This window comes from Pleurodeles waltl, chromosome 10 (assembly GCF_031143425.1).
Source record: "Pleurodeles waltl isolate 20211129_DDA chromosome 10, aPleWal1.hap1.20221129, whole genome shotgun sequence".
NCBI classification, from domain to species: Eukaryota; Metazoa; Chordata; class Amphibia; order Caudata; family Salamandridae; genus Pleurodeles; species Pleurodeles waltl.
The window spans coordinates 51,309,299-51,453,477 of record NC_090449.1 but is presented as its reverse complement, the minus strand read 5'-3'; the positions used below and the strand labels follow the sequence as shown (position 1 = coordinate 51,453,477).

The window sequence follows — 144,179 nt, the reverse complement described above, 5'->3', positions numbered from 1 at the left end:
TGCAGGGGGAAGATTCCGTCGACCCACGGGAGATTTCTTCGGAGCTTCTGGTGCAGAGAGGAGGCAGACTACCCCCACAGCATGCACAAGCAGGAAAACAGTCGAGAAGGCGGCAGGATCAGCGTTACAGAGTTGCAGTAGTCATCTTTGCTACTATGTTGCAGGTTTGCAGGCTTCCAGCGCGGTCAGCAGTCGATTCCTTATCAGAAGGTGAAGAGAGAGATGCAGAGGAACTCGGATGAGCTCTTGCATTCGTTATCTGAAGTTTCCCCAGAGACAGAGACCCTAAATAGCCAGAAAAGAGGGTTTGGCTACCTAGGAGAGAGGATAGGCTACTAACACCTGAAGGAGCCTATCAGCAGGAGTCTCTGACGTCACCTGGTGGCACTGGCCACTCAGAGCAGTCCAGTGTGCCAGCAGCACCTCTGTTTCCAAGATGGCAGAGGTCTGGAGCACACTGGAGGAGCTCTGGACACCTCCCAGGGGAGGTGCAGGTCAGGGGAGTGGTCACTCCCCTTTCCTTTGTCCAGTTTCGCGCCAGAGCAGGGCTAAGGGGTCCCCTGAACCGGTGTAGACTGGCTTATGCAGAATTGGGCACCTCTGTGCCAAACAAAGCATTTCCAGAGGCTGGGGGAGGCTACTCCTCCCCTGCCTTCACACCATTTTCCAAAGGGAGAGGGTGTCACACCCTCTCTCAGAGGAAGTTCTTTGTTCTGCCATCCTGGGCCAGGCCTGGCTGGACCCCAGGAGGGCAGATGCCTGTCTGAGGGGTTGGCAGCAGCAGCAGCTGCAGTGAAACCCCAGGAAGGGCAGTTTGGCAGTACCAGGGTCTGTGCTACAGACCACTGGGATCATGGGATTGTGCCAACTATGCCAGGATGGCATAGAGGGGGCAATTCCATGATCATAGACATGTTACATGGCCATATTCGGAGTTACCATTGTGAAGCTACATATAGGTAGTGACCTATATGTAGTGCACGCGTGTAATGGTGTCCCCGCACTCACAAAGTTCAGGGAATTGGCTCTGAACAATGTGGGGGCACCTTGGCTAGTGCCAGGGTGCCTTCACACTAAGTAACTTTGCACCTAACCTTTACCAGGTAAAGGTTAGACATATAGGTGACTTATAAGTTACTTAAGTGCAGTGTAAAATGGCTGTGAAATAACGTGGACGTTATTTCACTCAGGCTGCAGTGGCAGGCCTGTGTAAGAATTGTCAGAGCTCCCTATGGGTGGCAAAAGAAATGCTGCAGCCCATAGGGATCTCCTGGAACCCCAATACCCTGGGTACCTCAGTACCATATACTAGGGAATTATAAGGGTGTTCCAGTAAGCCAATGTAAATTGGTAAAATTGGTCACTAGCCTGTCAGTGACAATTTGAAATAAATGAGAGAGCATAACCACTGAGGTTCTGGTTAGCAGAGCCTCAGTGAGACAGTTAGGCACCACACAGGGAACACATACATATAGGCCACAAACTTATGAGCACTGGGGTCCTGACTAGCAGGGTCCCAGTGACACATAACAAACATACTGAAAACATAGGGTTTTCACTATGAGCACTGGGCCCTGGCTAGCAGGATCCCAGTGAGACAGTGAAAATACCCTGACATACACTCACAAACAGGCCAAAAGTGGGGGTAACAAGTCTAGAAAGAGGCTTCTTTCTCACACAACCCCCCCCCCAAACGAAGGACAATAAGGCTAACCTTGGCCAGTTGAGACTTTATTGTCTAAGTGGTGATAAGTAGAGAGTAGCTCTGCAATAGACTGGTTACTCCCTTTATCATCCACTATATGGTTACTTCCCTGTGGGGATGTAAACCACCCTGTTTGAAGTTTTTTAGCTAAGCAACAATGTGAAGATGTATTTTCTGAGTTTCTATCAGTAAGTTTTAGTTTAGAGCAGTGGGAATTGTCCACTGAACCTATTTGTAGTGATGGAAATGCCAGACAGGGATGCTGTCTCAGAAAAGCCATAGCTGGGCAAAAACTTTGTCCATATGGCTGGAAGAGAGAACAGGGATGCTGTTTCTCTTGAGTTGGAGCAGGGCAGGGATGCTGTCCTATGAGCTCCACACTAGGGCAGGGATGCTGTCCTAAGTGTTGTGAGGCAGTGCAGGGTTTCTGCACTAAAGTTTCTCTGGGAGGGTTGGAGGGATGCTCCATGTTAACTAAAATGGTGCTCTTTTTCTCACCAATGGTAGTTCTCCCACAGAGAGGTACTTCTACCTCAGGGAGTCCAGCTTTGCCAGCTGATGATTCCCTTGGAACAGGTGCCACCCCAGGAGAGGTTTCTCCCACCACAGTAATGCTATCCTGAATGGCAGGGTGGTTAGGGGATACTGTGATACCCTTTTTACCTGTTGATGGAGAGGGATCCTGAGTTTTCAGGCCTTCTCTCCTTTGCTTTTTCATTTCAGTAGAAATGAGAGGGAACAATTCCTCAGGGATGCCCAGCATGGCTGCATGGGCATAAAACTCTACATCAGCCCAACCTGAGGCCTCTAGGTCATTACCTAAGAGACAGTCTACAGGTAAGCTAGGTGATACCACCACCTGCTTAGGGCCAGTAACTCCACCCCAACTAAACTGAATTATAGCTAAGGGAAGAAACTTAGTGGAGTTATGGACATCAATAATCTTATACTGTTGTCCAATGATGTGTTGATCAGGGTGCACTAGGTTTTCAGTCACCAAAGTGATACTGGCACCTGTGTCCCTGTAGGCCAAGGCCTCAACACCATTTATTGAAACTGTCTGCCTGTACTTATCCATTGTAAGGGGACAAGCAGCCAGTGTGGCAAGGCCAATGCCACTAGGTGTGACAGAAACTGTCTTGGGACTGACTACCCCAGTTTCTACTATGGACCCAAAAGTGAACCCAACTACACCCTTAACTTGACTGTTGCCAGCAGTCCCACCACTAGTACCACTACTGCTAGGGGCACTAGAGCTTGATGTATTAGTGGTGGTAGGCTCAGGGGGTTTACCTGGACAGGACTTATCCCCTGGCCTATGGCCTCTGTTTTTACACACAAAGCACCAAGGCTTTTTAATGTGTGCAGGTTGAGAAGAAGAGGAAGAATTAGTTTTATCCCCACCCTCTGAAGAGTGTTTAAGATTTGAAGTGGGATCTTTGGTTTTACCCTTATCCCCATGCTTATCTTGAGATTTTTCACCATCTTTCTTCTTATTGCCATCTTTGTCACCCCCTGTATGAACTTTTCTGTTCACCCTTGTTCTGACCCATTTGTCTGCCTTCTTTCCCAATTCTTGGGGAGAGGTCAGATCAGAGTCTACCAGGTACTGGTGCAACAAATCAGACACACAATTATTAAGTATATGCTCTCTCAGGATTGTGTTATACAGGCTTTCATAATCAGTAACTTTACTGCCATGTAACCACCCCTCCAAGGCCTTCACTGAATGGTCAATGAAATCAACCCAGTCTTGTGAAGACTCCTTTTTGGTCTCTCTGAACTTTATCCTGTATTGTTCAGTGGTTAAGCCATAACCATCCAGGAGTGCATTCTTAAGAACTGTAAAATTATTGGCATCACTTTCTTTCACAGTAAGGAGCCTATCCCTACCTTTTCCACTAAATGATAGCCATAGGATAGCAGCCCACTGCCTTTGAGGGACATCCTGTACAACACAGGCCCTCTCAAGTGCAGCAAACCACTTGTTAATGTCATCCCCCTCCTTATAAGGGGGAACTATCTTGTGCAGATTCCTGGAATCATGCTCTTTTGCAGGATGACTATGGGGAATACTGCTGCTGCCACCATGGGTTTCTAAACCCAACTTCTGTCTTTCCTTCTCTAATTCTAAAGACTGTCTATCCAAATCCAGCTGTTGCTTTTTAAGCTTCAGTCTGGTTTGTTCCACTCTCAATCTATTGAGCTCCCTTTCTAACAATCTGTCATCAGGGTGGGTGGGAGGGACATTCCTAGATACAGAGGTATGATGGGAATGAACAGAAGGAGACCTGTCCCTTACAGAAGCCACCCTAACAGCTTGGTTAACAGAAACATTACTACCAGTATGGTGAGAATAAATGCTTTTGCTATGATGTGAGACAACACTATTTGTATGGTGTGGCTCATCATCATTACCAACTATGCTAGACTGTCTAGTAATGGGCAGGCTAGGAAGTTTCTTTCCTGAATCTTTTCCTGGGGGAGTCCCTGAATCAGATTGAGAACTATTAGGTACTTTTTCAACAGATGAGGCACCTATGGCCTTATCCTGTTCTCTAAGCATGTTAAGTAACAGTTCCAAGGAAGGATTCTTCCCTACACTCAAACCTCTCTCTATACAGAGACTCCTTGCTCTTTTCCAGCTAAGGTTGTCATATGCAAGTTTGGACAGATCAACATTTTGGCCTGTGCCAGACATTTTTAGAGAGAGTTAAAGAGATAGTAAAAGATAAAAAGTTTGTCAGAGCTTTTAGAAAGACAGAGAAAAAAAACTTTAAAAACTTTTTAGAACTTTTTAGAAAGTTAGAAGTACTTTTCAGCACTTAGAAAAGAGTGAAAAGAGGAAATGCAAAACTTTTTGGCTATGTGTATATACACTGACCTTGTTTTGTATATTTTTCTCTTATGAAAAGTACAATGACAAGAGTGGTAAGTAGTCTCAAAGCACTTATCCCACCACTGCACAACCAATGTAGGAGGCTGGACTGGTTTGTAGTGAGTACCAAGGGGTACTTGCACCTTGCACCAGGCCCAGTTATCCCTTATTAGTGTATAGGGTGTCTAGCAGCTTAGGCTGATAGATAATGGTAGCTTAGCAGAGCAGCTTAGGCTGAACTAGGAGACGTGTGAAGCTACTATAGTTCCACTTAGTGTCATATGCACAATATCATAAGAAAACACAATACACAGTTATACTAAAAATGAAGGTACTTTATTTTTATGACAATATGCCAAAGTATCTTAGAGTGTACCCTCAGTGAGAGGATAGGAAATATACACAAGATATATATACACAATAGCAAAAATATGCAGTATAGTCTTAGAAAACAGTGCAAACAATGTATAGTTACAATAGGATGCAATGGGGAAACATAGGGATAGGGGCAACACAAACCATATACTCCAAAAGTGGAATGCGAACCACGAATGGACCCCAAACCTATGTGACCTTGTAGAGGGTCGCTGGGACTATTAGAAAATAGTGAGAGTTAGAAAAATAACCCTCCCCAAGACCCTGAAAAGTGAGTGCAAAGTGCACTAAAGTTCCCCTAAGGACAAAGAAGTCGTGTTAGAGGAATAATGCAGGAAAGACACAAACCAGCAATGCAACAACTGTGGATTTCCAATCTAGGGTACCTGTGGAACAAGGGGACCAAGTCCAAAAGTCACAAGCAAGTCGGAGATGGGCAATTGCCCAGGAAATGCCAGCTGCGGGTGCAAAGAAGCTTCTACTGGACAGAAGAAGCTGGTGTTTCTGCAGGAACAAAAAGAGCTACAGACTTTGGTGGACGAATCCCTCTCGCCTTGGAAAGTTGTGCAGAAGTGTTTTCCCGCCGAAAGGACGCCAAGCCTTGCTAGTCGCAAATCGTGCGTTTGGCGTTTTTGGACGCTGCTGGGGCCCAGGAGGGACCAGGAGGTCGCAAATTGGACCTGAAGAGAGAGGGGACGTCGAGCAAGACAAAGAGCCCTCACTGAGGCAGGTAGCACCCGGAGAAGTGCCAGAAACAGGCACTACGAGGATGCGTGAAACGGTGCTCGCCGAAGTTGAACAAAGGAGTCCCACGTCGCCGGAAACCAACTTAGAAAGTCGTGCAATGCAGGTTAGAGTGCCGTGGACCCAGGCTTGGCTGTGCACAAAGGATTTCCGCCGGAAGTGCACAGGGGCCGGAGTAGCTGCAAAGTCGCGGTTCCCAGCAATGCAGCCCAGCAAGGTAAGGCAAGGACTTACCTCCACCAAACTTGGACTGAAGAGTCACTGGACTGTGGGGGTCTCTTGGACAGAGTTGCTGGATTCGAGGGACCTCGCTCGTCGTGCTGAGAGGAGACCCAAGGGACCGGTAATGCAGCTTTTTGGTGCCTGCGGTTGCAGGGGGAAGATTCCGTCGACCCACGTGAGATTTCTTCGGAGCTTCTGGTGCAGAGAGGAGGCAGACTACCCCCACAGCATGCACAAGCAGGAAAACAGTCGAGAAGGCGGCAGGATCAGCGTTACAGAGTTGCAGTAGTCGTCTTTGCTACTATGTTGCAGGTTTGCAGGCTTCCAGCGCGGTCAGCAGTCGATTCCTTATCAGAAGGTGAAGAAAGAGATGCAGAGGAACTCGGATGAGCTCTTGCATTCGTTATCTGAAGTTTCCCCAGAGACAGAGACCCTAAATAGCCAGAAAAGAGGGTTTGGCTACCTAGGAGAGAGGATAGGCTACTAACACCTGAAGGAGCCTATCAGCAGGAGTCTCTGACGTCACCTGGTGGAACTGGCCACTCAGAGCAGTCCAGTGTGCCAGCAGCACCTCTGTTTCCAAGATGGCAGAGGTCTGGAGCACACTGGAGGAGCTCTGGACACCTCCCAGGGGAGGTGCAGGTCAGGGGAGCGGTCACTCCCCTTTCCTTTGTCCAGTTTCGCGCCAGAGCAGGGCTAAGGGGTCCCCTGAACCGGTGTAGACTGGCTTATGCAGAATTGGGCACCTCTGTGCCCAACAAAGCATTTCCAGAGGCTGGGGGAGGCTACTCCTCCCCTGCCTTCACACCATTTTCCAAAGGGAGAGGGTGTCACACCCTCTCTCAGAGGAAGTTCTTTGTTCTGCCATCCTGGGCCAGGCCTGGCTGGACCCCAGGAGGGCAGATGCCTGTCTGAGGGGTTGGCAGCAGCAGCAGCTGCAGTGAAACCCCAGGAAGGGCAGTTTGGCAGTACCAGGGTCTGTGCTACAGACCACTGGGATCATGGGATTGTGCCAACTATGCCAGGATGACATAGAGGGGGCAATTCCATGATCATAGACATGTTACATGGCCATATTCGGAGTTACCATTGTGAAGCTACATATAGGTAGTGACCTATATGTAGTGCACGCGTGTAATGGTGTCCCCGCACTCACAAAGTTCAGGGAATTGGCTCTGAACAATGTGGGGGCACCTTGGCTAGTGCCAGGGTGCCCTCACACTAAGTAACTTTGCACCTAACCTTTACCAGGTAAAGGTTAGACATATAGGTGACTTATAAGTTACTTAAGTGCAGTGTAAAATGGCTGTGAAATAACGTGGACGTTATTTCACTCAGGCTGCAGTGGCAGGCCTGTGTAAGAATTGTCAGAGCTCCCTATGGGTGGCAAAAGAAATGCTGCAGCCCATAGGGATCTCCTGGAACCCCAATACCCTGGGTACCTCAGTACCATAAACTAGGGAATTATAAGGGTGTTCCAGTAAGCCAATGTAAATTGGTAAAATTGGTCACTAGCCTGTCAGTGACAATTTGAAATAAATGAGAGAGCATAACCACTGAGGTTCTGGTTAGCAGAGCCTCAGTGAGACAGTTAGGCACCACACAGGGAACACATACATATAGGCCACAAACTTATGAGCACTGGGGTCCTGACTAGCAGGGTCCCAGTGACACATAACAAACATACTGAAAACATAGGGTTTTCACTATGAGCACTGGGCCCTGGCTAGCAGGATCCCAGTGAGACAGTGAAAACACCCTGACATACACTCACAAACAGGCCAAAAGTGGGGGTAACAAGGCTAGAAAGAGGCTACTTTCTCACACCCACCAAGCCAAGAAAATCAGGGCCCTGGGGTCAGTGTCAGTGGGCACACGGTTCAGGGGACAGAGGCACAGGATAACTGGGAAACTGGGAGGACTGCTGTGCGACAGGGGGAGGACAGGCCCAGGGAACCGACACTCCACGAGGCACTTTCCAACATTATGGGAGCTTACCATCATTCCCAGGAGACGATGGCAACGGTACTGGCCAAGTTTCAGGAAACCCAGCGGCTGCAGGAGGAACACTACCTTGGGATCAGGGAGGACTTGAAGCCCATTAACACCCCCCTGGTCACCATTGCAGGGGTGCTGGCAGACCTTCTCAACACCAGGAGGGACACAGTGGCACAACAAGGGGCCCCTGACACTATCCTGGACGATGAACAGCCCTCCACCTCCGCCGGCGCTAGTGGACAGGAGGCACCGCCACAGGAACACCTACACCCCACCCCCTGCAGATGGAAAACCACCCCGCAAATGGTCCCTGAGATCCAGGAATACGACAGAGAACATTGCCAAGACCCCCACCAGGAAATGAGACCCGCTGAGTGTCACCCTTCTGTCCCACTATGTCACACTGTCCTTCCTTAAACTGCCATTGCTCCACTTCCTATGCCCCTTTGGACAATGCACCTGTGAAACAAATAGACTCGACTCTGCAATGGACATTCCTCCACCATCACCCCAGCCCATTTTACAACCCCTCCACTTATTAGCGCAGGAATAAACACACTTGAATCACAAAACAATCTGGAGTCAGTCTGCGCTTTCACAAATGTGTAATTGCAATATCTATGGGATATAGCAATGTCAATTTACTTGTTCACATACCAATGTAACACAGCTGTAGGCCAGCAGTAAACATAGCAGAGGGCACAAAGCGGGACCCAGTTCTGTGAAATGGAAAGTCAAAGTGACAAGTCAGGGTCCATACACTAAATGAAAATGACAGAATTATGCTAGCTCAAACAATAGTATGAGATGTGGGAAGCAGTGACATCTTCTTACCTGTGTCTCACTGGAAGTATTGCATGATGATGTTGTTTCGGTTGTCGATATCCTCTTCTTCTGCCTCCTCTTCTTCACTGTCCATAGGCTCCACAGCTGCCACAAGACCACCATCTGGCCCATCCTCCTGCAGAAAAGGCACCTGGTGTCGCAAAGCCAGGTTGTGCAGCATACAGCAGGCCACGATTATCTGGCACACCTTCTTTGATGAGTAGTATAGGGATCCACCTATCAGATGGAGGCACCAGAATCTGGCCTTCAGGAGGCCATAGGTGTGTTCGATCACCCTCCTAGTTTGCCCATGTGCCTCATTGTAGCGTTCCTCTGCCCTTGTCTTGGGATTCCTTACTGGGGTCAGTAGCCATGATAGGTTGGGGAAACCAAAGTTGCCTGCAAATGTCGAGGGACAATTGTTAGACACACACTAACCCTTAGGGACAGCCCCATACCCAGACACCAATGTCAACTGTATTGGGACCTTGACCCCACCTATTAGCCACACACAGTGCCTCTGGAGTTGCCCCATCACATAAGGGATGCTGCTATTCCTCAAAATGTAAGAGTCATGCACAGAGCCAGGATACTTGGCATTCACATGGGAGATGTACTGGTCTGCCAAACACACCATCTGCACATTCATAGAATGGTAGCTCTTCCGGTTTCTGTACACCTGTTCATTCCTGCGGGGGTGGGTACAAATGCCACATGTGTACCATCAATGGCACCAATGATGTTGGGGATATGTCACCTTTCACTGTGGGCAAATCCTCCACCTGAGGGAAAACGATGTAGCTGTGCATGTGTTTCATCAGGGCAGATAACACTCTGGACAACACGTTAGAGAACATTGGCTGGGACATCCCTGATGCCATGGCCACTGTTGTTTGAAAAGGCCAGGAAATGGACTACAGACAGGACCTGCACTAGAGGGGTTATTCCTGTGGGATGGCGGACAGCTCACATCAGGTCCAGCTCCAACTAGGCACACAGTTTCTGGATTGTTGCACAATCAAGTCTGTATGTGACTAGGATATGTCTCTCTTCCATTGTTGACAGGTCCACCAGGGGTCTGCACACCGTAGGATGCCGCCATCTCATCACCTGCCCCAGCTGACGTGCCCTATGGAGGAGAACAGTGAGCAGCGAGTCATCCAACACTGAGGTATCACAATGTGTTATTTGCAGAAATGTTATTAATTTGCAATGTGTCTATATTCCCGGCCTAGATAGGTGTGACGCAGTTAACTTCCATCCCATGTGGCCTCCTAAAATGGTGGCTGCCTGACCTGTAAGTTTGGACAAGGGGATATGAGGTAACTGTGCTGGCGTTCTACACCTTCGCGGTGGGCAGTCGAAGACAGCGGCACAATTCTGCATTGGTTAACATTGGGCCCTATGGGTCCCAGGAGCCAATGACGATGTATGCCGGTGGTGATGGTGCACACCGCCGCGGACGTGACCGCCATTTTCTGTCTGTTCACTCACTTGATACCTGACCTTCAACAGGAGAGGAGCTACACTGCAAGTGCTGCTGTGACCTGTGTCTTGAAGCGACAATGGCTCATATGTCTGGGAAAAGGGCCCCTGTCTTCACTTCGGAGGAGTTGGAGAAACTAGTGGATGGGGTCCTCCCCCAGTACACGCAACTGTACGGTCCTCCAGACAAACAGGTGAGTACACTGTGAGCATGCTGCATGGGCAATGCCTGTTTTGAGTGGTGTGGACGGAAGATACATGGGGGGGCTGAGGCCTGCATGTGCGGATGGGGAGTGTATGTGTATCAGGGCAAGGGTGGGAACTGGGGGCCAATGAGTATGACGGTCCGGACGGGTAAGTAATTTCCTTTCCCCCTGTACCATTCCTCTAGGTCAGCGCCCACCAGAAGAAGGGTATTTGACGTGCCATCGCCAAGGACATCCGGACTTTGGGGGTCTACCACAGACAGAGCACCCACTGCCGTAAAAGATGGGAGGTCCTGCGCCGCTGGAGCAAGAAATTTCTAGGAACTGTTAGAGCATGGCGTAGTGCAGAGGGCTGCTCCCTGTGTGTTGTGTCCGCCAACGGTAGTGGTGTTGCATGCACTGAACATGTCTTTCTTCTGTCTCTCCCTCCCTTTTTGTGGTCTCCCTGTTCTTGTGTGCAATAGCATCATCAGACAGAGGAGCACTGTCACCGGAGCAGGAGGGAGCTGCAACCCACTTGGCCCTGGAGGGCGAAACAACGGAGTCTGAAGCCACCAGTGGGACGCAGGGGAGCTCCACGGCAGCAGCAGACAGCAGTGACAACGCCCCCCCTTTGATGGGAGCTCCCTTGCGGGGGTGGGCACCTCTGAGCCCACTGCATCAACAGGTACAGCCGCCACCCCCCCTACCAGCACTGCCCTCCCAGCAGCCCCTCAGCGTGTGTCCTGTGCCCGCTCACCCAGGAGGGTGGGCATCTCCTTCACCCCAGGCACCTCAGGCTCTGCCCCAATCAGCCCTGATGCCATCAGTGAGGAGGCTATTCACCTCCTGAGATCCCTCACTGTTGGGCAATCTAATATTATGAATGCCATCCAGGGTGTAGAGAGGCATTTGCAACAAACAAATGCATACCTGGAGGGCATTTATTCTGGGCAGGCAGCCCAACAAAGAGCATTTCAGGCTCTGGCCTCAGCACTGATGGCAACCATTGTCCCTGTGTCCAGACCGCCCCCTCCAACTTCCTCCCCCAGACCCAATCCCCTGTACCTCAGCGTATCCCAAGCATACCATCAGACCAGCATGCATGCACACGCATCAACACACAAGAGTGGCTCAGGCAAACATAAGCACCACACATCCCACAAGCACTCACACAAGCACCATCCCCATGCAGACACAGCAACATCCACTGCCTCCACTGTGTCCCCCTCCTCCACGTTCTCCTCCTCCCTCCCTGTCTTGTCTCCACTCACACCTGCATCCTCACCCACTGCCTCCATCACCAGCACGCCCATCACCACACACTGCTCATGTGCACTCACCACCCCACTACCATTCACACATCCCCAGTGTCCTCTCCCAGTGTGTCAGTGAGCCCTCCTCCCAAAGTACACAAACGCAGGCACACACCCACCCAACAGCGATCCACCTCACAACAGCCTCCTGCCCATGCACCTTCACCCAAATTCAGAAGACGTACACCTCCTACAACCGCTACCTCTACCTCCACTCCCAAACCCCTCCATCTTCCTGTCCCACTGTGTCTAAAAAACTCTTCCTGGCTAACATTGACCTCTTCCCTACACCTCCCCCCATCCTTCCCCTAGGACCAGGCTTTCCATGTCCCAGCCCAGCACCTCAGCCACTACATCCCCAGGCACAGTGGTGCCAGCAACTGCGGGGTCATGGAGTGTGCCAGTATGCCACGTAGCGAAGGTAAGGACCTTCTACCACCTGCCAAGGTGACGAAGGTGCCCACATCCCAGAGGGAGAAGCCGAAAGTACCAGCTACCAAGGTCTCAGCAAAAACCAAAGGGTATAGAGGTAAGACAGCTGCGGCACCATCAAAGCTGGGAAAGAGGCAAAAGCTGAAGAGCAGGTCAGGAGAGGGCATGGTCACACCGACTGAGGGACCAGTGTCACACTATCTGTCCATGACCAAGTCAACCTATATGGCGGCGAACACCGCTAGCTGCCCCGCCACCACAACCGCCACCTGCACCACCGCAAGCACCGCCACCTGCACCGCCCCTGGCACGTTTACAGCCTCAACGACAGTCCCCAGCCTCTTCCCCAGTGGGCAGCCATCCGAGGCTGCAGGAGACGTCCTGCTGTGTCCCTCAGCATGTGCTGACCCATGCGCCGCCACCATCACCGCCGCAACAGACACCGCCGCGAGTACCGCTGTGACAGACACCACCGCAGGCACCGCCGCAGGCCGGCGGGATCCTCGGACACAGGCACCACCGCTGACATGGCTACCTTCCTCAGTGATCAGTCGTTTGAGGCTGGAGGAGAGTTCCTGGACCCTGGGCAGCTCCCATGAGGCATTTCTTCCATCACTGTTTGCACCTGCAGGTGGAAGGCGCAGCTGCAGCAGTGTGGGGTATGTCGCTGCCTCCACGGCGTATCATGCTACCTGAACCTCGCAAATCTCATGGCACGCTCACCCAGGTGAGGGAATTGTCCCGGCCACACTGCATGTGAAGCACTCTGTGCACCATGCCCCCTCCAGAACCAGTGGAGAGATACATCCACTACCTCAGTCCTTGGCAGGATGAAGCACTCTGGGCACCAGGCCCCCTCCAGAACCAGTGGAGAGATACATCCACTACCTCAGTCCTTGGCAGGATAAAGCACTCTGGGCACTAGGCCCCCTCCAGAACCAGTGGAGACTGTTATCCACTTGAGAGACTGTGGCTTTGCACTCCCCAGGATAAATCAGTGGGCAAACCACCCACTGGAGAGACTTGAGAGACTGTGGCTTTGCACTCCCCAGGATAAAGCAGTGGGCAACCCACCCATTGGAGAGACTTGAGAGACTGTGGCTTTACACTCCCCAGAATAGAGCAGTGGGCAAACCACCCACTGGAGAGACTTGAGAGACTGTGGATTTGCACTCCCCAGGATAGAGCAGTGGGCAAACCACCCACTGGAGAGACTAGAGAGACTGTGGCTTTGCACTCCCCAGGATAAAGCAGTGGGCAAACCACCCACTGGAGAGACTTGAGAGACTGTGGGCTTGCAATACCCAGGATACAGCAGTGGGCAAACCACCCACTGGAGAGACATGAGAGACTGTGGCTTTGCGCTCCCCAGGATACAGCAATGGGCATGTAGCCCCCTCGTGCAGCTGTGGCATTGTGCGTTCATCAGGCTGAGTTGCCCCTCTCCCCCTCCCCCTGAGGTGCCTGTATATTTTCGATCTGATGCCCCAGCAGTGTTCTCTCCGTTCCCAATGCATTTTGGGCACAGTGGTCCACGGAAAAGGATTAGAACACTATCCGGACTTGTGTAGTTGGTGTACGTATTTGTATATACTGAATTTGGAGTTTTGACTAATGGATTTTTTCATGATTACAATTGTTACAATCATTTCCTTTTTTCCATGCGTTCTTCCAGGGGGTGGTGGGGTGTATATGTAATGTTGCTGCATGTATTTATGTGTATGTTGTTGTGGGTGAGGGTGGGGATTTTTAGTGTTGCGTGTCACTCTCATCCCCTCCCTGTGTTGTAGCTGCAGTACTCACCGTGGTCGCCACCACCGCCGCCGTTCGTACTCCTGGTAGAAGAGGAGGTAGACCAACATGGGTAACACCTGAAGTTCGGGCTCCATGGCGTCCTGATTCCTCGTTGGGTGTCGAGAGGTGAGTGTTTTCAGTTCTTTGTACTGTTTCCACCGTGCTTTTGATAGCGTTGGTTCCGCCCTGGAAAAGGTGGCGGACAGGCCTCTTGTAATACAGTGGGCGGTACTTTGTCTCCCGCCTGTCTGTTGGCGGTGTCCGCCACGCTGTTTGTTTCTACCGCCGTGGCAGTTGGAGTGTTAAAGTGACTGTCTATGTTGGCGGTTTCCACTACGGTCGTAATCCCATTTTTTTGCCGACGGCCTGTTTGCGGTATTACCGCTGCTTTAACACCGACCGCCAGGATTGTAATGCAGGCCTTTATGTCTTTCCATGTTATCGCAAGATGGTGGGAGTCTTCATAATCATGACTCTTGTCTTTACAATTTTTATCTCTTGCACTGTTCATTATCCTAATCATTGCAGCCCATGTGATTTACCGCAGATTGCAGATTGTATTCACTAAAAACTATTGAAACATTACTGCATCTTCGTTATTGCCTGTGTTTGGTTGAGATATGATGTATCTGTGAGAAAGGGGTAATCTCCGTTTAACCACGACGCTCCCTGAGATGTCATACCTCTGAGTCCATGCGTAAAGGCTACCACAAATCACCATTAACTGTTTGGGTTTTCGGTGAGGTACTGCTAGTGAGCCGAAAGGGTTAGGACTACAGTTGCAACTTGTAGGATAGGCATAGTCACCTACAAACATAAGTACTGTCATCCTTAAACCAGAAGTCTTGCCCAGAGCAAGAGCCCAGCTACGACAACCTACTGGTCCTAGGGTCACCTGGACAGAGTCCTAGGTCCTGAGTGGGGGTCAGTGGGTTCTTCCTTCCAGTTCTCCATGGCAGTCTCAGGATCCAGCAGCATGGTGGGTAGAAAGTCCGCAGGCAAGAATAAGTCTTCCCTTTGTGCACGAGTTTATAAAGGGGAGAGGAAGGTTCCAGATGGCAGGACCTGTGTCCCAACCCTCCTGCACAGCATGTTGGGACAATCCAAAATTACGTCATCTGGGAGCCACTGGTCACATCAGATATTGGGGCCTCATCACCAACCCTTGCTGACATCACTGCCAGGGACTTGCACACTAGAATTTCAGAGGAAGCCCTTTGGTGGGTTGGCTCCAGTTGTCTGGGCATTCTTTTTGTTCAGTGGGCTTGGGCAAGCCCATCCCTGGTGCAGGGTGACAGCTACAGATCATTCTTCCCCACCCCTTTCCTCCTCGTGAGCTAGGAGAAATAGTGTTAATTGTTCCTTTTGTTTGGGGTGGCCTTTGTTCCTGTTTCTGGAGAAAAGCATTTACTGGGCACTGGGGGCAAAAGGCCTAGGCTCCGATCCTGAGCTGAGCCAGGACAACATGGAAACTCTGAATGACCCAGAAGATGTATAGTTGTCATTTTGGAAGTTACAAATTTGTTTTTTCACACACAGATTAGACTCTAATTCAAGACATCATTGGTCTCTGTAGGCCAAGGGGAAGGGACACTACACTCTAAAGCAGGCCCTTCCCTGTATATAATAGAGTGTCACTGTAGTTATAATAGTGAAGCACACTGGCTTTCCCTAATAGTGTACACTACCTTCATGAGGCCTCTTCCAGCTAAATACCTGTTTGAGCAGAGTTCCCATTGCACCAGGGTACCAGTGTGCTGTTACATGGCTGCACATGACAATCTCCCTCACGCTACCCGCACACGTGTGCACACACATGTCCACATGTGCATGTGTAACCACCCATGTGCCTCTTACTCTTGCTGCGTCACAGCATTCTTATCTTAAAAGGTGGACACTGGCGGTAAACATGCACAGTCAGTCTACAATGTGATTACCATGGGTGAGACACAGGTAGTGAGGCTCACCCACAGTAAAAAGCCCAGGTGATCAGAAAAACTAAAAATCAGGGCATACTGCTGGGGCAGGATTTAGTGCAACATAGCTGCAGCATAATGATCTGTGGTGGATAAAACACATTTCACTGAAACATTTTTACTATTTGTACTTCAAAATAATGATCATTTTGAACGTAAAAAAACAATTGGAAAGGTGAAAAAGGAAAGACCAAAAGCAGAAAGAGCTGAAGGATGAAAGACTGGAAGGAAGTAAGGAGTGAAAAAGGGAGAGAAGGCACAAATTGAAAGAATGAAGAAAGAAATTAAAAAAGAAAATGAAATAGAAAGGAGGAATGATGCCATGAATACATTAATAAATAACTAAGGGATCAGGAAAATATAGAGCAGTGTTTTGTGGCACTGGTCCTGTACATTTTATTAGTAAAATAATACAAGTTCAAATCCTGAAGATAATCACTTGGAAAAAATGTGCTTTTGTAGTCTGATGTCCAGGCATTGATGGTTTCTTGCCCCAGTGGTTCTCTCTTTGATGGTTTCTTGCCCCAGTGGTTCTCTCTTTGTTGCTTTTTGTAGGTCATCAAGGCTCAGTGGTCAATGCCAGACAAATTAATCAATCAATCAATCAATCAATCAGTGCTTGTAAAGCGCAACTACTCACCTGTTAGGGTATCTAGGCGCATGGCGGGGGTGTGTTTACCGGTGAGGTGGTTCTGAAAAAAGCCATGTCTTCAGCTCCTTCATGAAGCTGAGGAGAGAGGTGGTTTGTCTCCTGTTGGTCTCCTGTTCTGGTTTTCCTGATGTGGGGTACTTCTGCCAGAGAGAGCTGGGCTGGGTGCAGGGCCCTTTGGGGTATGTGGCAGTTGAGTCGTTGGTTCAGGTAGGCTGGTCCGGTGTTATGGAGGGCTTTGTGTGTGTGGGTGAGGATCTTGAAAGTTATTCTTTTCTCTATGGGCCCCAAAAGCCAGTATTACTGCCATATAGTCTTGGTGCCAAGCAGTTTAAAAACAAAAGATTTTCATCCGAGTTTGTATTGGAGAAGGACATTTTCCAAAATGTAGATATACCTTCTTGGATAGTTGTGAAAATACAAGAGGAGATAAAGAGGGAACTATGTACCTTCCAATCTAAGACATGACAATGCTAAAGGTATGGTGAATAGAGTGGAATGATCTCATTTGTTTTAGTACCCGATTCTAGGGTGTGCTGAATATGCCATTCTAATTGTATGAGAAGCTTCACCCACAATTTGTGGCATATTTCATTGTCAGCTACCTCACCCTGCCCTGTTGAGATCATACTAATTCCGCGGAAACAACCTCACTGAGGGGGAGTTCTTGTTTCATTTGTCGTAAAGTCAACATTACAGCTGGTGGTGGATGAGGTTGTAGGTATTACCCACTGGACAATCTTCTTGACATATGTGTGACTACAGGATGATGAAGCTATAAAAACCCTATTTGTGTATCATTTAGACTTCCTGTGAAGACAGTACATTTCTTTAATCAGATATGAATGAATAGAAGTTGATATGAGTGGAGATCCTTCATAAGCCCTGACAATTGCCAATGACCTGTATCTAGGCACTAGTGAGGGTGGAAACATGTTGGCATTGTAGTGGATGTATTGAATATTAGATCTTTACCATCCAAAACATTATTCTTATCATACCTGGGGTATCTACAAATGAAAATATGACTTTTATGTTTACCATCTGGATCCCAACAAGTATCCAGTTAAGCTTTATCAACTACTTTTTCTCAGTGAGTTGAGTCCACCCTGGTAATATCATGTTCCAGGATGGGATGAGGTAGCTGATGATGATGAAAACCACAAGTTGTTCAATTTCTATAAAACGGCTTATTCAGCACACCTTAGGTTTGGGTAATGACCAATGGGATCATTACCCTTTCTCCACCATATCATTAGTGTTGTCATTTCTTGGATAGTTGCTACAAGATTTCCCTGATTTGAAGTATCAATTGCTTTACTTTTTCTATAGCTGTAAATATGCTGCTACTTGGGGTTTTAGGAAGATTTTAGGATGAGAAATTCCAAAGAATGGTTCTAAAAAATCCTGTACTCTCCTCTCCCCTTTTCTCTCTCCCCTCCACTCTCTCCTCGTTTGTCTCTCCCTTTCTCTTCCCTTCTCTTTTTTCTGTCCTCTTTTTGCTCCTCTTTTTTCTCTCCTCTTTTTCTCTTCTCTTGTCTCTCTCCTCTTTTTCCTCTCATCTTTTTCTCTTCTCTTCTCCCTCCCCCCAAAATATGAACAAGATAAGCCACAAGACCACAAACATGGTATAACATTTTTCTGTGAATAGAGATTCTTCAAGGAATGGAAACCTAGAGCCAAGAAGGTGAAAGACATACTTCACACCATCTACTGTTTGGTTAGAGAAGGATTTGTCAGCCATACAACTGGCATTGCAATTCCCTCATTGTCTGGCAAAATTTTACATTCCATAATCTTTACTAGCCCATGTTGGTGGCACGTGGCCTTCACTACCTTACATTTGTTGTGTGTTCTCTTTCAGCTTGGTTTGTTTCTGTGTGACTTCCTATTCTCATCACCTGAATCTGATCTCAAAAGATTCTTCCTGAAAAGTCTTCCTATTTCCTCACCCAGTTTTCTGAGCTGAGTCACTGCTATTGCAAAGGTCTGGTGAGTCTTTACATAAATTATATTATTTCTCTCATGAACATCTGTTCACTATAAGCATTTGTGCTTCATCTCCTGTACTAATGCTAACACTCCTCCTTTAGGATTCTACATGGATTGTTGGTTGCTTCAAGAAGCTCTTGCATCACTGAATGTTTCGCTTTCTTCCAGTCCCCCCATATTTCCCCACTACTGTCACATTTGGTAGAGGAATAACTTCTGGTTTTCTGTCATGAAGAGCTGTGTGGGCATTTTGGCTGCTATTGTGCCCCATAGTGGAGGATTCCTTACACTTTATATAGCTAAAATTGTGTCTCACCCACATAGAATCTGCAGCTGATCAGAAAGCTGTGCATGTGGCATTACTGGTAAATAATTCAAAGTAAAAGTAGTCACACCAAAGATTAGTAGCTGTCATTACTAAGCTTCATCCAAAGCACTTCCCATGTGTGCAGCAAATTGTTTCAATACCTCCTTTTAGTCCCTGCCTTTACTTTATGAGGATTTGCATCTGGAAGAGACAAGTTAGCCAATACACATGGCTGAGAAGAAGGCTTATTTTTCTCTTTTTCTAGACTGTCTACTCTTTCTTCTATGCCCCACACTTCCTTCCTATAACGTTACTCACTCCATAACGTTATATGTAAAAAATAAGGGCTTAGTGTAGAACTTGCCCTGTAATACCAATGCCACAGGATATAGTGCACTTGTAGTACAGCAGACGGCTATCTGTCACATCCGCCAAGATCTAAATCAGGGCCTAAGATGTACCAAATCTTGGCTTCAAAGTCTTCTCATAAAGAGGTAAGGGAAACAGGGTGGAAAGAGGACTGGTATGAGGAAGTCCAGGACTTGGAATAATGAAGATTACTAGAAAGTAATCTGAACAATGCACACTATGGATGTAGTGGCAGAAGTCAAGGCTTAGTTGTCTGTTTTCATGTCCTTTGTCCCTTTTGCAGCCTTTAGAGAAATTCCCCGGGGTTCCAGGCAATGTTTATTGAAGACTTTCTGTGTAAATGTCAACTCCATTTTTTAATGAACTGCTTGAGTTTAATTTGGATGCAAGTGCACAGAGAAGCATAATTTACAGTCGCTCATTATATGGATTTTTTAAAGTTGACTGAGACATCAAGGGAATCAACAATATTCAACAATGTAGATTTCTGTGTAGCTCTTTGGCCACACAACGAGGATCCTGTATCGATATTTAAAGTTAAGTAGTTTATTTCCAAGCAATAATCAATCCAATATATATGCAGCACATGAAAATGTCAAAAGATACAGGAATACAGCTGGCAAGCTGAAATATATTACAAAAGGTTGTCCCATCATATTAAGATAAAAGACAATAACAACAACAGCAAATCAGAAACTGAGAATCAGAAATAAGTGTTCCATAAAGAAACCCCTGCTCTCTTTAGTAAACACAAAATTATTCTAAAATCATCTGGTCAGTATCCTAAGTAGGGAATGAAAATGATTCAAATCAAATCTTAGGAAAATTCGGAAATGTGAGAAGGTGTCAGCATAGTGAAGACTTTAGGGGAAGCCCTTGAACAAAGGAATAAGGTCCATATTTATGGGCTTTGAGGCGTAGGGCAGCGCAGCAAGTCACATTGCTGCACTGCTCTGCCTCACCGGGAATGGGCAGGACTGCTCCATATTTATTTAACATAGTACCTTCTTGTCTTTTCCCCTTGAGCTGGAGCCCTTTTGGCTGCCTAGTGCCAATTAAGGCACCCCTTGCACCATGGTGGAAGGGTGTCTGCGTTTTGTGCAGTAAGCAGCACCTTCCTTCATAAAAACAAATTTTCCCTTTTCTATGTGTTCTGCAGAATGCAGCACACATAGAATGAGGAATAAAATGAGGAAAAATAAACATATTTCTCGTTGTTACCCCTGTTCTGGGGAGGTGTATCTTTCTTGCTCATTTCCAGGTGTGCAAGTTCAAAATGCCTTTCTGGTGAAAAGTAATGTAACGTACATGCGTTACATTAGTCAAGATTTATGAAGCCATGCAGGGCTTTATGCCCTAATATGCCCCCAATAGGTGACCTGAAGGGTCCCTTGGACTCCAGGATTAATTTTTTGTGATACTAAACATTGTAGTGGGAGGGGAGGTGGACTTCCTGATAGAAGGCATGCCCGCTCATCCCTTTACATAACCTTTGTTTTGGAACTTACATCAGAGAGAAAATCTGGCATTTAATTCCTGAGTCGCTTCTCTCTGTAGACGTGAAATGTCCCCTGGACACTAGCATACATTTTTTTCAAGTAAAAAAAAACCAAGCAAGCTGACCTTTTGGGTACAAGCTATACCTCTCCTCACGTTTTCAACTGCCAGAGGTATTTTAGCTCATCTGTGGTAGAATATCCGGGGTCTTACACCTTGATAGGACCTCTGAGATGACCTGAAGTGCCCTGAGCACTTCTCTGTGTTTTTCAGTTTTAGCAGTGAGCACTTTGTGGGTGTGATCGGCCAATCTTGGTGCACCACAAATCCTCTGGATACCAGGCATTTCATTCCAATTTAGTGGACAGTAGTTTCCTGAGTTAGTTTACATCGAAAACGTAGCTTTTTATGCACTAGAGGGTTCCGCACAAAACATCACATGGTGAAATATAGCCACTTAGGCCCATATTTATACTTTTTTAGCGCCGCATTTGAGTAATTTTTTGACTCAAAATCAGCGCAAACTTACAAAATACAATTGGGCCATATTTATACTTTTATATGGGCCATTGTATTTTGTAAGTTTGCGCCGATTTTGTGTCAAAAAGCGGCGCAAATGCGGTGCTAAAAAAGTATAAATATGGGCCTTAGTCTATATGATAAGTAGCTACATGGACAATCATTAAATGTTTTCAACATTACAAGCATAGGAAAACCATAATTATCAATCAAAACTGAGATCCTCATTTAAAGTTCAGAGAGGGTGGTACATCTATATACAAGCAACAGATGCACTGCATCCTTTCTGTTTGGGAAGAGCCATCTCTCTGATTGCAGAGCATCTTCTTGTGAAAATGATTGACCAAAGGCCTGTTAGTCACTGCGCTGTCCTACTAAGTACAACAAAATGCCTGTCTTAAATAGGGTATATATGAGGATTATAAAGTATGATATACTCCTTATTACCATTGTTACATGGTAATAAGCAGTATGTTAGTGTCACTAACTATAACTCGCACCCCTGTCATGCACTGCTTAGTACCTCACACATGATATCACTCATGACATGTTCTATTACATAATTTATGAAATCACTGATGACATTATCCCTCTTCCCCCAGGGCCACTCTTTTAATTAAAGGGACGTGTAGCCCCTGGCCCACATCCCAGCAGATTTTTTGCTCTTCAACTCCATTCCATTGGGCTAGGTGTTATTTTTAGGAGAAGGGGACAGGGGACATGTGGCCCCTTTCCCTGTGCTGGTTTCAGTCCCGGGGACCGTATCCCACAGGGACTTGAGGGGATGGCAAACATTGCTGTGAAGGAGCAATAAAAATGTGTGAGAAAGAAGATTTGGTGTTGCGCTTGGTCCTTGGTTGATAATTACAGTAAAGGGAGGTGGAAGTTTGTATATATATATATATTCAGTTAGAAAACCATAGAGATTCAGCAGTTATAGTTAGAGTAATTTCAAGTAACTATAAGATAACTATAACTCATGCCCCCGCCATGCACAATTTGTTCTTCAATAATGTGATTACTAATGTTTCATTTATATTTTTAATGACATTATAGAAGTTGTCATGAAGACTGTAATACATAGGGAAATAAGCAGCGCTTGGTGAGGGAGCGAGTTATGGTTATCTTAGGACGCAAGTTATAGTTACTTGAAATAACTCTAACTATAACAGCTGAATTTCTATGGTTTTTTGTGACTAAATTCAGAACCTAACTAAATGTCCCTGAAAACTTTTGGGGGGAATTTCTATGCTTTTTTCACTTCTATTTCCTAACTATAACATCCCTGTAACCTTTATTTTTTTCAGTATTTTTTTTTAATGTAACACCATACGTTAATTCAGCCACTGCCATTCACTGGGGTTGGCCACAGGGCCTGCCTCTCTGGGTGTGAGAATGGGTGTAAGAGGGTGTCTCTGGGGTTTCATATTCGGGGAGGGGGCGTGTGGCCATCCTTCCCAGGCCAATTTTGTGACTCATCATAAGGTGGCACTAGCACATAGGGTTAATATACCTGCTGCAAAGAACGTCTACCATGCAGATCACAAAGTGCATGTAATGTGAATTGGTTGGTTATCGCTTTTGTCAGAGATCCCTTTGTTGCTTGCAATTTAGAAGTTCAAATCCTACTATAGAACAGTGAGCAATTAAGTGCCATAAAAGAGCTGCATGCAAACTTCAAGGTATAGATTAGAGCTTTAGACTTTTTCCCCAGTCTTTCATTAACCTAAAGTAGGAAAATGGGTTGATTTGAGTAGAAATCAATTCTTATTATTAAAGAGAAACCCCAACCAGGGTGTTAAGTTTCAAATATTGAGTTTGTGCTTCTCCAAACCAAGCACTCTTAAACTATACTGCCTACCAGTATGGGTGACATGACTCCTACACCTTGTAGTCATCTGTCCTATGTAACATTTCCTATACACTGATTTCCACGCCTACGATTGATTGTCTCTGTGTAACCTGAGTGTGATGTAAAGTGCTCTGACATCCTACACTTGTATGAGGAGTGCTACAAAAATAATTAAATGCATCTGAGAGAAAGGCTATGGAGGCTTGAGGGGCACTGTCAGAGGGTGGTAGTGAAGGAATCTGTGGCAGAATTGGTCATTGGGGGCTCCACTGGTGCTAAAGCTGGACCTGTATATATTTTAGCTCTGCCCCACCCGCAGAGCCGTGCTATGTCACCTAGGTGTTGCCCTGGGCACCCAGTCACCACTGTTGGGGATGTGAGGAGGAGCCTGAATGCCCCCTTCCGAGCCAGCACAGTGCCTCCTGCGGGAGCCAGCATTGCTGTCAAAGAGGTCGAGCTGCTATACATGCAGCCCCATGCCTGTGAGAGCAATCATTTCTTCTATTTCCCTGACAGCATGTCTGTGGGCAAGGAACCTGAGGAAACCTCTACTCCCAGCAAGCAAGAGGTGATTGACAGCTCTCGCTTGGTGGGAGAGGCGCTGTATTAGCTCTGGATCGGCTGGAGCTGTCAAAGCTCCTGCCAAGTCAGAGCACACTGCTGTGACCTGGGCATGTGCACCCCAGAACATAGCTGGAGCCAGCCCTGGGGAGTGGCGTGCCCCAGGCGCATTATTGACTCCATGAGGGGGACTGTGCAGCCCCCCTGCAACATTTAAACTGCTCCAGGGGAGGGGGTGGTCCCCATGGTCGGGGACCTGCAACTGATCCCCTCCATTCTTTCAAATCGGCACTGGGAGGTGACAGCCATGGTGCTGTGGGAGTTAGCGGGGCAGAACCCTCTGCATATAATCAAAACAGCACTGGGGAGGTGGTCACCCCTGGGGCTGTGTGGGGGGGGATTCCGTGCAGCCCTCCTCATTTTGAAGCAATTGCCCTGGGAGGTGGCGGTCCTCGGGCTGTGGGGGAGCATGGGGACAGCACATAATAGATTGTTCGCCCCAGGCAGGTTTTGGTCGCCGGTGCCTGGGGGGGTCTGCAGGACCTCCTACTATAATTCTTAGATTTTACACGGGAGGTGGTTATCCCTAGGCGTGGGAGGTGGTGGGGCAGTCCCCCTGAATTTAATCAAAACAGTCCTGGGGAATTGGTGGCCCCTTGGACTGTGAGGGGGGATCTGTGCAGCCCTCCTTATTTTGACACAATTGCCCTGGGGAGGTGGTGGCCCTTGGGGCTGCGGGGTGCCATGCGAACCAAGCGCATAATAGATTGTAAGCCCCAGGCAGGTGGCGGTCCCCAGGGCCTGGGGGAGTCTGCAAGACCCCTACTATAATTGCAAGATTTTACACCAGGGAAGTGGTTGTCCCTGGGTGCGGGGGCCACATGGCCCCCTGACTATTTTTTTAAGCCCCAGGGAGTAGGTGGTCCCTGGGGCCTAAATAAGCCCTGAGATGGACCCCATGCACCCCCCTCCTTTATTTTTGATATGTCCCAGGGACCTGGCCCACCCCGGGGCTTTACTAAAACAAGCACAGGAGACAACACTTGTTCTTTTAAAATTTTAGCTGCAAATCCGCAACCCAATTTGCTGCAACATATTCATTTTTTTAAAGTGCTTTTTTTGCCCTCGGGGGTCCCTCTGGCATCCTACCACCAGAGCCAAGGGGTCTGTGTATCCCTACCCTGCCCCATGTTCTTATGTTTTATCTTTTTTTCAGGGACTATAACAGAGATGGCTGCCAACACTTCCTTGTTGAAGTGCTGGCAGCCAATCAGATCCCAGCATGAGATCGGAAGGGTTCGTGAAGCCTTTACTTCTCTCTCTAGATATATACAGGGAGTGCAGAATTATTAGGCAAGTTGTATTTTTGAGGATTAATTTTATTATTGAACAACAACCATGTTCTCAATGAACCCAAAAAACTCATTAATATCAAAGCTGAATATTTTTGGAAGTAGTTTTTAGTTTGTTTTTAGTTTTAGCTATGTTAGGGGGATATCTGTGTGTGCAGGTGACTATTACTGTGCATAATTATTAGGCAACTTAACAAAAAAAAATATATACCCATTTCAATTATTTATTATTACCAGTGAAACCAATATAACATCTCAACATTCACAAATATACATTTCTGACATTCAAAAACAAAACAAAAACAAATCAGTGACCAATATAGCCACCTTTCTTTGCAAGGACACTCAAAAGCCTGCCATCCATGGATTCTGTCAGTGTTTTGATCTGTTCACCATCAACATTGCGTGCAGCAGCAACCACAGCCTCCCAGACACTGTTCAGAGAGGTGTACTGTTTTCCCTCCTTGTAAATCTCACATTTGATGATGGACCACGGGTTCTCAATGGGGTTCAGATCAGGTGAACAAGGAGGCCATGTCATTAGATTTCTTTCTTTTATACCCTTTCTTGCCAGCCACGCTGTGGAGTACTTGGACGCGTGTGATGGAGCATTGTCCTGCATAAAAATCATGTTTTTCTTGAAGGATGCAGACTTCTTCCTGTACCACTGCTTGAAGAAGGTGTCTTCCAGGAACTGGCAGTAGGACTGGGAGTTGAGCTTGACTCCATCCTCAACCCGAATAGGCCCCACAAGCTCATCTTTGATGATACCAGCCCAAACCAGTACTCCACCTCCACCTTGCTGGCATCTGAGTCGGACTGGAGCTCTCTGCCCTTTACCAATCCAGCCACGGGCCCATCCATCTGGCCCATCAAGACTCACTCTCATTTCATCAGTCCATAAAACCTTAGAAAAATCAGTCTTGAGATATTTCTTGGCCCAGTCTTGACGTTTCAGCTTGTGTGTCTTGTTCAGTGGTGGTCGTCTTTCAGCCTTTCTTACCTTGGCCATGTCTCTGAGTATTGCACACCTTGTGCTTTTGGGCACTCCAGTGATGTTGCAGCTCTGAAATATGGCCAAACTGGTGGCAAGTGGCATCGTGGCAGCTGCACGCTTGCCTTTTCTCAGTTCATGGGCAGTTATTTTGCGCCTTGGTTTTTCCACACGCTTCTTGCGACCCTGTTGACTATTTTGAATGAAACGCTTGATTGTTCGATGATCACGCTTCAGAAGCTTTGCAATTTTAAGAGTGCTGCATCCCTCTGCAAGATATCTCACTATTTTTGACTTTTCTGAACCTGTCAAGTCCTTCTTTTGACCCATTTTGCCAAAGGAAAGGAAGTTGCCTAATAATTATGCACACCTGATATAGGGTGTTGATGTCATTAGACCACACCCCTTCTCATTACAGAGATGCACATCACCTAATATGCTTAATTGGTAGTAGGCTTTCGAGCCTATACAGCTTGGAGTAAGACAACATGCATAAAGAGGATGATGTGGTCAAAATACTCATTTGCCTAATAATTCTGCACTCCCTGTACAAATTTGAACTTTATTTAATATCTAAATAAACTACTGAACAGATTAACATTAAATACCAAAAACTTTCTGGAGTAAGATGGTAATCCATGACAACAGTCTCTAGTACTCTCAAACCCATTACAAAGTACTTTACTACAAGTTAGAGAAAATGAAAGTAAATGTCATGATGGGGTAAATGTTTGATGAAATAAATTATAAACATATTATGTTTATTTTGGTTGTTAAAAACAAAATTTGATTCCAAGGATTGCATCTATAATAGTGAATGGAATACATGTATTACTTGCAGTATGCATGTATATCTCTTTAAAGATTAGGCGTGGGTATAAGGAGGATGTTCTTTTAAATAGGTGCTTTACACTGTATTAAGTGATGGCCCAGTCAAAGGCTTTCTGCCAAAACACATAGGCCAGCTTGTTTGTAGCACCTCGCACTTTGTATTTTTGTAATTGAATATCTGAAAATAAATTTCCTTTAAAAAAAGCAAACAGCTCGTACCGGCTTGTGCTGTCTCCTGGATCTGCCTGGGTGAATGGATTGTGAATTGGGGCAAGTATTCTCACGAAAGATATATATATATATATATATATATATATATATATATATATATATACATATATATATATATATATATTTTCACTAAAAACAAAAGAAGTAACTTTATAGTTAGGGGAATTTGTCAATGGCAACATTCATTTTTTTAACTAAAAAAACTGAAATTCACCAGTTACATTTAGCAGCACTAACTATAGCTTGCGCCCCGCCATGCACTGCTTATTACCTCACACGTGACATCACTCATGACATGTTCTATGACATTTATGACATCATCCAAAGAGCGTGGTAGTTTGTTTTATAGTTTACATAGTGGTGTGTAAGTACCATTTTACTTGCCTACCCAGTTTCTTAGGTCCTGGGTTTCACATCCCCTAGGGCTGTGTGTTTTGTTATGGGGACGTGGGCCACACAACCCCCCTCCCTGAGTGATTATCGGCCTCAGAGATCATCCCCACCTATTTAAATATAGGGGAGGGGGATACATTCTTCCCTCCTTGAGTCTTGTTAGGCCCTATGGACCCCCTTCTCCAGGGCCACTTATTCAAATAAAGGAGAGGAGGTGCCGATGGCCCCCTACCCGGGCTGACTATGGCCTCAGGGACCCAATCCCCCTTGACCTGATATTATTTTTAGGGGGAGGGAGGGCATGTGGCCTCTCTCCCTGGGCAGATTTTGGCCCCAGGGACTCCCATTCTTTTGAACCTCATAAGGCAATGGGGACTCTATCCCCCAGGGTTTTAAAACAAATAAAGGTGAGGTGGTCTATGTGGCTCCCTTCCCAAGCCTTGACAGGCCCTGGGCACCCCATCCCTAGTGCCACTAATTGAAACTAAGGGGAGGAGCATGCAACCCCTCCCCAGGCTGAGCCCCGGGGATCCACAGCCATAAACATTGGCAAAGTTTATAGGTCTGGAATTTGGGACTCTTGGCTTTGCCAGTGCCTTGGCCTGCCTGGAAACCTTACATTTTGGCAGAGGGTCTCCCCAAATTGAACAAATCCTTCCACAAAAGAAAAAGTGAGGAGGTCAAGTGCTAACATTTTCACCAGCTACCCACTGTTTAGATTGGCTTCTAGGTTCTGTGGCATAGTGACCCCATTGTGAACATAGGCTTGATGGTTGGATGTTGTGACTGTCTTCTTATTGATGTCTCCGTTAGTAGTGGCCTACAGGTAGCACATAAGCTGCTTGGGTGCATTGGGATGACAACAGCTATCTATACCTAGTGCTATTCTGAGTTTGCTGTGGGTAGTGACTGCACAGTATGTGAGACGGTCAAGGGTTGCTTTGGTTCACACCAACATCTTATTCTGCTTCCTCCCCCGCCTCCTTCTATCAGTTAAATTCTTCTCTTTTACCTCCAGCAGTTATGTTTGCAGGGGAATGGTATCCTGAGGCCCTAAGAGATCAGGAACATGCTTGTAGATACTATTCCACAGAGTACTGCTTGGGATATAATAATACTGCAGATACTGAAGATAGCTCAATGCAACACAAGCTTTGGTGAAGTCAACTGCTTAAGCCTACAGTTGATGAAACACTTTCTGGGAGTTTGTATCTTTACTACTCGATAAACAGAAAAACTAATCAGTTACTATTTTGATACTTTTTTTGCTAGTTGCAGTGACTTTGTATCAAACATAGCCTTGATAGTTGGTTGTTGTGACTGTCTGCTTTATAATATCAAGGGTAGTAGTGGCCTACGGTGAGCGTATAGGCTACTTGGTTGTTTTGAGATAACAATATTCCTCTGTCCCTTGTGTCGGTATGTACAATCGTTGCAGGGCTGCTTCCCATAACACTGATATCCTCTTATTTCTCACCGCCGTCTGTTAGTTGAACTTCTCCTCTCACCTCACCACCGGCAGTTACGTTTTTGAGGGGCTTTGACTACACACTTGTTGTTAGCCCCTTGTAACATAAAAATTAGGACTCCCGGTTTTATTGAATTTATTTTTTGAACATTTCCATCTGTAGTTATCAATATTTATTTTCTGATCATTTTATCTGTATTTATCCACTTTTGTTGTCGCAATAAAAAAAGGCTGCAGTTAGTATTTTTTCAAATTTCTTTAAATTGGCAATGAGTGCTTTTTTGTTATAGGTTATAGGTTTAGATAGATTTATGTAGATGGGTAAATGGATAAATGAGTTACTGCTTTTAACAAAGAGATCCTTTTGTTACTTGCAGTTAATACACTACAATCCTTCTAATATAGCACAGTGAGCTGTGAAGGACCTTGTAACCCTTACTGTCTTATGTAACATATCATACACATTGATTTACACACATATGATTTATTGTCAAGATGACGTGTGATGTAAGCGCTCTGACACCCTAAATTGGGATGAATAATGCTATAGTGGTATTTAAATTACTATCTGTGTAAAGAATGGGACAGACCAACACATCTAACATTCCTACAGTCCATCCATATCTCTTGGATCCAGGGACTTTTAAGTATCTGTGAAGTGATAAGCTGTGTGCATTTGTTTTGCCTTAATTGCTTTTAGTTGTGCGTCTCCCTCCGCATAGCTCCCAGACAGTATACTTAAACAAAAGGAGGCCTAATGGCCGCTTAACGTTGCCCTTTGTTATTGGCTCAGCTAAAATATGATAAGCCCTCTCCCTGCTTGCGCTCCGAAAGGCTCATTGCAAACAGCTGCAAAGTTGAACATATTTATTAGCATTTTTCGGTTTCTGTTTATAAAAACAGACAAAGAAAAAATATTTTTCTGTCTGTATTTATATGCAAAAATCAGTTTAAACAGAAAACAAGGAGCCTTAATAGTAATCCATCGGGCTTACCAGAAGAACTTTGTTTTGCTAAATGAGTATTCTGTGATGTGTTTCTTATTTGGCCCGAGTGCAACAAAGTCCCAAACTGAGCTTTGTTATGATAATAAAGCCATGTTCTGGCCTCTTTCTAGGAAGAAGCCAAGTTGTGACTTCAGTAACTGGTAGTTTCTGTGAGTTTTTGAGGTATGAAAAAGATGGAAACATGCAGTGCTTGCAGACTAGCATGACTAAGATCAGGTTGAACAGAGGTGAGCACTACTCTGTGCAAAATCTCCACACTAACGATCACAGGCTCATCATCACATCCCTCAATTCCAAGGCACATATGTACCTTCAATTTCCCTCATCTCTCCTCCCAGGTATCAGTATGTCTCATTTGGGTTCCAATCCATATCAAGATCATTGGACAAGGGGCTTGAAAAAATGTTGGATTGCTCTTTTTCCATGTTGGAGATTGTGAAGCTGTTGTACCTAGTGGAAAAGTAGTGAACAGCTTGACTTCCAGCTCTGCACCTACTTCTGAAAAGATCAGAAGCTACTGGTCATGCTTCTTGTTTTTGACTTTGCATTCCAGGAAAAATTAGGAAGGCTTGAAGTCAACGATGATAAGTTTTCTTCTTCCTCTTTAGACTGGCCACTTAGGGCTATCATCTTTTATTTAGGTGGGATAGGCCTCACAGTATTGAAAAACATATTTTGTAGTTTATCACTACCAGGACATGTAGAACTTAGAAGTACATGTCCTCCCTTTTATTTACACAGCACCCTGCCCTATGTGGTGCCTAGGGGATACCTCAGTGGTGACGTTTATGTAATAAAAATTGAATTTAAATCTTGGTAAGGGGGTTAAATGCCAAGTTGACATGGCAGTGTGGGACTGTCCTGAGCCTGCAATGGCAGGCCTGAGACAGGCTGTAGAGTGTTAATTAGGAGGGTGGATCGATAAATGCTGCAGGCCCACTGGTACCATTTAATTTACAGGCCTTGGGTATATGGTATACCTCTCTGCAAGGGACTTGCAAGTAAATTAAAAATGCCAATTGGGTATATGCCAATCAAACCATGTTTAGAGGAGTGTGCACAAGCACTTTAGCACCAGTTGGCAGTAGCAAAGTACCAACAAAATGAATTCAGCAAGGTGGTGACTCTGCAGAGCGGGCCAGGTCCAGCAATGCTCATCTACAAAAACCCTTAGCAAAAACCATTATAGAGATCATAAAGTCTAAATTGCTGCAAGCATTAACTTATGGCTAAAAGTGCCTTTCCAGATAGAATCACTGCATTTGAGCTGTGTTACAATCTAAGGCCCAGATTTATACTTTTTGACAAAAACCTTTGCAAACGCAGTTTTGCATCAGAAAGTATAGCGTCGGCCTGCGCCATTTTAGTTTGCCAGCCGGGTGCCAAATTTATGGAATGGGGCAGTCCGGCACAAAGGGTGGGCTAACGTCAAGGAAAATGCCGTTAGCTGGGTAGGGGTGGCAGTATGGGAGAAGGGGGTTTTGCACCAGAAAATTAAGTTAGGCAGGTTAGAGTAAAAAATAAATGACTCTAACCAGCCTAACGTCATTTCTTGATGCAAAAACATCCATACCACATGACTCCTCTCTTATAGAAGACAGGAGCCATGCCCATCACCCCAATGGCCAGCACAGGGGACAAGGGTCACCTGGGCACCCGGTGCCATGTACAGGGGCCCATGTCAGGGCCCCTAATGGCACTTAAAAAAAAGATTCAAACACTTCCCTCTACTTACCCTACTTATCCTCTGGTGTGGGTGAGGTGTTCCTGGGGGTTGGGGAGGGCACCTGTGGGCTCTTTCCATGGTGTTCAACCATGGAAATGAGTCCACAGGTCCCTTAACACCTGCCCTGACCCAGGCGTTAAATAATGGCACTAAGCAGGCTTAGTGCCATTATTTAGGCCCGCCTCCCTCCTGTGCATAATTTTTGCACAGGAGGTTAAATAAGGCGCTAGCGCCTTAGAGTCATTTTTTGGACGGGGAACGCCTACCTTGCATCTCATTAACGCAAGGTGGTTTCATACATCCCAAAAATTACTTTAACTCCATTATTTTGATGTTAGACTAGTCTAGCATCAAAATATAAATATATAGATAAGATTGCACTGAATTAGCAAACAATAAAAACTACGCCAAATCAGCGCAGAGTATAAATATGCCCCTAAGACTCATAGAAAGATTTTCTATTTGCCTCAGACTAGTGAAACAAAATTCGGCATGAAGATGTTCATTTTTAAAAAACAGTTTTGTACTCGATTTCTTTTTTTTATGTGAAGAACCCGTTCAAAAATCCCTTGTCAAAATATCTGGACTCGGTTTTAAGACATCTCGAAGCAGAAACTGCTCAAAGTACCCTTCTAAATTTGTTTTTAAGACAATACTTAACTCTCAGCTGATGCTCTGCTTGTGACCTGCAGATTATGCTGAATATCAAAGGTTCAGGAACACAGATTTACCTAATAGACTGATGTGAATCTCCTAAAAAATCCTACTTGGATGACAATCTCAGCAAATCCTTTTCATTAAAGCATAATTCGTCTGCATTTCTTACTTTTCTTGATCAGTGAATGCAGATTAGAATGACACAATCAAAACAATTCAAGAGATTTTTGCAGACTTTGCAAGTTTTAATAACTCATGGGAACCAGATGTGCAGAAACTTAGAAGTACTGTTTTCTATATCATGGAGTTAAGTCCTGCTGCAAAACCTTTACAACTAGTTTTGAAAAAGTTGACTTATTATTGAGTGTCAGTTTTACCTATCTTCGATGTATAAGGGATTTCACTTTATTCTGTTTATCTTGTACATTTTGACCTATCTTTTTGTTACAGTGAGGATTCCCATAATTAACTGATATTACTTGTAAATGTGACTAATTCCTTCTTCTTATCTTCTTTGTAACATTTCTTACAATAAACATAATTGTGGCTTTGTACAAGATAGATGACACATTACAGATTAACTCTAGTTAATGTCGAAGGAGATTTCTCTTAGCTGAAGACAGATGGGTTAGAGGATCAATGTATTCATTAATGACATCTACCTAGCGTGTTACGTTTATCAAATTTGAAATTCCAACATGATTAGGACGGCATGATCCAAAAATCACTACTGCAGTATCATAATGGCGACCTCATCTTTGCAGTAGCGATAGAGAAATTCTATATACTTTACACTATTTCTGCACTAAACGCTTTATTTTCCAGAGCAGCCGCAGACCATGCTACAAATGCACACAAAGAGAATCTGAGCAATCACAGTTTGAATTTAAGATCTATCAGTCCAAATAGTTTAGCTAATAAAAGCCTTTGCCTTAATTTCACCAGCTTAGATGTGTCTTGCTAATGTTTTCTTTAAAAAATCCCTTGTGTTCGTCTCTGGTCTCAAAAACACAATGTAAACCTTGGGTGCAAATATACAAAAAAGAAGACCGGCGCCAGAAGACAAAATTGCAAAAATCTCTACTGCTACCATGTACTTTCCTTTTGTGCTGAGATAAGCTGGGATAAAACAGAGCCAGACACTGACAAACACCAGCATGCTGAAGGTGATGAACTTGGCTTCATTGAAGTTGTTTGGTAAATTTCGAGCCAGAAAAGCAATCCAAAAACTTATACATGCCAAAAATCCTAAAAATACTAACATGCAATAGAACATAAGGATAGATCCCTCATTGCAGGCCGCTTCAATCTTCAAATTGGGAGCACTGTTGTTAAGTTCTGGGAAAGGAGGTGACGTTGCCAGCCAGATAATTCCAAGGCTCAGTTCTACAGCGGTACAGCTCAGTATGATAGTGTAAGAAGTCCTGTGCCCAAGCCATCTTCTGAAATTGCTTTTGGGTTTGGTAGCCCTAAATGCAATGACCACCATGATTGTTTTAGCCATCACACAGGAAACAGCAAGTGAGAAGCATACACCAAACATCACCTGACGGAGCATGCATGTCACTCTGTTGGGCTGGCCAAGGAAAACCAAGGGACAGAGGAAGCACAGCATGAGGGCAACCAGAAGAATATAACTGAGATGAAGGTTGTTAGCTCGCACCACTGGTCTATGCTGATACCTAATGAAAATACACAAAATTCCAGTAGCATTGAGGAAGAAGAAGATGGAGGTTAAAGACAATATGAAACCGAGTAGTTCCTTGTAGGACAAAAAATCAATAACCTTTGGTACACATCGGACCTTTTCACCTAATGTCCAATGGCCCTCTGGACACTTCATGCATTCCAAGGCATCTGAGGATGACAACAGAAATTAATTTTTAGACAGCAATGTGATGCTAATTTAGTAAAAGCCACTTTTAAATATGTATATGCACTTGACAACTGGTTTGTAGAGAATGTATTTACCATATGCTATGAATATGTACATAAAATACATTTACTCTTGTCTAAGAATACATTTATTTAGCCATGAACCACTCCTGGAACTGACCATACAATACTGAGGGATCTTGGCCCCCGGTATTGCACATCTAATGTATTTGTAGGTGCAGGTTTTATATTTGAAAAACTTGTTACATGTGTCATGGCGCACAAGGCACTTCATGTCAGGAATAGACAGCACTACCAAATTGTGAGCTTGATGATAATGATAAACACATCCACTTGTAAACCGCACTGCTAATCAATGGGGAGCCCTGGTGCCGACACTGGTGGCAAGATTATGAGAAAGACAGCAGGCCTTGGGAATTGAGAGGTTTGTATAGCCAAGCATATTAACCTCTCTCTTAAATCCAGGCTTACCCAGTGGAAGGCAGTGAATGAATAAAAGGGAGAATGGGACATAATGGGGCTTCAGTAATCCCAGAAAGGAGACAAATATCTCTGTTACCTTTAGGCAAAGGAGATAAACGATCTGTTGGATTGATCTATCCTGGTTGCACAGGCATCCTCAGGAAGGCGGAGGGTTTAGTGTTAGGACTGAGGCAATATACCCCAACGTTCATCCTTATCAAAGGAGCATGAACGCCTACTAAAGGGAGTCATATCCTAGGGATCTAACATGATCTAGGGCAGCGGATTCATCCTTTCTTCCCTGGGCAGTAGTGAAGGTATGTAAATTCAGGAGAAGTCCCAGAAAACACCCATGCCTGGAACAGCTCCAACTCTCTTCTGTTGTGTCATGTTATTGGCTCTCTAGAAACCTTTGACAGGTACATTAGTAAGTTGATAGCAACAGAGACATCCTGCTTTTCACCACAACACCATAAGGGTTTAGGAAACATGCTGAATTAGAAGGCAAAGCCACAACTGACAGCAACATATCAAAGGGCAAGGCAATGGCCGGTAAGCACTTGTTTGTAAGCAGAACTTCCACTCAAAGCTAAAAAAAAGCCGTACAGGCCAAAAGCATCCGTGACTTTTTCCATACCACAATAGTCGATAAGACAACTCAAATGCAGACTGAGAGGCAAAGAGGGGAATCATCACCTTCCCTATCTACTTATACACAATATCACTCTAGGTGTGATCACTCAATAAATGATTACCGCATACCAGGCCCTATAATGAAATAGATGCTTTCTGGATGAGGAAACCTCACCCACATTCCTGTGGCAACTTGCATCATCTGTTCCACTAGGGTAGATTCAAAATCTTCTTGAGGGAGTTCTGTGTAAGGGATTATAGTACATGAACAGGGATCCACAGTTTGTTACAATTACCTCAAGGTAAACTTAATAGGATTTCTATTTATTAAGAATAACAAGGGTAGGATCAAAAACAAACTCCCTCCCCAGATACAAATAAAATCAGACTGTGAAGTTGGAATTTATTGGGTACCGTAAATACCACCTAATATGGAATAACATGTGGACTTGGGTGCTTAGTGCACCAAAATATGCATGACCTAGTTTCTACCGGGCATGTCTTGCCTGACAAATATCAGCAGGTTCGACCTGCTGATTAATCTAGGGGGTGCAATTTTTTTGTCACAATACTCATAATTCTAACCAGGCGGTAACATAAGTTACTGCACATATCAGAATTTAACAGACAACTCGTGAAACTGGCCTAATGGGAGTTCTGGTATAAATAGTAGGGTAATAAAAGGTTTTCTAGAATAGAAACAACTTGTAATTGGTATTGCCAAATTTGAGTCTCTTAGTAAAATATTTAGGGCAGATGTGATTTTTAGGTAGCATTTTCTGATAACCGGTCAGTGAAATTGTTTCTAGATTTGGGCTTCCAATAGATGGTGTAGAGGTAGATAATGTTGGATAAGGATTAACAGACAGGACATTTGAAACATTCAAATGTGTCATAAATTGTTGTGCTATAGACCTGCATTTATTGGTGGTTTTGGGATTGACTGTTATGCTGCCTCCTAACTTACTTTGTCTGTCAGCACCCATGAGTTTTATCCTTGAGTTACTAATAAGTCAATGATAGCTGGGCATTTCCATTAAGCCAGCATTCAAGGATGCATAAAATGTTGTTTTCATGGTCAGAAATAAGGTTGGAGAGTTCTGGGTAATCAGTATTGGGTGACTAGACATTAGTAGCATGTACAAACAATTGAAGTTGGTGCTTTGACTAGGGAGTATTTTGTGTGTGTGCACATGATTCTTATGAGGTTAGTGGTATTGCCACGTTTGGAATAATGTCTTTGGGGCAATGTTAGGAGGTACCATATTAGGAATAGGGAAGTGGGCTGGATGTAGACACATTGTTGAGCCTTGGAAATTGCCTCAGATTGTGGTAAGCGACAATAAGAAATAAATACTGATCTTGAGAAAAGATCTCTAAATCATATGGAATCACATATACCAGGAATCCTTTAGAAAACTTGAGAAGATATTTTCATATAGTCAATAATATTTATCAAAATACAAAACATAACAAAGTTCAGAAAGACATGCAGAATTAGAAACATGTTTATCCTTACCTGATGGACACATGCTATTTCTAACTGCAATCCCTGAACCAGAACATCAGACCATCCAAAAATTGGGAGAAGAACATGAAACAAAAGTTTGCAAATCTCTGTGTAAGAAATTGGGTTACTGGTTGACGGGGTGAAACCCTTCTCTGGCTGCAAACCACTATTCGTCTCAGGGTGAAGTCACAAGCAACCCCTAAATTAACCTGTGCTCAACCCTCAGGTATCTTGGAACAGAGCAATCTAGCCTAACTCAGAGACAATGTGTATAGTATTAGTTCAACACTTCAAACAGTAATATAGTGAAAACACACCACAAAAGGATCCCACACCAGTTTAGAAAATTAGAGTATTTTTTTATAAATAATACAAGGCCAAAATGACAACAAAAAAATTAGTAGAACCAGAGCTATTCTACTTCAAATTTTTTAGTAAAAATAGAGCCAAAAGGTGTAAAGCACAAACTGTGGATATCTGGTTGTGCCGGGACCAAGTCAAAAGTTCAGGTAGACAGTGTAGGCCTGCTACAGGGACTCATTTAGGCACGCTGAGCACAGTACCTTAAATCCTAACTTGCAGAGCATTTTGAGGATCCATGTCGAAGATACATCACATAGCTGAAGCTGAAGTGTTTCTTAGGTGCAGCGGGCTGCATTGCGAGGACCTGAGTCGTCGTCGAGGATCCAGATGATGAAAAATAAGACACCAAGGATGCATTGGGCAGTCAAGTTGATGTGTCAGTTCTGAGGAGCTCTCATACGCAGTTCAGCATTGCTGTTGAGGCTGTCGTCCATGATGGATGCAAGAACTTGCGCTGAGGATACATCATGCATCAGAGGTTCTGATTTGGCAATGGGCTGCATGCAATACAGGTCTTTAAAATAGCTCTGGTTCATGCAGTAATGACGATGCCTCAGTTCTGATCAGGGCTGCACAGCAGAAGTCATGCGCCAATTATGCTGGATCTACAGAGGCTGGCAGAGCACCTTAAGCCCACTTCCAAACATCCTTGACTGGGTGGCACCTCTTGGCAGGGTAAACCCACAGATGGCAGAGAGCAGGGATAGGTCTAAAGCTGTGAGAAGTCTGTTGCATCCCTGAGGCTTCAGATCAGGAGGCCAGCCAACTAGCCCTCGGAGACACTCTATTGTTCTGAGTGCAAGAGATGCAGGTCCAGTCCTTCTTACCAAGGCAAGAGGGCAGCAGGCAAAAGGTAGCATAGCAAGGTTGCAGTCCAGCAATTCAGGAGTCCAGCAGGGCAGCAGTGCAGCAGAGTGACAGTACTTTCAGCAGCACAGCAATACAGTAGTCCTTCCTGGCAGAGTATCCACAGGTCCAGAAGAATACTGAAGTGGTGGTGTCTGAGGCCTACTATTTAAACTCAGTTGTGCCTTTGTAATGGGGAGAAGCTTCTGGAGCTTTCCAGTTGAAGGCTTGTGCATCTTGTCTTCACTGTCCTGGCTCCAGACTAACTACAGGGAGTTTGCAGCCCTCTGTATGATGCAGGACACAGCCTATTCAATTGCAAGTGGTCCTGCCAGTGATGGCCTATCCAGGCACACCTAAGCTCCCTATTGTGTGTGGCTGTTGAGGAGGCATATTCATCCATCAGATCACCCAGGTACAGAATACAGGCACTAAATCACTAAGGCAGGAAAAGTGGCATTTTCAAAATTGTAATTTAAAATCCGACTTCACCATAAGTTTGGGTTTTCCATTACAATTACAAAGACTCCAATCATATACTGGTCACTTATACCCATTTGAAAATTACAGCGTATCAAATGTAATAAAGTAACTTCAACGTTACTTTATGGGCGGAGTAGGCCTTGCAGTAGTGAAAAACAAATGTACAGGCTTCTCACTACCAGGACAGGTTAAACTTTAAATTATTTGTCCCACTTTTTAAGTACACTGCACCCTGTCCTCTGGGCTGTACAGGGCCTACCCTATGGGTGACATATATGAATTAAAATGAAGGTTTGGTCCTGGAAAAAGGTTTAATTTGCCAGGTGAAAATGCCTGTGACAAACTGCACACTCAGGTTGCAATGGCAGACCTGAGACATTTTTAAAGTGCTACTGAAGTTGGTGGCACAATCAGTGCTGCAGGCTCACTAGTAAAATATAATTTACAAGCTCTGGGTACACATCATACAAATTTACTAGGGACTTATAAGTAAAGTAAATGTGACACTATGACAAGTGGGGCTTAGCCAATGTTACCATGTTGAGCACATCCAGTTTGCCACTGTTTAGTAGGGGTAAAGTGCACTGAGTTCTAAGGCCAGCAACATGAGTTAAGCAAAAATTGAGGAGGAAGGTAAGATGTTTATGATAAGGCTGACAGGTCCAAAGTTCTGTGAGCTGAGCAGAAGACTCTTATGAAGGTCCCATCACAAGGCCCACTCTTACCCAAATCTATAATCAGCTATTTTTCAGAGAATCCAGGGTAGTGAGAAAAACAGAGAGAGAGAGAAAGATAGTGAGAGGGAGACTAGCAGTGCAACAATACATCGTGGTTCTCCTCCAAGAAATACTAAACTTGGTACAAATACAAACTTTGTGATTACCAACAGATAGGATGACAGTCCCCATTTTTAATTTAAGTCATGTGCTTTCAGCTACAGAAATCTCTGTTTTGACCAAAGGCTTATCATTTGTTCACTTTGAAAGAGTAGTCTTTTTTCAGTCACTAAATGGAGATTCTTCACTTGTTAAGAAAAATATGTCTATGCTGTGGTGCTGGCAGCATGAAAGCAGCATTTGGATTGGACAGAGTGCCCAGCAAGGACAGAGTGAAATACTTTGCCTTTTGCCTCCAACCCAGGAACGCAGTGCCTTCGTTGCTTGGTTGGAGAGAGCCCAATGCGCATGTGTGTTTGGCTGGCCCGAGACGGGCGGCCGAACATACATGAGCATAGAGTACACAGCACTACCCCTTCTTGCTCGTCATAGCCCCATGGCCCCAATCTTTTTATGGTAAAACGATAATAAACATAGTTTATTATCGTTTTATAGTAAACGTTTTGGTGCTGCTGCTGCTGGTAGGGGGAGGAGGGGGGAGGGGGCAGAAGGATTTTTCCAATGGTGAGGCCAGCTCATTCTACCCTAATTGAGGCCTTCAATCGTTAGTTTAGAACTCATTACTGGGGACTAGAGTTACGTTTTCTGTAACAGAAGAAAAATACATAGAAGTATTTTAAAATATTTCGGATTCTGGTTTCTTTAACACCTCTAAAAGGCTGATGAAGGCTGGGCTGGTCGCCTGGTACATGGCGTTTTTTTGTAGAGGTTTGTGTGACCCACACTGGTCCTGTGAATACATTTCAAATAACTTGGAAAAATGACTATTGAAACATTCTGCTTTGGATTACGGTAAAATCTTGGTGAGTGATGATGGACTTGCGTGAAGGAAATGTTCTGAAACCTTTCATAACTCGGAAAAAGGAAAACAAGAAACCAACAGAAAGTTGAAGTGAAGATTCTTCCACGCTGTGTTCTAGGGTAATCCTGTCCTTGAAATGTAAACAATTATTACGCACACCCAGGAGTCCGGGGAGCACAGCGCCTCGCCAATCTTTCTGTGTGGCCTCTTTATATGAGAAGATTATACTGTACAGGCTGTGAAGAAGCACTTTATGGTATAGCACTTGCTGATTTTGCTAATACTTTTTCATGCCTATTCACTTTGGGCAGAAGGGTCACTCTCAAAGGTTTTTCGACCAGCACCAGCCAAATAACACAGTTCTGGAAACACACTGAATATATAAGGCAGCTATTCAAAATCGCAAAAAGCTCTTCTGCCCATGTAATCAATTCCCTATTATGATGAACCTTAAGATTTGCCATACATGAGAACATTTATCCCTGTAAATGCCTGTTTGTAATTTTACTTTTATTGATCCCCGTTTTTCTCCGTAACCCTCTTTCCAATCTCGGTCCACGCAGAATTAGATTTGCATCCCAGAGGTTGGTCTGAAAGTATAATGTTAACTTTTAATTCTTCTCATGTCTGATGCAGTTACATTCGGTACCTGATGAGGGCGGGGATCCAATTTTGCTGTAGGTGATGTTCAACGAATTTATTGATACAAAGTGTTAAAATTCAAATGCATATATTGTAAACTGTGTCTGAATGCCTTTGCACAGTGGAATACTTTCCCATGCCACTGAACCCACCTGTTTGGTTGGCGATGCTCCCATCAAGGCAAGGCACACAGAAGAAACAGCATACCTGCCGCCCTATCATAGCAGACTTCCGGTACCCTGGAGTACAGCTATCACTGCAGACAGACAGAGGAACCTAGAATGATTAGAGGTTAAACCATGTAGGAATCAGTGCATTAAACATATTCTAATTGTATTTATATAGTGCTTACTACCCCTGATGAGGCATTGAAGCGCTTTTCGGTGAGTAGCACACTATTCTGGAACCCAAAAGGATTAGTGGATGATTACTATCGGGAAATATGAGTGAAGTATTAGTATAGGTAGGTATGAGTTAATTTGAGCGGAGGACATGTGAGTCTGTTAGTTGGATTGAGTAGAATAATGGAGGGATAGAGGAGGGAAGAATACAGAAGTGTTAATTGGGAGATCATTGTAGTTAAATGAGGTTAGTGGTGAGTAAAGTAGAGATGGAGGAGGGAAGAGTTTGTAGAGAGGGATTAGGGGGATCGTAGTAGTAAAATGAGGTTTGGGATGAGTCAAAGGAGAGATACATGAGGGAGAATTTTGTAGGATTGTTTGGGAGATCATAGTAGTAAACTGACGTCTGGGGTGAGCCAGGAGGGGTAGAGGAAGGAAGAGTCTAGGAAGAGTTATTTTGGAGATCATTCTGGTATGGAATGGGTGTGGGAGGAGTCAGAGAGTGGAGATAGAGGATAGGTTGATAGCGGTATAGGGTGATGGTGAGACAGAGTAAAGCTTTTGAGAGAATTGTTTTTTTCCTCTTGTACTGTGGGACTAAATAAATATATATATTATTCTGGACCTTTTCAGAACTTTACACCACTGGTGCACACCTCAGTTAGTGAAGCTTGGTGTAAACCTCAGTCCATCACAACTACAGAACTATTAGGTCTTCAGAATAACTTCTCTGATAACAAGGAGTACAGGACTGAGGGGTTCCTCGGCCCTCTCCTCAAAGTTATGTTGGAGACCCATCTTGCCATCATCAAATATTCCATGAAGTTGTTCTTCTCTTCCTCTCCAAACATTTATTTCCTACTTTTCTTTCCTGTGCTACACTATCCCAGTATTCTTTCTTTCCAGCGTCGACTTCCTCAATTCCCTCTATTTCATCAATTGTGCAACTAAACAAACAACCACTTCTTCCTCCTGCCAATGTTTATATTCACACTTACATCTAGCAATTTGGCTGAAAAGGACTGGAAAAGTTTTCTACAGGCCAAAATCAACTTTTGTGTTTAAATTACTCTTCGAATAAAGGAACTGTTTTTAACCTCAACTTTGGATCATCTTGAATCTTACTCGATCATTGATTGAGATATTTTGGCTTGTTTATGAATTAGCTATGCACTATTAATTTGAAACTTGGGAGTGTGAGGAGTTTTGTCAAAAAGACTGTATTGCAGAAGGCAACCCGGTGGCTGTCCTAACAATGGTATTGTGGTGGTTTATCACTTGTTTACTCGAGCACCTCAGATAAAACATGGTAGAATTAGATTTTGTATGGGAATGGTGGTGTGTGCAGTATCTCATAAGTAGCTCAAATGTCACTTGCAAATTATCTCTCAAACACTGTATCACTTCAAAGACTTCCAGACACCCCCTTACAAATATTAGAATAGCTCATTGTTCATCTTTCATCTTTCAACCCACTTAAATGTCTTACAGGGTTACACAGCCATCTCTGTTTTCCCTTGCATCTTGCACTTTCCACTTGTCTACATGCTCCAAATCACTTGGCAGACCTTTCCCATGTCCTTCCACTGTGGCTAGCTGCTGCTTTACTCTAGTCTCCATCACCGTAGATTAATTAAATCCCAAACCTCCAGTGATGAAAGGTTGTTTGAGGCTGTGGGGAGATGTGGAATCATAAACAGATTGAAGTATTAGAAGGAAGCAGGCAGATGGTCGAGAGGCAAGAGATAATTGATGGGGGCTTCAACAAAATAATAAGAGAGTCCAGCTAGACACACGTGTCACAGAAAATAGGGTACAAAGGTGGACAGAGAAAGGAAGGAAGAAAAAGAGAATAAAAAAGTGAACAAGAAGAGGATACAAGAAGGCACCAGAAACTGTGGTGTAGACATTGGATAAATAAAGGATACAGAGTGGATGAAATGTATCACAGGATATAGTCCTTTGCAGGTTGGAGAATGCAGGTAAGGCAGAAAGATAGGAATTACTAGTAAGAGTGTTGGAATAGGAAACATTATTATTGAGAGGTATGAAATAGAAAAAAGACAGGTGCAGAGCAATATGTAAGACCATATAAGGTGACTTTGAAGATTCTCAGATAAAAAGATATGTATGGATCAAGCCAGACATTGCCTCACATGGGCCATATGAAACGTCTAGGTTTGTACCTGATGGCTGCAATTTTTTTTACAGTTGTTGGGGAGTTTATGGATTTATTTAAATCCTGCACAATGAGCAAAAAAGTGAAGAGAAAAAAGAATGTTCTAACGAAGAAGAGAGGTCATTGGTAAAGAGCCTGAGGGTTCCACACCTATATAGAAAGTAAAAGCTTGACATGTTCCACAAGTGCTATCTAAGAATAATAAAGTGATAGCAGTATGCCAACATCTAAATGCATGTAAGTAGATAAGGCAAACCCACTTTGATGTTATGGGGTTATTAAGGTATCACGAGGAGTCTAGGCCATGAGGTACAGGAAAAATGCATGCAATGGGTGGAACCGGACACAAATCTTTGACTTAGACACGCCTGCCTTCAGACAGTCCTATAAGAGACAATGTTTAAACATGTGTGGATGGAGTATGTAACCTTTGTGTCATTTCAAATTGTCGAGAGAGATCAGAAGACTGATGGTGGAAATCTGAATGTGGGGTCACATCATTGTGGTCAAAGTCCACACCAAAAGCAATTGCAGGGAAAAGAGTTGGGCTGTTCATGTAAAGATATTAACAATCTAGATTTGAGAAATTGGGACATAAGTTTATCACAGTTATTGCAGAATTTGCTAAGTTTGCAAAGGTAAAAGAAGGGCTTTTCTTGCTCGCGATTATCATGGGCTACTATAACTTGATGTAAGTCTTAGAGGTAGAACTGAGAAAGATAATTTGAAGGTATTTTCTGATCATAAATTGTGGATGGCACAGATTGCACATGATAAGAACGAAAATACTTGTTAGACTTTTCTTCCTTGGTGTGGTCTCCCTTAACTTTTTGCCTTTGTTTCCCAGGTTGTTGATGTGTACTGGACTCTGATTGTTCTGTTTTTGTTACTCTGGGCATTTTACCACTGCTAACCAGTGCTACAGTGCAAGTGCTTCTTTACAAAATGTGTATGTAAGTGGCTTATCCATGGTTGGGATATTTGTTTTACTAGTAAGTCCCTAGTAGAGTGCATTAGAGGTGCCAGGGCCTGTAAATCAAATGCTACTAGTGGGCCTGCAGCACTGGTTGTGCCACCCACACAAGTAGCTCTGTAATCATGTCTCAGACCTGCCACTGTAAATCAGAATTGTATTGATTTGTGTGTTTTTACCTGACAAGCACTTCCCCCTGAGCACTCCCCAGCCCTTCCTGTTTTTGGGATTCCCCGTGCAGTCGAGCTAAGGGCTGACGCGGGTCTGAAATCTCTTGGCGCCTTTTCGCCACTCAACTCTGGCCACGCCCACACCCGGGAGGCCACGCCCACTGAATCCTCTACATAAGGCGCGCTGAAGCCAGAGCCCGCAGTAGAAGATACTAATTCCTGAGGCGAATAGCCGGGAGCACGCTCGCTTTTTTTTTTTAAAAACAGAATTGTATTGATTTGTGTGTTTTTACCTGACAAGCACTTCCCCCTGAGCACTCCCCAGCCCTTCCTGTTTTTGGGATTCCCCGCGCAGTCGAGCTAAGGGCTGACGCGGGTCTGAAATCTTTTGGAGCCTTTTTGCCAGTCAACTCTGGCCATGCCCACATCCGGGAGGCCACGCCCCCCCTCCCTATAAAACCATGTGCCACCCCCGGACACGCAGCGGACGCGCGCTGCGGGCGCGCCGCCAGCGCGCCAAAGGCGCGCTAAAGGCAAGCCCGTCTGCGCCCGTCCGCGGCCGGACGGGGACAGGGGCCACCCCCCCTGTCCTCCGCCTCATGATTCAATATAACCCAGCTGACCTTCTCAAACATAATCCTCCCAGGGAAGCTCGCTGCCTCCACCGCTACCACCCCCTAAGCCTTCCATCCGTCTGCCAATCCTGCAACACCAGACTAAACAGCACTCAGCAGACATCGGACCAGCAAAATTATTCCTTATTACTTTTAAACTGTAGATCTCTGCCAAAACATAGTGCAGATATCTCCCTATTAATAGAAGACCGGGAACCTGATGCCATCTTTCTAACAGAGACTTGGCTGACTCCGGATTGTGACCCCGACGTGATCCAAGCACTACCCTCTGGCTACAAGATCTCACGCAGAGATCGCACGCAAGGTAAGGGAGGAGGTATTGCAATTATTCATAAATCCCAGTATCATTGTTACTGTACCCCAGACCCATTTCAGGACTGCGAAAGCATGACTTTCTGCCTGAAATTGACCCCCAATGACAGTCTAACAGGAGTCCTCGTGTATCGTCCCCCAGGCTCACTTTACGACTTTCACTCCCTACTCCCTCCACTAGCAGCAGAATACGTAATGTCATCCTCCAACTTTACGATTCTTGGAGATTTCAACATGCACTTTGATAACATCAATGACGGCACCACTAGGGAGCTAGTCGGAAGCCTGGCTGCGATTCAACTGGAGCAACTAATCCAGTCTCCTACCCACGACAAGGGCCACCTGCTTGACCCTGTCTTCACTAATTGCCCCAACCTTTCGATCGGCACCATCAAACATCTTGTACCGACCACTTTCTTATCCCCCTTGACTGGAAGATCCCCAAATTCACTCCCCCCATTCCTACACCACGTAAAATGAGGAAATGGTCTAAGCTTCCACTGGTACAATGGTCAAATCTATTATCTGACACAAAGCCGTCTCTATCCCAAGACCCCATACTTGACAATAGCAAAGTCCACAAATGGATCGAGGACTCTATCGACTCCATTCTCCCCATGAGGAGAACCATTCTAAAAAGAGCACGAGCAACCGCTCCGTGGTATTCAGATAAGCTTAGGAAGAAAAAACAGCAGTGTAGACAATCTGAAAGAAAATGGCGCATGGGATACGACCCCGTCGAAAAAATCAGGTATAGAGAAGCCATTAGGACCTATAAACTGGAAATCAATACAGCCCAATCCATCTACTTTAGAGAGAAGATTATGTCCGCCAAGTCTAAACCAAAAGAAATCTATCAAATAGTTAAGAGCCTTTCCAAGATCTCCGCTCCGGCCGCTCCAGCCGAAAACTCCACAGATAGATGCAACGAGTTAGCTGAATTTTTTTACCAAAAAATAAATAAAATCTATTCGTCATTCTCAACCCCTGTACCTGAACCCATAGCCACTGAACCTTGTTCTCCTACGCTGAATGAATCCCCCGCGCAAGTAATGCTAAACAAATTCCCACTAATGGACTCAGACTCACTTCAATCCCTGGCCTCACAAATAAAGTCTGGCTCCGCCCGCGACCCTGTACCCCCGTATGATGAACATGGTTAGCCAAGTCATTTTCCCCACTATCTTGGAACTCCTCAACGGCTCTATATTAAAGGGCGTAGTGCCCCCAACCTGGAAACAGGCAATGGTGAGAGCACTACTCAAAAAACCTACCCTCAACCCGAATGACCCAAATAACTATCGTCCCATCTCCCTGCTACCCTGGACAGCCAAAATTTTGGAGAAACATATTAACATTCACCTCACTAAATTCCTTGAAGAGAACCAGCTTCTGGATTCCACCCAGACCGGATTCCGTCCCAAACACGGCACAGAAACAGCCCTCCTAGCCGTGACGGAGGAATCCAGGAGGATCCTGGATCAGGGGGGATCAGTGGCAGTGGTCCTCCTGGACTTAAGCGCCGCGTTCGACACTGTCTGCCACAAAACTCTTCTTTGCCGGCTATCTCATCTGGGACTTGCCGGGGCCGCCCTTGACTGGCTGAGCTCCTTTTTGAGCGGAAGGACTTTTCAGGTCTTCGATGGCGACTCCTGCTCCACCAGTAGATCCCTGGATTGTGGGGTGCCCCAGGACTCCTCCCTAAGCCCCCACGCTGTTCAATGTGTACATGAGACCGCTGGCTGGGGTTGTGCGCCAATATGGTATTAAAATCATTTCATATGCGGCCGACACCCAGCTGGTGGTCTCCCTGGCACAGAAGAACAGCGGGTCCCCTCGGGACAATCTGGCGGCCTGCATGGAAGAGGTGAGGAAATGGATGATAGCATCCTCATTAAAATTAAACGGGGATAAAACCGAGGTCATGCTCCTCGGCCCCTCCACCCTCACTGACTTCGACCGGCTATGGCCCCCTAGTTTAGGCCCACCACCTACTCCGAAGGAGAATATTAAAAGCCTGGGAGTGTGGCTTGACAACTCACTCACTCTGAACACCCAGGCCACCAAAACTTCAGCAACTTGTTTCGGCATCATCCGGATGCTGAAGAAAATTCTGCCTCTCCTACCTTTCGAAGCCCAACAGGTGGTTATTCAGGGCCTCATCCAGTCCCGGATAGACTTTAACAATGCTCTCTATCTGGGATCCCCTGAATACGTGCTGCAAAAACTACAGCGAATTCAGAACTGTGCTGCACGTACGCTACTTAAGATACCGAGAAGAGAATCTGCCAAAACGGGAATTTGATCACTCCATTGGCTCCCGGTGAGGGATAGAATAAAATACAAAACCCTATGCATATCCCATCAAGCATTTTACAGAGCAAACCCAGAGATCAATCATTCTCTTCTCACTCCCTACCTCCCCGGGAAACTGCTGCGCTCATCCAACGCATTTCTAGCCACCGTACCTAGAATTAAGAGGTCAAGAGCAGGAGGCAGGGCATTCACCCTCAACGCCGCCAAATTATGGAATTCACTTCCCCTATCCCTTAGATCCAATCCCATCCTCCCTTCCTTCCGCAAGGAATTAAAAACTTTCCTGTTCAGGAGCTAATTCCCCATTGACTCCCTCAGTGAACCAGTTTTTTTTCTACTCAGCGCTTGGACGCCTTAGGGCAGCAGTCGCGCTTTAAAAATCCCCTTTCATTCATTCATTCATTCCACTGCAGTGTCTGTGTGTGCAGTTTTAACTGTGAATTCGACTTGGCAAGTGTACCCACTTGCCAGGCCTAAACTTTTCCTTTTCTTACATGTAAGACACCCCTAAGGTAGGCCCTAGGTAGCCCCAAGGGCAGGGTGCAGTGTATGGTTAAGGTAGGCCATATAATAAGCGTTTTATATGTCCTGACATGAAATATTGCTAAATCTGTTTTCCACTGTTGCAAGGCCTGTCCCTCTCATAGGTTAACTTTAAATCTGATTAAAGTGTAGATTCCCACTGGGAGCGGATGGACATGTGGATTTTGGGGTCTCTGAGTTCACAATTTAAAAATACATCTTTTAGTAAAGTTGATTTTAAGATTGTGTGCTTAAAAATGCCACTTTTAGAAAGTGAGCATTGTCTTGCTTATACCATTTCTGTCACTCTGCCTGTTTGTTGATTCCCTGTCTGGGTCAGTTTGAAAGTTGGGCTGGCTGCACCTTACACTAGACAGTGACACAAAGGGAGCTGTGGGGTAGCCTGCAAATCCTGATGAGCCATCTGTGCTGGAACGGAGGGGAGGAGTGGTCACTCACACCTGGATGGGCTGTGCCTGCCCTCACACCGTGCAGTCTCCAACCCCCTGGTGAGTGTCTGGGGACTTTACTTTGAAGTAGGCCTACTACAAAGGAGAAATTGGGTATAAGAATGGCACCCAAAACCACAGACTTTAGAACACTTCTGGAAACCCAGAGGAACCTCTGCCTGGAGAAGAGCTGAAGACCTGAGGAAGAAGAGCTGCCCTGTCTGTGACTGTGCTTTGTGGAGCTATCTTGCAGTTGCTGCTTCTGCCAGAGTAAGAGGGCAAATACTGGACTTTGTGTGGCTTCCATCTTGTGAAGATCTCCAAGGGCTTGATTTAGAGCTTGCCTCCTGTTGTTTGAAGTCTCAGGGACAGCAAAGACTTCTCTCTGCCAGCACGTGGAGTCTCTGGAGAGAGTGGTGCCCACCCAGTTCCTGGAACCTTGAAAGGAGAAGCCTAGAAGGAAGAAATCCATGCACAGAGCGCCGTGAGTGTAAAAGATTGACGCAACTCCAATCTGCGGCTGAAGAAACGACGCTCTACCAGCTCTGCTGCTGAAAATCAACTCTTGCCGGAAACATGACCAAAGAATCAACGCATGGAGCTGGAGAAACTACGTGCAGCATCGCTGACGGAGGTTGGGATATCGCAACCCGCACTGTGTGGTTTTCGGATCATTGTGCGACTGGATTTCTGACGCAAACACCTCTGGGCATGTACAAACAACACAAGGCCTGCCCAGACCTGAGAGTGCTGACCGGATCGACGCATCCCTCTCCTGCGGAGACAAGAAACAACGCGACCAGACCAGAGGAAAGGAGAAACAAAGCAAGGTCTCACTCGTGAGTGAAATTGACGCATTGCTAGCCATTTTTGATGCACACTTGTCTGTGAGGGGTTATATTTGACGCACCCAAGGTACATTTTCATGCTAACAGTGTTTGTGTGTGTTTTAAACTACATAAATACTCTTTTTGCTTTTTAATTGACAACTTGACTTATGTATTCTGGATTTTTGTCATTTTGGTCTTGTTTACATAAATATTTCCTATTTTTCTAAACTGATGTTGTGTCATTTTATAGTGTTTTCATTGAGTTACTGTATGTGTTGGTACAAATACTTTACACCTAGCACTCTGAAGTTAAGCCTACTGCTCTGCCAAGCTACCAAGGGGGTAAGCAGGGGTTGGATGAGGGTGATTCTCTTTTACCCTGACTAGAGTGAGGTTCCTTGCTTGAGAAGGGGGTCAACCAAATACCCCATTTCTAACAATACTATAGACTAAAATGAGAAAGGGTTTGAGGAATCTGGCGGCTGTAGGTAAGGGAAGACGGGAAGTAAATTTGGAAGTAGTTGGTTGGTGCAGCAGCAAGAAGAGTACTAGATTGCCCAAACATGGAACACTTGCCAGGTAAGTGTCCGGGCTTACTCAAATAAAATGGACTCCACCAATCCTACTTAGGAACTGGATGATACTTCGTGAAAGGGATGGGGTCTCTAGGTCCATACTTAAAAAAGGGGGGTTTAAACGGTTTGCCAAAATGAGCATCTCCTGGGACAAGTTTTTTTCTGGGTGACCAAAGAGAAGGAAGAAGATAGGTTTACTGAAGTTCTTAGGTTGCCTGTAGGAGAAGGAAATTGCAACACTGGTACTGCAGATTGTCATTCTGGCTCGAGGATATCAAAAGCTAAAGGAGGTGCACTGTCACATGTTGCAAGAAGTGTTTTTTTATTTTATGAGGATCAAAATAAGACAGGTACTCGATTCAATCAAAGAGAGAGTCTGCCACCCAAAGGAGAGAAATCACAGCAAGGGAAAGAAGTTATATCTTTTGCTATATTGGATAACTTAGAGCTGATATTGTGATAGCCTGAACAGCAGAATGATCAAGTGTGCACCTTGTATTTTGTAAGGTCTTGTTCTGCCTCGAATAAAATAACCTCTCAATGATGAACAGGTGTTATTTGGTCCTTTAGAATATTCATCGCATGAATCGTCTAAGATGACTAGTTTGCAGTACCAGTAGGAAAAAGAGCAGCATCAGAAGATTAACGTAATGCATCATTGTTATGATTCGATAACATTAATAAGATGCCCAAACATGTTAGTGTTACTCTGCTTGGTGGGATTAACGTAATGATCTTCCTTGGGACAAAATTGTGGGCTGAGAGAACATACCAAGATTTGAACCCCTGACTTAGAGATTAAACCCAGATCTCAGCATTATGTGCATTCATTTACAGATGCATTTTGCTGACAAAGATTAACAATCAAAGAAAAAGTTCTGTTCTTTACCTTAATTCTTAGGCCATTCTGTCTCTATAAGCCTGACTCACAAAGGTAAGTTATTCTATTAAGTAAATTTACACTTTGTAGTAAGTTTACTACTTTCAATAGTCTGAAACTTTGAGTGTAACCTTACTACAAAGTTGCATGTTTCCACCTTCAGACTAGTGCAATTGGCCTGCTCTTGTATGAGTGGATGGCAACCCTCCCTAAACTCCTCCATGTCCCTCCCTAAAACCTGTCTTACTCCTTCCTAATAACATCCCGATTAGTAGTAAGTCTGCAGTTCTCAAATTGCAGTTTGAGAATCAGGCAAATAATGTGTTCTATCATCTAAGACAAGTGTCCTATAGACAGATCATAAGTACAGTTTTCAATATGAAGAACATTAAAATCATACTCACCCCTTGATATTTTCCACCCCATTGAATGGCGCTTTCATTAACGACTAGCTTTAAGCCTCTTGAAGCTCTGCCGTTGTAGATTCCCACTTTCAAAAAACTGCTGGTGTCGCTGGATGTCATGTGCCAATAAAACAACTCGAATAGTGGTGGTGAGTCTCCATTTGAATCAAAAAGGAATTCACTTCCAACTGAGCTCCTCGTGTGAACATTCCTGACATAGTGCAACATCTGCATGTAAACCAGAACATATGACTTGAATAGGCGATATAGAAGAATTTTGTGAGGCAGTGTCCTAGATGTATTGGGTCTGTACAAGCCAGAGACAGTGCCAAACTCAATTCTGACAATACTGAAGTCCTCATGTTTGGCTCCACCCCCTCTGCATGAGATGACTCTTGGTGGCCTGCAACTCTCCAAACCACTCTGACTCCCACCGACCACTCAAGCAACCCAGGATTCATCTTGGACCCCTTACTGTCCATGACCCAACAAGTCAATGCCATCTCCTCCTCCTGCTTCAACACCCTCTGCATGCTCCAAAAGATATACAAATGGATACCCACCAAAACCGAAGAACAGTCACCCAAGCCCTCGTAAGCAGCAAACTGGACTACGGCAATGCCCTCTATACAGCAACCATGGCCATTGCAGAAGAGGCTGCAATACATCCAGAACGCCTCCACACACCTCATCCTGGACATCCCCCACAACTGCCACATCACAGACCACCTGAAAAACCTGCACTGGCTCCCAGTCAACAAGAGAATCACCTTGAAACTCATCACCCACGCTCACAAAGCACTGCACAACACCAGACCAGAATACCTCGACAGACAACTCTCCTTCTACACCCCGACTCGACATCTCTGCTCCGCCGACATCGCCCTCGCAATCGTCCCACGCGTCTGCAGAACTACAATTGGCGGTAGATTATTCCTGCACCGCGCCGCCAAAATGTGGAACACTCATCCCACCCACCTACGCTAGACCAAAGACCTCCTTACCTTGAGGAAACCTCTCAAGACCTGGCTGTTCAAGCAGTAGCAGCACCTCCCCCCCACCTCCACCCCTCTCCCCTCCTCAGTGCCTTGCGACCCTCACGGTGAGTAGTGCACTTTACAAATCCCTGATTGATTGATTGATATGGCATGGAATAATACTTAATTTTAAATGAAAAAAACAGTGAAGTGTCAATACAAAGGTGCACTCACCTGCCATGGTTGAAAGTCCTTAGGATCTGCACAAAACCTGTTGGAAAATGGACCTTCTTTATGTTTGCAATGGAGTAGATTGTGCAGTGCCATGGCCAAGGCATAGGTGGCTGTGTACGCATAGTAAGGAATGGTGAAGTCTTTCTTCTCAAACACCGAAGCATCAAGTGATTCCAACTTCTCTGTCCCAGTGCAGAATCCATTCACAGCTGTCAAGTTCTCCCCATTTGTATCATTTAATGAAGCCTCCCATATACAACTAAAAACCTGTTCCCAGAATGTCTTCATGAAGATATCCTTAGAGCCCTTCAGTGGGTCAATGTTGTAAAGGAAGTCTTTGAACCCAAGGATTTCACCCCTGTGCGCTATCATTCCTAGTGTGCCATTCAATGTTTTCCAAAGGTTCCCTTGTGAAAAAACTGGTGAAGGAATCCAACTAGTTGTTCCTACCCATATTTTTCTGGTGATCCCTTGCAGGGACTTCTCATTTAGAACTAGGGAAATATCCACTGGAAATGCAAAACACACAACTACATTGGAAGAGGATTTTTTAATAATGTTAGTGACACGGGCTAAGGGTGACATTTTGGTTTGTGTAGGGAGAGTTTCAAAGAATTCAAAGCAAATCCCATTTTTTGCTGCTTCTTCCTTAAACATGAGGCTGCCCTGAAGACCGAGGTCATTATCTGAGACCAGAACTCCAATCCATGTCCACCCATAGTGAAGAAGTAACTGCACCAAAGCCTCTGCCTGTAAAGAGCCACTTCCCACTGTCCGTAAGAAAGAAGGGAACTGGATTTTGTCACTTAACATGGGGAGTCCCGCAGCATAACTGATCTGTAGTGGATAAAACACTTTTTGTTGTATTACTAAGTATATAATGTTTTCTCTCATTAAGTTCAACTCTATTATGTTTGTTTGCTAAAGCAAGCACTTTTAAAGGCTACAAATCACAGGGTATTTAATCATAAATGAAAACAATTGTGATTGTAAATAAAATAGTTAAGGAGGGGAGTGAGGGATGAAGGAAACATAGACGGCGCATGGACGGAATTGGTGAAAGAAGGAAGACTGGAACAAAGAGAGGATAGCAGATAACAAGGAATAGAAGAAGTAAAAGATCAAAGATGGGGAAGAGGAAATGAGAGTCAAAGGAAGGAATGATAGACTAAATACGCTAAGGTTAAGATATTAGAAAAAATACAGCAATGGAGTATTCATAATACAAACCATGTACTTTTAATTAGTCAGCTAAAATATGCTCAAGATCTGAAAACAGAAGCTTGGCAAAATGTGCTTTCTGGTTGGCTGATGCAACATCTCCCAGCTCTTACCACAATGATTCTCTCCGTGTAGAACCCGGGAGCTCTGTCATGCCCAATGTTCAAAACTGGGTGAGTTTATCTAGAGGGGGCACAACAAGCAAGGATATGATAACAGGAGCTGAAGCTGAACAGGTTTACCAGTTTATGCCAGTAGACTTGGTCCCCTTAGTTACCTATGGATCTCTGCAAAGCATATTCTCAAGCTACATGATTATGGCACATTGGTGCTTGTGCAGCAGTGATAGTACTCTCTAGATGAGTGTGAGGTATTCCGAGGAATGGTACAAATAATCAATGGTGCTACACTGGTCAGGTGGATGCAATACTCCCTCCCATCTCAAAATGATCACATGGTGAACAGCACACAGGCACAAGGGAGAGGTGAGAGACAGAGATAACATGCCTCTTGTGATGCTAGATGCATACCCATCCCGTTGGTATGCATCCACAGTCTGGCTGCATTCTGTGGGCTAGTTGTGATGCACTGAGCAGACAAAACAGTGGAAAAGGCAAACTGTTATGCGGATGGAATTTCTATGTGTTTCAATATCCCTTAATAGGGTCCTCTTTGTAAACTTCAGCTGCCTACAGATATTAGACAGTGCTGCGAACAGTATTCAATCAAAAATACCACTGGTCTGTTGAAGATACTACTGAAACAACACTAAAAACAAGTTATGCAGTCACATTCACCAAATCTGATGCACATTCATGGTGAAAGGTTCTGGAAGTCCTTTTGCCTTTATCAAGCTTAAGATGAAAACTGAGCGAGCAGGAGGGTTAAAAATGTAAGAACTGAAACAAACACCAATGGCATCTAGACAACTGGCGACCTGAAAACGACCAAAAGTGAGGTAATTGTTGCACAACAATGTCAGGTTTGGAATGCCTTGATAGTAGCTAAAAGTTTACTACTGCAACATGCTGTCCTTATGTACAAAACAGTGAAAAGTGTGCAAACGACGCAAATGAATCACTAACCAATTGACTAACTAATCTATCTTGAATCCTTATCTTCTAGAGTATACTAAAGAACTTTGAACACGTTTTCTGTCAGTCTTTAAAGAGAGATGCAGAATTACTATGAATCCTAGCAGTCACTGAGTCTTTCTAAAGAAAGAGAGAAAGAGAGAGAGAGGGAGCAACAGAGGGGGTAACAGAGACGGGGATGAGAAATATAGGAACACTTGCTGTTGCGGTTTTGGGTTGCTGTGTGTCGTTATTTGAACAACGATCCTATACTTTCACACTTGCAATTTATCAAATATATTTCATTTTGTTTGATTTTGTAAAAAGATTTTTTTTTAAAGTAAAGAACATTGCTTTTCCAAAATATTCATTAAAATCACCAATCATTGCACATTTATTTTAAATGGTTTAACAGTGTTCAGAGATCTTTATCCAGAATATCCATATTATCATAATCAGAATTTAAAACTGAGGGGGGTATGGCTTGCTGCGATTCAAGATGGCCGCATCTCCGTGAGCTCCAATGCGGTAGCAGGTGAAAATCGGCCGTTTTTCCTATCAGAAGGGGCAAAACTTCATTGGAATGTAAGGAAAACCACTAATGACATTTCTACTACCTACAGGTCAGTTTTCTTTTACAAATATGCCCTTCTCTATATTTATTTATTGGAGTGAATCCTCTGAGGAGAATACTGTGGCAGTCATTTTGTATTTAAACAACTCTTAATTTTCTTCATAAACAATGCTGCTTTTGCTTTAATATCCTTCATCTTTTCAACAAAACTGTTTTTACTATCCGTTCCAGTATTTCTGGCTCCATGATTTTCATATTTGAATGCATACATTTTTGCGCTGTTAGATTCAGTCTGAATTTCTTGCAATATCTTTTTTAAGGGAAAATATCCCAACGAATAATTTTAATTATACACAAACATATTTTATGGGAAGAACTAAGAGCCAGACACAGTCTTCTGTTCCCGCTACAACTGCCAAGGATTTTTCAAATAATTATTTCTCAATTCTTGCAACAAATATGGATAGCAATATTTTGGAGAATGTGGCATCCTCTTCTACCAATGGGATTCTAACACAAAACTATGAGTCAACTTCCAAACAAAATGTGGGCATGACTTCAGCGACTAAACCTGTTAAAAAGGATCCTCCATCACCAATCAAATCACCTAATATTAGGTCAATGTTAGATGAAATTTGGGCCTTAAGACCCTTTATGGAAGAAACTAATAACCCACTGCAGACTTTAACAGAACATTGGTCTCTTATGGAAAATAGACTTACTCAAGTGGAACAACGAATTAGGGACGTTGAAGATACAGTTCAAAGTTTGCAATTGCTTAAATCTGAAGTACTTCACCTCAGGAAGCATGCTGAAGACTTAGAAATTCACAGTAGAAGAAATAATCTACGTATCTATGGTTTACCAGAAGGAATGGAAGGTTCAGACCCTATTAAATTCTTTCAATCTTTTCTTCCGAAACATTTTGACCTGCCTTCTACATCTTTACTGAATATACAACTGGCCCACAGATTAGGTCATTCAGCTCATCAAGCATCTTCGTCACGAATGCTGAGAGGTGTTAGTATATACTTTCTGGAATATGTTGAACCCCTTCAAATACTTAGAGCCACTAAATCGAAAGGAAAGATTTAATGGACGAGTTCCCATTTGTTCTTTTCATAAGGCTTTGCTAAACCTACAGCTGACAGAAGAAAACAATTTTTGGACATGATACCTGCTCTTCCTTCTTTAAATGCAAGATTTTGACTTTTTCATCCATGCTCGTTTAAAGTAAAACATAAAAATAAAACAATGATATCTGAAGATCCCAATGTTTTGCAACACTTTATGAACTCTTGTAGTGGAGAAGACATGGACATTCATTTACTTTTTTCTTCTAGATAGTGTCCTTCATTTTTCGTGTTTTGTTATTCGTTCCTATTAATATAAGTAATGTTTTATCTTCTTTTAGTCATGTATCTCTTACCTCTTACTGATCTTTTGTCTTTTTTATCAGGTATTGACTGTTGATATTATTATAATTATTTCATCGTCTCTGTATTTGGTCTGATCCGTCTCCTGTTGGCCTCGTCGAAGTTCCAATTGCACCATCTTCCCTCTGTGGTGTCACCACCCTCAATTCCTTATGTGTTATATAGGTATGTTCATTTTGTTTGTTTATACCTTATGCCTTCTATTTTCTCGACATTACAACTTTTTTCCTCTTTTCTTTTCTCTTTTCTTCAGTCCCTTATTTAAATTCCTTCTTTGTAGCTCTATCTGTATATTTTGCCATCTTTTTCCATTTGATTTTAAATATCCCTTTTCTTAATTATTCAATTGTTGTATATTACTAATTCTTTTCATATTATATTTAACTATTACCTTTTTGCTACCTCGTTTCAATGGTCAATTTATGTGCCTTTATGTTTACAAGTTCTTTCTTTTCATTCTAAGGGTTCTCTTCTAGATATTACTATATTTGCTTATGTGTCTATCAATTTTAGATATGTTGTTACGTTTGTAGAGGTTCTTAACTTTAATATCAATTACTACATATTTCTCTTCGAATAATTACATGGAACGTTAAAAGGTTAGGTTCACCTATTAAGAAACAAAGAGTTCTCACACATCTAGCAAAATTGAACACAGACATAGCATTGTTAAAAGAAACACATGTTATAGATGCAGAAGTTAGTAAACTTACATGTAATTGGGTAGGTTATGCTTTTAAAACTCCTGGTACGGGTAAGCGTAATGGTATTGTTATTTTATGTAAAAATAATTTACATGTTAAACTAGTGTCACAAGAAAACGACACAGAAGGCAGTTGGCTATTTCTAAAACTTATTATCATTAACACACCAATAACAATTTTGAATGTATGTGCCCCCGCTCATCTAGATAAATCGTTTGGGCCACATACTGCCAATAAGTTGATGTCTATTACAGATGATTACTTAATTTTTGAAGGTGATTGTAACCTTGCTTTGATTCTTTTCTAGATTGTTCTTCTAAAACTAATTTTATTCCCACATCCATGCACAAACAATTTACTTCAGCAATTGCACAGAGAGCTCCTATTGATTCATGGAGATTTAGTAATCCCATATTACGAGAATACACTTTTTTCCCTCTGGTACACTTTTCCCAATCCAGGATCGATTATCTATTTATATCTCAATCATTATCTCAACATATCCCAGGTTGAGAGATTGATACTATTCTAATTTCAGATCATGCTACAGTTACATTAGATCTGGAATTACCTTCTGTTACCACCAAAAGTAATTGTTGTCACTTTAATACCTCTCTTTTAACAGACACTACTTTTATTAACAATTTTCAAGACTTCATACATGAATATTTTTTATTGAATGATACACTGGAACTCTCTTTTCAGACAAAATAGGATGATTTTAAAGCCGCCTCGTGGGATTTTATTTTGACATATGTTTCTAACAAAAAGAAATCTAATATTAAAAAAACACTCATTATTATTAAACATATTAAATCCCTTGAACATATTTATTATACATCTAAAACAAAAGAATGTCCAAATTAATTAGTCAAAGCTAAATTACAATTAAATAAATTCTCTACAGATAATGCTGCCTCATTTCTTCTTAAATCAAGTGCCAAATACTATGGAGGACAGAGCAAAGCAGACCAAATACTAGCAAACTACTCAAAAATTAAAAAAGATAGAACCAAAATTGAAATGGTTCTATGTGATGATCATACCTTAGCCACTAATGATAAAGATATCGTGCATGAATTTTCTGACTACCATAACAAAATTTATACACCAGAAAATTCTCCATCTAATATTACATACTTAAGTTTTATTAAACAAGAGTTTTCCTCAAATATTGATTTTACCCCTCTAGATGCTGATATTTCTCTCAAGGACATTCAGGGAGCAATTAATTCGATTAAAACAAATATAGCCCCTGTCCAGATCATTTTCCTGTAGAGTTCTAGTTATCTTCCTCAAAATTGTTAATTTCCAAATTACACAAACTCATCACCTTTTTTGCAACATCTAACAAAATGTCTGTCACTTTTCAGGATGCTTTGATTTGCCTTATTCCAAAAGAAGGTAAAGACGTTAAATTATGTAAACATTTTCGACCATTATCCCTAGTTAATACTGATTACAAAATCTTCCCTAAAATTCTTGCAATTAGACTAGAATCCTTCCATTCCCCTTTACTCGTCAAGGAACAGTTAGGTTTTATTAAAGGTAGATATCTTTCAGATAATACTAGACATTTCTTTGATATTTTAAATAAATCTAAAACTTATTCGAAATCATTAGCTGCTATATCTTTAGATGCCGAAAAAATGACTGATCGCATTCATTGGGATTATCTTTTTGCTACCCTTTCTTGGTTCGGTTTTGGCCAGAAATTTATCAAACTAGTGTCCATTTTATAAAGCTCCCCTAAAGCATCAGTTTCTGTTAATAGTATAACTTCTTCATCCTTTCTTCTTCACAGAGGAGTCAGACAAGGATGTCCATTGTCTCCTTTGCTTTGTGTCTTGGCACTTGAACCCTTTTTATCTTCTATTCACCAGAATACTAATAAACGAGGATTTAAATATAGAGACATGCATATCAAATTTTCAGTATATGCTGATGATATTCTGTTATATTTAACTTCCCCTGAACTTTCCTTAGAACCCTTTTTAGATACAGTCTCAAATTTTGCAACAATTTCAGGTTCTAATCTTAACACTGATAAATGTGAGATTCTTCCACCTAATAAATGGTGCTTTAAACATGAATTCAAACTTTCTTTGGAACCCCATAAAAATATAATATCTAGGCATCTGTTTACAAATTCTTTAAAGGATACTGTTTCTATTAATTTTGATGGTCTGTTGTCTACCCTTAAAAATCTAACAACAAGATGGAATCCATTGTTTCTATTGTGGTGGGGTAGACCAGATTCTATTAAAATGATGCTTGTTCCTGTAATAATTTTCTATCCCTCCAATTTTCCCATTAATATTTCCTCTTCCGTCTTTAAGAAAATCAGTTCTGTTTTAATCTCCTTTCTATGGAATAATGGGAAACCTCGAATGTCTCTTAATAAACTGCAGCAATCTAAGTATGAAGGAGAAGTTAATTTTCAAAATTTTCAACTTTATCATACTACTTTTTTTCTCAAACATTCAAACCATTTGTATCATGAAGATACTTCACACCAAAGACCTTTGTGGGTTGAGTTAGAATTATCCTGTATTCATTTGTTTTTGTTTAGGGAATTTCTTTCTTTCACCCAACGTCCAGCCAATATATCATTACCTGTTCTTAAAACTGCTTGTAAACTATTACATCACATCTTTACTTCTAAATTTTCCAGCTTAGATCAATTTCTTAATTCTTCAATTTGGTACAATAACTTATTAAGGTTAATAATAAGTGTGTTTTTTGGAAGTCATGTGTTGGAAAATGGGTTATTGGTAAGGGCAAGTAAATACCTACATTTAGCAATAGGCCACTAACCTCCACGTAGGTCCAGTTAGGTCTCAGTAAATTAAATCCAGCTCAACCCTTGGTAGATTGGCAACAAGCGACAAGGCTTAACTTAGGAGACAGAGGCCCTCATTCTGACCTTGGCGGGCGGCGGAGGCCGCCCGCCAAAGTCCCGCCGTCAGGTTACCGTTCCGCGGTCGAAAGACCGCGGCGGTAATTCTGACTTTCCCGCTGGGCTGGCGGGCGGTCGCCTTCAGACCGCCCGCCAGCCCAGCGGGAAAGAGGCTTCCACGATGAAGCCGGCTCGGAATCGAGCCGGCGGAGTGGAAGCTGTGCGACGGGTGCAGTTGCACCCGTCGCGTATTTCACTGTCTGCGCAGCAGACAGTGAAATACATGTAGGGGCCCTCTTACGGGGGCCCCTGCAATGCCCATGCCAGTGGCATGGGCACTGCAGGGGCCCCCAGGGGCCCCGCGAACCCCCCTACCGCCATCCGGATTACGGCGGTCGGACCGCCGGGATCTGGATGGCGGTAGGGGGGGTCGGAATCCCCGCGGCGGTGCAGCAAGCTGCGCCGCCGTGGAGGATTCAATGGGGCGGCGGTACACTGGCGGGAGCCCGCCAGTGGTGCCGGTCCGACCGCGGCTTTTCCGCCACGGTCGGAATCCCCATTGGAGCACCGCCGGCCTGTCGGCGGTGCTCCCGCGGTCCTCCGCCCTGGCGGTCTTTGACCGTCAGAGTCAGAATGACCGCCAGAGTGTAAAGCATTCAAATATCACAAAACAGTAATTAAATAAAACACAGAAAACAGTTTAAAAATCCAAAACCAATTTATAAAAATAGATTATATTCTTATCTTTAAAATGTCACAAAAACAAATAAAATCGGATAAGGGGAACCAGAGATATGATTTTTTAAAGAATTATTGTTTTTATAGCGCCTAGAAACAAAAAGCGCCAATCGGATCATCTGGTTGCACTTCGACCGGGGCAAAGTCAAAGTTTAAGGGCGACCGCGATGGAGCCCAGCTCGGCTACAGGCCACGGGAGGCCTCCGTCAAAAGTTTACCTTCGCTCTTAGTTGTTTTTCTGAAGATTTTCTTCAGCGGGACGAACCTGCCAGTCCAAAACGACCTCCTGGAACCCTTCTCCGAATCCTCGGTGGTGATTTTTACCTTCGGACTTAGTTGTTTTTTTGAGGTGAAAATCCTTCGAATGGGGTAAACCTGGATCTTGATCCGACGTCCTTGGAGCCCTCCTTGGATACGCTGGCTGGGAGGTCCCGGTCATCTTTGTACGTTCGGACTTAGGCCCTCATTCTGACCTTGCCGGTCGGCGGAGAGGCGGCGGTCGGACCGCGAACAGACCGGCGGTCAGAAAAATGGCATTCTGACCACGGCGGTCACCGCCGCGATCGACCGCCACTTCCCCACTCCGACCGCCACGGCGGTCATGACCGCCGGGCTGGAGTTTGCGCACTCCGGCCCGGCGGTCGTCCCAAGACCGCCAGCGGTATCATGACCCTGCCTACCGCCGCGGTTTCTGGCGGTCGGGAACCGCCATGCGAACCATGGCGGTAAGCACTATCGGAGCCAGGGAATTCCTTCCCTGACACTGATAGGGGTCTCCCCCACCCCCCACTACCCACCCGAGTCCTCCCCCCACACCCTCCACCCCCCTGCCACCCCCCAGAGGTGGTACGAACCCCCTCCCCACCCCCACCCCGACATGCACATACATGCACCCCGACATGCACACACCCCCAACATGCACATATACACACCCCCTACACACACATACACAACGGGGACACATACCCGCACACATACATGCAGACATGCGCACCTGCCGAACAGCACACATTACCCATAGACACAGCAGCACCCCCTGCCCGCATACACGCACTCACACACCCCCTCTACACACTCACACGCACACCCCCATGCATGCCCACATCACACAACACCCCCCCTCCCCCTCCCCTCACGGACGGTCAACTTACCTTGTGCGTTGGTCCTCCGGGAGGCGACGGGAGCCATGGGGAGGTGACCGCCAACAGAACACCGCCAACAGAAGACTGCCACACAGATATGTGGGTCGTAATTCTGTGGGCGGTGTTCTGCTGGCGTGGCGGTGGAGGTTGACCAGTCTCCACTTTTCCGCCGACCGCCAGTGTGGCTGCTGGCGGTTTCCCGGCGGAACGCTCCCAGTGGTCGAAATGCGCACAGCGGCATACCGCCGCGGTCGGCGGTCTTCACCGCGGCGGTAACTCGGCGGTCTCGCGAAAAGACCGCCAAGGTCAGAATGAGGGCCTTAGTCTCTTTTTTTGGAGATTTTCTTCACTGGGACGAACCTGAAAATCAGGCCGGGTCGCGGTGGAGGCAAGCTGGCTAGAGTTGCTGCAGAGGGTTGGTCCCTCTATGGAGCTTTTTTTCAAAAGTTCTCCAAACTTCTGGATCTTCTCCCAGAGGTTCCTTTAATGTTCTTTTGGGGTCTACAACTCACCCCAAGGTACCAGAAGCTCTGAGATGATCCTTGGGGGTGTGGACTACAACTCCCAGAATGCACATGCCGACAACTCCCTTTTGGCCTCTGGGCAGTGGTCAGCTGGTTGATTTCTTCAGCAGTTGGTGTAGGGGACTCTGGTTAGATATTTTTCGCCTGTAGCAAACAGGGAGTCCCTCCTTGAACCAGTTGAAGCCAGGCAAAGTCCTTCTTATGGTGAAGCCCAAGTGTGCAGCTGGTGCAGTCCTTCAGAGTGCAGGGTCCAGGTGCAGGCCAGGGGTCCAATAAGGCAGTCCTTCTTCTTCTGTAGTTCTTCCCAGTAGGGATCTGGTAGGGAACCGAGGTGTGGGTGCAGGTCTGCCAGTTTTATCCTTGCTCCTGGGTGAAAAACAGGGGGGTCCTGATTCTCCATTCAGGTGCAGGGTCCTTCCCCCTGTGATGACCACTTCCTGGGTGGTTTGGCAAAAATCAATCCCAGGAGGCAACATTCTTCAAAACTCCATCATGGCTGAAAATTATTTTTGGAGGTTACATCGGGCTGAGCCCACCCACTGGTGCGGCTAAAAATCATAAACACACCCCTCTCCTGCCCTCTCCTAATCTAATCAAGGGGGCATCTAGTTGTCTGGGGTTGCAGGATGTGGGGCTGTTGCTCCAAATGTCCTTCTCTCCCTTTGAAGACCAGTTTGGCAGCCCTCCCCATTCCTGCCTCACCATCTGCTGAGGGGATATTCCCTCCCACAGGCACATCTCTTTGTGTGAACCCCGGCCACTTCACACTTCATCAAGGCAGCCTGGCCAGGCTGCCAGAGGCTGGCCAATCAGAGCACAGCAGCAAAAACAATGCAGGGCTGAAATTGCCAACTTTTCAGGTAAAGTTTAAAACTCTTTACCTGAACAAGTTATATTAAATCCAACAACTGGAAGTTGTGGGATTTGTTATAACAATTAATTTCATACCAAACTCTTGGTATCCATTACTTAAGAGGACTTTTAAAATTAAAATAAGTCTCCCCATTCTAGCCTATGGAGACCATTCACTACTATGAGGGAAAAACGAATGTGGCTGTTTTTACCTCACCGGGGCTTCTAAAACAACTTTTATAAGGCCCCTGCTTATAGTTACATGGTACCCAGCCCTAGGGGCACATAGGACACACCTTAGGGGTGACATATGTAAAAATAAGGTAGTTTAAGACTTTGGAACTACTTTTAATTCCAAAGTCGAATTTGCATATAACTTTAATTTAAAAGTAGCCAGCAAGGCAGGCCTGCCTTTAAAATGACTCTGGGCACCTCAGCAGTGCACCTATGGGTGCACTACCTATGATGTGGTTCCTAAACCTACATGCCCTACCATATACTAGGGACTTATAGGTAGGTTGACTTAGCCAATTATAATTAGCCTAATTTGCATATTGATTTTATATAGAGCACAGACCCTGGGACTGGTTAGCAGTACCGAGGGCACCATCAGAGTCAGGAAAACACCAGCAAAAAGTGGAACTACAACCAGCAGTAGATCATTCCCGTTACTGTTTAATATATAAGTCTAATATAGTTTTATATTACAAGGTATGCTTATTCACAGTTTATGTTCCTTTTTTGTATAATAGTTGTAACAATTTGTTTGATCCTTTATTTTAATCAACTGTTTAATATCAATGTTCTTATTCATTTAAAACAGAATATTTGAATTTTTTTTTTTATTCTTGAAACTTAAAAAACACACACATTTAGAGACAGTGAAAACATATTTAGCATGATTTTTTGGGCATTTTTATAATTTCATAACAGTGATATCCATATCAATAGATGTTTATATTTTTCCCAGTATACATTACATGACCTTTGTAGGGTGGCAGGCAATCATTTTGATAACATTAATTCTCAGGATATCTTTAAACATATACTCTGGCAATTAGATGTCAGCTAACAGATTCAAAACATTTTTTTCCAGAGTTGCTAAGTTTTCATATGGCTTATGTGTGACATTTCAGTGGTTTCAGGGTGTACATGAGTGACATTCTACTGCTAAATGTGTGACACTTTGAGTGACACATCCTCGTGAGAACAACAAAGAAACTAGGTTTAGTGCACCAGCAAGTTTTCTGTTATTGTACCCAGATATATAACACAAAGCATACTCTAAAACAAACAAGACTAGTTGGCGTTGGAGTTGATGAATGAGCAATTAAAAAGGTTTTGTTGTTTATTGCAAATAGGAAAATATTAGACTGGATTGAACATTTTTAAGGTATGTGGAAGGGAGTAGTCTTTAGAGTGCTTCGTTCACTTCCATTCTCCGGTTCACATCACTTTCCTCTCCAAGTTCTCACTCTTTTACCCACTTGAATTCTTCCTCTCCCCACATTGTTTTGACATTTTCCATATGGTATCTCACATACCATCTCTTGCCTCTTCATCACTGTCTTTATGACCCGTCTTTCTGCATGCCCCTACATGTCCCCCCTTTCGTGCTCACACATGCACTCTCTCCTCATGCGTAAACACATATTTTTTTCTTTTGGAGCAGTCAATAATTAACAGTTGTGTAGCACCTCCATAAGCCTTCAAATACAATGATTAATATACTTTGCATTTGTGTTATAATCGCTCTGCAAAGAGGCCAAGGATTGGATGAGCAGTTAGTGTGAGCTCACACAGCCTAGAGCCAGTTGCGACTTGCGGTGATTTCTGAGGGTGGGGTGGTGTGCGGAGGGCAGATTCATAATTTTTTTTTAGAATAAATGAAAAAAACATTTTCTCCTCTGGTCCTCTGCTGCATACAGGTACAGACTCCCAGCCTGCCCTGCAGCCGATCCTGACGCTGCTCAGGCAGACTGGAAGCCTGTGCAGGCTCTCTCCAGTCCAGCAACTGGTTTGTTGGGCTGGAGAGAGCCCTGTGCGCATATGTGTTTGGCTGGCCCGAGACGGCTGTCTCAGTACACATGCACTCTGATGGGAGTGAACACTGCCACCAATGCCTGCCCCTTTCACAAGGAAAGGATAATAAACATAGTTTATTATCCTTTCCTTGTGAAAGGATTTGCAGAGGTTTCTGCTGGCGGTCGGCAACGCTCCTCCGCCTTTATGGAGGAGCCACCCCTGCCTCGAGCTCACAATCGTATAGGTGACTTGGTCACAGAATGCAGTGTATGTTGCTTGAATAAACCACTGAAACACAACATTTGGTAAAGCCAAATACTCTTCAAGAAGTCAATAAACCACCTGAAATGTAAAGATGGACTGCATTGCTGGCCTCAATTACCTTTAGGGATATTAGTGAATCTTGAGGAATTGATAAACACTTCTCCTGAACTATAAATGTCTTGCTGGTCACATTGGGGCTCATTATGAGTTCAGTGGACCATTTACATAGTCAGCTGATCTTCCAATGGGTGGTTGACACCATACAGGCTACCTCTCCGCCAGCCCCATTAAGAGTTTCCCGCTAGGTCAGTAGGTGGAAACCTGAGTTTCCTCCTGTGGCCTAGCGGGAAACAGCCTACGGCCTTGTCTCCGGCAATGCTGCAGTGTGCAGACAGTGAACATTGCAATGATGCTGGGCAGGGGGGCCCCATGCACCCCTTCTTCGCCAGCATTTTCTTGCAGTGGTACCACCACCAAACAGATGGAGGAGAAGGGGATCGAAATCCCCAGGGCAGCTCTGCTTGCAGCCCTGCCCTGGCAGATTAGGACCGCCACCACCTCCAGACCACCGGGATCTCTGATCCTGATGGAGCTGGCAGTTCCATGGTGGCCCGACCGCCAGGGTTGTGATGAGGTGCTCCAACCGCCATCCGCAAGTCTGGCGGTCTAGTGATCGCCAGACTCATAATGAGGCCCTATGTGTCAGGCTTACTGATAGTTTAGTGCATACTGAACAGTTCTGTGAACTCTGCTTGCTGCTCAGAGACTGCTGCACTGCTCCTTCTAATTCTTCAGTGGATCAGCCACTTGGGATCTAGACTCCCTCCCGCCAAAACATGAGGAAATGGTCACAGTAAGCCAGCCACAGCATCTGTGAACTCAACTCACCTATCAACCTGTGATTCTTAATGTGGTGTAGATGGGACATAGACCGTACTGTGTGGAAGAAAGTAATTCAATATACAGAGAGAAAATTGTTTCCCACTCTGTGCATTTACTTGGCTTATTCCGGGGCCAAATGGGGCAACAGGAAGACACATGCATTATGTATCCATTTAGGGCACTACAAGACACAAGAACACCCAGATCAGTGTGACATGTGAGGAGAAGGCCTGAGGCAACTCTCTCCTCTGCCAAAGTGTTACAATAACTGTGTACCACACCTAATAAACAAGCTGGGTTCATGTAGAGAAGTGGCATCCACAGCAAATACTCACCTTCTGCTCGACCTGGGCTCGGCTCTGACAGTTCTGGGAAGCACACTGGGTGCTCTAAGGCTAGAGTTACAGTGCATTGCTTAGAGGAACTTTTAATTATTATGAGTGATAGCGCATTTTAATGTGATGATGCAAACACCTCCATTAAAACGAAGTATACTGACCTACGGTGCGTGGCACTTGGCAGGGCTGCTTTTCTGTTGCGCTCTTTGATTAAGGTAAAAGAAAATAGGTGACGTGAAGAGATAACATAGTTTATTTGGTCACACCACAAGAAATTGAACCACCCAGGCTGCTAGCAGGCACCTTCTCACCACTTGTCCCAACTCCCTTAATAATCAAACCTCACCAACATTCCACATAAAGTAATCACCACTGGAATCCAAGAGAGAAACCATGAACAGAACACTACAAGACCTTCCCTTTGTTATTCAATAACAGAGAACAAAGGCAATTTAAAATAACCATGTTGAATAATTCTAAAATAATCTCATGGCAGCTAGAGTAACTAAAGTAAAGATAAAAATACTATATAAGAAAAATAACCTGAAGTTTGAGAAAAAGAGGAGAGGAAAACAGAAAAATAAGGGAAAAGTTACCGCTGGTGAGTAAAAACAGAAAATGTTAATCTGCAGTGAGGTAAGTGTTCACAAACTAGGAAAAGAGTGCACAAATTCTAGGGAAAGTGCAACTTAATCTATATCTCAAAGGCAACCTGTGATATCTTACACTCTTACACATTGATTGAGGCTCATAAACAGTGACCTACAGTCCTTTGCCTCTGATTTTCGAAAGGAGGCACACCCATCATAATGCTCACCATCTTTTGAGATGAGTCTTGGTTAGAAGGAACTTTAACCAATTTAGCGACTTTCCACCTATGGCGTCCATCAACCTGTACAGCACTGCTACAGATTTGGTCTACCTTAACTGGTTCTGAGAATTTGGCATCACCCTCGGTGAACATCGCTTACTTTATACGTACGTAATCGCCCACGAAAATCGGTTTCTCACCCACACTTTTCTTTTGATCATAATACACTTTTTGCTAATGGTGGGCTGAAATTATGTTTGATCGCACAACTGAATCCAAATTCTTAGTAGATGCCTTGTCGTTTAACAACCTTGCCATCCAGGCAGGTCTGAATTGAAAATTATACTTTATTTCGGCTAAAAGCCATAAAAGTAAACAATAAAACATCATATCATAGTTAAGCAGTATGCCGGTTACAAATGGAAATCAACAGCAACTACCACATTTTGCATTAAGACCCTGAATAAATAATAAAATAGCTTTTTATAAAACCAATATAATACAGACATTATTCTCAAATCTTTTGTCTTAAGGTGTTAAGTATGTGGTGCGATGACCACTGTATCTTGGCTCTGGTCAATTTACAACTTGCTTCTTAAGATAAATAAATGAGTAGAATCTAAAACCAATATGTTAAAACACACAATTATGACAATTCTCTATTTCTTATTGCCCATGCACTTTGCAGGTATCTTGCGACAGAAAAAACTATTTTGTCATTTGTGTCAGTTATGAAGAGACGTAAGGCTGTGTTCCAGGATTGAATTGAGTTGCAGGTTTCCTGCCCCTTAGTAATTCAAACGCGACACATAGGTTGATGAATGTGGGTTAGCCAATGGTTTCTTTAGGAGTGGTTTGACTTCTGCATGTTTCCAATGTTTGGGAAAGGGTACCATGGCAAATGAGGAGTTGAAGAGAGTGATAAGCTTGCTGCCGATCCTGTGGCTTCCAAGGTTGAAAATGTGGTTCAGGCAGGGATCTGTGGGGGCTCCTGAGTGAACGGAGTTCATGATGGTGGTGGTGTTGTGGGGTTTGAGCTGGTCCCATGAGGTAGGTCAGTGGTCTGTGTTGATTTAGGTGAGTGCATGAAGGTGAAGGAAATCTGAGGGCTTAGTCTGGGGTTCGAAGTTGTTATAGAGGGTGGTGATCTTGTCTTCGAAGAAGTTGGCTAGTCTGTCTCATAGTTCTTGGGAGGGGTGATGCTGTTTCCTTATGATGTTGAAGAGTAGGAGTAGATGAAAAATTCTGCTCTGCCAGCCGAGTTTGCAGAGTTTTGCCCACTCCGCACTCCACTTGGAGCGCAGAGTTCCCATAAAGCTCTGCCAACCGCCACATGGTGGACTTTGTTCTCACATGCAGCTAGTCAATGTTAAGTTGGAAAGTGCTATTAAGAATTAGAATGCCTCCTGGTGAGATTCTTCAATGCAGACAGTTGCGGCAGTTCGGCATCATTCGTGCAGAGAAAGCTGCTGTTCAAGTAGAAAATCTACTCAAGTGGCAAAAAGAAGTAGTGCTCTCTGGCACACCATGTGCTGCAGTTCACATTGGTTTTACAATGTGGAAGAAACGCCTGATGCTAAAAATCAGCACAAGCAGAGTGACGTGCCCGGTTCTACCCACTTGTGGAACTCTGCTGAATCTCGCAGATTTTTTCTGTACCTCCTCAAATTCTGTGGCGTGAAACTCTGCAAGTTCCATCCAGGCCTATTGAAGAGTACTTTGCTGTGGTTGGAACTGGTCTCACTGCAGTTGGCTAGGGCTCTCCTCTTTGTCACTCTCAATATCTGGTGGTAGATTTTGAGGGAGGTATAAATAGTGGTCCTCTCTGAGGTGTCTTTGCCTGTGGGCCATCTTCTTTTCTGCTGATTGTAGTGGTGTTTTACTGTTCTCAGTTTGTTGGTGTACCTTGTTGCCTGCTTGGTGGATCTCCTGTTTCCGCGGGTCTTGATGGGTGAAATCATGTCAACACAGTTGGTGATCCAGGATTTTAAGTTTTTGACAGATTGGTCAAGGTTTGATGCAGTGTTAGGGCATCATGTGTTGAGTGCATTGGCCCGTTGACTTTCTAATACTTTGCTCCAGCTGTGGTTGGGAGCACTAGGTGGCTTGAGAGTGGAGGTGCAAGGGCTGGAGATGTTGAAATGTACAATGGAGTGGTCATTCCAGGTGAGTTTGGTGATGTGGCTGTACTTGACACTGTTGCTGGAGGTAAAGATGGGGATAAAGTGTATGTCCTGTGTTGTGGGTAGGATCAGTAACAAGTTGGGTGAGTCTGATGTTGTTTATGCTATAAGGAGGAGGCTGGTGGTATTGGTATTACTGAGGTCATCAAGATTGAAATTCAGATCTCCGAGGAAGATGTAGTCAATGGCGAAATGAGCGATGAAGTCAGGGATGAAGGTGCAGAAACAAGGGTGAGGTCAAGGTGGTCTGTTGGCGAGGGTGTTCCTGATGGTGGTTTTTCCATCTGTTTGGAGTTTGAAGTTGAAGTATTCCATGGCCTGGATGGTGCCTTCTGTCAGGTGGTGCAGTGGATGTTTTCTTTGTGGATTATGGCAATATCTCATCTGGGTTTTGTTGGTGCACTCTCAGTGTATGATCTAGTATCCATGGGGTGTTGCTGTGGCGGTCAGGAGTGCATGCAGGTGTGAGTCATGTCTCAGTAAAGAAGATGATGTTGAGGGTGAGGGTGGTGATGAGGATACAGATCTCTGTGGCTTATTTGCAAAACAAGTATGTTTTGAGAAGGCTGGTAAGTTGCTGTGAATTTGTTGCGTTATGATAGTTGATTTTTATGGTGATGGATGGGGTGTTGGTGGGTGATGTGATGAAGCCGGAGAAAGAGCAGTGGATGCAGTGGAAAGGTAATACTGTGGTATGAGGGGAGGTGTGGTAGCAGCAGTTACAGCAACCATGGTATAGGGCTCAAAGTTCGGTGGTGGTGTAGCTGTGGGTTTAGGAGAACCAGAGTCCGAGCACTGGGTGTAGTCCTGACACGGACAGGTGTAGGCGGGCTTGCCTTTGGCACACCTACTGCATGCCAGTGGCACGTCCACCCAGTGGCCTCCATTAGTAGGTCCTGGGAGAAAGGAGGGGTGATGGATGGCATTGGGTGGGGCTAGTGGAAGGCAGGAAACAAGCGGCAGCCAAACAAGTGGGAGAAAAAAGATAGAGAAAAGGGAGGGAAAAACAAGGCACAAACAGACATAAAAGGGAAAGGTGCTAGGGCAACGAGAAAAGGCACAAAAGGCAAAGACCAGAAGAAGGGGAAAACAAATACCAAGAAGGGCACGAATCTGGCTGATCGAGGGCTGAAAATAAGAGAAAGAGGTAGGACTGGGACCTGCTCCTGGTCACTCTCTTTGAAAGGGAACCTTGGCAAAAAGTCTGATCTTAAATTCATTACCCCCAAAACGTCAAATTGGAATTGGAACAACCGTGATGCAAACCTAGTCAATCTTGGTGTACTGTTTTTAGCATTAGTACTACTGAGAATAGACACCAAAGGCTTGTGATCTGGTTGAAGTACAAAATACCTTCCCCACAGATAACATTTGAATTTTTAAATGGCCCACCAGCAAACAGCTCATTTTCAATCACTAAATAATAGATTTCGGTACCATAGAGAACCCTGGAGGCAAACCCAATGGGGAACTCTTCATCTCCAGAGTTCTGCAATAACACTACACCCCAACCCAAGTTGCTGGCATCAACTATCGAAGAGCATTTGAGGGTAGGATCATATGATCTGAGAACTTCAACAATTGACAACTGATGTTTGACATCCTAAAATGCTGCTGCACATCCTCTCCCCCCAAGAAAAATCTACTCTTGCCTTAATCAAATTAGAAATGTGTCTGATTCTGGATGCAAAATCAGGAATAAATAGTGTATACAATTCACAAAGCCCCAAGAAAGGCTTGACACCTATCTTATCAACATGAGGTAGTGCTTCAATGACAGCATTGAACAATTCAGGTTTAGGCTGAACACAATCAATGCAAATTACATGCCCTAAATATTCGACTTAATCCTTTAAGAATTGGCATTTGTTCCCTCTTCAACTCCACTCAGAGACAGACCATGAGAACTTGTTTGAATATGGCATCATGTGTTATGCTATCATGGGTATATATCAGCATATCATCTTGAAAGATGGTCACATTGGTTATACCTTTGAGCATAATAGACATTACCCATTGGAACACTAAAGCAGCTGATGCTATCCTGAAAGGCAGTAATGATAGGTACCCCATGGGGAAACAAACACCATCAAATAATGTGATTATGGCTCCAATTCTGTCTGGTGGTATGTCCATGATAAATCCAATTTAGTAACATTTTTTGCTGAAGGGATTTATGTTAACTGTTAGAAATGGGGTTTTTGGTTGACAGTCAGGTTACCCCTTGTTCAAGCAAGGACCCTCACTCTTGTCAGGGTAAAAGAGAATCACCCTCAGCTAACCCCTGCTTACCCCCTTGGTAGCTTGGCAGAGCAGTAGGCTTAACTTCAGAGTGCTAGGTGTAAAGTATGTGTACCAACACACACAGTAACTTAATGAAAACCCTACAAAATGACACAACACAGGTTTAGAAAAATATGAAATATTTATCCAAACAAAACAAGACCAAAACGACAAAAATCCGACACAAACAAGCCAGGTTATGAATTTTTTAAGTTTAAACTCAAAAATAGTGCTTAGAAACACAAAATGCTTTGATGAGATGTTAACACAGTGTTGTGACGGAGTCGTTCCCAACAAGCCCACACCAGCGAGCCCGGACACGGAGTCGCATAGACCCCCAAGTACAGTACCTTTGGTGAAGAGTGACAACATGTCGATGCGCGAAGTCGGCGATCGAGGTGTCTGTGCGAAACGTTGAATCCACGGATCGGGCTTCATCGTGGCTGCCGCGTCATCGGGCCTGCAAAGGTCGTCGCGTTCCAGTGAAGATCACGGTGTCGGTTGCAGGCGGCATCACCGGATTCAGCAGCGGCGTCAGTCCATAGTCGTCCCAATTCGATTTCCTTGGATTTCCACCAGCTTTCCATTCAAGGGCCTAGGGACTGGATAGGGCACCACTTGTCAGAGCAGGAGTCTCTCCAGAGACTCCAGGTGCTGGCAGAGAGAAGTCTCTGCTGTCCCTCGAACTTCAAACAACAGGAGGCAAGTTCTAAATCAAGCCCTTGGAGATTTCTTCACAAGATGGAGGGCACACAAAGTCCAGTCTTTGCCCTCTTCCTCTGGCAGAAGCAGCAACTGCAGGATAGCTCCACAAAGCACAGTCACAGGCAGGGCAGCACTTCTCCTCAGATCTTCAGCTCTTCTCCAGGCAGAGATTCCTCTTGATGTCCAGAAGTGATCTAAAGTCTGTGGCTTTCGGTGCCCTTCTTATACCTAATTTCCCCATTGAAGTAAGCCTACTTCAAAGTAAAGTCTCTTTTTAATGTGAAATCCTGCCTTTCCCAGGGCAAGCTCCCGACACGCACCAGGAGGTCGGAGACAGCATTGTGTGAGGACAGGCACAACCCTTTCAGGTGTAATTGACCACTCCTCCCCTCCCTCCTAGCACAGATGGCTCATCAGGAAATGCATACTACACCCCAGCTCCTTTTGTGTCACTGTCTAGTGTGAGGTGCAACCAGCCCAACTGTCAAGCTGACCCAGACAGGCAATCCACAAACAGGCAGAGTCACAGAAATAGTATAAGCAAGAAAATGCTCACTTTCTAAAAGTGGCATTTTTAAACACACAATCTTAAAATCAACTTTACTAAAAGATGTATTTTTAAATTGTGAGCTCAGAGACCCCAAACTCCACATGTCCATCCGCTCCCAAAAGGACTCTAAACTTTAATCAGATTTAAAGGTAGCCCCCATGTTAACTTCTGAGAGGGACAGGCCTTGCAACAGTGAATAAACAAATTTAGCAATATTTCACTGTCAGGACATATAAAACACATTACTATATGTCCTACCTTAACCATACACTGCACCCTGCCCTTGGGGCTACCTAGGGCCTACCTTAGGGGTGCCTTAAATGTAAGAAAAGGGAAGGTGTAGTCCTGGCAAGTGGGTACACTTGCCAAGTCGAATTTACAGTTAAAACTGTACACACAGACACTGCAGTGGCAGGCCTGAGACATGATTACAGAGCTACTTATGTGGGTGGCACAACCAGTGCTGCAGGCCCACTAGTAGCATTTGATTTACAGGCCCTGGCACCTCTAGTGCACTTTACTAGGGACTTACTAGGAAATGAAATATGCCAATCATGGATAAACCAATTACATGCAATTTACACAGAGAGCATATGCACTTTAGCACTGGCTAGCAGTGGTAAAGTGCTCAGAGTTCAAAAGCCAACAGCAACAGGTCAGAAAAAATAGGAGGCAGGAGGCAAAAAGATTGGGGATGACCCTGCATAAGCAAAAAAGTCCAACAATAACATCTTGTTAATCTCAGGGAGGGGGTAAGAGTTAGCCCAGATCTCTCTTGTGAGCTCAAAAATTGACACACACACTCTCAACTCCCCATTTGTTTCTGAGCAACCACTAAAGGAGAAAGCCAAAGTGAGATTCCACAGCCTCAATAATGCCTTTATTACACAACCCTTCAAATTTATTTTCCAAGTCATCCCTTGTGGTAAGATATACCTCTCTCAATTTGTGATTAATGTGTGCGGCATTTTCTTTTCTTATCTTATGTTTGTACCCTTTTATTCTCCACAGTTCATCTGAGAACAGACTGGGGAACTGATTCTGTGGTTCCTCAACCAAACTGCTGTTACGTACAACTGCCACTTGTTCTCTTGTTCGAGGCCATAATATCAAGCTGGAAAGTCCTTAGTGAAACTACCTAACTATGTTGAAACCCTTTCACTTCAAAAAAACATAAATTTCCCCTTGAATATGCCTCCTTTTAACCATCAAAATATCCCATTAACTCAATTTTGCGACCTTCTGACAAGTGGTAACTATGGTTGATTGTCCCAGGTCTTTCGGAACAGCTCTTCTGTGATCAGGGTGATCCTGGCACCAGAATCCACCAACACCCTTTACACTTTGTCCCCACTTGAATATATACATAGGGATGTACATAGTCCACCATTTTACACATCACCCCCACTCATGACCAGCACTATGGGGGTCATTATGTACTTGGCGGGATGCCCCGCCGCCAACCGTGCCGGTGGTCAACAAAAGACTGCCAGTGGCGGCAGTCGAATGGTGCCTCACCGCCATTGATGGTGGTGAGGTCCGCCATGCGCCATGCTTGCGGGTCAGTGGCAGGGGTGGATGCTGCTCCACCCTCACTGCCACGTCACTCCCTATACCGCCATGACTATAATGAAGCAGTTATGGGCATGGCGGTGTATGGAGAGGCTGCAATGGCAGCAGAGCAGCATCCAAGGAGCTCGTTCCCTCCCAGAGCAGCGCGACAGAAAAGGTAAGTGCTGTCCGAGAGGGAAGGGGGGCGGGGGGGTATGAGTGTGTGAGTGCATGGGGGTGTGCATGGCTGTATGTGAGGGGGATGTGTATCTGGGTTCATGTATGCGTGTGTGCATGTACGTGAATGGGCACATGTGGATGTGGGGGGTTGGGGTTTTGGGAGACCTGTATGTAGGGGTGGAGAGTAGAGGCTCATGGTGGGGGATAAAACATGGGGTTCTGGGGCGGATGGATGGGGGGTCGGTTTTCGGGGTCTGGGGGTGGGTAGGGATTGTGGAAAGGGGGGGAGGGGCCTGGCATGTCACATACAGGTGACAAGAATGATTATTCCTGTCACTCATGGGCTTTCGCCCGGGGATTACCTGGCCGGGTAACTCGCCAGGGAATCCCTGGTGGAAAGAGAATCATAATCCCACTGCCTGTACAGCCTTCACTGCCCTGTTGAATATGCTCACAGTCTGCCCAGTTGTCAAATCTGGCCTGGCACTGGGTGTTGGTGGACTGGCTGCTTTCCAGCCAGTTCACTACTATGTTCAGAATATGGCGGTGTGGACCGCCATGCCTTTAGTGGTAATGACCGCCATCGCCGGCGTGGCGGTCCAGACCGCCGTGTTCATAATGACCCCCTATGCCTTGATCGTCACTGATCAAACCCTCCACCTCACTTTCTATATCATTGCAGACAACTGCAATGTTATGACTCTTCTGTTTAATGCTCGGACACACTTTACTAAAGTGGCAAAAATTTACTACACGCTCAACAATGTACATTTTTTGCTATGCATTGTTTTCCCACTTTTGTGTGAGACTTGTTTCCACATCTAAAACATAGGTTGGGCTGTTTAAAAAACATATTGTTTAGACGGGTGTCATTTGTCAAAAAATACTTATTTCCTCTCCACCTTTCTTCCTTGCAATGAACTTCAGTTATATGTTCGTGGCTCTGTCATCCAGCTCTTTTGCAAATTTGATGGATGTCTATATGCTTTTTGAAATATGGATAGTTTCAGACAATGTAGGATTACCCATAGAGGTTTTTCCCACATTGTCCTATCTGTGCAGTTACAAATGAACTGATCATGAATCTGTTGGTCACAAAATTATTTGAATTGACATTATCCTACTAGCTCTCCAACACTGATATGTACATGTCAACCTCACTTGTTGTCTGCACTCTCTTGAAAGTACCAGACTTGGAGGAACATCAAATCTGTTAACGTGTTTTTTACCACCTTCTGAAATTCATTCAATTCCTCGCCCTCACTCACTTAAATTTCTGGCAAGTGCTTAAATGTAGACCTTCCTTCGTTCCGAGAGAATGAAGATGTAAGAATTTCTTCCATTTTGATCTAAACCCAGATGTGCCAATTGCCCCAAATAAGTTTCAAATGCAATAAATGACTGTCTCCTAGGGATAGGTGTCTCCCAGGAATATCCAGGAAAGGTGGTGGTGGATTAACGACTTCATATTAGTTTTCACTGCACCACTTAAATATTGAAACACAGAGGAAAACGAATCACACAAATAGAATATTATGAGCCTGTAAAACAAACAGTACCTAGTCTGGTATACCATCAACAGTGTAACACAGCACTGATTTAAGTACTCTATCAATGGTAAACCAGTGTGAGCAGCTAGACAGCTCAATAGTGTACTTGACCAGTACAAATAATGTTTTCATGAAATCCAAACTGTGCCTGTCAATGTAATATGACACCAAATAGGCTGGCTTAAAGCACACAGAACAGTATGGGTGATGCTGTGTACACAAAGCCCAGTCTTAAAGATTAGATGATGCTGGTGCATTGGTCGAACTAGCATGTTTCCGGAAGAACCTATTTGTGTGGTTGATTCAATATGCTAAGCTCATGCATTGCTGCTGGTTTGACTTCTCCCCAAAGCATTAAAATGGCTGCTTGTGCTTTACCAAAGTGACACTCAACTCTTCATAGCGCCTACAAACAACATGGAAACATTGTTAACACTATGAGTGCTTCCCGAAGGTCTTTTAATGGATGCCGTGATATGGCTGCCGTCATTGTATTCTTAGGAAATAGGGCCTTGTACAGTTGGTGACTTTCATCGGTATCCTATTACCGCCCACTATGCTCTTCACATGTGCTTACAGGGGTGAATGTTGAGCCAAAAATATTAGAGAAATACATGTGTCTCTCGCAATCTGTCCGCCGTTGGTTTGCTGCTGCAAACTTTCGGTTTGACCTGGCACAGTAAACATTCACTTCCTGGAATTTCACAGCACAACAGGATCTGTACCGGGACGTCATACAGGTACCCAGGCAGGTTTTTTTATTTTCAGGGTGGTTCTGCTCGACTCATCACCACATATAATGGTGAAGAAATGAAATGGCAAGAAGAGGTAACATGGTTTACTTGGTCACAAATGCAAGAAGTTGAACCACCCCGGGCTGCTCAAAGGCACCTTCTCACTAACCTCCCCAACGCCCTTAATGATCAAACCTCGCTAACATTCCACAGAATGTCAGCACCAAAGGAATCCAGGAGAGAACTCTTGACCAGAACATTACACTTTGTCTGTCATAAAGTGAAATAATCCAATCTTAAATATAATGAAACACAAAATGAATACATGTATTGAGATAATGGCCCTCATTACAAGACTGCTGAACCCAAACCTGCCAGCAGACCACCAGTGCTGGCGGTATGCAGACCTCTATATTATGAGTGCTGGCAGCCGTCCGCCACATTTATGGTGGAAAGTCGCCAGCACTCGTGCTGTTAGTCGATAGTGCAGAGGCGAGTGCAATGCCAGCACCGCCACGGCAGCAAGGACTCTGCCCGGCGTATTACAGCGTAAGACAGATTGGCGGAGTCCTGCTGATGTGGTGGTGCTGGCGGTGCAAGACCGACAGGACCCATCCACTGCCAGATGTCTTCCTCAACGGAGAAGGTAAGTGGGCGTCCGAAGGGGGGGGGGTGCCTGTGTGTGTGGGTGTGTGTGTGCTGAGGAGGGAATGTGCAATGTATGAGTGCGTGGAGGGGGTGGGGGTGTGAATGATTGCGGATGGGGGTGTGAGTGATTGTTTGTGGATGGGGTGAGTGAGTTTTGTGGATCGGGGAGGTGGGGGGTGTTTGTGGGTGCGTGTGTGCATGTGCATGTGTCTGTGTCAGTGAACGGGGAGAGCGGCTGAGTGTATGACTGCGGTACAATATGTATGTCAGTGTTAGAACGGGTGGGGTGCATCAGTGCATTTATGTGTGCAGATGAGTGGGGGTGTCTGCAAGTGTGCAGATGAGTGGGAGTGTCTGTGTGCAATTGTGTGGATGAAGGGGGTGTATGTGTGCGTGCATGTCTGCATGTGTGAGTGTGTGAATGCGGAGGGGGAGGGATGGGACTGTGAGTGCGTGAATGCAGAAAGGGTGGACTGTGAGTGCATGAATGTGGCGGGTGGTAAATACATGCGTGTATGTATTTGAATGTGAAGGTTAGAGTGTATGTATGTGCGTGTGAATAAGGGGGGTCTGCATGTCTGCGAGTGAGTGGGGGTGTCTGTGTTGAATGCGAGTGTGTGGGGGTGTCTGAGTGCATGTATACATCTGCTGAATGGGTGTGTCTGTGAATAAATGCATGCATGAAGGGGTGTGGTGGGAGTGTAAGTGTGTGGACGAATGGGGGGGATGAGTGGGGACATGTGTGCATGTGTGTGCCGGCAACAGGAATGAATATTCTTGTCACCGGGTGTGTGACTGCCACGGTTTCAATGGAGAGGTGACCCCCATGGAAAGCCTGGCAATTTGGAGCCTCGTAATCCAGGCAGCGGCCTGAGGCCTGTGCCGGGTTGGAGGTGCTCACTGCCGGCCACGGCAGTGCGATCCCACTGGCGAGCCAGGCAGGACTGTGAAGGCTTGGCATCTGCCAAGCTTCCCAACTCTGAATGTGGCAGTCTTTACCTCATGACTGCAAGCATCGTACCGAGGGCCAATATCCTTTCATACCCAGTTGCTCTTTAAGATTCTTCTCTATTACTATTTGTTATACGCTAATATAGCTAACCCAAATATAGCCCCCTGTAGACCATTACAGGCACACTCCGGTGTTAAAGGCCAAAGCCGAAGGCAAAGACCAATATCAAGGGAGCAGGCCTTTAATGGGTGTAAAAACAAAGGCCTCTCAGCTTGAGGGGGATTGAAATCCCTGAAGTTCTGAAAAACTTTGATTCACAGCTGTTACTGTGATTGTCCTACAGCTAACTGCCATGTGCAGTGCAGTAAAAGGGCACTGAAGTCAGCCCCTGGTTCTCTCTGGGCTTGGCTAAACTGCTTTTTCTCATTCAGCTGGACCGGGGAGACCCAAGAGCTGAGCAGCATTCCCCTCCCTCCTTCCGAGGCTCAAGTGATTCAATGAGCTCTGGCAGGAGAGAGGGGATGGCTCCAGTGTGCCCTGCATCACAGCCTCTGCCATTTGCTTTTCCCTGCCCACTCCATCTACTTTGGAGAGGCAGGGGAAAGAGAAAGGCAAAGGCTGTGGATGACAACATTGAAATGTTGAAATTAGTGTGCCTATATCAGTTTATATAGGCTGCTGCTACTCTATTGTCTTCAATGGAACTCTCAAAATTCCAATGTTCTAATCCTTATTACATGCTTCTTTGACAGCTACTAATTTCCATGATACAAAGTCTAAAAGAAAGCATTTTCAACAGTAATTTAGATTACTTAGATAGCAACTCAGAGGATAGCATAAATATTTGGTAAACAATCATCAATCTTGTGCCGTCCTCCACACTAGTGCTCGCGTGCCAAGAACAGCTCCAAGCCGTCCTGGCACACGAAGCATGAAATCTCTCTGGTGCAATGACGAGAGGGATTACCTTTCATTCGAAATAGCCTAGGTTGCTAATGAAGAGCTTCCCCAGCTCCTGAGGCTAGTCAGTTTTTTTCTCTGAGATCACAATCTAGGGACATGACGTGCTGGAGTAATGTCATAGAAAGTGAAAGTGATGTGAGCCGATCAACTCATTTCACTTTCACTGTTTTGGTGCTCAGGGCATTTCTCAGCTCCCTAGCACCAAAGCACATGGGGAGGTATCACTGGAAAGGGGATAATCTCCACTTCTCAATGGTACCTTTCCCAAGTAAATCCCTGCTTGAGGATAACCACAGGAGGGCGATCCTCAAGCAGGGATCTGCTCCACTAGCCACTAGGGAGTTTAATTTACTTGCAGAGAAGGACCTCTTGAACAAGGGTCGCTCCCCATTATTGATGAAATATTTTGGCCATTTTCTGCTCCTTCAGGGGCAGATCGGGCATGTTTATGGGACAATCTGCCCCCAAGGGGGACAAAAAAACACTAGCCAACAGGGATTTTCATTTTAGATGTTGGGAAGCATTCCCTTGAGCAAGGGTCAATCCCCATTTTTAGGGCAGTATTTTAGCTGTGATCGGCCATATTTTTAGGCTGAGCTGACCACAAGGGGGGCATAAAATCACTAAACACCAGTGATAATTATTTTAAATGTCAAGGATCAGCCTCATTGTTGGGGAATTATTTTGGCTTTTTTCTGCCCACCTGGGGCAGATTGGCCATATTTTTAGGGCAATCTGCCCCCAAAGGGGGAGCAGTAAACAACTAGTCACAGGGAATTTTAATTTCAAATCTTGGGGAGTGGCCCTTTGGTAGCGAGTTATAGTTACCTTAGTGCATGAGATATAGTTTATTGAGATAACTATGAACAGGGCAACTGGAATTAAATGTCATGAGAGTGCTAAATTATGTGGCAGGGTTTAGTAAATTATGAGGCAGGAAAAGGTAAATTATGAGGTATAATGTGGTGCATTTTGAAATAAGATTACTTCTTTATTTCAACATGTTTATACTTCATAACACTGTCTGGGCATTGGTTGCACCTCATTAGTACCATTTTAATACTGAAATTTAGCAATAAGCAACAAAAAGGTGACCAGTCCAGTTTTACAAAGGCCCTTTCACTGAGCGGCAACATGTGTCACTTTTATTAACCTTTGAACAGCTTGAGCTGGAAACATTTTTTTTGTTTTAATCTGCAGATTATGTGACATATGATAAATTATGTGGCAAATCTGTAACTATGCAAAAGGTACCATGGCCGCACAATCACATAATTCCAGTGACCCTGACTATAACTGTAACTGCTGACTTGCTATGGTTTTGGGTATGTGAAATCTGAACCTAACTATAACGTCCCCGTAGCCTTTGTTTTTTATTAATTTCTAAGCTTTTTTTTATTCTATGTTCTAACTATAACATCTCTGCAACCTTTGGTTTTATTCAGTGAATTTCTAGTTTTTTAAATATAAAATAATGTTTTATTACAATAAGTTAATCCAAATGCCACCTGTGGGCAATCCCTCGCATCCAGCCAACCCCATGCGATGGGTCTGTGAGTGGCTGTGTGAGTCTGTGATTGTGGGTGTGAATGGTTTTGTGGGTCTGTGAATGAATGTGTGAGTGGCTGTGTGGATTTGTGGTTCTGTGAGTGGGTATGTGAGTGTGTGAATGGGTGTGTGAGTGAGTGTAGCAGTGGCTGTGTAGGTCTATTAGTGGGTGTGCAAGTGGTTTGTGGGTCTGTGAGTAGGTGAGTGAGTGGCTGAATTGGTGTATGAGTGGGTGTGTCAGTAGTTCTGTGGGTGTGTAAGTGGGTGTGTGAGTGAGTATGTGAGTAGCTGTGTGGGTCTGTAACAGTGGCTGGTATTGGTTTTGTGGGTCTGTGAGTGGCTGACTGAGTGTGTGAGTGGGTGTATGAGTAGCTGTGTGGGTTTGTGAGTGGGTGTGTGGTTTGTGGGTGTGTGAGTGGCTGTATGGGTGAGTGAGTGGTTGTGTGTGTAAGTGTGTATGTGAGTGGGTGTGTGAGTAGTAGTTGAATGGCTGTGTGGGTCTGTAACTGGGTGTGTTAATGGTCTGTGGGTTTGTGACTGGGTGCGTGACTGTGTGAATGGGTGTGTGAGTGAGTGTGTAGATGGGCCTGTGAGTTGGTATATGTTTTTTTAATTGTGGTCCGAATCGGTGGATTTATCACAGATTCACATGGGGGGCAACGCTGAGCGCTGCAGTGGATCTGCAGATCGTCACTTGCCCCCAAAAAACTTTTTGGGCTATTTCTTGCCCATGAGGGATCTCTCAAGGACCCCTCCATGAGACCCATGGGATCATGGTACCGCTACCCTGAACCCTTCTATGACTTTTAAGTTTTATTCCACCTCTCATCCCCACTGAGACCGAGTCGCTATACACAAAATGGTCACCTCAACTTTTCTCTCAGGTTCAGGTCAGTCAATCACGGCATTACTTGTGGCGCATGGATCCATGTCTCTAGATATACATAAATTTTATTTCTTTAATAATTCCAAAACTACTAAACATGTTCACACCAAATTACAAAAAGAGGTCTTTCTGTACCAAGATTTAGCTTTCTGCCAAATTTAGTGTAATTCCATTTAAAGCTTTGGGCTGTAGTAGTGTCTAAAATCCCTATGGGAAATTGCATGGAGAAAAAGTGTTTTGGGACCCCCCTTTTTCTTAGCCCCTGTTTGCTGAATCACCCCCAGTCATTCCAGAATGCTGCAGAAGTGGCTTAAACAATAGTTTAAAAAAAGTTGAAGCAAAACAAAAAATGCTTTTCCTGTGGAAACTAGGGGCCTAATTTACAAGATGCCTCTACCGCCAAAGAGTCACTTTTTATGATGCACCGGTGGTACAGGCCTCTCAATCATATCTATGAGTCAACTCAAGCCACCCTGCATGGCTTTGCATTACTTCATAGATATTGAGTAAGACAAAGCAGTGCAAAGCACTGCCTTGCCCTACTCTGTGTCAAGGAGGTTTTCCATGGGGGTTGAATTGGGTTTTCCCAAGCAACACCTCTAGGCTTTGACACATTACCAGATTTAAAAGGATCTATAAACCTGGAAATGCCTCACAACTGTGCTCCTCCCCAGTAGAGGTGAGATGAAGAGAAATAACTTTATTTCTTCTCGTTGTTTCCTGTTTCTATATGTGCTGCATTCTGAAGCATAAATAGAAAGATGAAAAGGCCTCCATTGATTGTTTTTATTTAGGAAAGTGTCCTTTTACTGCACAAAACAATTGTGCCAACAACGCAGACAGAGATGCACCATCATGCAAGAATGCCTGCGTTGGCACTAGGCACCAATTTGTGTGCCAGCAGAAAGGACAGGAATGTGCTCTATTTCATTATGCATTCCTTCCCTTTCCTTTCGATGCAGGGCAGTGCAGCAGGAAGAATTGCAGGGCTGTCCTGCATCAAAAGGTTGTAAATGAGGCCCTAGATCCTAACTATACCTACATGAGAAGCTTCTAACAATCTTAGAATTATGTGAGTCTATGGCAGAATTGACCCCAACAACCTTCTGTGTCAAAATCTTAGGTTTAGTCTATCACCTCTACCTGCATTCTCAAACCCCAGAGTGGCTAGAGCATATCCACATTAAGGGGCAGATTTAAGAGCCCCTAGCGCCTCCCTGCACCACATTAATATCATTTTTTTACACTAATGTGGCCCGACGAGGCCAAAATCGCTGTGCCAAACTTACAAAGACTTTGTAACCCTTTGTGCTACATTATGCTTGCACCAGGCATAATGTATGTAAAGGGGGTGTTTCCCCATTGGGGGGAGGTGTGAAAATTGTGATTATTGTGTTAACAATGGTCCTCAATGGGCTTTGCAGGATTAGCATAAAAATTTTTGACACCTATCCTGCAAAGCTCCGAAATAGTGTCAAACATGTTGACGCTAGTTCCCCTGACTACCGCCATAGTGCGCCATTTCTAATATATGGTGCGCATGTGGTGGTGTTTGGGGGGCACTAAGGGGCGCAAGAAAAGTGTGCAGAGCCATGTTTCTTAAATCAGGCCCTAAGTTCTTTCTAGAATAAACTTGGTAGTTAAAATGAGTTCATGTGGATCACACCATCCACTACCATATTCTTTATATTATGAAGGTGATGTTAAAAATATTATTAACCTCAGATTCCTTATTTAATACTAAGAGGATGGGCATGGGCAGAATTGAACTTGGTTTAGACAGTTGATTCTCAGTGACCTACAGAATGCATATTTTGGGCCAAGATCATCTGTTCTATTGCTACTGCAAAGTTTAACAGGGATAGACAAAGAGCCCTCATACTATAACCAACACCACAAGCATAACATCAGTAAAGCAACTGCCCAAGCCTATCTACACTATAACCATCATCAGAAGCAAGAAATCAGTAAAACAACTACCAAAGCATAGCAATGCCACTTCTCATAAGGAGCAGCTTGGCAAGAGAGGATATTATGTCAATGCATGTATTATTTTAAATGTGTTTCATTATATTTAATATTGGATATTTTACACTTTATAACCAGCTGATTAGAAGCAACAGATCTAAAAATGAATTTAGAGCTCCTTTAATTTGCATTTGTTTTGGACTTGCTCATCATTGTCTTTCTGAATCATACTATCACCTGCCATTGTCAGGTTCTGAACTAACTAATTTGATTCTCTATGTACATAGTTATTGTTGAATAATTTTAGAAATACTTACATTGCCATCTCCACTAATTCAGAGTGTTTAGATTAGGGCCCTATGTGACAATCCAGATGTAATATTGAAATATCCTAACAGAATAGGGGTGCCCAATTTGTACACTGACTTCTATTTTTGGGCTATGTGTACCTGTATGAAGCTATCTGGAGTATTAAAATGATCATGAAAATTGCCTACCATGCTACCAATGTCACTTCAAGTCTATCATTTGAAATCTGAGTATATGAATAAGGATATCACTGTTATGAAATCATAACACTTTTTTAATACAAATAACGTCAGAGGCTAATTATTTTGTCACTGTCTCTCTATGTATATGTTTTCTCTAATTTTCTTTCTCTTTATTATTACACAGCCCAGAAGAATCAGATGAATCCATGAAACACAGGTTGGCAGTATTAAGTATTCAATGGGTGATTACTAAGTGGAACAGATCAATTTAGGATATTATATACAGTAAAATTTCAATGAATTAGAGATTTTATCCTTCTCAAGACTATCAACCTAGACTCATATTCAAAACCTGATTATGATAAAAATTGATAATCTGGATTTGATCTCTAAACACTGACAGACCATTGGAAATCAGTGGGCAATGATTGGTGATGGTAATGATTATTACCAACAACTGTTTTGCTTTGATTTTTGAATATATATTTTTCTACAACACAATTAAAAGAGAAATATCTCTGATCAGTTACAAGTGTGGAAGTTTATAATTTTTGTTTAATCTCTAAAACATAATTTTGGTTTACATGTTGGATTTCTGGTACTCTTTGGGTTAAGATTGTACAAGGCAATGAAGGACTACTAAACTCAAAAGTGTTAGGTTACTCGTGTTCTAGTCCAGAGATGATATGATTGTGCAGTTTGGCCCTCTCTGTTTGTTTTTATTGAAGCAGGACCAAGGCTGATTTGCATGAACCTGGGTCTATTTTGAGATGGCACAGTGGGCAAAAAACAGTGGACTGGGATAAGCCCCTGAGTAATTACCAGTGATCAAGATTAATTATGAATTATTAATTCAAGCATTCCATCACTTTTTTAAATTCTTCATTGTGACACCTGAAGTGTGAAAGAATGACCAGATGTGTCTGCTGTGCTCCCTGTGCCACTGGAATGAAGATAGATACAAACAGATTATGAGGCCCAAATGGAGCAAAAACAGTCTTGAGTTGCTTATGTTCTGTTTCAGAAAGGACCTTGAATCACAATGTGGATAGTGAGCCCAACTTCCATCACTGGTGCAGTGGTAATTTTGTATAGTTAAAAAGAAGTGGACACTCAGACATGGTGTGAGGTAACAACAAATCACTTATTTTTACCAACAAGGAAAATAGCTCATGTTGTTGTACATTTTTCTACTGATGGAAGTGCAGTGTGAAGATTTGTCAATTATGTTTTGATTTTAGGATTCAGGAGCAATGCAGAGTGAGGAAACAGAACAAAAATAAAATCTAGGAGGCTAAGTTCTAACTGGTACCAAGCGCCTTTGACCGGATGGACTCTAATAACCCACATAGCAAGTTTGGATTGTTTTGGGGGGCAGAAATGGGGTGAATAATTGCATTTAAACTTCAGTAGACTAGCCACTAAATAGCCAGAGTTTTCAAGGTACTGTTTGTGACATTCCAGCTGGTCAGCAAGCTCAGAGGAATAGCACTCAAACAACTTGGGTAGTTCCCACTTTCTTGGGGAGACCAACTATGCTGGGAAACCACTGACAGCAGATTTACTATGCCACACGGGTATGGCAGACATGTTGACTCCAATGTCAATTCTAAAAAAAGCCTCCAAAAAGGGAGTTGGTATCTGGAAATGACACGATCATAGAGCCAGTAATGAGATATTGCAATCATGAGTAAAATCAGTAATCTACTTTAACAGTAAAGATTTTTGAAGTATGTAATATTCCCCTGTTTGATTGCAAAATCCCAAACCAGGGCAATCAATCAATCAATCAATCCGGTATTTGTAAAGTGCGGCTAATCACCCATGAGGGTCTCAAGGCGTTGGCGGGTAATAGGAGATCAGAATAAGAGCCAGGTTTTGAGGTTCTTCTTGAATTGAGGTTGTGAGGGTGATTGCCTGAGGTGTAGCGGAAGAGCGTTCCAGGTCTTTGCTTTGAGGTAAAAGAAGGATCTTCCACCAGCTGAATTCTTGCACATCCTCGGGGTCGTGAGAGGGCCAGTTGGGCGGAGCAAAGGTGTCGGTGGGCGTGTGGAAGTCAGGCAGTGGTTGAGGTATGCGGGTCCTATGTGGTGGGGGGCCTTGTATGGATGTGTGAGAAGCTTGAAGGTGATTCTTTTGTTGATTTAGAGCCAGTGAAGGTCTCTTAGGTGACCGGAGATGTGGCTGTGGCGGGGATGTTCAGGATGAGTCTGGCCAAGACGTTCTAGATTCTCTGCAGTTTCTTTTGGAGTGCTTAGGTGGTGCCGGCATAGAGTGCATTTCTGTAGTCTAATTTGTGGGTAACAAGCTTCTTGGTGACTGTTTTCCTGGATTTGATTGTGATCCATTTGAAGATCTTTTGGAGCAGGTGTAGTGTGTGGAAGCATGAGGATGCGACGACGTTGACTTGGTGGTTCATTGAGAGAGAGGAGTCCATGATGATGCTGCGGTTGGCAGTATGGTCAGTGCGGTGGTTCCGAGCACTGGAGACCACCAGGAGTCACCCCAGGCAGAGGTCGAGGAACCCAAGATGAGGACCTTGGTCTTGTCAGAGTTGAGCGATCCAGGCCGTTACTGCCCTAATTCAGTTTTGAAAGTTGCTTTTTGCAGTTGTAGGCTTGTCGGTGAGGGAGATGATCAGTTGCGTGTCGTTGGCATAGGAAACAGTGTTGAGTCCATAGTTTCTGACGATGCTAACGAGCGGGACCATGTGGATGTTGGGGAGGATGGAGCTCATGGACGAGGCCTGAGGAACTCCACGGATGATCTCTGGGCTAAATTTGTTAAGAGAGCAATTACCCCTGAATGGGACCTGGAAACACACTGTTTAGGAATGTGTGAAGTTTCGCGGACCCAGTTCAACAACCTGAAGGTTGGACCTGTTTCAGTTTTTTGTTAAAAAAAAAAAAGCCTTCAGCGAGGGTGAAAAGATACCAGATCCAACATCTAATAACATATAATGGTGTAAGTCGTGTTAGCTGCTTCATCATTAATAAAGTGAACAGTTTTGTTTTAAAATGTATAACTAAACTTTGCAGCAGGAGTACGAGCCTGGAAATGCACTGTACCCTCTTCTGATGAGCCAACACCCCTGCTGCAGTGGCATAACAAAGGCCCCCGTAGCCACTGCAATGCAGGGTGGCCCCAGATCTCCAGGGGACCCCTTCAACACAGTATGCTGTGCACTGGCGGCAGGCCCCTGACTGGGTGCAGATTTGAGGGGCCCCCTCCAAGGACTTTGCAGGGAGGCCCCCCTCAAGTTCTGTTACACCACTGCCCTACTACATTCCTCTGACTGCACCCCCTTCTGAGTAGCTAGAGTCTGTATTATTCAAGAATGCAGAAGTGTAATCTGCGCATGTTATCAATGAAGATTCTAAGCCCCAGAAGTTTGTAATCCATTCTAAAAGTATTGCTTTGGTTCTTGTACTGAATTATAAATGACAGAGGTTTTTCCTTCAGTTAAAAAACGTTCTTTTCACATTCTACACCCGGACTTGTATTCTCTTTCACTCCACTTCTTTTATGTTTGTGCCAGGAAGCCTGAGTTTTCAATGTGTATCTATAGCCCAGTTTCTCTGCCTATTAGATAGTGCCCATTTCAGATGATGTATAGTTCTATGCAACAAACGACAGAGGGCTGGCATGTGTTCAATAAAATGAAACTACAATGTTTTTTTAAATTTATATCATCCTCCTATATTTCAATAATCCTCACAATTATGTGTTTTAAATTTTTGAGGGCATGCAAGGACAGCCCACTGAGATCCATCAACATAGAACTCCATGAACTGCCTACAAGGTGAAGCCATGTACGCAGTAGTTTGTCACCAAAGAATAACTGTGTTGAAATGTAATGTGTGAGTCTTTCACACTCCAATACTGTTCTTCAGTTTAAAAAGATAATTTATCGGAAGGTATCTGCTGTTTCAAATAATGCAGATCTGTATCCAATATTAAAGGAGATATGATCCTATGTGCTGTACTAGGATTTTCACCCCACCATCATCTTTTGCAATGATTGCCTTACAACTGTTGCTTTTTCAGCAAAATTATGTCTTTTCAGCAAATTGTTCCATGATGACACATGAATTAGCACATAATCCTTTGCATGAAATGCCTTTCACCCTGCGATTGTGAATGGATTGTAAATGCAAGATGATCGAAAAGCTAAGGCCCAGATTTATACTTTCGCACAGTTTTGCGTAAAAAAGTATAGCGCCGGCATGCGCCATTTCACAGCGCCAGCCGGGTGCCATGTTTAAGGAATGGCGCAAGCCGACTCTAACTGTGGGCTAACGTCAAGGGAAATGACGTTAGCTGGGTGGGGGTAGCGGTATGGGGGAATGGGGTATTGCACTGAAAAATTACATTAGGCTGGCTAGAGTAAAAAAATAACTCTAACCAGCCTAGCATCATTTCCTGACGCAAAACCTACCATACCACATGACTCCTGTCTGAGAAAAGAGAGGAGTCATGCCCACCACCCAAATGGTCAGCACAGGGGACAAGGGTCCCCTGGGCATGGCCTATGCACCCAGTGCCATATAGGGGGGCCCATTTCAATGGCACTTAAAAAAATATTTACCTCCACTTACCTATACTTACCTTGGATGAGGTCCCTCTGGTGTGGGTAGGGATGTCCCTGGGGACTGGGGAGGACACCTGTGGACTTGTTATATGATGTTCCCCCGTGTGAAGGGGCCCACAGGTCCCCTGACCCAGGCATTAAATAATGGTCAGCGTCAAAATATAAATATGGAGTTAAGTTTGCGCTGAAGTAGCATAAAAAACTGACGCTAATTCAGCACAAACAGAGTATAAATCTAAGATTCTTGCTTTTAAGGCATATTGTTTGTCTGTTGCCTGGTATGTTAAAAATAAGTGTTCAATAAATGGACTACTGATCCTCTTGGGCAGGACATTCTTGTAAGTAATGCAACTAATACCTATCATGATTTACCACTATCTCAAATTAATGGAGTCCTGTGAAAATCTGCTTGGGATATGAATTTGACCTCTTAATTTGGTGCTTTCATAAATTCTTCTAATGCTGAAATACTCATGGAGATATTTGTAGATGAGAGTAGCAGCTCACATAATACATTGGAGAACTGGATGAGGTTGACTAAAATTTGTCAAAAGCTTTTTTTCCTTGAATACACGTATGCCACTTCTAACAAACTACTGAAAAGTAGCTCTAAATAAAGATTGATGGTTTAATGCAGAAGCCTGAGATGATAAACACATAGAAAAATGTGATTATTTTCAATCCAGAGAACTTGGTGATGGATGGTTGGAAGTACATCAGGAAATTGATTAGGCTTTTCCAGAATCATTTTAAGAAGGTGACAGTGCAGCTAAATAGGATGTGATGTTTGATATGTCAATAAGTAGTAATGTGCCCACATTCTGTAAATACATTTAATTTTGTTTTTAATGGTTTCTCATTATTTAGTTTCAAATATTTACTTAAATTGACTAATTAAGTCCATGAATGGTTCTACAACCCGTGGAACAATAGACATGCTAATCTTGTAGCAGTAAAATACCACACACCATGGGCTATGAAGACTAGCTAGTGTTCTTGTTGAGACACCAACCATTTTTGTAGTATCTCCTGGATCTCAATGTATGTAAATAAAAAAGGAGATAAAACGGGTCTGGGAAACTATAGATTACTTTCTATGTTGTGTCCAGTGAAAGACTTATGTCTACAGCTTTAGTCACTGAATTATTACCATGGCAAGAAGAAACATATTGCTGATTATTGCAGAAAAAAGATTTAATTTGAGCTACTCTCCAAGGAATAATTGACTGTTACTCAGTACACTTTCAAAAGATGTACTTGTGAATAAATGCACTTTGTGAATTCATGTATATTTCATATCGGTGTTGTATGAAATAAACAGAGGCAGACTATGGAATACATTGTTATATTTAAGTATCTCTTCTGCACTTTAACAAGCAATCCAATGACAGGATTCTCATGAGTAGGTGACTGTGCATTTCTGGTGAAAGAAGGAATTTGTTCAAAATGAGGTTGATGCAAGTAATAGGGTAGGGTACATATTAGCCCTTCATTGGTGACCGGTAATAGATAACCAGTAGTAGCTAAGGTGGGCTATTCAGTGGCTATTATAAATGGCCTCATGGCAAGCATGATATGCCCCTGTGTTGCAACCATTTTTGAATTTGTTTAACCATATTAATGGCCAAATTCGGAAGAAAGACAGTAGGATGCAGAAATCAATTCCAATAAAGGCACCCTGACGAGATTCTGTCATAAGATCAGCTAATATTAAAAGACACATTTTATTTTATAAAACAGCTTGGAGGGGTTTGACTACATAATAAGATATTGAAGTATTGGCAGTTTATTGTATCAATCGGTGGTTAGATAATATTTCCAAATATCAATTTAAGATAGTTGTGAGAAGAGATTTGATGAGATTAGGGAAATTAATGTCATCCATCTAAGTCAGCTATCAATTTACCAAATATATACGTGAAATATTATGAGAAAAGGCTAAACAATTACTTTATGGATGGCAGATCAATGATTGATAAAAAGGCTGTACTTCTTACTACAATTTGGTCAATTGACAATATGAAAACCAGCTAATGGGTTGAATTTTATTTACTTCACAAGAATATATCTTAGTTATGTAACAAACAACTTGAAAGTATATATCATTTTGATTGAGACCCATCTTCTTTTGATACAAATAAAGGAGTGTGTGCCACAAACATTTTTTTCTAATTTAGTTTCTCAGCAGCCAAATATGGTTTTCAGGTGATTAAATACTTACCTATTGCTATGGTCAAACTGTTTTATGAGCGGTTGAAACCAAAAGTAATCATGCTATAGCTTAATGTTAATAAATATTTTTATGGCACGTTTTACACTGGTGTTTAATGTTTGTAAGGTTTATTGTTAACCAGTGAAGTAAAACCAGTATCTGTAGAAGCATACTTGGAGCAAGGTTATTTGGAGGAAACAGTTAAGTAAATGTGCCCACTCCATGGAATGTATTATGTTATAACTAGTATTTTATTAGGTATTATGCTCATATCATACCTGAGGGAACCTGCTGAGCCCGAGTATTCTGGCCATGGGAACAGATTCTGCTGATGTACCAGCTCCGATAATGCCGGCAAATTTGGGACTTAATTGACAGCAATAGTTAGGAGTTGTCTTCTTCCCTCCTGAAAGCTGCTGCAAAGTGCCTCCAACAGCACCAATAACAGAGGAACACAAGTCATAAATCTCAAATCCCAATGTGGTGTTAGGTAGGAGATAAGGGCTTGCATTGATTTCATTGATGGCAAACACCACAGCAAGGACATTCTGATAGTAATTTGGATTAATCCTGGAGATAGAAAGGAAATGCATAACTGTGAAATCCAATCTATAGCACTGGCTAAAATCAAGCTTGAGCACATTTTTAGATAGACGTATTTCAAAAAGTGTACACATCTTAATGAAGCACATCTAATTTACATATTCAATTATACTTTCAGTGTCTTTCTAGGGTCCAGACGAAATTCAAGTAATCATGTTTCCTTGAGAAAATGTAGAGTCAACAGTGAATGCAACAGCATACGGCAGTAGGCAAGCCAGAATTAAGGGGGAATAAGATGTCATTTGCAAAGGAGTGGATGTGTGGGATTTTTGTTTTCTTTAGGAGAGCAGAGGATTTTGCGGTTAGAGTGGTATGCATGATGATTTAACTGTCAAGAGTGGTAGACGTGGTGCACATGCTTCCTTGTTTGATATTCTTTGTGGTCACCAGTCCTTCAGCTGCAGAAATGAATAAATTCAGGTCAACGTCTTTCCATTATGTCTTGCAACTAGTTTTAATGTACACAATTCTTAAGTCCCACACTCATTCTATGGCAGGAAGCAAAAGCCAGAATTCTGTGATAGGAAGTGAAAGCTTTCAATATTCCATGATCTTAGATTTCACTGGTCCTTAAAATAGTACTGATAATGTTCACATCTAAGCAACATGCCTGGTTCACGACTTCATGGGGGAACAATATGCAACTTCCCTTCTTACTGTTCACAATTTGATTTAAAAAGGTTTGCTGATAGACAGGCCTTCTTGATGCTATCAGCCCAAACACAGTAAATAAATCTCAAATCATACCATTTTGATTGTAATACAATGTAAGCAAATGGCAAAGAAGAAATTCTATGGACAGATTAAGGATCTGATGAAACAGGAATAGAGTCTCATAAGTGCCATGAAACACCCGGACCTGGCATATTTCCTAATCATTGCAATATGTTATTGGCATGCACTAGAAATATATTTTCAAAAACTATGCTAGTAATGAATGTTCTTTATTTGTTAATATGACGAGCAACACTATTTTAACTTCTGAATGTATAAAGTAGCACTGTATTGTTTTGTTTCACAAATTTCAAATAATTGTAGCCCATGTTAAAGGGTTGAAGGTATGAGGATAATCCAAAATGCATAGCTGCAATGTTGAAATTTATTTTTTGAATCATTGATATACAAAGTGCTGGAAAAGTCTGACTGTATTGAACCCACTGAAGGCCTGTTTTAGCATTTGGTGGATGGTATTCTATTACTAACGTGACAGATATCCCATCTAGCTATTCATAAGTAGTGATAATGAATCAATGAGTGAACCATTTGTACAGTGTTCAGTTGTCAAACAAACATCCACGGGCTACCTATTGTCCAAATTAGGGGGGTTTAAAATAGACAGGTTTTCAGTTGTTTCAATAACATAATGCACTTGTAACAAGACATATGGGATATCCATCTGCCAAACTTTAAATTAGGCCCTATGTTTGCTTTTAGTAATGTGACATATGTTTTAAATAGAGCTTGAGTAAATTAAATTGGGGTTGTTATTCCCAATGTAATCTGTGACACAGTGTATAAAGACATGCATTGGTTTGATAGCTACAGATATTGTTGCTTAGTTTGCCACTGTTCACCCTAGATGTCATATTTCAATCGTTTTTAGGGTTTTATATGTAACCAAAATGTTGTTTCAAATTTCGACTTATAGGTGTTTTCTCTGTTCCTTCATTTTCTTGGTAGGTATAAGATCTCTGTAGATAGACATAACATTTCCCTTCAGAATCTTATACTTAATTTTGGTTTCATAATGTTATAGTTTTATAGGTATGTTAAAACAGTCTGTCTTGCATTGCCTCCAAAGTAAAAAGACATAGGCCCATATTTAACAGAGACTTACAGAGCGCAACTCTGCACCAATCATTTTCACAAAGCAGGGATGTGCCGTTTTTAATTGAACACTGTGCACCCCTGTTTTGTCCTCTGTTCTGGCGCTAAATTGAGCTGCCCAGCGCCAACGCAGGCATCCTTGCTCCATCGTGCAAGTATGTCTGCATTGAGGGGTTTGATTGTTTATGTGCAGGAAGGTGTCCCTTCCTGCACATAAACAATCACTAAAGGCTATTTGGCCCTTCTGTGTGTGCTGTGTGTGTGTCTTTGTGAAATGATTGTTTATGTGCAGGAAGGGACACCTTCCCACACATAAACAATCATGTCTGGCATTTTTGCTCTTTCTAGATAGAAAAAGCAAAAAAAACGAGGAGGAATTAAAGTATTCCTCCTTGATGTGCCTTGCTAATGCCACCCCTGGGGTAGCATTAGATTTTGGTGCTGCCTCAAGTTTACGAAAACTCGTAAATCTGAGGCAGCGTCAAAATTAAATGGGTGTTGCTGGGGCATGCCCACAGCAACACCCATTACACGCCCCTTCCACGCTAAGGGCTGCGTGAGAAGGAGCCATATTTACAAGGTGGCGTTAAGCCACAAAAAGTGACTTAATGCCACCTTGTAAATAGGGCACAGGGCATTGCACCAACGAAGTGTCACAAAATGTGACTCTCTGGTGGCGCTAGGGGCTCCTAAATATGCCTCATAGTTTTCAGACCTGTTTTGTGGGCCCGACTGTAGTATGCTGTGTTCAACCCCGCCATGTGCCAAGATCCTATATTCTAAAGCCCAGTGTAGATGGGTTTTGTCTGAGCTCAGTAGACACATGCAATATGATTTAGCCTTTAGCCATACATATGCAGAACTTTATCTAGAACATCAGAAGCAGACTTTCAACATCCAGCAATCAGATTGGCTGCAGTTGTTTCATTCTGGTTGGTCAATGTTAGCTGACATCAATTCAAACCATTTCCAGTCTGTAGGTTCTCTGAGCAAGCTGGGACATTTTTCAACAATGACAAGTAGACCCTCAGTTCAGTGGAAAGCCATAAGCAACACTCTGTACCTGGTCACTGTGCACGAGAGTCCTCAGTTCACAGGTGCTTGACATGTGCATTCAGCCCTGACTGCAGGATGTGGGCCATCTCCTGAAAACAGACCGCATTGTTAAACAGGACGTTTGTCCATGCCCATCACTGTCTGGCACAAAGGGTGACCTTTGGCCACTCTCTGCCTTTTCTTCCCCAAACCAATGAGCTTGCTGTTCGTTGCAGTTGGTGGAATCCAACAGACTATGGGGCATGTTTACAAGCCCCTAGCGCCACCAGAGTGTCACTTTTTGTGACGCTCTGGTGGCGCTGTGCCATGCGCCACATTTACAAGGCTGCATTCAGCCACCTTTTGAGCCTTAACACCGCCTTGTAAAAATGGACCCCTAATATAGTCTTCTGCGGCAGAGGGGCATGCAATTGGGTGTTGCTGTGGCCATACCACGCAACACCATTGCTTTTTGACACTGCCACAGGTGTACAAGGAAATGTAAATTTGAAACTTCGTCAAAACTATGGCACAACTAGGAGTGCTCTGCAGCACACATAGAAAGAGCAAAAGTCCATTAATGATTGTCTATGTGCAGGAAAGTGTCCCTTCCTGCACATAAACAATCATTGAATAATGACAATTTGCTACTTCGATGTGTGCTGCTTTTTGCAGCACACATAGGAGTAACAAATCGCCATTATTGATTATTTTTGTGCAGGAAGGGATACCTTTATGCACATAGACAATCATCCCTGCAATGCAGGCACCCATGCACTATAGTGCAAGGGTGCCTGAATTGGGGATACGCAGCTAAATTTAGCACCAGCGCTATGGGCAACACAGGGGTGGCCGTATTTTGTTAATACGGAGCCTCCCTGTGTTTCTGAAGTGAAGCAGCACTGCCAATTTTGGTGAGAGCGCCACACCACTTCCTTTTAAATATGCCTCTATGAGTGCAGGGTTTCCTACACCCTATGCTGGGTCTCCTTGACTCCATTTATGTCTATAAGATACTCTATGAAGGGCCTTACATTCAGCAGGACAAATATCAAGCAACTAAGGGCCTGGTTACGATCTTGGTGGATGGGATACTTTGTCAAAAGCGTGACGTATGTCCCATCTGCCCTATTACAAGTTCCATTATATACTATGGAACTTGGAATATGGGGACGGGATATCCGTCACGTTTGTGACGGAGTATCCCATCCGCTAAAATGTAATCAGTCCTACCTAATCCAATTACAGGAGTCTGCAGGGCTTAATCTTTGGCCATGCACTATCTGTTCAGGGTCAGTGGCTGGTAGTTGCTTACTGAATAGAAAGGGTCCTATGCTACCAGAATGCACTAGGAACAGCTCTTAGCCTTGCCCCATGAGTGCCCTAGTGCTCCGTGTGCCGCAGGACTCAAGCTGCACCCCAGTAACGTGTCTCAAATAGGCCAAAACTGGTTGGGTTGCCTGTGTTCCTGCCCAGAGGTTACCTGGAGAGGCAGTTCGGGATTGACTGTTCCTTTTGGAGAAGGAGCAAGGCATGTTTACATATGGCTGGTACCTGTTGGAGATGGCATGGTGTGCACAGAAATACTAGAGTGCATTGTGACCCAGAGTAATTAACAGTGCCTGAGAATAATTCAGCAAATGTGCCCAACCCGTTTTTATTCTGCTGACTGAAGTATCCCGAGGCAAGGTATGAACACTAAGTCCAATATGCAGTGCCTCTTCGCTTCTAGGTTTGCTGACAATTCTACACACAGGGCAGGAATATTCAAAGTGCAGGTAACAGGACGTCGAATGCCATATTTTACAATTTAAAAAGCCAGGTTTCTGATTACGGAGACTGTGTAGTGTAATGCATTTGTCCAGGGAAGCTAGTATTAATCATTTAAAAATTTCAGAAGGTTATTTAGACACATTTTATGTTTGTGAAATGGTCAAAAAACGGTAGTTGTGCCCATTTTTAGCACTAACAGCAATTACAAGATAAGCGGAAATTGTGCTTTGTGCAGTTGTCTCATTTAAACAATATTTTAATGGGTTAACAACACGCACAAAAAAGGAAAACAACGCGGCTATAGTAGTACATGAAAATGGCTCAGTGGCATATATCTAGAAAAGGTTGGCTTTTATGAGTGCACTATCCCATGGTCGCAGTATGGCAAAAGTAGACGAAACACTATTTGGTGTGGGCTTTTAAAGAGGAAGTAGTCACCTTTGAAGGGGTTTAAAGCACCCTTCTGCTGAAGGAAAAGTGTGGAGTCATGGAATGTGTGTATGTATGAATGTATGTATGTGTGTGCGTATGCAAGTATGTATGTATGTATGTGTATGCAAGTTTTTATGTATGTATGTATGTGTGTGTATGCAAGTATGTGTCTATGTGTGTGTGTGTATGCAAGTATGTATGTGTATGCAAGTATGTATGTAAGTATTTATGTACGTATGTGTGTGGGCATGCAAGTTTGGATGTATGTGTGTATGCATGCAGGTATGTATGTATGTGTGTGTGCATGCAAGTATGTATGTATGTGGGTGTGTATGCAAGTATGTATGTATGTGTACAAGCATGTATGTGTGTATGTATGTATCTGTATGCAAGTATGTATGCATGTATGTGTGTATGCAAGTATGTATGTAAGTATGAAATTTCTAGAACTCAACTCAGAGTGATCATTTACACCAAGAATTCTTTTACACTTGAGATTTGTAAAGTTGTCGAACTTCTTGTCCATCAACTTTTCAAATCTTGACCAAAGAGTGATGCTGAAGAAACTAACAAAGTTTTAAACAAAGGATGAGGTAAAACACAGAAACAAATTGTACTTGCTATAAAACAAGACAAATCTTTTAGAAGGAGAAAGCTACAGTTAAAGATTTTGATTGAGACATGAAAAATCCATTTGTTGTGTCCTGCAAGTGAAGTGCATCTCTATGGAACTTCACAAAGGGGGAAAATTGTGACCTTTGCAATTCCACCACCAGAGTTTAAACTTTAGGCAACCATGTGAGAGCCTCCATATTATCATTCAGAACAGTTTACCAAGAGAAGTGCAGTGAAAGTGGAAGTCTACTTACTTTCGACAGCGCCTGGTGGCAGGAGGTTCAGTGAATAAGGATTTTGTAGCAGGAATGACACTCTCCAAGTGAATTGAAGCCAGGATCCCAATGATCACATCCCCTTCCTTGGAATAAGACTCCATGTTTGGTGTGAAGAGTCCACAGCGATTGGACTGGTCTATGGCTGCAGCAGCAGGTATAGCTTTCCACAGGTACATTATGACTAGCAGATGTGTAAGGACCATTCCAAAGTACAGAACTTGTTGGGAATAAGTTATCCCCTTCAGCAGACTGGAGGTGACGCTGTGCTTACAAAAAATAATAAGTTAGGTGAGAGTGAATCTGCATCTTGAAAATGTAAATACTTTTTCTTTCTTATAACCTACCAATATTCTCTTTGAGGGTTAGATTTCTCAGATTAAAAAGTTCAAATCCTGAATAGGAGGAGTTTGGACCTGCTACTGGTCAGTTTCCTGTCTCACCACATCTGTTCAGATCCAACGGGGCAGATTTGCTATTCTTTCATACAAAACAGCAAGACCACTTGATGCGCTGTCTTGCATGGAATGGAGTGAACAGAAATGCACCATTTGCAAAGAAGTGGAGCATTTCTGCTGTCTCGTAGCACGGGCACACTTGTGGCTGACTAGCTGTAGTGCAGGCACTCTTGCTCCTTGGTGCAAAGGTGCCTGCTTTCTGGGCAGGATTGTTTTTGTGCAGGAAGAGGCACTGATTATTACTGTCATTTATTACTCTAACTGCAGTCAGGTGGCCCATTTATTTATTTGCACTAAGGCCCAAGGCAGCTTGGCCATGTTACTGGTGGTACACAAGCGACAGTAACGACAGCTGATTGTTACTGTATTTGAACAGGTGCGATGTAAATCAGCTAATGGAAGCTAAAATAATCGAAGGTACATACATTTATGTCAAGCCTGTAATATCATTATTTTGTGGAATAATATTGTAGTTCTAGTGGGTGGTATATCCCCAACAAAGTTTCTGGCTTTTCAGCTTCATTAATATTTCATGATGGTCATTTGAACTTCTTCCCAAAAAGAAAACTTTGGAGTTCGTTCCGTGACAGTTCATCTAACTTGCTTTTGGGAGTCCCCCACATCTTGCCTTGCTTTAACATCCAACCGAGTCAAGACTCCACAAACGTAGTCAGACGTCAGGGGTCACTTGTTGGTTAATTTGTTTGCTACCTCTTCCCAGAAGAGGGATTTCAGAGGCCCTATCAGAACTATGTTGAGTTGAATTCCCTTCCTGACACAGGACAAACCTCGTGCACACTTTCCGCATATAACAAGTGCACAGTCCACAATTCTCATGAGAATTAGCATGTTACATATGAGAAGAATTAAATTCACCCACCTCTGAAAACCAGGCTAGAAGGTGTTTCACATTGAAAGCACCTGAAAGCAGGCGCACTATTTGGGTGCTGGAAAGAGCACTACAGGCAGTCGTCAGACAGCAGAGCTGGATGAAAATGCAATCTGTGAACTGATGCAATTAGAACTTCACTTTTCACCAATCTTTTCTTCTGAAGTGTTTTTCTGGCCGATTTGGGTATGGAGTCTGCAAAAAGGAATCACTGTACGAAGAACTGCTTAGTAATTTACATTTTTTTTAATTTCTCTCGGTTGAACGGTGAGTCTGCAATTGCTAAATGCACTTGCTGGTTTCTTCAGACAAGGAAGATTAAATCTATCTTGTTTGGACATTAGCAAACATTACATAATAGAAATTACCTTGGAAAATTGCAGCGACAGGGAATTGTGGACAAACTGCAAATATGTCAAATATGTACTGAGCTTCCCACAGAAGTGACCAAAGAAAGAAGAATTGGAATAACAAAAGAAAAAATAGCTGTACACTCATATTGATTTCCTGCCCTAAGGATAGTGGTAAACTGAGGAAATCACAAACAGAATAACATCATAAAATAACAAAGCTCACCCAAGCTAATGCGAATGTTTCTACAGTGCATGAAGTGAGAGACACAAGGAACATAAAGGGAATTGTGACCTTCCAAATCAAAATGTTATTCATTTAAGTAATCATTTGCCATATAGTATACAATGCATTAGCATGTGTGCAGTGCTTCCTCTCAACGACCAGGCAACGAAGGGCTTCGTTAATTGATGATTGAATTCGGCCTTCAGGTCCTTTTAATCTTCTTTGCACACAAGCTTCTTTCTCTTTCTCTTGAATTGTTTAAAGACCACTGAATTCTCAAATGACCAATTTCATACACTGTCACAGGTTCACCAAAATGCCCTTTTATGTACTGACTGCACTACTGAGTATCAATACCAACAATATTTTGGTACAAGAATATAGGACAGACTACCTACAGGTAAGTGCATAGAGGGAAGTAGTTCCTGTACCTAACTCGATATCTATGCAGCTTTAAGCTGTATGCACGACATGGGTACATGAATGTGGAATCTAGACTTACTTACTTGTCAATCCTTTATTTTTGATATTCTGTTGTCGAACGTATTGTGTCCCATCATTATTCTGGTTTCAATCTTCAGGAAGCTCACCCACATGCTCATTCTTCAAGAAAAATAGCCCTCATTGGATAACCATTCCCTTAAAATACAACTCTTCCCTGCACATATTATGTTACTCTCATTTGTGCTTTCTTAAACCAAAACCATTTCCATGTATAGCGGTCACAACTCAACGTCCTTCTTTGAATAGAATCCGATTAAAGTCTTACATAATGAAAACACGAGTTCCATGGCCTAGCAGAAGATATCTCTTTTTAGGCAGAATATTAACTTATTTAGCCTGGAAGACAATAGAGCAATTTTGAACCAACATATACACTTACTGAGACATCAGCGAGGGACACAAGCAGCATCATTTGCGAAGAAAAAGCTTTTTGTGTCACTGTGTGCAGTGATGTCCAGACATTCTCCAGGATGTACGCTTATATACAATATTTTTTCCTAGGCTGGTATGCAAACATGGAAAAAGTGCTCATTAATTACCTGCCTTGTTCCCTAGGTGGTTCACACTACACAAGTCAACCATTAGTCCTGCATGTAATCACTCGCTAGTGCCAGAAGAGAATTGGCACATTTCATGGGTAGCAATCATCGTCTGTCCCACTGTGTATCTCAACTGGTAGATGTGCAGGGATGAGAATGCAATACTAGTCAGATGATGAAACTCCCTCCCGAAGGTTCACTTCTCTAAATGGTACCTTGCACACCAATATGTGTAGTATGGTGGTTGTAGAAAAACTCGCAGAGTTTATAAGCAAATACAATCTCATCCTGTTACCCATCAGTACGGTACTGTTCCAACCCTAATATCACCTCACTGCAATGGGGTACCTTGCACAAAGTCAACCAGAAGAGACACATTGTACAATTCACAGGTACATCTCAAAAACAACGTGGAATAGTGTACAACCAGAAGAGCAATTAGTACACACTTCTGATGAGGCAATAACTAAAACCGTGTTCCCTGCCCATGTGGCACAGATACACCTTGGAAAAGAGCCCAGCATAATCCAGTTTCATGCCTTCTTGGCATAGCCATAGAGATATATGTTGGATTTAGAAGAAACATATGTTCTGAAGAAATCTACTGTCTGTATCAGTGGCGATCAGTGACACAATTTCTTGACCACTTGCACAGAGAATGAATTGACTACAACGAACAGAATATTCTAACCTCTTCCATACAGCAACTTCCTAGGTGCCTACCCTCTTGGTACAGGGACCCCACCTTCCCACAGATGCATATAGGTATAGCAAAAACATACAAATACATTACTGAGAAATGATAGTCAAGTGAGTTGCTATAAGGAGTTGAAATATGTAATTTGGACATTACACTACACAATTGTATTTTAAATTATTTAATCATACCAGTTTATTTTTTACATTGGACATATTTATAATTGTGTAAATACGATCTTCACATATGTTCCAAAATTGAGAGACTACACAGCATTGGTGCCGACATGTAGCCTTGCTTTACCCATCTTGATCTGTGAATGGACCCCTTAAGTTTGTTGTGTGTCTGCACTCACCTTTTGGAATTGTTGGAGTAAAGATCTTTAATGAGTCTCAGGTGAGCTATATCCTTTAGCCCATTACCCTTATCATGATGCCTTTCAATGCAGATAACTCCTGAAAATTTAGGACCAGTGTGCAGGAAGAGGCACTGATTATTACTGACCAGACCCCGTAGATCAGGTGACTGCTCAGCTACTATTTTGCAGCATCAAGTCTGAAATATTTGATCAATCTAATGGCAAAGATGGATTCTTTGTCAGTAACGTGTGCACTATTAAGGGAACTCCAACCAGGGTGGCTAAGTAATGGCATGTGCAGGTGGAAAACACAGTTATTTTTGGAACGGTCTTGGCTACCACCGCATTCTAGATAAGCCTATAACTCATACGTAGATGCTAAGACCAAATATATCACATATTGTGGTAGTCCTTTTCTAGTGATCATACTATTGATAATGTGTGATGAGCTGCATTTCATGTTTCTTCCTAAGTCTGACTCAGTACTGGGCGGCCGTTTGGCATACACTGTATGACAGCAGCCTTTATGATTTTTATGAATTGGCCAAATTAGCCATTTCACATGACCTTTCAGATGTAGATGACAGTGCCATTCTTTAGAGGTGATGGATGTTGACAGCCTTGATGAGCGAGAAAATCTGTATATTAAGGAACTGACACTCACCAAATGTATCTACACACCAAGAATGGTAGACCGAACTCTTCAGATTGGCCACGTTTGAAAAGGGAACCTATAAAATTCAAGATAAACTCTGTCAATTTGATAATTTGTGAGGTCCTTTCCTATGATTATCATTGATATTGTTAGATAGCTCTACACGGTAACATCTGGCATAGACCACACACTCTCAGAGGAACACCCTTTGGGAGGGACTAGCCAGATAGGCATATTTAGACATTGTATCAACCGGACAATAGGACATTGCTAGCCCTGATCACATAATCTGCATACTGGAAGTGGGGCTAAAGTGGGGGGATGAGAAAGGCCCTTGGATACTGGGGGGTACAGACCACTTACAAGTGGGAGTGTGAACAGTGGTGGAGGAGCATTTTCTGATATGAACTTTCATGACAATATTCATATATGTTAGTGTGTTAATGTATTGCTTTATTTTAATACTTAACATGATTTGTATTTTGAAACCCCTCCATGTGTACACCCAGAATTATTATTGCTGGTAAGTCTATCTTGTTATATTAAAAACCAATAAAGAACGATTTCATATACAAGAGATAATGCATTGTAAAGAACTACATTGGAAGGTCAACACAAAACACGTTTGAGATTGAAGTTAAAATGTCTTTCCACTCAACAGATTCATCCAGATTGGACAACCTGATTCTCATTGCCACCTTGCAGCCTAAATCTATGGGGCTTCTGTTTGTGTACGCTCTAACATCCCAGGTGTTTTCCTTTTACTTCATAGAAAGCATAGCACTGTTGTGCCATACAATTGGAAATGCATACATGTGGGCCAAAATCCAGGCAATATTAATTAAATGTTCTGCTAACTGTTAGAATATTTCCAGTAGAGTCATGTTCAGCCTAAGATTGTTAAATTGAGAATATCATCTTTTATGTTGGCCTTTGATAGCAATGTTTCAGTCTTGTTGCTTGGGCATGCCTACTTCAGCCTCTATCATTCTAGAGTCCCTGGAATTTTCAAGCAATGTTGTAATTTCCTATTGTTTTCAATGTCTAAACCCAATAAAACTCCTTGGAAGATTATAATGTAGTACTACCTCAGATTAAACATAAATCAGTCTTGGTCCTGCTCCAGTAAGAATGTTTCAGCCTGAACTGCCATGCCAGTTCTTCCCTAAAAATAACATAAGCAACTCATATCCAGTTTCAGGCTGATTCGGCCTCTTCATCCAGCTTCAGCAGCACAGTCAGCAAGGGACCCACATCTGGGCATACCCCAAGCACATGGGGCATTAGATCACACAACAAACAGTGTCAGAAGGAATGCTTGTAGTACATCTAACCACTTACAAAGTACATCGTTTTAAAACTTCCAATTCGATCTGGCAAAATACAATTTTGCCAATCAGAAACCTTCTTTTTTCATACTTCTAAGTCACTCTAAAGGGTATGATCTAAGTGACTTTATGGCATTATGTATGGTATTTAATGGTGGGACATGTGTACTTAAGTAGTTTCCTGGAAGTGAAAAATCTGCAAAGTGTTTTTGTCTGTGGCAAGGCTGGCTCTTCCATAGAAAGCCCCTACATTGTAACACCCATAATGCATAACTTTAGTTTGGGACTAGCTAGAACCGTCATTCAAGGACGCAAAATAATAGCATTTAAAATTAAATCTGTTAGTAAAGTCCAATTTGAAATTACTATTTTAAAACTTCCACATTTAGAAATTTGGCAATTTCCTGCCTACAACCCGTAGTAACTGTTTCAGATTTAGGGCCTGATTTAGAGTTTGGCGGACAGGTTAGACTGTCACAAATGTGAAAGATATCTTGTCCGCTGTATTACCGTGTCCATAGGATATAATGGACTTGTAATAGGCAGACGGGATAGCCATCACATTTGTGTTTGAGTAACCACATCAGCCAAACTCTAAGTCAGGCTCTTCTCATTGTGTCCCACCGGTTTCCTGCAAGTGAGTGTGAATGGCTCCAACGGTAGGGAACAAAAGGGACTTTGCTGGGAGGTGGTGTGAACTACTACTGACAGGATAGCTTAGAGGATGTGCCCACTAACTCCACAAGCTTCCAAGGGGTATCCCCTGTCAAAGGTAGATGTAAATCACATGTAGACCTGCTCCTGGCATTGTCCAAGTATGCATAGTGGTACCAACCCCCGGGATGTGGAGAGGTGCAGACTAATTCAGAACTGATGTACAGGGGCATAGTGCTTTTCCCTAGACATAACTCAGGCTTGTGCCCAGAGCTGTGACCAAAAGGCAAAACGTTCTGGCATGTTGGATTTTGGCAGAGCATGACACTAAGGGTCCTATTATGAGTTTGGCAGATGGGAAAGTCCCTTCTGCCAAACTCCTGAAAGGATGGCCGCTACCTAGGCGGCGACCTCCTCACCGGAGCTAACATGTGTTTTCTGCTAGGTCGACGGTCTAGCGGATAAACAGGCTACAGCATTGTCTCCGGCTCGTAATTGAGCCTGCGGCAATGCTGTGGCCTACAGGGTGCACCAGCACCCTCACAAGGTTCACTGTCTGCAAACCAGACATTGAACATTGCAATGGTGCTGGCCAGGGGGCCCCCTGCACCTGTTATCTGCCAGCCTTTTCATGGAGGTGCTACTGCCATGAAACTGTTGGTGAAGAAGGGGGTCGTAATCCTCACAGCAGAGCTGCCCAGGTGGATTAGGACCACCACCAACCTCCAGACCACTGGTATCTGAGATCATGGATGAGCTGGCGGTTCCTTTCGCAGCCCGACTGCCAGGGTTGTAATGTGGCTGTCGGACCACCGCATTGGCCGCGGTCCACACTGCTACCACAAGTGTGGTGGTCTAGAGACCGCCACACTTGTAATCAGGCCCAAACTGTGTGTATGGTTGTGCATGCAAACCATTTTGTTATTGGCAAGCGAATTTCCTCTACCAAAAGGCTAGTGTCAGGCATAAAAGTGGCACCTCTGGGGACACTATTCACTACACCACTCGACCTATGGTAGACAGAAAAATAACTGCACCTACTGCTAAACCTGGGGAGAGAATTCCCTAAGGGCTCGGCTTTCTCCCCTCTTGAATCCAGGACCAAAGAGTGAACTTGCAGGAATCGTTGGCTAGCCCCCTGTTAAGCTCCAGGAACAAAAATGCTGCATAAGGTTTAACACTCTGCACAGCCCAGCTGACCATTCCCAATTGGATTTTCCCTAGAACCTGGTTGTGGCTTCTGAGATACTAGTTCCTAAACCATCAAGAAAGTGACTTTTATGGCGAGAGGACCAATACTTTTTTATTTTCAAAAATAAAAAACAGTTTTGAGGTTTGTTTTCTTTTTTAAAATAAAAAAAGAAAACGGATTGGTGCGGGGCTGTGTCATGCTGATGCAGCCTTGTACCATTCATTAAAATGCAATGACAAGAACCGCAATGACAGCGGTTTCTGCCAATGCATTATAAACAACTTTCTGCTTGGCAGTCATTTATACATTTGGTTGGTGACCCCTTCACAATGGGGATGGAGTAATTTTCTCCATTCCCATGGTTGAATGATTCCGTCAGTTAAAATTTAAATCAGGCCATAAGTTAGAAGGTAAACGTTCCACCAGGCTGAACTAGGTCTCTGTTGCTGACCTGCGCGTTTGTCTTTAACCTTGTCTAGCACGACAAGATACCCACAGTTGGCTCCTCGTGCTTTTTGGTGCTAGAAACATCTAAAATTTTGGAAAATCACATCTACAGTTCTCTGCATCAGTTCTTTGTTGCTTTAGTGTCTATTTATTCATTTCAATGTTCTCTATATTTATATATTGGAGTGGGATTTTTATTGTGTTGTGTTTTCAGGAGATTTGGTACTGATAAATTCTTTATAAATTTCTCTTATGTTGATCTTGCCTGCTTTGTGCTCTGTGCTACAGCTACCAAAGTTTGAGCTCATTGAGACCTACCTGGACCAAGTAAGGAGTAGTGGCATTGTTTCTTGCTGAGGTTATTATCCACGTCAAATAATAATCCACTTTTTCACAATATAAAAAGCAGAAAAGAAGACTTAACAGTAACATCATAACCTTATATCTTTGTACACACAGGGCCAGATGTACAAGCCATTTAGCATTTCTCAACCGTCTGAATCGCTTTAATTCCAAAGTCGAATTTGCATATAACTTTAATTTAAAAGCAGCCAGCAAGGCAGGCTTGCTTTTAAAATGACACTGGGCACCTCAGCAATGCACCTAGGTGTGCACCACCTATGCTGTGGTCCCTAAACCTACGTGCCCTACCATATACTAGGGACTTATAGGTAGGTTAACTTAGCCAATTATAATTAGCCTAATTTGCATATCCATTTTACACAGAGCACAGGCCCTGGGACTGGTTAGCAGTACCCAGGGCACCATCAGAGTCAGGAAAACACCAGCATAAAGTGGAAAATGGGGGCAAAAAGTTATGGGGCCTCTGCAATCAGCCCCAGTTTCTCACACAACCCCCCCCAGCCCACACGCCCAGGAGACTCAGCCCAACCCTGGGAGAGTCTTCCTGGCTTGTTAGGCGAGGAAGACAGTGAAGAAAACTGTCTGTCCCTTTGCAGGGCCTACTCTGCCTTATATCCTCCTGTCAGGGTCACTCCCTCTGGGTAGTGAAGCCATCCCAACAGTAAAAGGACCCAACTCAAACTGAAACTTCCCTCTAGGGGGGTCTTCCTCCTCTCTCTCTGCCAACTTGGGTAGTGAGGTGCCCACCTCCCCTACTCCTAACTTTGCTAGGGCAACACCTAGCTTACCCAAAGAAGTCACCCAACACTTGAGCAACCCCACCATGACCAATAGGGTCAGGGGGCCTACTTTGCTATTGGCCCTGGGGTCTGCCTCCCAGGCCAAGTACAGTGCTGCCAGGAAGGCTAGCACCCAGCAGAGGCTACTGACAGCTGTCAGTACCCAGAACCACACCCTAAGCTCTCCACTGACAGGTGGCTGAGATGCTTTAGGGGCAACTTTGGGGTCCTGGCACCCCTCTTGCTGTCTAGAGTGGGGGGCTACCACCTCCTGTGGCAGACACCCTCCTTCCACTCTCCCTTCTGTCAGTGCAGGGGCAACACCTTGCATCTGGACAGCTGCCTGACTACTCAGGACTTCCTTGGGGTCAGGTGAGGCCTCACCAGTGCCAACTCTGGGCTCCCCCCTTACTGGGGCAGAAGGCCTTTGGCTCCCTGGAACTCTCTTTAAGAGTGGCCTACCCTTCCTTTTCTTCTTTCCTTTTCTTGGGGACCCCTGTCTCCTAACTGTAGGGACTGACTCCCCAGGACTTTGGGTTGGGGGGGCGCCCTGGGCGACCACCCCATCTGTGACCAGACTCTCCTCTGGGAGGTCATTGCCCAGGATACAATCTAGGGGGAGGTCAGCACTGACTACCACCCTAATCCAGTCAAGGATACCCTCCCTCTCTAGGGGCACTATGGCTACAGGTTTGGAGGTGACCTCCCCTGTGGCTATCCTGACTTTCTTTGTCTTTCCTGGGACATACATGTCTGGGGTCACTAACCGGTCACTCACTATAGTGTGACTGGCACCGGTGTCTCTCAGGCCAGTGGTAGGGATCCCATTCACTTGAATGTGGTGGAAGTGCCTACTCCCACCCTCAGGGATCACCAGCTTACCATCTGGTCCTGTCTCCCAGCACAATGCTAGGAGGACTTCATCATCTGAGGAATCCTCCTCTATGGCTACACTGGACAGCCCAGTGCTAACCACCTTCTTTGGACAGGCTGCATCTCCTCTGAAGTGACCTGTCTGCTGACAGTCAAAGCAAGCCCTACTGTCCAAGAGTTTTTTTAACCCTGGGTCTCCCTGTCTCTGCATGTCAGAGTGGGAGTGGGATTTACTCTCCTCCTTCTTAGGGTTCTGGGGTACAGAGGGAGTCTCTGTGGTGGGCTTACCACCTCCCTCTTTAGGTTTTTGGGGACCTGTCCCCCCCTTCTTGGAGTCTCCCCCCTGGGACTTGACAACCACCCTGGTTCTCAACCACTCATCAGCTGCCTCCCCTAGCTCTCTAGGGTTGGTCTGCTTAGAGTCCACTAGATGCTGGCGTAACCTTTCTTGGATACAATTGGTCAAGATGTGCTCTCTCATGATCAGATTGTATAACCCCTCATAAGTATTTACTTTGTTGCCAATAATCCAGCCCTCTAGTGCCTTTAGTGAGGTGTCCACAAAGTCAACCCAAGACTGGGTACTGACCTTCTGGGTGTCCCTGAACTTCATTCTATATTGCTCTGGGGTCAGACCAAACTTCTTGACTAAGCACCTCTTCATACTAGGGTATGAATCTGCCTCCTCCCCCCTTAAGGTCAGAAGCCTATCCCTCCCTGAGTTGGGGACCAACTCCCACAAAAGGGAACCCCAGTATTGAGGCCTAACCCTTCTCATTTGGAGTGCCCTCTCAAAGGCCCCTAGCCACTTATCTATGTCATCCCCCTCTACATAAGCAGGAACCACCCCCTTGGGTAATCTGGGGCAAACTCCCCCACCCATGGACACCTCAGCTTCTTTATCGCTGCTTCCATCTCTTTTTTCTTTGTATGCCCACTTTTGCTTTTCTAGGGCCAGCTTATCTGCTTCCAAAGCTATGTAGGCTAGCTGGGCTTCCAGCTCTCTTTCCCTGATGGATGGGTTCTCTCCTCCTGAAAGGACCCTCTTCCTACCACTATCTTTGGGTCTGCCCCTAGTGACTGTATCCAGTGAGGACCGTTCCTCCTCTTCCTCACTTGGGGTCTGATGCCTTCCCTCCCCTGAGTGGTTAGAGTTAGCATCTTCCTCTTTTTCTTCCTCCTCTGGAGCTTCCTCTGTCTCTACCTCTTGGGCCTCAGCCCATGCTGTCAGGGATTTAATCAGGATTTGCTTCCTGAGATCAGGTGTTGCAGGCAACCCCCTCTCAATACACAACCCCCTAAGCTGGACTACTGTCAGTGTGGGTAGGCTAGCCAGATCAAGCTCCATGGTTCCCTAGTTTTGTGTCAACAAAAACTTTTTGCAAAAATTGGAAACAAGAATTTAGAAAAATTACAAAAATTCAATAATTGAAATTAATCCAAATTAATTAAAAAAAAATTAAAATTAAAAATTAAAAACAATTTTTGCACTAGGACAATTTAAAGGATTTTTAATTTGTTTTATCTAAAACTGTAACGTGATATTGAACACAAGTACAGGATCCCGTCGCTGCTTCCAATTATGTTGGAAAATGTGTTATTGGTAGGGCAGATAGGTACCTACACCTAGCAACAAGCCACAAACCTCCACATAAGTACAGTTAGGTCTCAGTAAATTAATCCCAGCTCTACCCTTGGTAGCTTGGCATCGAGCGTCAAGGCTTAACTTAGGAGACAAAGTGTAAAGCATTCAAATATCACAAAACAGTAATTAAATAAAACACAGGAAACAGTTTAAAAATCCAAAACCAATTTATAAAAATAGCTTATATTTTTATCTTTAAAATGACACAGAAACGATTAAAATCGGTTCAGGGGAACCGGAGATATGAATTTTTAAAGTATTATTATTTTCTAGCGCTTAGAAACAAAAAGCGCCAATCGGGTCATCTGGTTGCACCAGGACCGGGGCAAAGTCAAACTTTCAGGCCGACCGCGATGGAGCCCTGCTCGGCTACAGGTCGCGGGAGGCCTCGGTTAAAAAGTTACCTTCTGACTTAGTCTTTATTTTGAAGTTTTTCTTCACCGGGACGAACCTGCCAGTTGGATCCGACCTCCTGGAGCCCTTGTCCGGATACGCGAAGTCGGTTTCCTCGGTAGTGATTTTTACCTTCGGACTTAGTCGTTTTTTCGAGATGAAAATCCTTCGACCGGGGTAAACCTGGATCTTGATCCGACGTCCGTGGAGCCCTTCTCGGATACGATGGCTGGAAGGTCCCGGTCAACTTTTTACGTTCGGACTTAGTCTCTTTTTTGGATGTTTTTCTTTACCGGGACGAACCACGAAGTCAGGCCGGGTCGCGGTTGAGGCAAGCCGGCTAGAATTTCCGCGTCGGGTCGGTCACTTTATGGAGCTTTTTTCCAAAAATTCTCCAATCTTTTCCAAACTTCTGGGGCTTCACCCAGATGTTCTTTTAAGGTTCTTTTGGGGTCCACAGCTCACCCCAAGGGTCCAGAAGTTCTGTGATGGTCCTTGGGAAGTGCGGACTTCAACTCCCAGAATACACCTGGCGCAAACTCCTTTTTGGCCACTGCACAGTGGTCAGCTGGTCACTTTTTCAGGAGTTGGTGCAGGGGACTCTGGTTAGCAATTTTTCACCTGTAGCAAACAGGGAGTCCCTCCTTGAACCAGTGGAAGCCAGGCAAAGTCCTTCTTGTGGTGAAGCCCAAGTGTGCAGCTGGTGCAGTCTTTCTGAGTGCAGGGTCCAGGTGCAGGCCAGGGGTCCAGCAGGGCAGTCCTTCTTCTTCTTGTAGTTCCTTCTTCTTGAAATTTGGTGGGGATCTGAGGCGTGGGTGCAGGTCTGCCAGTTTTATCCTTGCTCCTGGGTGAAAAGCAGGGGGGGCCCTGGTCCTCCAATCAGGGACAGGGTCGTCCCCCTGTGATGACCACTTCCTGGGAAGTGTGGCAAAAATCCATCCCAGAAGGCAACAGTCTCTAAAAATCCAAAATGGATGAATCTGATTTTTGGAGGAGAGATCTGGCTGAGCCCACCCACTGGTGTGGCTAAAAATCATAAACACACCCCTCTCCTGCCCTCTCCTAATCTAATCAAGGGGGCACCTAGCTGTCTGGGGTTGCAGGATGTGGGGGTGTTGCTGGGTGCTCCAGATGTCCTTCTCTGCCTTTGAAGACCAGTTTGGCAGCCCTCCCCCTTCCTGCCTCACCATCTGCTGAGGGGAGATTCTCTCCCCCAAGCACATTCCTTTGTGTGAAGCCAGGCCACTTCACACCTCATTAAAGTAGCCTGGCAGAAGCTGCTGCAGGCTGGCCAATCAGAGCACAGCAGCAAAAACAATGCAGAGCTGAAATTGGCAACTTTTTAGGTAAAGTCTAAACTTTTTACCTGCACTAGTTATATTAAATCCAACAACTGGAAGTTGTGGGATTTATTATAACAATCAATTTGATACCAAATTCTTGGTATGTAACACTTAAGGAGACTTTAAAATTTTAAATAAAGTCTGCCCATTCTAGCCTATGAAGGCCATTTACTTCAATGAGGGAAAAACGAATTTGGCTTTTTTTACCTCACCAGAGCTTATAAATCTATTTTTATAAAGTCCCTGCTTATAGTTACATGGCACCCAGCCCTAGGGGCACATAGGGCACACCTTAGGGGTGACTTATATGTAAAAATAAGGTAGTTTAAGACTTTGGAAGTACCTTTAATTCCAAAGTCGAATTTGCATATAACTTTAATTTAAAAGCAGCCAGCAAGGCAGGCTTGCTTTTAAAATGACACTGGGCACCTCAGCAATGCACCTAGGTGTGCACCAAATATTCTGTGGTCCCTAAACCTACATGCCCTACCATATACTAGGGACTTATAGGTAGGTTAACTTAGCCAATTATAATTAGCCTAATTTGCATATCCATTTTACACAGAGCACAGGCCCTGGGACTGGTTAGCAGTACCCAGGGCACCATCAGAGTCAGGAAAACACCAGCATAAAGTGGAAAATGGGGGCAAAAAGTTATGGGGCCTCTGCAATCAGCCCCAGTTTCTCACACAACCCCCCCCAGCCCACACGCCCAGGAGACTCAGCCCAACCCTGGGAGAGTCTTCCTGGCTTGTTAGGCGAGGAAGACAGTGAAGAAAACTGTCTGTCCCTTTGCAGGGCCTACTCTGCCTTATATCCTCCTGTCAGGGTCACTCCCTCTGGGTAGTGAAGCCATCCCAACAGTAAAAGGACCCAACTCAAACTGAAACTTCCCTCTAGGGGGGTCTTCCTCCTCTCTCTCTGCCAACTTGGGTAGTGAGGTGCCCACCTCCCCTACTCCTAACTTTGCTAGGGCAACACCTAGCTTACCCAAAGAAGTCACCCAACACTTGAGCAACCCCACCATGACCAATAGGGTCAGGGGGCCTACTTTGCTATTGGCCCTGGGGTCTGCCTCCCAGGCCAAGTACAGTGCTGCCAGGAAGGCTAGCACCCAGCAGAGGCTACTGACAGCTGTCAGTACCCAGAACCACACCCTAAGCTCTCCACTGACAGGTGGCTGAGCTGCTTTAGGGGCAACTTTGGGGTCCTGGCACCCCTCTTGCTGTCTAGAGTGGGGGGCTACCACCTCCTGTGGCAGACACCCTCCTTCCACTCTCCCTTCTGTCAGTGCAGGGGCAACACCTTGCATCTGGACAGCTGCCTGACTACTCAGGACTTCCTTGGGGTCAGGTGAGGCCTCACCAGTGCCAACTCTGGGCTCCCCCCTTACTGGGGCAGAAGGCTTTTGGCTCCCTGGAACTCTCTTTAAGAGTGGCCTACCCTTCCTTTTCTTCTTTCCTTTTCTTGGGGACCCCTGTCTCCTAACTGTAGGGACTGACTCCCCAGGACTTTGGGTTGGGGGGGCGCCCTGGGCGACCACCCCATCTGTGACCAGACTCTCCTCTGGGAGGTCATTGCCCAGGATACAATCTAGGGGGAGGTCTGCACTGACTACCACCCTAATCCAGTCAAGGATACCCTCCCTCTCTAGGGGCACTATGGCTACAGGTTTGCAGGTGACCTCCCCTGTGGCTATCCTGACTTTCTTTGTCTTTCCTGGGACATACATGTCTGGGGTCACTAACCGGTCACTCACTATAGTGTGACTGGCACCGGTGTCTCTCAGGCCAGTGGTAGGGATCCCATTCACTTGAATGTGGTGGAAGTGCCTACTCCCACCCTCAGGGATCACCAGCTTACCATCTGGTCCTGTCTCCCAGCACAATGCTAGGAGGACTTCATCATCTGAGGAATCCTCCTCTATGGCTACACTGGACAGCCCAGTGCTAACCACCTTCTTTGGACAGGCTGCATCTCCTCTGAAGTGACCTGTCTGCTGACAGTCAAAGCAAGCCCTACTGTCCAAGAGTTTTTTTAACCCTGGGTCTCCCTGTCTCTGCATGTCAGAGTGGGAGTGGGATTTACTCTCCTCCTTCTTAGGGTTCTGGGGTACAGAGGGAGTCTCTGTGGTGGGCTTACCACCTCCCTCTTTAGGTTTTTGGGGACCTGTCCCCCCCTTCTTGGAGTCTCCCCCCTGGGACTTGACAACCACCCTGGTTCTCAACCACTCATCAGCTGCCTCCCCTAGCTCTCTAGGGTTGGTCTGCTTAGAGTCCACTAGATGCTGGCGTAACCTTTCTTGGATACAATTGGTCAAGATGTGCTCTCTCATGATCAGATTGTATAACCCCTCATAAGTATTTACTTTGTTGCCAATAATCCAGCCCTCTAGTGCCTTTAGTGAGGTGTCCACAAAGTCAACCCAAGACTGGGTACTGACCTTCTGGGTGTCCCTGAACTTCATTCTATATTGCTCTGGGGTCAGACCAAACTTCTTGACTAAGCACCTCTTCATACTAGGGTATGAATCTGCCTCCTCCCCCCTTAAGGTCAGAAGCCTATCCCTCCCTGAGTTGGGGACCAACTCCCACAAAAGGGAACCCCAGTATTGAGGCCTAACCCTTCTCATTTGGAGTGCCCTCTCAAAGGCCCCTAGCCACTTATCTATGTCATCCCCCTCTACATAAGCAGGAACCACCCCCTTGGGTAATCTGGGGCAAACTCCCCCACCCATGGACACCTCAGCTTCTTTATCGCTGCTTCCATCTCTTTTTTCTTTGTATGCCCACTTTTGCTTTTCTAGGGCCAGCTTATCTGCTTCCAAAGCTATGTAGGCTAGCTGGGCTTCCAGCTCTCTTTCCCTGATGGATGGGTTCTCTCCTCCTGAAAGGACCCTCTTCCTACCACTAGCTTTGGGTCTGCCCCTAGTGACTGTATCCAGTGAGGACCGTTCCTCCTCTTCCTCACTTGGGGTCTGATGCCTTCCCTCCCCTGAGTGGTTAGAGTTAGCATCTTCCTCTTTTTCTTCCTCCTCTGGAGCTTCCTCTGTCTCTACCTCTTGGGCCTCAGCCCATGCTGTCAGGGATTTAATCAGGATTTGCTTCCTGAGATCAGGGGTTGCAGGCAACCCCCTCTCAATACACAACCCCCTAAGCTGGACTACTGTCAGTGTGGGTAGGCTAGCCAGATCAAGCTCCATGGTTCCCTAGTTTTGTGTCAACAAAAACTTTTTGCAAAAATTGGAAACAAGAATTTAGAAAAATTAAAAAAATTCAATAATTGAAATTAATCCAAATTAATTAAAAAAAAATTAAAATTAAAAATTAAAAACAATTTTTGCACTAGGACAATTTAAAGGATTTTTAATTTGTTTTATCTAAAACTGTAACGTGATATTGAACACAAGTACAGGATCCCGTCGCTGCTTCCAATTATGTTGGAAAATGGGTTATTGGTAGGGCAGGTAGGTACCTACACCTAGCAACAAGCCACAAACCTCCACATAAGTACAGTTAGGTCTCAGTAAATTAATCCCAGCTCTACCCTTGGTAGCTTGGCATCGAGCGTCAAGGCTTAACTTAGGAGACAAAGTGTAAAGCATTCAAATATCACAAAACAGTAATTAAATAAAACCCAGGAAACAGTTTAAAAATCCAAAACCAATTTATAAAAATAGCTTATATTTTTATCTTTAAAATGACACAAAAACGATTAAAATCGGTTCAGGGGAACCGGAGATATGAATTTTTAAAGTATTATTATTTTCTAGCGCTTAGAAACAAAAAGCGCCAATCGGGTCATCTGGTTGCACCAGGACCGGGGCAAAGTCAAACTTTCAGGCCGACCGCGATGGAGCCCTGCTCGGCTACAGGTCGCTGGAGGCCTCGGTTAAAAAGTTACCTTCTGACTTAGTCTTTATTTTGAAGTTTTTCTTCACCGGGACGAACCTGCCAGTTGGATCCGACCTCCTGGAGCCCTTGTCCGGATACGCGAAGTCGGTTTCCTCGGTGGTGATTTTTACCTTCGGACTTAGTCGTTTTTTCGAGATGAAAATCCTTCGACCGGGGTAAACCTGGATCTTGATCCGACGTCCGTGGAGCCCTTCTCGGATACGATGGCTGGAAGGTCCCGGTCAACTTTTTACGTTCGGACTTAGTCTCTTTTTTGGATGTTTTTCTTTACTGGGACGAACCACGAAGTCAGGCCGGGTCGCGGTTGAGGCAAGCCGGCTAGAATTTCCACGTCGGGTCGGTCACTTTATGGAGCTTTTTTCCAAAAATTCTCCAATCTTTTCCAAACTTCTGGGGCTTCACCCAGATGTTCTTTTAAGGTTCTTTTGGGGTCCACAGCTCACCCCAAGGGTCCAGAAGTTCTGTGATGGTCCTTGGGAAGTGCGGACTTCAACTCCCAGAATACACCTGGCGCAAACTCCTTTTTGGCCACTGCACAGTGGTCAGCTGGTCACTTTTTCAGGAGTTGGTGCAGGGGACTCTGGTTAGCAATTTTTCACCTGTAGCAAACAGGGAGTCCCTCCTTGAACCAGTGGAAGCCAGGCAAAGTCCTTCTTGTGGTGAAGCCCAAGTGTGCAGCTGGTGCAGTCTTTCTGAGTGCAGGGTCCAGGTGCAGGCCAGGGGTCCAGCAGGGCAGTCCTTCTTCTTCTTGTAGTTCCTTCTTCTTGAAATTTGGTGGGGATCTGAGGCGTGGGTGCAGGTCTGCCAGTTTTATCCTTGCTCCTGGGTGAAAAGCAGGGGGGGCCCTGGTCCTCCAATCAGGGACAGGGTCGTCCCCCTGTGATGACCACTTCCTGGGAAGTGTGGCAAAAATCCATCCCAGAAGGCAACAGTCTCTAAAAATCCAAAATGGATGAATCTGATTTTTGGAGGAGAGATCTGGCTGAGCCCACCCACTGGTGTGGCTAAAAATCATAAACACACCCCTCTCCTGCCCTCTCCTAATCTAATCAAGGGGGCACCTAGCTGTCTGGGGTTGCAGGATGTGGGGGTGTTGCTGGGTGCTCCAGATGTCCTTCTCTGCCTTTGAAGACCAGTTTGGCAGCCCTCCCCCTTCCTGCCTCACCATCTGCTGAGGGGAGATTCTCTCCCCCAAGCACATTCCTTTGTGTGAAGCCAGGCCACTTCACACCTCATTAAAGTAGCCTGGCAGAAGCTGCTGCAGGCTGGCCAATCAGAGCACAGCAGCAAAAACAATGCAGAGCTGAAATTGGCAACTTTTTAGGTAAAGTCTAAACTTTTTACCTGCACTAGTTATATTAAATCCAACAACTGGAAGTTGTGGGATTTATTATAACAATCAATTTGATACCAAATTCTTGGTATGTAACACTTAAGGAGACTTTAAAATTTTAAATAAAGTCTGCCCATTCTAGCCTATGAAGGCCATTTACTTCAATGAGGGAAAAACGAATTTGGCTGTTTTTACCTCACCAGGGCTTATAAATCTATTTTTATAAAGTCCCTGCTTATAGTTACATGGCACCCAGCCCTAGGGGCACATAGGGCACACCTTAGGGGTGACTTATATGTAAAAATAAGGTAGTTTAAGACTTTGGAAGTACCTTTAATTCCAAAGTCGAATTTGCATATAACTTTAATTTAAAAGCAGCCAGCAAGGCAGGCTTGCTTTTAAAATGACACTGGGCACCTCAGCAATGCACCTAGGTGTGCACCACCTATGCTGTGGTCCCTAAACCTACATGCCCTACCATATACTAGGGACTTATAGGTAGGTTAACTTAGCCAATTATAATTAGCCTAATTTGCATATCCATTTTACACAGAGCACAGGCCCTGGGACTGGTTAGCAGTACCCAGGGCACCATCAGAGTCAGGAAAACACCAGCATAAAGTGGAAAATGGGGGCAAAAAGTTATGGGGCCTCTGCAATCAGCCCCAGTTTCTCACAGTAATGCAAAAAGAACAGATGATGGACAGAATGCAGAGCAGATCAAACATTCACTCCCAGTCACAAAGATCTAGGTTTAATCCATTGTTATTTTGCTCACCACGCCACCCCAGTTTGGACCCAGCCATATGCAAATCAGTCTTGACCCTGTTCCCCAGGGGAACAGTCCAGCCCGAACTGCCAAGCCAGGTCCTCCATGGACCGGAAACAAGCATCCTAGGGCCGGTTTCAGGGTATCACCCTTCATCAGCTAGGCTAGCTTGAATCCAGTGGCGCAGTGAGCACGGGACCCACGTCTGGGCATACCCTTCCCACTTGGGGTGACAAATGCAGAAAGAACAGATTATGGACGGAATGCAGAGCAAATCAAGCATTCGCCCCCAGTCACAAAGATCTTGGTTTAATCCATCGTTTTTTTGCTCACTGTGTAGGCATATGGCATAAAGGCACCTGATTCAGACAAAAAAGGTCTTTGATCACTCTGAATAGTGAATTTGAAAGCACTTTTGTAACTATTTTGGCTTCCACGTGTATTAAGGAAATAGGTTTATATGATTCACATCTGTCAGGGGAAGCAATGGTTTTAGTTTCACAGTTATGTATGGTTTGCAAATGCCTTGGTGAAAAGCATCATCTTGTGTAGTTTTGAACAAATGATGGAGAATTTGTGCTAGAGAAGTTGCCAAAATTTAAAAAAACTCAGTGGTAATCCATTTAGGCTTGTTGTATTGGAGGGGAGATGCTCGATAGTCTCTGTGATTTTCACTTTCATTAAGGATTAATCTAGTATGAAGCTTTCTGCAGTGGCTAAGCGTGATCTCTTCATTGAAGTAAGATGGGAGATGGTTGGGTCCTGCTCACAAGACTCCGTGGACCTATGTAGGGGTATCTGGTAATCTGAAAATCGCTCTTCATTGTCTGATGGTTGTGTTAGGAGATAACTGCAACTGCTTCATATTTGACTAATATGCCTAAATTAATCCTCTCTCCAACTTAGAGTCTGATTTAAACTGTGGGGGATGGGAAACTCCCTCACAAATATAATAGATATCCTGTCCACCGTATCACAAGTGCCATAGGATATAGTGTACTTTTAATTTGGTGGACAGGATATCCATCACATTTGTGACAGAGTATCCCATATGTCAAAATCTAATTCAAGCCCTTAACCTCTGCTAACTAAGATACCACCTCCTTAGGGCTCTTTTGATACGGGCATGAAACATGGATGTGAACTCATACATGCAGAGACATCTATAAGCGTTGCCCTTCACATGCAATTCCTGCATCACTAAGGTGTCTATGCCATATTGCTTTGCCCCTTTTAAGACAGCCTCTCGTTTTATTTGATTCAGTAGTCCATTAACATTACAGCTTTTTTTATGGGGTGATTGGGGGCTTAATTCTTGGTTGTTACTTCTCATGCTTTCCAGAAAGCCCAGGAGCAGTGGTGGACTGACGCGTATGTATGCTATGATATGAACAAAATTTATAAAGTGCAGCAAATACCAGTAGGCATGTAGGTGTTGCTGTCTTGGTAGTATGGCACAGACAGAAGGCTGATTAGCAAAACTGCAATAAAAAGCTAAGAGATATCCTTAAAATGTAAAGAGCCACATCTTTAAGGCTTTTCTAAAGGCAGAGTGCCATTTAATTCACTTCGGATGAAGAGGGAGTGTGTTCCCCACCTCTTCTTCTGGACTCTAGGCACTGACTCCCAATTAGGATGATATGAACAAAGATTTCTCCTCTGGATGTACCTGTGGAACATTGCCTTAATTCCATCTGGGCTTGCCCGATAAAGGGCCTTGGGTACTATTTGCAGGGTTTGAACATAATGTGCTTTTTATAGGGAGCCAGTATAGCTCAAGCATTCCCTTAGAAACTGTCTGTCATTTTGCAATACCCAAAATAAGCCTCACCAGCTCTTTTTGCACTAACTGCTATTTGGCTTGAGTGGTGTTCTTGGTATCTAAATAAAGCTCATTACAAAAATAAATCCTTGACATGACCAACTCTAGAGCTACTTGTTTCGTGCCACAAGAGGCATAAACAGAAAGATTTTCTTCAGCATTCTGATGATCATGAAATAAGTTGACGAGCTACGATTGGCATGCCGATTCAGTGAGAGCTCATTGTCCAGGATCACCCCTAAATTCGAGGACTTCTCTGTTGGAACAGGTAAAGTACCTAATGTACCAGGCCATCAGATATTATTCCAAATAGATGCTTAGGTTTCAAAAAGCAACATATCAGCCTTTTCCCTAATAATCTTCAGGTAGTTTTTTTTCCATCCACCCCACAACTGCTGTCATACAATGATTGGAATGGGTTTACAACTGCCCATTGGGATCTATCCTCAAAGAAGGAGGACAGTAGATTTAATACTGTCTCCATTCCCATAGTTGTTCAATCAATGGGAATGGGGAGATGGTATTAATGGCCGTGGACAGATCCAGCAGGATCAGAGCCATGCACCCTGCCCTGCATCCACTTGCTGCCTAATACAGTCTGTAGCAGCCACCAATGCTGTTTTTATTCTGTGATTGTTCCAGAACCCGAACTGTGATACATCCAATCAACTATGTTTTTCCAGAAAACCATCAAGTGGCAATTGAGATTCATGTATGATGTGTAGATATATCTGAATAACTAACTGGTCACCTTCTTCCCCCTTCTATCCCTACAATTCCAACTGTGAAGCAACTGTCATCAACCTTCTACAAAATGGGCGTTTTTCCTTCTCATGGGCCGTTTGGGTTCTTTAAAGCACTTTTCTAGTGCTTTGACATCAGTAGTTAGGTGGATTGCTATTTCCTATGATGTTTTGACTCTGTCTGTTAAATCCGATGTCCACTGAGTCCCAGTGATTTTCTTTACAGAATTCCTTAGGGCATTTGTACAATGTCAACTCCTAGTTTATTTATGTTTGCATCCAAAGCTTCTTTCAGGCATTAAATCACTTTTAACATTACATTTTTGCTTGCGGGTTCCTTGGACTTTCTTCCATTGGAGCAGAAATCAAGGGAAGTAACTTGAGTGTTCTGCTACGAGGAGCTCAGCTGGGTAGATCTATCTAGTGTACTTTACCTGGAGGCATAATTGCTTTTATCTTTCACTATGACTAATCTGGACATGGTGGTGTGATAAGGTGTCTACTTTTATAGGCACACAGGAGTCTTCACCAATGTTTGTGCACTAGTCATGGGCTCGGAGGCACCTGGCTTTATATTAAGTTCTGTGTGCACAAAGCAGAATGACATGTCTATATATTATGCAATTAGCTTCTCACTACAGGGTATGAAGGCAGTCAGGGGTTCTCCAACCCCCATTGTATGGCTCCATAGACTTTAATTAAAGTTGGCAAGATTCCCTGAAGAGCCTTAAGTTGCATCGGGCCACAAAGAAGCATAAAAAAAGATGCATTTTTTATTGTGGTCCAAGACATTTTAACTGGGTTCACACTCTACAAGTTTCTTAGCTTGTGGTTGTTCTCCTTCTCCTCCCCTCCTCAGTGTGGTAAATGGGTGGGTCCACAAATTCATTTTTTAACATGTCTGTGCCTCTTTTGTTGAGGAAGATGTATTGGAGAAATCAAAAGTGTCTTTTCTTAGTGTGATGGAAAATAGGTGGGCAAAATCCTCTCTTGTTGCCTTGAACTCACCCACATTGCGTCCCCGGACACTGCATTCTCTATGACCCTCTGGGTGTCCGTCCTACCTACCTGCGGGTGATGATTCTCGCACCGTAGGGGACTGCATGTGAGGTCGCCTTCTTTACCACTTTTCTTTGTTCCCACAACTGGGCTGCATCAAGTCCTGTGCAAGTACCCCTCAGCTCACTGATCTGGACACCACACATACACTGTATCCATATCCCACAACTACTCCTGCAACCCTTCCCTTCTCGATTTACTTTGCATATTTGCCACGGGTCTAAGTGTCACAGGTTTCACCTCTACTTTCATGGTCTTCTTGGCTTACTGAGTTTTACTGTCTTTAGATCCATTATACTGCACTTTAGCAGTATGTGACATGGATGACAGGTTTTGATAAATATTACAGACCGATGATTTAGGATGCTCTGGACATTCTTGAGAAGCTCAACAAATAGGGTCTGCCAAGTTGACTGTCTTCACCAGGCAACTCAAACTTTTTTCATGAGATATGTTCTATCTCTGAGTAGTCCAAAAGAGTGAAAGGGGAGTTTTGTTTTAGGTCAGGGCAGTACATTGGAATGCAGATATTTTCAGTGGCCTTCAAAGCTGTACACGAGGAAATTTACAAACACTCTTTCTATGCTGCCTGTGTTACTTTTGTGCAAAAAAACAATAAATTATATTATAACCACAAGGCAGCTCCCCGTGATTGAGGGCAGAAGGAGCACGCGTTAGCGCCAGGTGACTCGCGGCAGGACTGAGCGCAAGTGGGGCGCGGACAAGGACGCAAGCCAGAGAGCAGCACACAAAGTAGAGTTTTGGGCCGCATAATCTTCAAAAAGTGGTGGCAGGACTGGGCTCGATGGCGGTGTGGCACCTACTGCAGCAGTGGCAGCAGGCCAGCTGTAAAGACGTTCGAAGTGCCGTAAGCTCCGCATGGTGCATGGTGTAATGGAGGGGGCAAGGGGCAAGGAAGTTGCTGCTCCTGGTTGTGACTTCTGTGCCTCTGACCCCAGGTTTTGCCCCCAGCCACTCCATCAGCAGTGCCATCTGTCCCCCTCGTCTCTCCAGTCTTGTTGAAACTCCACATAGGGGCTGGAAAGGGACGGAGTGATAGAGGCGGGGACAGCCCAGAGAGACCAGAGGACCCAGGCGTCGCAACATTACTACAAGTGAAGGCCCAGGCATGCAGGCATGCAGAGGTGAAAGACACTTCAATGCTTCAAGGCTCCCAGGGGCCTCCAGATTGCACACCTCAGATCCCTGGGGCAAAAGGACAAAGAATAAAGAAAGTAGCACACACAGCACTGCAATACAGAGACGCAGAGACTTAGAAATTAAGCAGGAAGCGGTGTAGAGACCAGTGGCATTTCCTTAAAAAGCTTGGCTGTGGGCAGCCCTCTCAGCAGAAGTAGCCAGCAATATTTTGACTCATTGCGCAAATTTAAGCGTCTCTCATCTGAGAAAAGAGTTGGCTAGAACACTCATGTGGGGAAGAGTGCTGTCAGTGCTAGCGTGCCAAATAAAATTGAAGTCTCCCAATAGGAAAATCTGCTCTTCTGTAAATCCCCCAAGTAGTGTTAAAAAGGAGTGTAGCAACTGATCTTGGTAGGTGTTGGGGGCATAGCTAGAGGAAAAGATGGTGAGCAGACCCCAAAGAAGGCCCTTCATGATGATGCCCCTCCCCTCTTTGTTGGTTTTGTGCCCCTCTGGTTGAATTTTTAGCGATGAGTTGAACATGAGTGCCACCCCATTGTGTTCGGTGGTGATGGAGGATTTAAACAGTTGTGGGTATGCTTTGTGCTTCAGTATGTGGTTCTCCTTGCACTTAAGTTGTGTCTCATGTACTGCCACCACATCATAATGTTGTTAAAGTAAATGTTTCCATGAGTTGTGACATTTAGCAGGGGATGTAAGCCTTTAATATTCCAGATGAAGGCAGGTTTTTACCATGTCTGAAGTCCAATTAACTGACTGCACAGGCCTCGTCTCTGAGAGGTTCATAGTGCATTTTCCTCTCCCTTTCACATAACATGAATAAACAACCTCTTTCCCCCGCTCCAGTTACTGAGACGGCTGTTGCTTCTATCCCACCCACAGTTGATGATAATATGTCTAGCCAACACCCAGGCCCCCCCTGATAACCCTTAACAAGAAAAAAGTCAGGTCCCAATCCAGTGAAAGAAGTAAAAGTAACTGCATCTTACTGAGCTATTGGTCCTATACTGCTAAAGTGTCTCTCTCTGTAGCTTGTAGGGCAATGATTATAGCAAAGCAATGACATTCAATCACATAACAAGTGAATAAAGAAAAGAAGGATTCAGTACTTGTGGAGACACTAATCATTTGTGCTTGTGGTCAGCAAAACTGTATACTCTCATCCTGCCGTAGGAGTCTTTTTACGCAGGGGGGCAGTCATTTGCATCGTGCAGAGGACACTCTGCAGACTTAGTGAGGCATGTACATCAGTAATTGGGTGGTTCATTCCAGGACTCAAGGGCTTCCCAACATAATTCATGCTGGCGTCTAACCAATATGGCAAAGTTGATGCCCTGGAACAGTGTGCACAATGCTCCCTAGAAGTTGATTGTCTTGATCCCACACGCTGCCTGAAGGATAGCCTCCTTGTTTTGAAAGAGTGGAGCTTCACAAACACATCGTATGGGCATCTCCTGGCACCTGAAGATCTTAGGCCAACTCTATGGTCTTTGTCTAGTTTACCTTCAGTGTTGATTCCCCTAGGAGATCCGAGAAAAGGCCCACCAAGAATGCCTCCAGGTAGGGCCCCTTGACCCATCTGCCAGGTCCTGGATTCTTATATTATCACACCGTGACTTGGTCTCTATACCTTCATGTTTGAGGATTGATGCCTGGAGTTGCTGATGCAGGATTTCACCAATAGGTATAACACCCTGGTCCTGACTGAGTCCACATCATGTTTTAGTGTCGCTAGTTTGATGTTTAGGTCTGCTCTAATGGTGATAGGCAGGAATCCAGATCCACCTTCAGCTCCTCAGGGAGCTCTTTTTTGACGTCCCTGAGGAACGATAGAAAATCATCTCTTGTGAGTAACATGCTTGTGTCTTCAGACAGTTCAGTTGATGCTATCCTTGCCTCTGCAGATGTGAAATAGCTGGTTACTTTGTTAGTTTATTCTTTTTTGGGTGGCATATGCCCGAGTAGTTCCCACTGGAAGGAAAATGTTAATATTCCCACTACAGTGTGGTTTACAGTACTTCTCTGATCAAGTCACTGGCACGGCAAAGAGGTTTCAGAAGAGCCTGGCTGGGTCTCGTCCCATCACCTTCCATGGTGATTATAAGGAATGCCCCAAAGCCCCTCGGGTTGGTACCCTAACTCAACCTCTGGCCCCATGAGGAGTGCTGGCATCAATGCACCCATTAGGTACAGACTTGTACATGATGGTAGATCAGGTGCGTCAGGCTAGCGTCCTGCCAGCTCAGATTATCTGTCACTGGGCCAGGTTACACAGCCAGGCCTCCCAGGAATCACAGAGCCCACCATCCAGGCCCTCCAAACTCAGTGCCACCTGGAGCCTCCAGCAGCTGAAAGAGGCAGGAAGCTATATTTGTTGCCACCAGGATATCTGCCAAATACCTGGTTTCCCCACCGGGGTCTCACATTCGTCAATGTGGGATGGGAGTTGCATGACAGGAGTAGCAACATTCATTTCCATGCTTCCTATTGGAAGGCCAAGGCCTCTTCCTCTGTGACTACAGTAACAGGTAAGGGCAGGAGCCACACCCACAGTGTGCAGGACCATCGGTCCAAACCCGGCAGGCACATATGCCCGCATTATAACATTGGTAATAATTACCACCTACCGCCGCCATGACGGGCGCCAACATACTGCCACAGTGGCTACCATCCGTCCACCATATTATGAGCACTGCCGGATTTCCGCCACAATAAGGGTGGGAATCCAGCAGTGTTCATACTGGCGGAGGGTGGTAACCTGGTGCTGCTACCACCTGCGCTGCCCCGCCAGTAGAACACCGCCAGCCGTATTATGACCAGAAATACGGCCTGGCGGTGTTCTGCTGATGAAGCGCTGCTGGCAATAGCAGCGTCCTTTCCAGTTCCCAGCCTGACGACCTCCTCTCCGGACAAGGTAAGTCAGGCATCCAACAGGGGAGGAGGGTGGAAGGGTGGGGGTGTTGTGTGTGAGTGTCTAAGTGTGTAACTGTGTGTGTGAATGCATCTGTGTATGTTGTTTTGTTTGCGTGGTTGTATGCATGTGAGTAAATGTGTGTGAGAATGGTGAGAAGAGTGCGTTTCTGCATGTCAGTGTGACTGCGTAAGAACGTGTGTATGTTTGTAAGTATGCATGTACGATTGTGTGTATGCAGTATTTGTATGAATGCGTCTAAGCAGTGTTTGTATGAATGTGTGTATGCAGGGTGTGTATGTTGGAAAATGGGTTATTGGTAAGGGCAGGTAGGTACCTACACTTAGCAATAGGCCACTAACCTCCACTTAGGTCCAGTTAGGTCTCAGTAAATTAAACTCAACCCTTGGTAGCTTGGCAACGAGCGTCAACACTTAATTTAGGAGACAGAGTGTAAAGCATTCAAATATCACAAAACAGTAATTAAATAAAACACAGGAAACAGTTTAAAAATCCAAAAACAATTTATAAAAATTGTTGATATTTTTATCTTTAAAATTACACAAAAACGAATAAAATCGGATAAGGGAAACCAGAGGTACGAATTTCTAAAGAATTATTGTTTTCTAGCGCCTAGAAACAAAAAGCGCCAATCTGGTCATCTGTTCGCACCTCAACAGGGGCAAAGTCAAAGTTTAAGGCTGACCGCAATGGAGCCCGGCTCGGCTACAGCCTGTGGGAGACCTCGTCAAAAGTTTACCTTTGCACTTAGTCGTTTTTCTGAAGATTTTCTTCAGCGGGACGAACCTGCCAGTCCAATGCGACCTCCTGGGACTCTTCTCCGGATACGCGTTGCGGGAGCCCTCGGTGGAGATTTAATCAGGACATGCTTATGGGTGCAGTACCTATGCTGGGGTCCCTAAACCTCCATGCCCTACCATATACTAGGGACTTATAGGTAGGTTGACTTAGCCAATTATAATTAGCCTAATTTGCATACTGATTTTACACAGGGCACAGGCCCGGGGACTGGTTAGCAGTACCCAGGGCACCAACGGAGTCAGGAAAACACCAGCAAAAAGTGGAAAAAGGGGCCAAAAGTTAGGGGGCCCCTGCAATCAGCCCTGTTCTCTGAATGCGTGTATAGCAGTGTTAATGAATGGGTGCACGCGTGGTGCGTGTGGGTGTCTGTGTGCTTGTATGTGGGGAGGGGAGTGTGGGCTGAGGGGCTCTGTGACTGGTGGGGCTGGGGGAGGGGGTGATGTTTGCGTGTGTGGCTGTGGGGAGGTGGGTCAGTTGTGTGGTGTGTGCGCGCCTGCAGGTGTGTGCATGTATGGGGGGTGTTTGTGTATCGGAGGGGGGGTGTGTGTGTGTGGATCTGAGGGGGTGGGGGATGTGTGTGTGGATCGGAAGGGGGGTGTGTGTGGATCGGAGGGGGTGGGGGTGTTTGTGTGTCGATCAGAAGGGTTGGGGGTGTTTGTGCATCAGAGGGGGTGGGGGTGTGTGTATGTGGATTGTAGGGGGTGGGGGATGTGTTTGTGGATCGGAGGGGGGTGTGGGTGTTTGTGTATCGGGGTGGGGGTTAGTGTGTGTATGGGGGATGAGTTTGGATGCAAGGGGTGTGGGGGGACATCAGGTGAGTGTTGGTGGGTGGGGGAGCCCCCTACCAGTGACAGGGAAGGAATGATCTGTCACCGGTAGGGCCTACCGCCATGGTTTTCCTGGCGTTGCTAACGCCACGGAAACGCTGGCTGTAGGCCAGCTAATAATGCAATGGGCAGTACTCCGTGGGCCTCTGGGCTGGAGATAGAGATCCCTGGCCCACCGGCTCATATGAGCGGAGAAGTGGTCAGTTGGCTGCAGCTAACCCGCCAATCTCATAATATGGCGGTATGTACAGACAGCTTGTTGGTGGTACTACCGCCATATTATCCCCGATCGCCAGGGTCATAATGACTCCATATAGTCTTCGTTTCCCAAGGGCTGTCTCAATGACCCCAAGGATCACCGAAGGCTTCCTCGATGCACAGGGTTTCTCTTGTTTGTGGGCACCTAAGTCAGGCCCGGCCATGTGCCATCTTAAGGTCAGACAAGCGGCGACTCTGGTAACAGTGCGGGGGTGGTCTCCCATGGCTTCCTGAATCCCCCTTCAAGACATTTGGACCCCCGGAAATCCTGTATCTGCCGTGTAAATTCTCCATCTCCCCCGGACAAGAACGAGAGGCCTCCACCAATACAGGTCCAGTTACGGGCCCGAGATCGGCACTGTCATACTCACGAGAGAGTAGCCCATTACCAGGAGGTCCCCTTTGCCGCTATATCCAATCTGGCTGTGACTGCAGTGTGAGGGGGCTTAGCAGAGCACATCTAGCTGGGATTGGGTCTCTGCCTCCTAGGCTGCAGCCTGGATGGTCGAATCAGCTGCGATCCATCGTTACTGCTGCCTACAAATGGCTCACCGGCATGCCAGAGTCGTCTTTTTAGTTTAGTAACACAGCAATGTGGAATTGCTGGTTTTGCAGTGGAACCACAGTGGATTACGTCCACTCGGCTATCCTGGCAGGCCACACCTTCCTCTTTGGTTATTTTGAAAGTGATTGGAGTGAAGTAAATGCTTTTTTGCTGCCACAAATCTGAAAACCTCCCTGTGGGTGTGGATTTGTAGAAAGCAAGGATTTCATGTTTTTGTTGTTTATTCCATTACTCTGTATGTGTTTTACAGTTATTAATAACATATAACATTTCCATAAATTCTATTTTTTTATTTCTTTTTGATGTTACTTGAGGATTAATGGCAGTGGTCATACTTGGATGGTCATTTAGGTGTGGCATGATGTACCATTCACAAGCCATACTTATCCTTTACTACCAGAGGCATTGTCTTTTTGTAAGAAATGGGGTCTTTAGTTGGCAAAGGTATATACCCTTGTTCAAGTAGGGACCAGGATCCTGATCAAGGGAAGCCTCAACACAATTTGAATTATCCTGTGCTCACCCTCGGGTATGTTGACACAGAGCAGGCAGGTTTAACTTAGAAAGCAATGTTTAACGTATTTGTGCAATAACTCATACAGTAACACAGTGAAAACACCACAAAAATACACCACACAGGTTTAGAAAAATAGATTATATTAATCTGAATAACATAAGGTTAGAGCAACAAAGATCCAATGCACAAAAGTGGAGTTATGATTTTTTTAGGATTAAATCCCACTAAAGTGCTTAGAAATACAATAGCTCCAGCTGGGGCTATAATGGCATCATTGAAGGAGTTGTTCCCAATAGTCCAACACCACAGACGCTGATCACGGCGTGGCATGGACCCCCAGGCACAATACCTTTGAAAACAAAGGAAAAAAGACATTGCACAGAGTTGTGGAGGTGATGCATCGCTGGAGCCGGTGAAGCGTCAGTCCCTTACGGCGTATCAAGAGGTGAGGCATCGGTTCCGCAATGCAAGGCAGGGGAGGTGAAGGTTCATTTCTGTCCAGTTGTAGGGGAGACTGGTGCAGCGTTGGTAGCGAGGTGTCAGTTCACTGTGACCCGGCGGAGTCGATGGATCCAGTCGGTAAAGATGTGATGTGTCGACTTCACAGTGTAGTGATCACAGTTTGGGATGTCAGCGGCATCACAGCAACATCAGGCTTGCATTGCAGACCACAGTCATTGCAGGGAGACCCATTCAGTATTCAGATGAATGCAGATGTGACCTTTGTATCCTGTGTTTATGGCTGTCTGGATGGAATGCACAAGGGGAGCTTTCACCCAGCACAGACTAGACGTGGATTGGAGATGGGCTATAAGACACAGATGGCAGTAAGTGCAGAGAAACGGGCACTTTCTGAAAGTGTAAATCCAACTTCCCCAGTAAGCAGGATTTTCTATTACCATTCTGGACATACTAAACCTGACAGGGCCACTCCTTCCTGATCAGAATCTACCAGTTAAAAGTATATAAGGGCAGCTCTAATGCTAGTCTATGAGAGGAGCAGATCTCACAGTAGTGGAAAACAAATTTGTGAGTTTTTCACTACCAGGACATGTAAAACACATAAGTACATGTCATACCTTTTACCTACATAGCAAAGTGGGAGTGAAACTGCACACACAGAAACTTTGACAAAGGGTGTCATGTTTTCTTTATGTTTACAAAAACAGCTAAACGCTCTTCAACATATTGTGTGGAGATGAGTAACTTAGATTACCAGTGTTAATTTGCAACTATATCCTTTTGTTTAAATATTGATTGTATGCATTTTGAGAAACCTGTGTATTTTTAAACACATAGGGCCTCATTATGACCCTGGCGGTACAGAACCGCCAGGGTCAACGGGGGCGGGAGCACCGCCGACAGGCCGGCGGTGCTCCCTTGGGCATTCCGACCGCGATGGTAACGCCGCGGTCGGACCGGGACAACTGGCGGTCTCCCGCCAGTTTCCCGCTGCCCAAATGAATCCTCCAAGGCGGCGCAGCATGCTGCGCCGCCTTGGGGATTCTGACACCCCCTACCGCCATCCTGTTCCTGGCGGTTCGCCCGCCAGGAACAGGATGGCGGTAGGGGGTTTCGCGGGGCCCCTGGGGGCCCCTGCAGTGCCCATGCCAATGGCATGGGCACTGCAGGGGCCCCCGTAAGAGGGCCCCGCTAGTATTTCACTGTCTGCATAGCAGACAGTGAAATACGCGACGGGTGCAGTAGCACCCGTCGCACCTTCCCACTCCGCCGGCTCGATTACGAGCCGGCTTCATCGTGGGAAGGTTGTTTTCCCCTGGGCTGGCGGGCGGCCTTTTGGCGACCGCCCGCCAGCCCAGGGGAAAACTTGGAATACCCTCCGCAGTCTCTGGACCGCGGAGCGGTATTTTGGAGGGGGGAAGTCTGGCGGGCGGCCTCCGCCGCCCGCCAGACTTAGAATGAGGGCCATAGTTATGTGAGCATGCATTGCTGTAGTCCAACTTGCTTTCCATTATTTGTACATGTATTTATGATTTATCTGCAACATAGGTGGGGTTGCTACTCTTTATGGAAATCTGGTTATTTACTGCTGTGACATATAGTAGTGGGGGACAAAAGTTATTTTCCACAGTAGGTATGTCCCAAAGGAACTTGTTTTCTTCCCTTGTATTTTATTGCCTCACCTGAGTCTTCAGAAACTTGCTTGAGATTACAGGTTGGTGGCTGTGGGCCTTTGCTCCCCTTAGACTGCTTCTACTTCTCCTGGGCCTACACAGACCTGAGGGCGGTGGGAGAAAGCGTGCATTGCACTGCCTGTGCCCAGCTACTCATTCTCCTGTCCTCGTGGGTCTACAGAGATACTTGCTCCCAGGATAAAAGATCCTCACTGACAAGTGGCTCTCACAGAGCTGCTGTCAGTACAGTGCAGGCTCCTCCCTGCTCTCAGTTTAGGTGATGATTAAATGTAGGGGGTGGTGACTGGCAGGATTTTAGGTATTTTTGTTCAATTTGGAAAGATGGATGGAAAATCTTGACTGTGGTGATGGTTGGTGGTAGATTTATTTTTATAACAGAGGAAGACATGGGAGGTCTTTTTTGTACAACTACCCTTTACTTATCTGCCCCTGCATACATTTTGAAAGAAGCAACAGATAATTTGGAGTGATAAAAACATAAAATTAAAGATGGAAAATATTGGATAACGTGTTTTTTCACCCCTAGAGTTCTGAGCAATGACATAGAAAACTCAAACCTGCCTCTATGTGAGTTGTTAATTTGATGTCACTCAGCATGTTTAAGTGAAAAGCATTACTGATAGTAAGTGTTATCCCTCCATAATTCTATGTAGATCTGGACCAGACAAAGGTACTTAATTTGAGAATTCTCATTTTGTTAACATGGTTGTGGAAATGCCAGTTTTATGGAGACGACGATGATTCAGCTGCAAAGAAGCAATATTTTCTTTCTGTAACTTGATTTTTGCTGATTAACAATTCAGTGATTTTTTTGTAAACAAAGGCATTTCGGAGTAAATCAAATAGTACTACTGTAATACTCTTTTACGTACATTTGCATGCCTTTGGGTCTAGACACCAAAACAGCTTAAACTAGGAACGCAATGAAAACTTTCAGGGAACAGTCTTTTGCAATTAACAGAAATAGACTGGACTGTTCCACCTTTGTTTTTTTTCTAAAAGAGCGCTGTTTCTGGTCCGATTTACATGCAAGAGTATCTGTAGAACTACTTCTCACAATCATAAATACTTTTGTGAATTGGCTCCTTTAGCATGCTGAACTACTACACATGTTCAACATTTTTTCATAAGTGTCTTAACTACTGCTTAAGAAGTACTTTTCAAAGGCCATAAGATAGTACTAAAAATTGCAGCAAGGGCTCTGACTAGGAATATGAGGCAATCTTTTGATCCCGGTAATCACCTGTTTCCTTGGGGATGTAATCTTCCAAGTCCAGCAGTTCTGAGAGGGAATTACACGTAAAAAATATCTCAATTTGTGTTTAGGCCAAGTTGCGGAGCAGCCAGGTCAAAATATTCTATAAGAAATATCCTAATTAGTTAGTGAGGCAATTAGGAATTGCAGATATTTCCCAGATGTGGGATAAACCAATCCTTGTGTCAGTATTCACTGGGTCACCTAAAAATATGTTTTTTTTGTTTTTTGAAGAAAGGTAACCAGTTAGATTCAGGCAAAGGTTTCATTAATTTAAGTCTAAACTCACCCTCTGGAAGCTCAGGTTGTCTTCCTCAGATATCACCTCACATTTCATTTTCAAAGGGAAAGGCTGGTCTTGATTCAAGGAGAAGAAAAGCACCATCCCAACCAGGGGCAATTATTCATACTTCAGGAATAGTTTACATATTTCATTAAGGTCAAGCACTGGCTGAGCACCTGCTGGAAAGCTAATGCATTTTAACCCCAAGGGAAAAGGTAACTTTATGAATGTATTTATTCATATATATTTATGAAAACTCGAACCTCACCTTTGAACTTGGGCTTTTAATACTTGTTAATATTAGTAGTTGAACTATTTTTGCAGCTGGTCCCAAACCTGAGATAAAGGAATTCATAATTTAATCTGAACTCTACGTTTTCTTATGGTACTACCGGAGCCCTCCACAGTGAAAATAGCTTTTGAGTCTCTTTGTCCCTGTAGGGATATGGGGCCAGATGTATGAATCTGGCCCATTGCGATTCGGTAATTGCGATTTCTTAAAAATCGCAACTGCAATTACCGAATCGCAAATTGCGATACTGGCCCCATTCGCAGCTATGGGCCTGTTGTCCCATAGCTGCAAATTTTGTGCATTTCCTAAATTGCGATTTCTGAACCAGAAATCGCAATTTGGGAAATGCAAAAGGCCAGGGTGCTGGGGGCCTAAGGCCCCCTCTCCTGCACCCCAAAATCTTTTTTTTTACTATGTAAAGTACACACATGCCAAAAGGGCATGTGTGCTTTACATATTAAATTTAAAAATGCAGTTTTACTGCATTTTTTAATTTTGCACCAGGTTACCACCTGGTTGCAGACAATGATATTTTGCATGTGCAAAATACCATTCTGTGAAAAATCGCAATTTGCGATTTTTTGCAGAATTGCCTTGCGACCTGGATTTTGCGAATCGCAAATTGCGATTCGCAAAATTCAGGTCGCATCGCAGAAAATCGAAATTTTTGCGATTTTCATTTTGTGGTCTGCGAATGCCTTTGATGCATTGCAGACCACAATTTTGCACTCGCAAACAGCCGATTTAGCTGTTTACGAGTGCAAAATATTTTGATACATCTGGCCCATGGTAACATACGGGGCCTCATTTACAAGGGCATTGCGCCACAGGAATGTCACTTTTTCCAATGTTCTGGTATCGCAATGCCCAGCTCCATATTTACAAAGTGGTGTTAGGCCACTTTTTGTGGGTTAACACCGCCCTGTAAATATGACCCCTTTACATGCATTACTATGTGAGAAAGGGGCATGCGATGGGTGTTGCTATTGGCGTTCCATCTCAACACCCATTGCATTTTGATGCTCCCCCAGATTACGAGAAATCATAAACCCGAGGCATCGCAAAACTAACACCACACCAGAGGTGGTGTTAGAGTGGCTCAACGAGGAGAAATACTTCTATTTCTCTTTTTTTTGGATTTCCCATGTGTTCTACATTCTGCTAATTTTAGCGCCAGCGCTAGTGAAAACACAGAGGTGCACCATCTTGTAGTAAATACGATGCATCCCTGCCTTTCTGAAATGAGTCTGTGCAGCGCTGAAGAATTTGCTGCTGCGCTGCACCACTTCTTTGTAAATAAGGCCCTAAGTTTCTACATGTCTCATTTTTAAAAACTATACACCCTACCTTGTGGACTGCAAAGTCTACCATGGGGTGACTTATTAATATTTAAAAGGGAGTTTTTTTCACTTTTAAAAGTCACTTTGACAGGTCGAATTGCAGGTTTAAACTGCATCAGTTAAGCTACGGTGGTAGGCCTAAAGCCATGTTTTTTAGTGAGTCAGTCCACTGCTAACATGCAGCTTTCTAAGCCAGGGTTGTACTTATAGGCCTTATAACATGGCCTGATCGAAATGTTGAAAAGCTAACCAGGGATTAATCAACAGCTACATGGCTTAGGAGTCAGAGCAAATACACTGAGTACTAGACAGGGGTGGCCCAGTGTGCACGGTCTAAAACCCAGCAATAAAATTCAGCAAAAAATGGGGCTGACAACACAAAAGGGGCATTTTCTTACTACCCCCATCCTAGGTACTTGGGGGCTCATTTATACTCTGTTTGCGCCGGATTTGTGTCATTTTTTTTACACAAATCTGGTGCAAACTTAACTCCATATTTATACTTTGGTGCAAGACCCGTCTAGCGCCAAATTTATGGACTTTGAGTCATTTTTTTACAGTGGAAACCTACCTTTGCTTTAATGAGATGCAAGGCAGGCATTCCAGGGCAAAAAATTACTCTAAGGCCTTTGAGCCTTATTTATACTCTCGTGCAAAAATGAGGCACAGGAGGGCCTTAAAAAAAGTGATTTTGTAACGCCTGAGTCAGGGCAGGCATTAAGGGACCTGTGGACTCATTTCCATGGTCTCCGACCATAGAAGCAGTCCACAGGTGCCCTTCCCTGCCCCCAGGGACACCCCCTGCCACCCTCGCCCACCCCTGGAGGACACCCATGGATAGGGGGGACCCATCTACGGTAAGTAGAGGCAAGTATTTTTTTTTATTTTTTAAAGTGGCATAGGGGGGCCTAACTTGGGCCCCTCTACATGCCATTGTGCCCAATGGCCATGGCCAGGGGACAGAAGTCCACTGGGCATGGCCATTGGGCAGGGGGGGCATGACTCCTGTCTTTGCTAAGACAGGAGTCATTTCCATGGGGGTTGTGCGTCAAAAAATGATGCTAGTCATGTCTGAGTCAATATTTTTGTCTCGAACCTGACTTGCACCATTTAATGACGCACAACCCCCATTCTTCCCTAGCCTCCGCTGCCTGGTTAGAGTCATTTGTTTTGACGCTAACCAGGCCGCAGCGGCAGCTAACATCATTCCATAAATAAGGCACCCAGCTGGTGCGTTGGAATGGCATTAGCCAGCAGTAAACTTTTTGACGCAAATCTGCTCTAGCGTTGATTTCCATCAAAAAGTATAAATATGGGCCTAGGTATCATGGCCAATGAATCACTTCATTAAACTACAAGAAATGTGTTTGAATTGAGGAAATCCTCATTAGATTTTTCTCTCAGGTAATGTGATTTCATTTCCTATCATGATGAGATGGTAAATTCCACATAAAGTTACATGCAGTGATGCCATCAGATATTTGGGTACATGATGCCACTTCCTGTAAAGTCACAGGATGGACAAGGGCATTCCCAATCCCACAGAATTTTGGTGACTCAACGTCCCTGCGATACCACGAACACTGAGCAGTTATAACATTCATGCCTTGGGCAGTAGGATACATCAGAGATGAGATTGAGAAGGCAGATGCCTTAAGTAAGCAGACACGTTGTGATGACGGCACGTGTTAAATGGATATGGCAATCCCCAAGAAACAGGCAATTTTATGTGGCTTTAAACCAGGTAAATCCGTGCCCACATAGTTATTCCACTCTCCATGGGGCTTAACTCCTAATTGCACTGTAAATGTGCAGTATTATTGAGCGCTAATACAATTTTTGTGTGCAGAGTTTGCACTTCAGCAGCACCATAATCAGGAACTTGTGCACAGCCCTTGAAGTATTCTAGAAATGAATGGCAGTGTAACCCCATTGCATTACAATTCTTCCTTGATGACCCCAACTTTACAGCTGAAGTAACACAGAAGATAAAGCCAATGACCCCATCTGTTGCTGCACAGCTATTCATCTGTGTGAGTGTACTTAAATACACATAAGACAATGAAACACAGTGAAAGCCCACAGTGCATTCCAGCTATGGACTGCCAAGCTTCAAACGCCATGGCTCAGGTGGGAAGAAACAAAGCAGTGGTGTGCCAGTGATGTAATTGCAGCTTGTTCGGTGCATTGGATCCAAGCGCAGATGTAAAACAATAGACCTACAGCACAACTCACTTACAATACTTCAGACTTCAGAATAGAAAGACAGTTGACGTATGGTGCCCAGATCTGTCAGCAGCTGTCAGAAGCAATGCATAGCAGGCATTCACTGATGTCATTTCCAGATCTGCTCTTGATGCAGGGAGAAACATGGTAACCTACCCAAAGAAGCTTGCACAGAATACCTGTTTGAAATCTGCACGCTACTTAGCAGTAGTTAATCATTTTTACCAACGCATGTACAATCCTCAAAATTGTCTGAGCCCACAATTCCGAGACAGGTGGAGCCAAATTACCCCATGAAGTTTCACTTTGACAGATTTTTGTTGTTTGTCTGGCAGAAAAAATTGCATGAGACTTTAGATGCAGCCGCCGCCAAGCCTTGTTTCCCATTTTAAAAATGTTGACAGCGGACGACATACTGCACCCCTGCCTGCTACACAGCACATTCCCTCTCTCTTCCTCCTCCACACATCCCAATCTCGGGGGGTATCTCGGGGGTATCTAACAGGTGCAATAAATAGTACACCAACCTGCAGGCCACTCATGATGAGTATAAATGTGTCTGTCAATGGTCCTCATTACGAGAAGCCCAGTGTTTGGGGTATTTATTGGACCGGAAAATAAGTGAATCCACTGGGTTGATATGCCTAGGATCAATAAATAACTAAGGGCCAGATGTATCAAGCTTTTTTGGATTCGCAAATGGTGCAAATTGCAAAATTCGGCCGTTTGCAAATGAAAAAATGCCTTTCACAATGTATGAAAGGCATTCGCAGTGCAATTTTAAGGAATTGCTAAAATAGCGATTCCTTAAAATTGCAACCCCATTTAGAGAATCACAGATTGCGATACTCTAAATTGGAAATCACAAATAGAGAACTCCTATTTGAGAATTCTAAGTCAAATTTATCAAGGATTTCCTAAATGCGAATTGGATATTTAGGAAATGCAATTACCACAAATAAAAGTTTGGTGGTAAGCATTTGAGAATTTAAAAAATGCATTATAAATGCATTTTTAAAATTAACATGTAGCGCACAAATGCCCCTAATGCATGTGTGTGCTTCACATGTCCGTAAAAATATTTTTGGGGTGCAGCAGAGGGGACCTTAGGCCTCCAGCACCCTGGGATTTGCATTTCATAATTTGCAAATTCCTAACTGGAATTCACAATTTAGGAAATGCTAAAACTTTTGCAACAGGCCCATAGGTGCGAATGGGGTTGGATTCTCTATTTGCGATTCGGTATTAGCATTTGCAATTTTTAAGAAATCACTATTACCAAATCGCAAAAATCATACATACCATTTTGCATTTCTTAAATAGCGATTTCTTAAAATTTGCTATTTAAGAAACACAAATCGATTTCTTATACATCTGGCCCTTAAAGTATGAGTTCGTCGAGAACTAACATGGATTTTGGTACTTAAAGAATTTAATCAACTTGTCCAGTCTTTGAACTGACATAAATGTTGTGGAATTCACCCAAACTTTTGCTCTCACTCTCCTTATTTGCTAAATTATGTTATGGTAGTTTTAGAACTCTGAGCACTTTACCACCTCCAACCAGTGCTAAAGTGTTCTGCTCACTCCCTAAAACATGTTCAACTTGGCTTACACAATATTTAATTTACTTATAAGTCCCTAGTAGAGTGGTATATCATATACCCATGGCCGGTAAATTGAAGGTTACTAGTGGCCCACAGCACTTATTGTGCCAGCCACTTAAGTAGCCTAGTAGCCTTTTAAAACATGTCGGAGCCTGCCATTGCAATTTGTGTGCAGTTTTAAATTGTCAATTCAACCTGACAAAATACACCCCTTGCCAGGCCTAAAAATCCCTTTATGGTCCTTATATGCCTCCCCTAAGGCTGATCAGCAGCATACAAAGAGCCCTCTGCCCTTACGGTGCAGGGGGTGAGGTGGACTCCATGGGAGCCCCTCAGCACTTTACACCGTGCCTGAGCTGCAGGCCCTTGACTGGGTTTAGTGTGAAGGGGGCCCCATCCAGGTACTTTGCATGGGGGGCCCCCTCAAGTTTCGTTACACCACTGAGGCTAAATAGCCCATCGGGCAGGGCGCATTGTATTTAAAACATAGGACATGTACTTTGACATTTTACATGTCCAGGTATTGAAAATAACTCACAAATAATTTTTTCACTACTGTGAGCCTACCTCTCCCAGAAGATAATGTGTTACTTTATTGCATTTAATAAGTGTTAACTATAGTTTTAGAGCAAGTAAAAAAAGTATGTTTGGTATCTAAGAAATTGTAATTTAAAATCATCTTTAATGGAAAATTGGATTTTAAGTCTCAATTCAGAAAATGTAACTTCTAGAAAACTGGTATTTTTTTGTCCTAACCATTTTGTGCCAGCTGCCTGTTTCCGGGTCACATGACCAGGTCTACTTGGCAGTTGACCTTTGTGTATTCCTGCCAGACAGCCACGTAATAGAGGGACTGGGTATTGGGAGGATAGGCCTTCCTAGCAGGATGAGGAGGCAGAGGAGTGAACAGACCCACTTTCACTTTAAAACCACTACCTCAGCTCACACACAAATAACTTCAGTCTAGCATTTTGTGACTTCAGACAGCCTGGGACCAGGGCAGGGAGGCATAACATTACTCCTTCTGTAATGGAGGGGGGAACTCCAGACTTTTTCTCCAGGTATAAAATTAGGATCCCAAGACTCATTCTCCAGTTCACTTCCCAGATGACTGCCCTGCTGAATGTGTATTGCTATGTGCTTCAGTGGACTGCACTGCTGCACCAAGAGAATGTGCTGCTCCCTGTACCCTGTCCCCTGCCCTCAAAGTACTGCCCTGCTGCAACCTGCTTTTCTACTTGAACCCAGAACTTCCTGAGCGACTCCAAGGCCTAGTTGGCTGGCCTCCTAATCAGAGCCTCAGGTACAAAGAAGGCTCTAACCATCTTGAACCCACACCTGGACCTAGACTGACTAAGTTCTGGTCCACCAAGTGGAATCCCTCTAGCCCTGGGTCTTTGGAAGTGGTGTTAAAGGGACCAAAGTAGCCCAAATCCAAACCTTAAGCCTGGGAAAATGTTCAACTAAAATTGCTCCGATTACAGAGAGGAGACCAGCTCCTGCCTGCTCTCTGATCTACCTAAGGTGCATCGCTGGTTAGCCTCCTGACTTTGCAATGACTCCATTTGCGTTCTTCTTCGCAGCAGAATATCTTGTTCAGTGACTCCTTCTCCTCAGCAGCAAATCTTGTTCAGTGACTCCTTGCAGAATGGGTATCCAACCTTGTGTAGCCATTTGCAGAAACACCCTACAGCGTCTTCCTCCTTAAGATTGTGGACCTTCATAACATATTCTCAGGGCCTGATTTAAATCTTCGGAGTATTACTGCCAATCTGCCATGTTGGTGTCCCTGAAAATATCATCAAGTTACAGTGTCCTGCTGTTGTATTGAGATTTATTGTACCTGCCACAAAGGAGTGCTCTTCCTAGCCATCAGTCTGGTGGTTTCCTGCTGACCATCTGTAGATGTTACAGTCCTACAGGTGGTGTACTGCTGGCGTGCTGCTGACAGAGGGTGACCATTGCGGAACCCAATGGACATTGGACAATGTCAGTGGCAATGGATTCTTCAGCCACGCTCACAAAGCACTAAACAACCCCGGACCAGAATACCTCAACCGACATCTCTCCTTCTACACCTTGACTCAGCAACTCCGCTCCGCCGAACTCACCCTCGCAACCGTCCCATGCATCCACAGACCTACAACCGGTGGCAGATCATTCTCGCACCTCGCCGCCATGATGTGGAACACTCTTCCCACCCACCTGCATCAGACCGAAGACCTCCTTACCTTCAGGAGACTTCTCAAGACCTGGCTGTTTAAGCAGTAGCAGTGCCACCCCCTAACCCCCCCTCATCGCCTTGAGACCGTCACGGGTGAGTAGTGCACTTTACAAATTCCTTGATTGATTGATTGATTGATTACAGGTAATTCTCACACACGCACACACTGTAACTTGCCCACATGAGTACACCTGCATCCCACATGACACAACACACCACATACACACTTGTATCCATTGCCATTCCACCCCCAACACGTACATGCTGCATACACACTTTGACGTACATCCAGGACACAACATACACACACTATTGACACTGCACCCATACACGACAGAACCACAAAAACCAACAGAAATACACACTCATCTACAGAAACACATTCACACAAAGGCACAGCTGCACACATCACAACAATGACTACCACACAACACTCGCATGAATGTTGCACGCAGCAACGCAACACAATACTACATACACAACAACATCAAACCCATATGCAAGTGGCAGCCTTACTATCCCAACCACATCATCCTCTCCAGCACCCTTTACCTCAACCAGCCAGTCGCATCACACACACAGATACACTTACTAACTCAAATACACAACTGGCAGCACAACATGACAGGTAGAGGTCCCCTTGCAATGTGCAAAGATAGATGCGGTTGAGAAGTGTGATTTTAATATCATGGTGGTTCCAGGATTTCTTTGGCAATTAATACTGACACCAAAATGACAGTTGTGTATGTGTGTGATATGTATGATGTACTAGTGTCCCCATCCACGTCAGACTCAATTGAGTCCCTGACATATCGTAATTGTAATTGCAATTGTATTTATATAGCGCTTACTACCCTGGACGAGGCATCAAAGCGGTTTTCGGTGAGTAGCACACTACTCTGGAACCCAAAAGCATTAGTGGTGGATTAGTAGGTAAATATGGGTTAATCTGAGCAGTGGACATGGGAGTCTGTTAGTTGGATTGAATAGAACAATAGAGGGATAGAAGAGGGAAGAATCTAGAAAGTGTTATTTGGGAGATCACAGTTATAAGATGAGATTTGGGATGAATAAAAGCAGAGATGGAGGAGGGAGGAGTCTGTAGAAAGGGATTAGGGAGAGCATAGTAGTAAAATTAGATTTGGGATGAGTCAAAGGAGGGATACATGAGGGAAGAATTTAGTATGGTTGTTTGGGAGTTCGTAGTAGTAAACTAAGGTTTGGGTGAGCCAAGATGGATAGAGGAGAGACAAGCCTAGAAAGGCTTATTTTGGAGATCATAGTGGTAGAATGATGTTTGGGATGAGTCAGAGAATGGTGATAGAGGATAGATTGAGAGAGATATAGGGTGAGGCAGAGTAGTGCAGTGGTTCCTAACCTCTGATCCAGAGACCCCTGGGGGTCTGTGAAGCCTCCTCAGGGGGTCCGTGACCGCTTAGAAAATTAACTATTATTAACAGAATAATAAAGTGTGCATAAGTAAAGTGTCTAAATGCACAATTTAAAATTTTAGTATGGGCTGTAAATATCAAGGAATTTGAAAATGGTGGCTAAAAATGTAATTAGTATCCTCATAGTGATTCGTGGGAGCAGTGCAGCTGCATCACACACTATTAATTAATAATAATATTAATATTAATTATTTTATTTTTTTGTCAGTCAAATAAATTGTGTTTTAATCTGTGTATGTTTTTGATGGAATGTTTGTTTCTGTATTTATGGTGTACCTTTTTGTATCTTTTTGCGGTTCAAATCATCAACAATGTTCAGATCTGGGTACCGGGCTTAGAGTAATGAATCAGTCATGGATTCTCATAATGATTCAGTGGGTATCCCCAAGTTTCAGTAATGATAAAGTGGGGGTCCACAGAAGTCAAAAGGTTGGGAACCACTAAAAAGTAGTCCATTGTAGAGAGTGACCTTTTTTTCTCTTGTCCTCTTGGTGCCCCGACAGTGCATGAATGAGTGAAGACGGAGGCACCAAATACATCTTTGTGGCTTGGCAGCCGCCCACTCACCGGATTCTGAGGTCTCGGCCTTCACATTCATGGGTCCTTTTCTTTCAATCCCGGAGCCACATCTTGGGCTCTGTGATTACACACCAGGCTTTGTGGGTCCTTCGGTGTAATTTAAGATTTCCTTCAGGAAGACCCAGGTCTGCACCACTGTAGATTATCCTGAATGTAGTGCTTCTCCTCAGTTATATTTCCATAAGCCATTTATCATTCTCCCAAGGTGGGTGGCTGGGTGCAACAAAGGACTCTGTCTTCATGCAGAACAGGACATGCTCCCTTAAAACCTAAGCACTTTCCAGGGCTTTGCAGCCACAGTCCCATTCACAGACCTCTCCAGCATCCCAAGATTGAGGAGGCAGGCACTCACTAAGGTCCTTCTCAGGTTAAACCACAATGCACCACTCCTCCTTTGTGTGGTCTCTACTTAGAGCAGGCCAGGCCATTAAGTGGGATGAAAAAGGTGTGTGCAGAGCTACCAGGTCTCCTTGGTCCATGCACAATGTACCGCTCCAGTCCAGCTCCCTTCCCCTGAATTCAGGAGCTTGCAGTCCTGATCTATAATGAAATAAACAGGCTTATGATTCCCAGAACTCAAAGAAAAAACTGGACTGGAGCAGCACACCACACATGGACCTTTGAAACTTACAGAGCTGAGTGCCAGGTCTCTCAAATGCGCATGGTCTAGGAAGTGTAACTAGAAATTCTTTCTAAGAGGTGTGGCTGAAAAACCACACTGACCCTGCAACCTTCAGTGAGTAGATAAACCACAGTGTTCCCAAAACCTCTTGTGGGTGTATAAACCACACTGTCCACCTCCAGTGGGTGGATAAACCACATTGTTCCCTCAACACCCAGTCAGTGGATAAACCAAAGTCCCTGCAACATCCACTGAGTGGAAAAGTCGATCTGACCTTGCAACCTCAAGTGGGTGGATAAACCACACTGTCCCCTCAATACGCAGTGGGTGGATAAACCACACTGTCTCCACAACACCTAGTGGGTGGATAAAGCACAATGCCTCTACAACAACCAGTCGGTGGATAAGCCACACTGTCCTTGCAACTTCCTGCGAGAGGTTAAACCACACTGTCCCTGCAGCTTCCCATGTGAGGATAAACCACACTGTCTCCACAACCACCCATCAAGAATAAACCACGCTGTCTCCGCAACATCCAGTAGGTGGATAAACCACACTATCTCTGCAACATTCAGTAAGTAGACAAACCACAACGTCCTTGCAACTTCCCTTGTTAAAATAAATCACACTGTCCCCTAATCTTCTGTTTGAAAATAAAGCACACTGTCCCTGCAACATCCAGTGTCTGCATAAAACACTCCCCACAACCTCCGGTAGGTGGATAAACTTCAATGTCAGTGTAAAACTGAGCATGACAGTGCTATGGATGCCTAGGCGACCTCCCACGTCACAGGCTCTCTGGTTCAAGACAACGGCGTCCCAAGGCAGCCATCTCTGACTAGAGTTAACTCAAAACCAGTACTCCAGTGCTCTGGTTCTTACTTCAGTGGGACCCAATTGACCATTGGCGACCTAGAGTATAGCTTGTGATCTTTTGTTATAGGTACAGATTCCTCAGCCTGGCATTCCTCAGTCTTCAGGGACCTACCAAGTAAATGTAGAATGTTGCACATGTGCAGCAAGATTAAACAGAGTTATCTCC

General features: G+C 44.3%; 1 protein-coding gene across 1 annotated transcript; it reads right to left on the bottom strand.

Annotated features, from left to right (window-relative positions):
- Positions 1-32,605: 32,605 nt before the first annotated feature.
- On the bottom strand, positions 32,606-101,564 carry LOC138260698 (extracellular calcium-sensing receptor-like). The gene is made up of 7 exons (XM_069209196.1): positions 101,515-101,564; positions 98,688-98,972; positions 92,427-92,718; positions 52,671-53,507; positions 51,460-51,687; positions 41,026-41,149; positions 32,606-34,197 (listed from the first exon to the last, which is right to left on the bottom strand). Exons 1-7 carry the CDS (start codon positions 101,520-101,522, stop codon positions 33,287-33,289), a joined length of 2,685 nt encoding a protein of 894 aa, XP_069065297.1. The 5' UTR covers positions 101,523-101,564; the 3' UTR covers positions 32,606-33,286.
- Positions 101,565-144,179: the final 42,615 nt, after the last annotated feature.

Bases quoted from the DNA above. Each gene is read 5' to 3' on its own strand.
- LOC138260698 (XM_069209196.1), bottom strand. The intron at 92,719-98,687 runs GTAAGTAGACTT...TTCTATCTCCAG, and splicing joins GCCACCAGGCGCTGTCGAAA to GATTAATCCAAATTACTATC. The intron at 41,150-51,459 runs GTGAGTATGATT...TAATCATTCTAG, and splicing joins GGGGTGGAAAATATCAAGGG to GTTCCTCTGTCTGTCTGCAG.